Source organism: Adiantum capillus-veneris, chromosome 24, assembly GCF_014529385.1.
Source record: "Adiantum capillus-veneris isolate H3 chromosome 24, ASM1452938v2, whole genome shotgun sequence".
Classification (NCBI taxonomy): Eukaryota; Viridiplantae; Streptophyta; class Polypodiopsida; order Polypodiales; family Pteridaceae; genus Adiantum; species Adiantum capillus-veneris.
This window is the reverse complement of record NC_140954.1, coordinates 108,012,180-108,156,358: the sequence shown is the minus strand read 5'-3', so window position 1 is coordinate 108,156,358 and position 144,179 is coordinate 108,012,180. Positions and strand designations below refer to the sequence as shown.

The following is a 144,179-nucleotide window of genomic DNA, read 5'->3' as shown; positions in this document are numbered from 1 at the left end:
CAATAGCTCTGATACCAATGTAATGGAAATGGCCTATGAACATTGAGAATAGTGGAATTAAGAAAACTGTAGTGAGCATTTTTATGAGACTACTTTGAGAAAATAGAGGGTGAACTTGATTAGAGGTAGCAACATACCCATTATACTTAATTAACTTGGCATGAACAATACTTTGCAAGAGATAGAATTAGAGAACTTGACAACAATTAAGGACCGGATTTATGTGGAGCCGGTCCCCCCTCCAAATGTCTTTTGTATCATGGTTTCTCCCATAAAGAGAGACTTGGTACAATACAAGCTTTGTGTTCCTTAAAACCTTGATGGTGCAATGAAGACAGAGAGATTCATGCACCACAACTATGCCCATAACTTAGCTAAATGAAAGCATTAACTTGTCACCAGCCTCAGACCCAAGACCTCAAACACCTTTGAAGGTGGAGAGAGCTAGTAGGGAATGAGAGTAGGGAAGAGGAAGAAGAAGCATTCTTACGAGAAAGAAATATTTACTCACTTGTCATCACTCTTGTTGCTTAGCATAGCATAATAAAATAGTAATGATGATGAATAAGACGTCAAGCTTAAGTATTGAAGCGAGGCTCTTGGTTGGATTTGCATTCCATAGCCAAGAGTGTTGGTGTAGGCTCTCAACTTCTCAACAAGCTTGGAGAAGGAGATGTTCTTGTACTTAGCACTTCACACAATAAGAGTGTGTGTGAGTTTGTGGGAGAGAGTATACCCCTCAAGCTATTCCCCCAAGTTTCTTGGGTCAAAACACTCTTTTAGCCCTTGATTGAAGCTCATTAGCTCTCCCAAGCCTAGTCAATCACAAGCCTTGGTCACAACTAGCAATAGAGGTAGTCCTTGGACAAGTGTCCTCCTTCCCCTTTGAGAGAGAGGGCTTGGAAAAAGTCTTAGAAAATTAATTTAATTAATCTAAATTCTCATTGGACCTCTCTAAGGGTCAAGCAAAAGGCTTTAGGCACACTATAGGAGCAACTTAGCTAGGGCCTTGACATGTGTCCCTTTTGCCTCTTTGAGTAAGGGGTGCCCTTTGGGTGAGGGAATAGTCACTCCACCCCACCCCCTACCCTCACGGATCGCCCCTCTGTTGTAGGCATTGGTTTGATTTTCCAGCCCTCAAGCACCTTGGCCCCCAACATGCTTAAGCACATCAAGCACCTTAGTCACAAGCATGGGATTAGCAAGTACATGGCCTCCCTCTCTCTCTCTCTCTCTCTCTCTCTCTCTCTCTCTCTCTCTCTCTCTCTCTCTCTCTCTCTCTCGCCTCAAGGGCTCACCCCCTCCTTGTAGGGATTGTCTTTGACTTCAAGCACATGCCTAGCTTAACCAAGAACCTTACTCATCAAGCATCTCAAGCATAGGCCTAGATTAACATAAGGTGTAAGGACTTTTCAACTAACCTTTCGAGGTCTTTAATGAAGCTAACCCTAAGGTCTTTTAAGATCCATTATGCACACATTGTTCTTTAGTAGACCATCTCCTTGTGATCCCTTGCTGAGATGAAACCATCTCCTTTTGGCCCTGTGTTGAGCTTGGTTTAAAAACACATATCTATATTCTAGCTCTTATTTCCCTTTTATCTTCCCATATTAAATGATCAGTTTAACATGAGAAAATCATTTGGGTTAGCTAGATATTAAATTCTATGACAATGATTATAAGATTTTTGTATAGATTGTTCATTATTGACATGGTTATTATTCCATAGAGTTGTTCCATGATGCCATAATTTGTTTCCATGTTGATTACAACTCCTTTGTATTGATCATTTTTTTTCTAGATGTTTTTTATATATCATACCAATTGTTTCATAAGAAGACTCAATATAATTGAGATGGTTTTTTTGTTAAATAGAGTCATCTTAATATCATGGTATTATTCTAGTATGACTCATTATGATTGAAAGTGGGCAGAATGGTTACTTTGGATGTAAATGTGCTCGAGGTGAATGCTCCCAGCCTCCCATGTTTGCACAAAGTGCACATGTTGTTCTAGATATAGAGATTTGTCACAAACGTATTGGTCATGTAAATTTGCAGAGGCTAAAAATGATACAGACTAAAGAGATGGTTATCGGTTTACCCATGGTTCGAGTTGCTTAAATGTATAAAGTATGTTAAGCTTGTCAATTTGGAAAGCATGCAAAAGCAACCTTTCCTCATGATAAGCATGTAAGCATGAATGCATTGGATTTAGTGCATACAGATGTATGGGGTCCGACAAAGACTTCATCTATGGGTGGATGTAGATACTATGTGAGTTTCATTGATGACCTTATGAGGAAGGTATGGGTCTACTTCATGAAGCAAAAAAGTCAGGTGTTTATGCATTTTCAGAATTTCAAAGTTATTGTTGAAAAACAGACTGGGAAACATGTAAAGTGCCTGAGGTCAAATGGAGGGGGAGAATACTATTCCAATGAATTCAATGGTTTTTTGAAAAAGCATGGAATTCAGAGGAAATTTTCATGCAGGTATATTCTGTAGCAAAATGGTGTTGCTAAGCGGAAGGACATGCACATTGCACAAGTGGCTAGAGCATTGATGAATGAGGAGAACATGCCTCATTGTTATTGGGATGAGGATGTTGATATAGGTGTCTACATTATGAATAGGAACCCTACTGCTACAGTACATGATATGACACCAAAAGAAAAGTTCAATGGTGAAAAACCAAATGTGTTAGATTTTAAAGTGTTTGGATGTATTGTTTATAAGCATGTGCCGGATGAGCTAAGAAGTAATCTTGATCCAAAAGCAAAAAATGCATGCTTGTTGGCTATTCCCATGACTATAAAGGGTACAAGTGCTACAATCCTATCATGGGTAAAGTGAGGGTGAGCAAGGATGTTGTTTTTTATGAAATGGAAAGTTGGTGTGTTGATGTAAAGGATGATTTGGGCTCTGATGTAAGAGAGAATGTGGGCCGCAAGGGTCCTCTAGTGCAAGTCATGGTGAGAATCCATGGAGTGGCAGGTTACGTGAAAGAGTGATTCTTGTAAACTCTTCAAATGTATCAAGGAAAGGAAAGGAGAAAGTTGATGATTCCCCCAAGTTGCCAAATTTGAGTGGTGGTTATGATGATGGCAATAGTAGTGGTTTTGAGCAGAGTTTGGATGAGGAGTTTGGTATACCCTTTGTGAAGACTCTGGTGCAAGAAGAATGAAAGCAGGGGATAGGGCACCTGGAAGTGATCCTAGATCATGCAGGTAAGAAAGAGAAAGAAATCCTGTGCAGAGATTGACTTATGATAGTTCTGTGGCTCATTATTGTGCATTTATGGCAAACATTGCAGATGAAGTAGAACCCACATGTTTTGAGGATGCCGTCAAGGATGAAAAATGGTGGCAAGCTATGGATAAAGATATGGTTGCACTTGATGCAAATAGAACATGGGAATTGGTTCCATTTCCAAAGGATAAGAAGGCAATTGTATGTATGTGGGTTTACAAAATAAAGCATAATGCCGATGGTAGTGTGAGCAGGTACAAGGCTAGATTTGTGGCCAAAGTTTATACACAAATTTATGGGATGGATTATGAGGATATGTTCAACCCCGTAGCTAAGATGACTACTGTTCATGTGTCTGTCGCATTAAAATGGGTGTTGAAACAAATGGATGTAAATTATGCATTTTTGAATGGAGACTCGGAGGAAACTGTGTATATGGAGCAGCCGCTGCAAGGTTATGCAAATATGAGGCTACATGACCTTGTATGCAAGTTAAAGAAAGCATTGTATGGACTAAAGCAAGCATCTAGGTCTTGATATGAGAGGATATGGCATTCCTCATTTCATTGGGCTTTGAGATGTCTGATGCAGACCTTTCATTGTATGTGTAGAAGAATGAGGCAAAAATTGTGGTAATATGTATCTATGTGGATAATTTGATTGTTGGAGGTGATAATGTGGCTAAGTAGAGAGCATTCAGACTCTACTTATGCAAGAGTTTGACATGAAAGACTTGGAAGTGTGAAAGCTTATGTGAAGCCATTCAGTGAGCTATGGGAGGGATGCAAATGTTGCTTTAGGGGCTGAAAATCCTTCCATCTTATTGAAGAAGAACAGGTTTCTTGGAGTCTCAAAGCTAGTCTATGTTGCAAGGTCGAGTTGAAGCATCCAAGGACATTTGACGATGTTGTGGAGCTCCTCTTTCATTATGCAAAAAAGAGCAAAGGGATGTGGGTTAAGCCTACTTGAAGGCAATATGTTTATTAAGCAGTGATAAGGGCTTGCAAGCAAGTTAAATGCAAAATGTATGACAGATGCGGCTTTAAGGGGCCATAAAGTATGCTTTTGATGCTAAAAGTGAGTATGTTTGAGGTGAGCACATATGGATGTTTATGGATTAGAACTACAGTACTCAAAGAGTTCTACAGATTTGTCTTTACGGCTCGTCAATTGGAGCTACGGTGACGAACTTATGACAGTTTGAAGTTCGAGCGGTTTACAGATCTCTATCGGGTTGGGTAACTATAGATGAGGTGTCAAAGATGAAGTAAGTGCATGATTCGTAAGTGCTTGTATTGTGGAGCATGTTAGTCTTTTCAGATTGTCAATCGGGGCTAGGATGAGGGAGATATGGTCGTTTGAAGTTTTCCAAGGGGTTGGTTTGTGAGCCAATTTGATCGCATTGGGAGATGTGCCATCACGTGTTTTTTGAATCTGAACAAGGTTTTTTGAGGTAGAAGATAGTGTATGGACTTAGCCAGAAGTGACAACACATAAATCAGATTCGGGAGTGCAAGGTTATAACAATCAAAAGTTGGCAGTTGATGACGACCGTAAGGAATCTGACAAATTTTTTGCAGTTTTGGTGTGCATTGTTTGAAGCCATGTTGATGTCAAAATGTGGAGGAAGCGGATAAAGCTAAAGCTAGGGAGGTGAATTTTTAGTGGGACTTGATGGCTCAAGAACAGGGTCTATGAGCATCCAATGGGAGGAGGTTCAATGCAGAGGAAATAGAAGATTTTATTTAGGCTACATTTGATTAAGTATCTGAAGTTTGGGGATTCTATTGTGAACAAGGCTCAGGGAAATGCCACGTGGTGGACTGCTATCCCATATGTGCAAGCAGTCTCTAGGCTTGTAGGGTATAAAGGCCAGAGGAAGGTGCCCCCATTAGACAATGTAGTGAGAGGGGAACTCCCATGGCTATGGCTTGGCATGATGGGCACTGCGAGCGCTACCTGCGGGCGGTTTTGGTGGTCGAAAGTGATGGCGCAGAGCGTTATGGTGAAAAACATTTGACGGTGGTTGTGCTCGACAATTTGTTGATGTGGCCGCTTCTATTGGGGTCATGCACGTATGGGCACTGTGACAACCCTCTAGGGGGTCAGTCACACAAAGGGGATCCAAGATAAGGAGAAATTAGCAAGAGCAGCTTGTACATGCAATTTGAAGTTAAAAATAGAAGGAAGAGGAGTCCAAAAGTAGAGAGAGGAGGGGACTAACACGCCCAAGAGGGCACATTTTTTTGTGCAATCAATCACACAAATTTTTTTTTTTAGCAAGAGAAGAAGAAGAAGGCGATTAAGGAAGAGAGGATCTCTATCACCATTAAGATCTACAACATGATGCCTATGAGAAGCTGCCGATGGTTGCAAGAAGTAAAGCCAAACAAATGTAGCTTTGGAAGTAGCAGATTTAGTCTTAGAGGACCATGTTTTGGGCAACCTAATAGAGATAAACAATGAATTTAATATTGGAACAAAAATTGATGAATTTTTTTCAAAGATTGCTTGCAAAGCTGGATGGTAGCAACCTCCATCAATGGACATAGCAAAGGTTTAGATGAAGAAATAAATTATGCTACTAATGTTTCACAAGTTAGTGATCTTTGCATGGATTTCTCTCAAGGAGTTCATCAAGAAGATGAGCCTCTACAGGGTACTAATGGATCTTTCAGCACCATAGCCAAAGTTATTATATACATGAAAATTGATGAAGTGCAGGCTAGTCTACAAGTGTGACGTGTCATATGATGTGTATAAAGAGTTGTAGGAGCCACCGATTATTGTTGAAGACATGTTGATGGGTGTTGATCATTCTATGCAAGATGAAGACAAAGTTATTGATGCTTTCTTGTCGAGTTGTAAAGACTATGAACTAAATAGTTTGGATAGATTTTTTTTATGAGAGTACCTACTCATAGGGGGCACTAGATGAAACTTTGTACTGTTAAAATGGTTTTTTAAGTAGCATGGATGCAAATGAGGAAGCAAAGGATGACATTGACAAGTCTGAATATTGTCTAGATCATACTAATTGTGAGCAGGTTATACAATGAGATTTTACTTCTATGCTTATACATGGGCTGTCCGAGGAGAAAATCCTACGATTCTAATGAATGGTGAGATTTTGGAGGGTGGTCTTCCTAAGGGTGCTAGGGACGAAGATTTATAGGCTAAAGTTGTTTTCCATAATCAAGTTAGGATCCCAAGTATAACAACCTCTGATGCTACAGGTATAGATTGTTTCAAGATTCTTCGTGATGGCTACGAAGTTAGAGGGCCTGATAATGCTAAATCACCATGGATACTACAAGAGGTGCACAATTTTCTTCATTTTCTTGGGCAATATACCAGCCGTGGTTCGGTTTGGATGCTATTCCTAATGATGCTTATGTTAGTAATGTTTTGGCCCGGGTGATTCACTCTATATAAAAAAGGATTCGCCACCTGCGAGCGGAAACCTTTGATAAAACCCCTATATACGACTCATCTTAGGGAATATTATCCCCCTTTCTATGCTTATACAACAATCAACGAAGAAAACTATCATACCCCTATCTTACATATAAAATTTAGGTCTCACGTCATCTATTGGAGTAAAACTAGTCAAAGAGTGTGTAGTATAGTGACTAGAAATGTTGATAACTAGATGTACCCTCAATGTGTCTTAGTTTGACTTTCAAACTATGTACCCAATCAGCCGGCATTCTTGCTACTCTCCAATTCTGACCCATACAAAGCTGGTGTAAATCAACCCTTGAACTCCTCCAAATCAGCCCTTATCTATGACCGGCTTGATGCAAAATTTGATGTGTGACCTGATTAAAAACTTCCCTACATTCATTCGAGTTCTAGTGCACATTGGTGACCAATCGTTATTATAAGTAATCAACCCGGGTCAGGTCCCCCCCCCCCCCCCCCCCCCCCCCCCCCCCCCCCATAAATATGATATTCTCCTCCCTTATTTTTCAGCTTGGAAGATAAATTATTGGGGGCATGTCCCTAATTTATACGCTTATATAACTTATAAAAAAACCCCCCTTCCCTGCACTTACGTGGTGTGATAAGTTTTCCATGGTAAATCCCCCAGGTGTTTTGGATGCTAGTAAAAGGGAGTCATTGTACAATGCTCGCTGGTAACAAGCTAAAGTTTCCATAATTTTATGGGATGTGGGTGATGCACTATGATTCAAGTGAAGCTCTATTATATTGTGGGGCACATCAATGCTATGTTCTCTCAATGGTATTTGATCCAAGAGATTCTAGGGATCTTCAAAAGCAGGTTCTATACGGATGGGTATTTTTGGGTATGCATAGTGATTGATTTTGGTTCAATCCAGGAATAGTATACCTGCACCAAAAATATTTGATGTTGATCGATACAGGAAATGTATGCTCATGTGGATAGTATTTTGCTCCAATTTTTGGCAATTCCTTCTTATCCCATTTCATCGTGGGGGCTATTGAAGTCCATGCTACAAATTTAAAGGATATCAGTTATTTGTCGTGGTAGGTTGCTTGATACTAGGTTGTTTTTGGATTTATGCTAAGTGGAAATAATTTCTTGGGTTTGTGATCAGTAAGTTTACATGGGTAACTTTCATTTGACTTCTTTAGACAATTGAACTATCTTCACTTTGTTTGGGTTGGTTCCATTTCCAGAACTTGAAGTGAACGACTTGAAGGCCATTCTATGTGCAGACAAGCTAAGGCATACTTGAGCTTGACAGAGTTCCTTGAATCAAGCTTGATGGTCACGACGTGTGCACAACTAACTGGAGCATACTGGAGTTTGGCGAGGTTCACTATATAGGGTTTTCCTTAATTAATTGTGTTGAAGATATGATGGATATAATTCAAAGAATTCTGTTTAGCCTCCCTGGCTTCTGTAGCATGCGGAGTGAAACTTTCAATTCAACAAAACATAAAATTTTCATAAATTTTTGCTTGAAACTCCGATTTCATTGTTTGAAGTCGTTCTTAAGGTTCTACACCAAAAGTAACTTACAATAAATTGGTAACTATTTTCAATATTTTTTTAAACAAAATCATCAAAAGCTAAGAGCCTTTATAATTTCCAACTCATTTACGTTAAGCTTCTTGTTATGAATCTTTGAATTTATTTTATGCATCACATATAATTTCATTTGCATAAAAGAAATTAGATCAAGGGTTAATTACATTGAAATTTTCATTGTATTAAATCAGGTTTATATATTGATACATATTGAGTTTCTTATTGCATGATTCTTGAATTTTCTTTTCATGCATCACATGCAATTTGGTTTCTATAAAAGAAATAGATCAAGAGTTACATATATAGAATTTACATCATTTTTTATTTGATTTACATATTGAAATAAGTAGATAATTTGATTGATGTTCATATTTACCTGTTATGTGTATCACATATATTTCGATGCATATGCATTAAGTTAGATCAAAGTCATATCACTTTAGATATTTTTATTTTGCATTTATGACCGCCAGACCACCATATCTAAAAAAGATGCAATCAATAGATCGAACACTCCCAAGCCCACTAGATTTGGGCCCACAACCACAACTCCCACATCTGAGAAGCCACACAGTCAAAGGATCGACTGCACCATCTCGAGCCACCACACGACCATCACAGATGACCACCAACTTGAGCCACAAACTGAGCATAAACTGAATTTTCCATGATGCAGAGTGCCAAAGACCACCAGCTAGCCAGCAACACCACAGCACTGTCCGCAAAAAGAAGTAGATCCACAGCTCCATTTGCCACAAAACCAGATCTCGAAGCACACCTCCACAAAGAAGCAACAAGTCGTCCCTTGTGAGTGATTCGCCCTTGTATGGAGGGCAGGCGGCCGCAAAGCCCTGGCACAAAAATACGGCCATGCCTGAGGTGTCTTCACCTGTCATGGCAAGCAGGAGCAGTCGGAGACAAAGATTCTATACAAAGATTTGATTGATGTATGACATTTCACTTGAAGACAAGGAGTTGATGATTCATAAAGAGTTATGATTGCAAATATTAAAGAACTACAATTTTAATAGTTTGTGTTATATTCAAAGATTGATATTAAAAAATTATATTTGGATTTTTTAATTATTATTTCTATGTGGATAGTGTTATGTTTCGATGATTTCTTTGGCTACATCCCAAACACTTACAATTTTGATGATTCATTTTATAATCTTCCGTCACGATATTGAAGCTTATGCTTTGACGATTCATATTATTTTTCTTCTTTGTGAATATTAATGCTTAATATTTTAATAGTTTATCAAAGAGTTATATTTTGATAATTTATTTTCTCTCTTGACTGTAAACATCAAAGAGCTATAAATGTAATGATTTAATTATCATCAATAACTTACCTCAAATCAGTTGACAAGTTGTGCATGTATTGTAGCGGCATCCTAATAGCTAGGATACTTGCTAATCCATGCATCCCATCATCTATCGGCTACAATTTCAATCAATACAAGCTTCACTTCTTGCAAGGTGGCAAGAAAATAGTATGGGGTAGCAAACCTTGTTGCACAAAATATCTGTAAGTTTTATTGGGCGGCTTTGTTCAAAAAAGAGGATACAAAATCGATGCCATCTGATAAATTTTACCACATACTTTGCATCCACTAGAGTTTGTTTTATGCAATCCATTTTATCAATGTCCTTTAGAAGAAAATTAAGAGTATGCATTGCACATGGCACCCATGTAATCTCTATATGCTTATCTTGGATATCCTTTCCTACAACCTTATAGTTGGATGCATTGTCTGTGATGATAGCAGTCACATGCTTTGGTTCACCTACCCTTGCTATTGTATGCTCGTACACCCTTGCCCAATATTCGCTTGTCTTCTCTTTCAACAAGATGTCAATAGCTTCTACAAACATGGACCCTCTAAGGATGATCAACGGCTTCTCCTGACAGTAAGTTCATCCATCTAATGCTATGGTGCAACCATATCCAGGTACAAAGTCTACCATCGTGCGCTTGAGGATGGCTTCAATATTGTCTTTCACTTTATCTAAATACTTCGTGCACATCTTATTGTAATTGGGAAGCACAAACTAATTTGCATTGTATGTTATATGGTGTACGTATAATACACTTTAAACGGGTGTATTATATGACACCTATCTTTATTCGGTTGTGTTATATGGTGCCACATCAGCAAAAACACCGTCTCATAGAATTTCTTAGAAAGTCGATTGAAATATATTTCGATCAAAATATCCGTGAAAACTAATTCTTTTCCTTATTCTATTTGAGCTCTCTTCCCCATTGTCTCATCTTTCGGTGAGCTTTAAAACGTCAAAAAAAAATATTTATAAATTTAGTAATCAATTATCAGTTTAAGTAAAAAGTTAGAGCTTATGGTAAAAAGTTAAATTAGTTAAATGTAGTTTAAGTGTGTTTTTTAGATTATGGAGTTTTGACTTTAAAATTTACCTGCTTTGGGTGAAGTATATTTCACACTCGGAGGTAAATTAAGTAGAGATGTTAGTCATTGTTTGCCTTGTGTGTAGTGGAAACTCACACTTGGAAGTGATTTAGGATAGTTAAAGTTAGCAGTTACTTGCTTTGTGTTGAACTATGTTCACACCTAGAAGTAACTTAAGTTAGTAGTTATTTGTTTTGTGTTGAACTATGTTCACACCTGGAAGTAGCTTAGGCTAGATTTATCTAATGGTTGTCTGTCATCTGTAGATTAATACTCACACTAGAGGAAATTTAGGTAGATTGAATAATAATCTATTGCTTTGTGTAGAGGTATTCTCACACCTAGAAGAGATTTAGATAAGTAGTGAATTATGATTTCCTACCATCTATAGAGTTACACTCACACTTGGAGGTAGTTTAGGTAGGATATTTAAAGATATCTTGCTTTGTGTAAAGTTTACTCATACTTGGAAGTTATTGAGATAGATTAAGTGATTTTTTTATTATGATTCAGTTATATATTGAAATCTCACACTTGAAAAATAATAATATTTTTTATATTTAGAATCTAAAGAGGTTGAAAAGCTATAGTTTTTTGAATTTGCAAATCTTAAGAAGATGGTGAAAGGATATGACTAGAGCTACGTAGAGGAATTGGTCAATGGAAAGACTACATCAAAGTTAAGGTGTAAGACCTACGACCATCATTTTAGCAGAAATACACACAGGATAAAAGAACACGTGTTCAAAATTCCTAGAAATGTGACAGCTTGCAAAACCTCCCCTAGAGGTATTGAAGAAAAATTTCCTAAGTGGGTGCTCAGGGCAAAGAGAGTACATCTTGAGGGCAAAACAAAGGGTGGTCCCAAAATGATGGCTCCATCTATGGCTAGGGACATGGAGATGACACTCGACAATGATCAAAACCCTCCCTCGATCCCTGCTTATAATCAAAGAGGGTTTCATTCATCGTTTGTTAGGGCTTGTTGCTCTAATCCCAGCGCAAGCTCTACTAACATAAGCCGAAGTGAAGCATGGACTGGACGAGAACCTGCACCAAGTGGTTCTACTTTGCATTAAGCATTTGATAAATAATGGCTGCTTGAACTCCATCTTAAGTGGACGCAAGCATTTGTTTCATGTGGAATTCCTTTTAACGTCATTCAAAATCCTATCTTCAAACATGCTTTAATGAGCATAGCGAAGAAGGGTTTTGTGGTACCTGATTATAATAAGATGCGTACAAAATATTTAGATAAATTGAAATCTACATCAAAGAGTATTTTAAAACACACAACTCTTGATTATATGTCACAGTATGGATGCACAATCGCTCTAGATGGTTGAAAAATTGTTAGAAGAAACCATTGACTAATGTGATGTTGATTTGTCCAAGAGGATCCATCTTTCTTGATGGGATTGACACATCCTTGAAAGTGAAAACTAGTGGATATCTTGCTGATGTATATAAGCATTTGATGAAAAGAGCAAGGGGGCCTAAAAATGTGACATCCATTGTCACTAGTAATGCATCTAACTACAAAGCAACAGCATATTACATTCTCTCTACACTACAGCAGGTTAAAGCATCCCTTGTTGAAATAGTGGTAGATAGAAGATGGGAATTCTATCTTGATAAATATCCCAAGTATGAACCTACTTCTTCCAAATGCTACCAGCGTGTAAACTCTCTTGCTTTTTGGAGAAATATAGATAAAATTGTTATTGTCACAGAGCCCTTCACTCACCGGATACGATTAGTGCACAAAGAAGCCTCTATATTTGGATGGGTGTACTAGTAGATGCATGGAGCCTCTTGCAAGTTAAAAGATTGTACATCTTATACAGGAAACGAGAAAGCCATGATGATGTCGTTTGTCAAAAGATGCTGGGAGCAGCTACATACTCCTTCGTTGGAATTCGGGTTGTAGAGAAACACACACAGCGTGGAGAAGATGAAGGAAGCTCAAGGCACACAATAGAGAGTATGTTACTTAGTGTGCAATGGAAAGATAGATAGTCCTAGAGTCACGTGATGGGCGTATATACAATGCTCGGGGGAGAAAACCTCCTAAAGAGGAAAAAAATGCCCCAGTGGTCCTAGTGTGTTCACACACATCACTACCACATGTATATGGTAACAAATCCCCCCTGGAGTGATGCGGTGAACGAAAGCTGGCACATGAGTAAAGGGAAGTGCCATGCTCTGAGGACATGATCAGTCCACAAAGGGGAGTAAGCCCAAAGCTTTGCGGAAAGCTTCAAGCTTCTCACGAGACAATGCCTTTGTGAAAAGATCTGCAAGGTTGTCCTGTGTTGGCACATAAGCTAAGTTGATCTCTCCTGTTGAGAGCCTCTCCCTGACATAGTGGTAGTGCACCTCAATGTGCTTTGTGCGAGCATAAAAACTGGGTTCCTCGCAACTGCCAATGCGCTCTAACTGTCAGTGTAGATAGTGTTGACAGTGTCTTGTCCAACACTCCAAATCAACCATAAGGTGTTTGAGCCATACACACTCAACCGTAGCTGTGAAGACTGCCATGTACTCAGCCTCACAACTCGAAGTGGCCACAATAGGTTGCTTCTTACTCAACCATAATATACATGAGCTGTCAAGCATGAAACAAAAACTACTTGTGGACACTCATGTTGTCAAAACAACCAGCCCAATCTGAGTCTGAAAAAGCATGTAAGTATGGCGTCAATGATCCCCCCTTGGGATAAAATAAGCCAAGATGTACAGTGCCACTAAGGTAGCGGAAAATTCTCTTGACAGCCTGCCAATGCTTAGACCCTGGACTATGCATAAATTTGTTGACCTGTGAGACTGCAAACTAAATATCCGGCCTTGTGTTGCATACATAAATGAGGCAGCCAATAGTAGTTTGATAAAGAGTGACATCAACAGGATCGCCAGCATCATGTAGACTCAACTTCAAACCTATTTCTATGGGAGTGGCAATAGGTTTGCAATCTTCAAGTCCAAACTTACATAGCAATGTCTCTTTGTAACTTTTATGAAACAAGGCAATACCACTATCACACCGCTTAAACTGTATACACAAGTAATGATGCAACAGCCCCAAATCTTTCATCTTGAAAGTAGCATTCAAATCAGCCCTCAATTCAGCAATATATCTCTCATTTGGTCCAGTGATCAGCAAATCATTGACATAAAGAACCACAATGAGAAGTACATCACCCTCACGCTTTACATACAATTTGCTTTCTGTTGGACTGTTACGAAAGCTTTGTTTGACCAAATGAGTGTCAGCTTTCTCATACCAAGCACCAGGAGATTGCTTCAACCCATACAAATCCTTTTTACATTTGCACACTTTGTCCTCTTGTCCTTTCTTGACAAAATCGCGAGGCTGCTTGACATAAACTTCCACAAATATGTCACCATTCAAGAAAGCAGTAACAATGTCTGATTGATGTACATCCCAACCAAAATGAGCTGCCAATGCACATAGAAAACGCACAGTAGTCATACGACAAGTGGGAGCAAAAGTCTCTTCATAATCTATCACTTTCTGCTATGCATAACCCTTTGCAACAAGTCGATCCTTGTGGTGATCGATCTCACCATCCGACTTGCATTTCAACTTGTAAACCCACTTCGTACCAATGGCCTTTTTGCCAGGAGGCAAATCACATAAAGTCCATGTGTCATTTTCTATAAGTGAATCATATTCTGATTGCATGGGAGCCATCCAATTTTCTGAATTCTGTGCTTCAACAAAAGATAGAGGCTCCTCAACATCATGTAAGCTAGACACAGCCAAAGCATAACAATCTGATACATAAGATGCATGGCGAGAGACTGAACGAGTACGGCTAGACAAAGGTGCATCCAATTTACTGTCGCGCAAAGTGTGCACCAGCCATTTTGGCATACCTCTAGCCTGCTCATTTTCAGCCCTTTCCTCATCAAGTACATCATGTACATCTGCATCAGTAATAGGCTGATCCGTAACATTTTCAGAAACCCCCATAGGCTGTACATTTGCCTCATTAGAACTTACATTTGTATTTCCACCACTGAAAAGAGGCAAAAAAGTGTCATAAATGTCCTGTGAGCTTACATTACTGTCTCTAGTACATGACAGCAAGGGCTGAACAGAATCTTCCCAAACACTACATCCCGTGAAACCAGAATACGTTTTTTTTGCGGATGATACAACCTATAACCTTTGCTTTCAACGCTATAACCAACAAAAATACATTTGACAGCCTTATCATCCAATTTTATGCGCTGTGTTTGTGGCACCAAAGCATATGCCAAACAGCCAAAAACACGCATGTGCTCAATAGAAGGCTTTCTATCATGCCATGCTTCATATGGACAAATAGACTGCAAAGCTTTTGTAGGACACCTATTTAGTACATAAGTGGCACACATGATGGCCTCAAGACAAAAACAATGCGGCAAATCTTGAGTTTTGACTATACATCGTGCCATTTCCGTAAGTGACCTGTTTTTCCTCTCAACAACACCAATTTGTTGAGGTGTATAAGGCACTGTACATTGGTGTTTTATCCCACAACTAGCTAAAAATTCATTGAATTCATGAGACATATACTCCCCCTTTCGATCGAAACGGAGGGTGCCCATAGTACATTTCGAGACATTTTCAACCATACCCAGAAATTGTTTGAAGCACATAAAAACTTTGGACGTTGCTTTAAGCGGAAATACCCATGCATGCCTGGAGTAATCATCAATGAAAGTCACGAAGTATAGGTAATTGCCCAAGGATGGAGTTTGCATGGGACAAACATCACTATACACAAGCTGAAACCTGCATGTGGCCCGAACTGAACCATCCTTTGGAAACTTAGAACGCTGCATCTTACCCAAAATACAGCCTTCACAAACATGTTTGACAGGTGTTTCAAGAGGCGGCAAAGCAACCATATTAGATTTTTGCAAACGCAGCAAACTGGCAAAATTCAGATGACCAAAACGTGCATGCCAAAGTTTTGCATCTAAAATAGCCCTTGAATCTGCAATAGCATTTGCAAAAAAATTTCCACACTTGTCATACAAAGTAAGCTTATACAGCCCATGGAACAAAAGCCATATGCAACAATTTCATCACCAAAACTGAGATCATGAACTGTACATCTGTCATCCATAAATTTGACTACAAGTCCAAGTCTACCAAGTGTAGATATAGATAAGAGATTCTTCTTGATCCCACGTACATAAAGTGCATCAACAAGTGTGAAGGAACTACCATTTGCAGCAGTAAGAACAATCTTTTCAACTCCCTGAACCGGATAGGAGGCATTGTTGGCACAAGTGACTGAATTCCCATGAGGGACAAACTCGAGAGAGGTGAACAATTCACGATGTGAGGTAATGTGCTTTGTAGCACCACTGTTAAAATACCACACATGTGAATCTGCAGGAACTGACAAGCATGCATCATGGACAGCAGGATTGTAAGTGCACTCTGCGCTAAAAGCCCATTCTGCATCAACATCATCAACACAGTCTCCTTTCACAGAAGACTCAACAATGGCTGCATTTGTAGTGGAACCAGCATTTGCAGTGGAACCACCCTCTTTCTTCTTAGCCTCTTTGGCCTTCAACTTAGGACACGACTTGATCAAGTGATCATTAGCTTTACAATAATGGCAACGTATTTTCTTTTTGCCCTTATCACCAGAATTTCCAGACGAATTGCTGCCAACAGAAGCATTAGGAACAGAATTTTTTCCACTCGTATCATAACCATAAGAAGTGGTTGTATTGGTGTTACCACCCTTTCTTTGAGAAGCAATAAACGCATGTTCAACTGCACGCTGTCTAGTCCTGTTTTTTCTAGAAAGTGTCTCTTGCAACAGCAATGTGCATAATGCATCAAACTTGACAACTTCAGGATTTCCTTGGGTCATAAGTCTCCAAGTACTAGCAAAAGTATTTAAGAATCTGGTAAGGCATCAAGAACAGTCTACACAAGGGAACTATTTGAAATGACTTCACCTGCAAAAATAAGTTGCTCATTGATATCCTTGACACTAGCAAGGAAAGTTTCCATATCATCTTCCTCATGCATAATCTTTGACTCCAGATCTTTACGCAGCAAAGCAATTTTAGCCTCATTGTGGCTTGCATAAAGACCTGCTAGAATATCCCAAGCCTGTTTTGCAGATTTTGTTGAACGGATGTGAGGAACAATGGTGCACTTCACAGACAATGCAATCAATGCATGAGCCTGCGCATCCTTTACACCCCAACGAGATTGTTCTGCCGTAGGCAAAACAACTCTAATAGCAGCAAGACTTGGAACATCCTCAACATCGCCTACATCCTCAGAACCAGGACGTACATCAATGCCCTGCACAATATTCTAGATGCCCTTTGACACAAGAACATGTTGCATCATGTAAGCCCACATAGGGTAATTGTCCCCATCCAACCTGTCCCCAGCAACAAACATCTTGAACACATCTGTGTTGTTGTCAGCCATGGTAAATGATGCACCTGATGTGAAAACTACTCGAAAAGAGGAGAAACGAAGCGAGAACAACACGTGCTATATAGCACAAACCGTAGAAGACTATAAGGCACCTGTTATGCAGAAAACGACACTGACAAAAATTCTGCAAAAAATGGCGAAATTGCCTGTAGACCTACCTGTAGTGGAAACGAAGGACAAAATGAGCCCGAATCAAAAATCTGAGTAGACCAATCTCTACGAGCTCTCCCGAAATATTTGTCGACCTGCGAACGCTCACCAAACCTCACTGTAATCGGAGAAAGTGAGCAGGCATGTGCTGGATCAGCTAACGACTAAGCCCGAGAGGACGTAACTTGCTCTGATACCAATTTTTGGAATTAGGGTTGCAAAGAAATGCACACAGCTTGGATAATACAAAGGAAGCTCAAGGCACACAATAGAGAGTATGTTACTTAGTGTGCAATGGAAAGATAGATAGCCCTAGAGTGATGGGCATATATACAATGCTCGAGGAAAAAAACCTCCTAAAGAGGGAAAAAATGCCCCGGCGGTCCTAGTGTGTTCACACACATCACTACCACATGTATATGGTAACATCCTTTACATGGAGTATGGTTTGTTTTAGATCCCAAATTCCAGATGCACGATCAATCTTCAAACAATGAAGTGATCAATGATTTCAAGAAAGTGTGTGTCCAACTATTAGGCAATGTGGATGGACAAGTGGCATACACACAAACGACGGTCTATACTAGCAGAAAAGGAATGTTTGGGGATCCTTGGCATATAGATTCTATCAAGATGATGAGGGCACCAATTTGTTGGAAGGAGTATGGTGGAGAAAAAGTGAAACTTCAACATGTGGTTGTGAGAGTATTGTCTGTTTCCGCCTCAAGTGGTAGCTATGAAAGAAATTGTTCTTTATTTTCTTACAAAAATTCAAAATTGATTACGTCCAAAATAAGCTGCAAACTTAGTGTAGCGACTTATGCATAAGCCAACAAAGTTAGCCACACGTGCTACTGAAGAAAGCTTCAGACACTTTTAAACACACAAATCAATTGCAAATGATCTCAACTTGAATGATGAAATGGAATGGAATCCAGAAGACATTGATCCGGAATGTCAGATGTCAAAGAAATTGATGACATGGTGCCTGTGATTGAGGGGACGGATGAGCTATAAAGTTTGTACTATATTCACAATTTTGTAATGAAAAAGTTTTGTGGAGTTTAGCTTCACAATCTCTCTCTCTCTCTCTCTCTCTCTCTCTCTCTCTCTCTCTCTCTCTCTCTCTCTCTCTCTCTCATTGTCTCTCTTTCTCTCCATCTTCTTTCTATCATGAATCTTCTCGACCGGGCATCCTTTACCAATCTACTTTGAGCTGCAATACATAATAACAATAGCATTGTTGCATAAAGTAAATTGCCACTTGACTATTATTTGGTGGCGATCTATATACTTGGATAAATCTTGAAAGCATATTTCCCATGAGTTCATTGTGTTGCAAATCTGAAACTTTTATGGGAGAAGATGCCTTAGCATTTCCACTAGCTTAAAACAATGGCTTGTGTACAAAATGATTTGGGCACAGCTACCTGCATTGCCTGTAATTCAGCGGCTCCCCTTGAAGTTCTAATTTGTCCTCTTGGGACGTAACCAAAGCCCTAAGACCCCCTTGAGCACCCATATTTCTTCCTCTTTGTAAATTTGTTGTGCCAATGTGTGATTAAGCAAAGGATCATCAGGCTGCTATGCATTTTAGTTGGGAGCAATATCTTCCATATCTGAATTGCAAAACAGTAAACTTTAATGAGTGAAGTTTATATGTACTTAAAAAAGAGAGATAATTTAAAGGATTTTATAAATCCAACTTGAATTACTTTAAAATCCTAACTTGAAGAACTTTACATACTTAATTGAAAATAAGTTTAAAGATCTAGTCTGAAATAGCCCCACATTGCACACCATCAAAGACAAAAAAATATTGTTACTTGTTTAGTCATTAATAGGCCTCAAGCCAAAATCAGTTACAACATGGTAGCCAACATTATGGGCTCCATTCAAACAAAAGCTTAAATCCCATATTTTAGGCATATCTAAGGGTTTGGGAGATTTTCCACTAGTAATATGTTTGTTTACATTTTGCAAAATTTTGCGCTTGGGGACCTCATAGGACTCTGGAATACACCCAACCAAGCACTTAAGAATATATGTAGAGTATATATAGCAGATGCTTTGGTGAAAGGAGGAGGATTGATGCTGATATTTTCAACGGCAGTCCATGGATAATCTCGCTCGAATTGAGCTCTAGTTTGAGTGCTGAGATTCTGGAGCTTGGGAAATGTTGCTAAAGTGTTCAATGGTCTAGTTTTCCCCTAGCCCTCACTTGCCAAAATGTAGTAGAATATTTCTAGCGTGTAGGTCATTGTGAATGAAATCACAACTATGCACAAATTTCATGGTCTGCAAAAGTGCATTGCAGATCGACAAAATGTTGTCTAAGAACTGTTGTATAGTTCCAGATGTGTAATGCAGGCTTGCTTCCATCATGATGGTAGTGTTGAATCTATTGCTCAAGGTGACCTCATCCCAAATCTTGAAGATCAACATGGACCTTTTGCTATAATGAACAACAGCACGGGGAAGTATCATGCCACGATGTTGGACAGTAGTAGATATCACTTCCTCTAGCATTGTTTGTAAAGTCGTCTTTCTTCCTATCTGGTCCTTGAAGATCTTTGCTGCATAGACAGGATCTTTGAAGAGGGGATGGGCCATTGAAATTTGTTTAACATTTGCAAAACATCCTTCACCTAACTGGGGTGCTTGCAGGTGAAAGATAGAATGGTCCCCAAGTGTAGGACAAGAGGGCATGTAGTATCATCCAAGTGTAGAACTGAGGAATTGGCACCTAAAGGAGGAGGCACATCCTCTTCCATCCTAGGACGTTTAGAAGAGCCTTCGGCCCTATCCGTGCTCTTCAATTCTGAATGTATCTGTGACACAAACTGTCTTCGCTCTCTGATTAGGTTGGGCTTTGATTTTTGGGTGAACCATACTTTCAAAGGTTCTAGTGACCTCAGGGGGGGTTACTATAATAAAAAATTCATATCACATGGGTTCAACATTACAAATTATTCTATTCTATATTTTCTCATAGATTTACATACAAAAGGGTGTCAAAAAAATGACCTTGAAAACAAATTCACAGATTGACTAGGAAAAGGGTTCCTTTTATTGGTGAAAAATTCACAGCTAAGGGGTTTTATAAATAAATAGTCCTTCAACGCACGTTTTATGTAGGTTTTACATAGAGTGACCGCCCAAGCTAGTGACTTGGTTTAGTAATTGCTTTACTGTGTTGTGCATAATTCCATTAGTACGTAGAGTTGGGTCAAATGAAACAGGGAATGCATTGCTAACAGTTTCAGCTAGCACAACTTCACAAGTTCAATTGCAAAATCATCGAACTTTTCCTGAAGTGGATCAAATGCCTGATGCAAATGATCGTATGAAGCTCCATAGAGAGATAAAATAAGAGCATCACAAATGATTTTGCAATGCTGATGCAATAACTTTGTCTCTACCATGATTGAAGCCTGAAAATGCACGAAGTAAATAAAATTAAGGCAGATCTAGAATAGATATAACTTTGCATATGATTGCAAATAGAAAAATATAAAAACATTTAAAGAATTAAAATGCTTATTTACAATTCTAAAATTACAATAGTCCTCTTTGCAAAGCAACTATATGACATGGTACTTTTTTATGCAGTAACGAAAGATCTAAAAATACATACCCCTCCCTGCAGTGCGAGGCAGTAGTCAACAATAGCCAAAGACAAAGAATCTATTAAAACCAATCTCCCTACAGTGCGACGTGGTAGTCAGGGAAGTACGCTAGTGAGAGCGTGTGTGAGTGTGTGCAACAGCGGAGAAGAGAGGAAAAGAGAAGAACCTGTGTTTACAGGGGCTGAAACTCATCTCAATAAGTGAGCCCCCTTATTCTAAGTGTAGTGAACGTGCCTAACCGGACACATGGAGCTTTACCCTAACAACGAGGAGAACTTGTGTTTACAGAGGCTAACACTCACTATCAATATGTGAGCCCCCTTATTCTATTATGTACATAATGAACAAGTGTAGTGGATGGGCGCTTGGCCTAATCGGCCACATGGGGCTTTACCCCAACAAAGAGGAGACCTTGTGTTTACAGGTTCTGAAACTCACTCTCAATATGTGATCCCCCTTATTCTATTATGTACATAGTGAATTAGTGTAGTGGACGAGCGCTTGGCCTAACCGGCCACATGGGGCTTACCCCAACAACCTCCCACGTAAAGGCCAATGTGGTCGTGAGAGAGAAAAGAAAATTTTACAAAACATGTACAAGGCCATCACAAGTATGACCTCAACCAATGCCCACTAGCTCACTGAATCTGTGTGCATCCATCTATAATTGTCGAGGAAGTATAGAATGATCGACCACATACTCCTCACCAAAGCCGCACACATCCCATCGATATCTCACCATACGCTGCAAAGTGCCCCTATGCTCAAGTCCAACATCAGCCACTGCACGACTAACTGCTCCCGCTGCAAATGCACCTACCACAAATGCAATCTCGGGTCTCGAGATTAGTATCTCATACATGAGACTCCCAAATGCTGATGCAATCTTGGCAATCTCTACCAACCTGACCATCTCAGTCAAATGTGGCTCAGAACTCCACTCATGGAAATCACCTTGACACCAAACTCCAATCTCTGGAATCCATCCTCGTGTCCATCACATGTCACATGTGCACCAAGAGCATCTGTCTATCCTAAACCCTGTGCGACAAGAGCAATGCCTAGCTCCAACACGCGTCAGCGTCTGTCCTAAGCATACCCATGAATGACTAAATCACAATTGAATCCTCATCACTCAAGCCATCCATATCCGTCATTGTATCCATGAATGACATGCCATGCTACACAACTGGCTCAACATGCTCACAAACTGGAGCATCATGCAACCTATCCACAAAGGAGACATGCCTCCTCTCTCTGCATGACTGTGCACTCACAAAGACAGTGCCCTCTTTCCTCTGATGTACTCGCATTGCCTGAATCTTGCCAACTCTAGCACCTCTCGCTATGACTAGTTGTCCACGATACAATCTAAAACTATGCTCGTCTAGGACTACCTGGCATCCTTGTCTCATAATTGACTCACAACAATCTCCCTCCTAAAGAGATTACCGCATACATGTCAGATAACACAATCTAGTGAGCAAACAATCTCAAATGCAATGCCAAAAGACGATGGAAAAGCAAGCACTGAGTGTCAAATGCAATCAAAATACGACTGCAAACCATACGCATAAACAAATAAATTCGCAAGAAAAATCTCGCGGAGTTTTGGCAGTATTTGGCTAGCTAATCATAATAACCATACATGCCATAAACATGCTCAAAACCATGAGAAAACCATGCGGAAATTTTGCACTCAAGCATACATGAGATGCCCCAAAGTCTCAACTCCCTAAACCTAGTACACAATCCTGTAATCCAAAACATAAAGTGAATAAATCACACTCTGCAAGAGCTAAGCAATTACTAGCAAGAACCTGAATGTAAATGAGCCAAAATGTGGCACAAATTGATGCTCAAAATAGCTGAAAATCAATCCACATATGCCATTGCAAGGAGAAGAATATCATCCGCCAAAAAGCGCACATCATGTGCATCCACATGGCAATACAAATGAGCATCAAGCATGCACCAAATCTGTATCAAATGAGCATCCAAATCAGCTGAAAATTCAACTCACAATCATGTCAAAAATTTATTGCAAAACTCTGTGCAAATTTGTGCACCACACTATCGAAATCTGCTTAATCGCATAAGTCAATACACATAATCTGTGATGAATCCACTCTCGAATCTTGAGAGTCCACAAGAATGCATACATCCACAAAGTGTTCTCAATGTATGCCCATAAATTTGTTGAAAATATCAACCCACACTCTCTTCACTGAGAGAAAAACATCATTGCACAAAACAAGAGAACGACAAAGCTCAATCTGAGCTCTCCAAATGTAGCAAATCACCACGATAGGCATACATAATCTTCAACTATTCGAACACCCTACAGCCGATCAGCCCATATCTTTCAAACCGCTCAAAATTTGCAGAAACTTTATTATGCAAAGCTGTAGATCTCAAAAAAACGGTTACAATTTGCGGAATGGGCATGAAATGAGCTGTTTTTATAGGCCAAAATAGATATGTAAAAACTCTATAGCTGTGTAGCTGAGACGTGTAGGCAGTCTGTCAAACATACAACAAAATCAGTGCTGAATTTGGAAAAACTTTCAGGTGGAAATTTGTAAACCACGACATTTTTGGCAATGACCGAGGGAATCAAGCTAAAAATCAACCTTTTACTCGGCCAAAATTTTGCTGCAAAACAATGTTGAAAATTTCACAGCTTCATTGTAATCTCTGTCACAATGACGTCGTGCTCTCCGCAATCGCTATGAGCTCTGATAATAGTTGAAGTGTGTGAGCAAGGGTGTGTGTGAGTGTGTGTGCAACAATGGAGAAGAGAGGAGAAGAGGAGACCTTGTGTTTATAGGGGCTGGAACTCATTCTCAATATGTGAGCCCCCTTATTATATTTTGTACATAATGAATAAGTGTAATGGATGGGCGCTTGGCCTAATCGGCCACATGATGATTTACCACAACAGTCAGTAGCAACCAAGGATGAAGGATTTAAATACCTAACGCCTCCCGTCAGTGCAACGTGGTGGTCAGCCAATAGCGAGAGACGGGAAATCTATCAAACCCAATCAACTTGTAATACAACACGATGGTCAGCAACAACCAGGAACGAAGGATTCAAAATACCTAACCCCTTCCCGCAGTGCAACATGGTGGTCAACAACAGCCAGAGATGGGAAATTCAACAACAGCCAGGAATGAAGGATTTAAAATACATAGCCTCTCCCTACAGTGCGACGCGGTGGTTAGCAACAGCCAAAGACAAGGAATCTAGTAAATCAAATCTTTGTGCAGTGTGACACGATGGTTAGCAACAACCAAGAATGAAGGATTTAAAATGCCTAACCCCTCCTTGCAGTGTGACACAGTGGTCAACAACGGTCAGAGACAGGGAATCTATCAAACCCAATCTTCCTGTAGTGCAACGTGGTGGTCAGCAACAACTAGGAACAAAGGATCTAAGATAGATAACCCCTCCCTGCAGTGTGACATGTTGGTCAGCAACCAGAGACGGGGAATGTAATTGTACATCCTAAGCTACTCCCTACAGTGCAACACGGAGGTCAGCAACAGTTAGGGAAGAAGCGTCTAAATTCTAAACCCCCCTTGCAGTGTGACATGAGGATCAACATAGCCAAGGATGGGTGTCTAAACTCTCTCTTTCTTTGTAGTGTGACACGGGGGTCAACACAGCCAAAGAGAGGCCCTCACTTGCAAACTAACTCTAGGGTATGAGCAATGCTCCACAAAAACAACGCTAGCAAAGACAAAGTTAGAGAAAAAAACAAAAGGTAGGAAAAATGATTACTTGTTACTACTTGCTCTTTCTCTGTCTCTATCACAAGCGTCGTATTCGCGACAGTTTGAACAAATATCGCGGCGTATTTTTTTATAGAGGATAAATATATTTCGATTAAAATATATTTCAATCAAAATATGTTTTATTCGGATATACTTGTACAATAAATACAACGTATAATATCAAATTATACGTACAATTTTTGTTGTACGGGTGTATCAATGCAACTTAGAGGACAAACTATTTTTTGGCCATGCTCATCAAAGCATCTTGAAATATGGGGCTACGCATAGCATTGAATGGTGTACTGCATGCCACAAAAGCTTGCATCCATTTTTAATGCAACTCAAGCAACCATTGCTTATCTAATGCTTCATACATTGTATGTCCATTGGATGATGTTTTGCATGATTTAGTTGTGCTAGGGTCCGTTGCTGACGTTAAAGCATGTCCATCAAGAGGAGTTGGATGAGGATAACATTGCTCATTTACTTGTGTAAACACACACTCCATTTTCTCATTTGCCAATGGACATTTTAACATCCGCACAAACTCATTTAAAGGAGCCATCTTTCTTTTTAGCTGCAATAATCTATTCTTGTTTGAGAGAGTACTTGGAAAATCTAACATGAATATCTTTTGATTGGGCTGTATACTCCAACATATTGTTAGGGACTTTAAACAAATGCTCTTTCATTCTAGTCGCATTATGATTAGGCCACAAGACTTGCATTTCAATCGAGATGTATTCTTTACGACATGCAACTCGTGCACATAACTCCACTTGTGTCCTTTCACCATGTTGCACAAGGATAATTTGTTGGCAAACCGGCTATCAACAATAAATTTAACTAACAATTTCGAGGTTAAACATAGTCTATATCAAAGAACACAAGCAATGCTCTATCTATCAATTTAATGATCAAAATCTATCTACATTATCAATTAGACTCACGCTTTATCTACCAATCTCATGGTCAAAATCAATTTACATTATCAATTTACAATAAGAAATGATGGTATATCGTTCTCTATGTATCAACTCATGACAACCAATTATATCGTTCCAAGCGAAAAAGGACACTATAAGAGGAATATTCAAGAACCGCTAGCATTTCCGCAGATTTAAAAAGGAAAATAAAAAGAGAAAATATTGCGTGTGCGGCAATAACAGTGGAAAAGGACGCGAAAGTGGTTCAACAAAAATATGCGCATAATATAACAACAATTATTATTGTGTATATCAATGTGAATATTACCGCACATATGACCGTGCATATTACCTCGCATATTATGGCATATATTACCGCGCATATTACAATAATTATATATAGATTAGGCAAGGAAGAGGCAAGAAATAGAGGCATGCCATTTAGAAAGGGTGGGAATTCTAAGTCGGCTAAAGAAAAGAGAGGACATCTATATAATGATATATGGTGGGACTAGGGTTGTAGGGAAGTACACACAGCTTGGAGAAGACAAAGGAAGCTCAAGGCACACACCTTGGAGAAGACGAAGGAAGCTCAAGGCACACAACATAGTATAGTATTTCTTAGTGCATAATGAAAGATGAGATAGCCCTAGAGTAATGGGTGTATATACAATGCACGGGGAGGAAACCTCCTACCAAGAAAAAAAAATCCCCTGATGGTTCTAAGTGTGTTCATACACATCACTACCACGTATGTATGGTAACAAATCCCCCCTGGGAGTGATGTGGTGAATGAGAGCTTGCACATAGAGTATAGGGAAGTGCCATGCCATGAGGACATGATCAGTCCACAACGGGAAGTAAGCCCAAAGCTTTGCAAAAAGCTTAGAACTTCTCATGCCTTTGTGAAAAGATCTGCAAGGTTGTCCTATGTTGGCACTTAAGCCAAGATGATCTCTCATGTTGAGAGTCTCTCTCTTTCACATAGTGGTAATGCACCTCAATGTGCTTTGTGCGAGCATGAAAAATTGGGTTCCTTACAACTGCCAATGCCCTCTGACCGTTAGTGTAGAGGATGTTGGCAATGTCCTGTCCAACACCCAAATCAGCCATAAGGCATCTGAGCTATACACATTCAATCGTAGCTGTGAAAACTACCTTGTACTCCGCCTCACAACTGGAAGTGGGATCAATAGGTTGCTTCTTTCTCAACCATGATATACATGAACTTTCAAGCATGAAACAAAAACCACTTATGGACACTCGTGTGTCATAACAACAAGCCTAATCCAAGTCAAAAAAAGCATGTAAATCTGATGGCAATTATTCCCCCTTGGGATAAAACAAGCCAAGATGCAAAGTGCCACTCAAGTAGCGGAAAATTGTTTTGGCAACCATAGACCTTGGGCTATGCATGAATCTGCTGACCTGTGAGATTTCAAACTACATATCTGGCCTTGAATTGCATACATAAATAAGGCATCTAACGGTAGTTTGATAAAGAGTGACATTGACAAGATCATTAGCATCATGAAGACTCAACTTCAAACCTCTTTCCATGGGAGTGGCAATATGTTTGCAGTCCTCCAGTTCAAACTTACATAGCAATGTCTATATGTAATGTGTATGAAATAAGGTATTACCACCATCACACTGACTAAACTGTATGCCCAAGTAATGATGCAATAGCCCCAAATCTTTCATCTTGAAAGAAGCATTCAAATCATCATTAAATTCAACAATATGCATCTCATTCGGACTAGTGATCAGCAAATCATCCACATAGAGAACAACAATGAGAAGTACATCATACAAAGTGCTTTCTGTAGAATTGTTATGAAAGCCTCGTTTAACCTAATGAATGTAAGATTTCTCATACCAAACACGAGGAGATTGCTTCAACCCATACAAAGCTTTCTTACATTTGCACACTTTATCTTCCCGTCCTTTCTTGACAAAACCGCGAAGATGCGTTACATAAACTTCCTGAAATATGTTACCATTCAAGAAAGCAGTAACAATGTCTGATTGATGTACATCCCAGCCAAAATGAGCTGCCAATGCACATGAAAAACGCACAGTAGTCATACAAAAAGTGGGAGAAAAAGTCTCGTTATAATCTATGTCTTTTTGTTGTGCATATCCTTTTGCAACAAATTGAGTCTTATAGCGATCAATCTCACCATTCGGTTTGCATTCAACTTGTAAACCCACTTTGTACCAATGTCCTTTTTGCTAGGATGCAAATCACATAAAGTCCATGTGTCATTTTCTATAAGTGCATCATATTCTAATTGCATGGTAGCCATCCAATTTTTTAGAATTTTGTGCTTCATCAAAAGACAGAGATTCCTCCACATCACATAAGCTTCCTCCACATCACATAAGCTAGACACGGTCAAAGCTAACAATTGGATGCATAAGATTCATGGCGAGAACCTGAATGAGTACGACTAGACAAAGGTGGTATGGTTTATTGGAATCCTTAATCTTGGAATGTGTTGTATTATGTTGGAGGCAAGAGAGGAATAGAGTGAGTGGGTAGGTGGTGTGTAGATTGGAATACAAGAGTGGTTAGCCAGCTTGCTTGTAGATTGAATAAGGTTCACGTATGTAAACAAAAATTTTCAACATCTAAAGTTATAATGGTATAAGGTAGGGATAAGATTAGATAGACAAAAAAGGTTCAATGTATGAATCACACAATTGGACTCACATTTTATTATAGAAAAAGGCTATGAACTATATCTCTACGTGTTACTCATGTCTGCCTTGATAAAATAGGATCTAATGTTTCAGGAGAAGTGGAAAATGCCATGCACGTAGTTATGGACTGGGTCAAAGGGGGAGGGATCTGTGCATGTATCTTCCTATTCTTCGCTATCATGTTCACCATCACCACTTCTTCTGTGTTCTACTTGTTCTTTCAACTTGGCCTCATCCTCAAGCTCCTTTTGCAGATCTTTTATTCTCCATTTATCATCAGGGAAAGAAAAACTGCTTACTTTTGTGTTTCTCCTTGTCTGCAGTCTTGCTTCTAGGGGGAATAATTTCCATGTAGGCAAGGTGATAATTAAAGCTCATGGGCTGCAAGAGCGCCTCACAAGTTGTAGTTGACAAAAGCTCATGTTTGCTATTGGCTAGGCCTCACTTTAATTCATTTTGTATGGCCCCTCATCAACTTCTGGTGTGTAGTGCGACTTGCAAGAAAAAGAATCTCTGGGTAGACCTTTGGAACGTCCCCTATAGCAGCCTGTTCAGCTCCATCTCTTTTTTTTGCAAGCGATCAACCAAAGCAGAATAGCCACCGCTCTGGCCGCAATGGAGCCCCCCCCCCCCCCCCCCCCCCCCTTCATCCCGTTCAGCAACCGTCGCCTGCGTTCGCATGGCGGGAGCTAACCTGCAGCACTTGCAGGCCGATCGTTGGCTAAAGCAGCTCGTGTGCGCACGGTAGATGTGTTCACTCCGCCATCGGACGCATGACTCATCGTTCCATGTTCCATCTGCGACATGACTCCACGAGCCAGGACTGCCGCACCCTCGGCCGTCAAGCGTTGCTCTCTTTCTGCCAAAGGCCGCAAGCTGATTGCCGGCCGAATAGTGAACCTCCTCACGCTGCTTCACCAATGGCCTCACTATACCAGAAGAGTCATAGCATAGTGAATAGCAGAAGCTCAAATCTCAAAACGAGGAAGACGAATATGCCGTGTCTGCTCCCAGCAGCAGACACCTTGTCTGACTTTTCGTTCGTTGTTTGCCTTGGCTTCTTGTGTATGTCATTCATTCTCATTCATTTGGGTATTTCTGAACTCTCGCTTGTGTGTTTGTTTGTACGCCTACGCGAAACTGAGCTGATCACATTGCTCCTTGCATTCAAATCATCAAAACAGCTACGGTCCCTGCAAAGCTTTGCAAGCAAGATAACATGTGGTCTTGAGCTTCCTTGTGGGAGGGCGGATCTTACGGAAAACCAGGGGAAACTTGATTTTCGAATCATGGAACTGCTACTTGCATTTGCTACTTGGTAATCTCCATTGCTTGTCGGCATCGATTGCCTTAGGCATTATCTTGACTTTGACCTTGATGCTCTTGCAGGAAGTGTTTATAGCCATGATGCATACACCTGTGTACAAGCCAGGCAAGGCAGCTTATGTAAGCACGCTCCTAATGTGGGTATACTGGTATTACCAGTACTGCAAGTGGAACTTTTCAAGATAGAGACCTGCTTCTCAGCAAAAATGGGATCAGAGTTGCTTCAAAAGAGATAAGCAAAACACACCAGATCAAGTGTAAAATAATCAAGTCAAACTTCCACTTGATGCTAGACATAGATGCCTTTTCAGTTTGTGCATGTTGTATCACATTTGTAATGGGTATATTGGTGGCTCAGTTGCTTAGTGGTGAAGGTACAGATTTGATCAGTCTGTAGGCTCTTTGTTCTCGCATCGAGCATGTTCCTGTGTGTTTCCATAGCGGCAATTGTCTTACTTTTACTACTTGCTTTTCTTGCAACCATCTTGGAGCATAACTATGCTTGCTTGATTGTATACAGCCTATAAAGGTGGTCTGACCCTCTGATACTGTATATAGTTTTGAGGACATGGAGATTGTAGGAGTATTGGGGAAAGGTGATTGATTATTATTTTCACAGTATTTGTAGGCATTGTAATCTTGAAGGCTAGCATATTGGCTCGTACACACATTTGAAATTCGATCTATGTGCTTGAATTTTTTTCTAGATTCTATGTTTTTATGGAGCATTGCATATTCTGGTATTGTTTGGCTTATTGTTCTAACAGTGAGTCTGTTTTGTGTAGTCTTATGCCGAGTCATGATTTTGGGCAAGTGATTTTTTTTGTGGTATGTCTTTTCTCCCTTTTTTGTGTCCTTATTATCCCTAAGATTTTGTGTTGATAATCTTTCACTTAGCCCCTACGTATCCAATAATTATAATCGTTATTTCTCTTTCTGCAGCTCAAGATCAAGTCACACTGGCTTTTGCAAAGGTAATTAAGAGTGTTCCCAAAACCGCGTACACAAAGGCGAAGGACTCTGCGTCTGACTAGGTAGAAGAAAGCCTGGGAATAAAGGTGGATCAACTTTGAATGCCCAATATCTTGCAAAACTCTTCAATGCAATTCATTGGCAAGAAAATTGTGACTAAATCTTATCCAAAAGCCCACTAAACTTCAGTTGATTGTCGGTGTGCATGCTCCCATGAGATCAGTTCAAATCCCACGATCGGGTGTCGTGACAATTGAAAGAAGGTCCATCAAATAATCTTAAAACCCCCTCTTTGTATTAAAACATCTTTGAGGTGTTATGGGATGCCAATCCCAAGGATCTTAGGACTTATAAGCTAAGCTTGCAAGCTCACAGAGGCTGAGTGTGAGAAATTGTTATTGGAGGAAGATAGTAGGAAAGAGATTACAAATGAAAAGTTGCTTGAGGTGGATGAATTAGTACCCCTTTCTCAATAACGTAAAAGTTTATTATCCGGTCCTGGAATGTGAAAGGGTCAAAAACCCAAAAGAAGAACTCCCTCTTTTGGGAGGAAGTTAGAAAAGAAAGCAAGCCGTGGGAGAGAAGCTGGTATTCTATGGAGAAGGAGTTAATGGGTACAACAATGTCTATGGATAGGGACCTAGAGCCTATATAGGGTGGACTTCAATCATCCATATGGAAGAGATCTAGGAGTGAGGGTCAATTGGGCAGATCATCCATTCACCATTATTAGCATATATGGAGCCTGCACTATGAAGGAAAGATCCAAGCTATGGGAGCACCTCAAAGACACTCCCTTGGAAGGGGAATGGCTCCTTATTGGAGACTTTAACATGGAGGAGAAGAGAAAGGAGAGAATATGATCTTCAAGTGTGTTAACTAGCTTCAAAAAATCCAAACGGCTAAGCTTATGTGAGAAGTAGGCATTGGTTGACAAGTGGGAGGTTGGTCCTTGGAACATCATGCCTGGCTTCACATACAATAGTCTAGAATATGCCCACATGGTTTCTCAGCTTGACAAGTGCTACTTCTCTTATCAAGATGACTAGATCCCATCATCGCTTGATATGAAGGTGATTACCTCACATTATCTGTTTGCCGATCACTTACTGTTGGGGTAAAGCCCCATGTGGCTGGTTAGGCCAGGTGCCCATCCACTATACTTATTCATTATGTACATAGTAGAATATGGGGGCTCACATGTAGAGAGTGAGTTTTAGCCCCTGCAAACACAAGGTCTCCTCTTCTCCTCTCTTCTCCATTGCTGCACACACACTCATACACGCTCTTGCTCGTGCACTTCAACTGGTATCAGAGCTCAGGGATTGGGAGCTCCATTGGAGCTCAGCGGGGAGGCAGACAGAGAAGCAACAAAAACTGCAGCACGTTTTTGCAGATTTGTTTTGGCCTACCAAAACGTCTTCATTCAAGCCGATTCTTAAGAATTCTGATCGGTTTTTCGTCCTCTTCAACTTTACAAAAGAAAGTTTTCTCAAAATCTTCACCAATTTTGAGATATGTCACTCAAACTACCTGCACGTCTAGGGTACACAGGTACAGATTTTTACAGGTCTGTTTCAACCTGTAAAAACAGCATGTTTTAGATCCATTCACACCGTTTTCGCGTGGTCTACACCTTTGCAGAAGGAAGTTTCTGCAAATTCTGAATGGTTTGGAAGATATGGATGACGGTATTCGAAAAGCTGAAGATTATGTATGCATATTGTGATGATTTGCTACATTCGGAGAGCTCGGATTGAGCTTTGTCATTCTCTTGTTTTACGCATTGATGCTTTTCTCTCAGTGGAGAGAGTGTGGATTGAGATTCTCAACACATTTATGCGCATATATTGAGAACACTTTGTGGATGTATGCATTCTTGTGGACTCTCAGGATTCGAGAGTGGATTCATCACAGGTTATATGCATTGACTTGTGCGATTAAGCAGATTTCAAGAGTGTGGTGCACGAATTTGCAAAGAGAGATTGACAAGCATTTTTAACATGATTGTGAGCTGAATTTTCAGCTGATTTGGATGCTCTTTGATACACATTTGGTACATGCTTGATGCTCGTTTACATTGCCATGTGGATGCACATGATGTGCGCTTTTCAGCGGATGGTATTCTTTGCCTTGCAATGACATATGTGGGCTGCTTTTTAGCTGTTTTGAGTATCAATTTGTGTCATATTTTGGTTGGTTTGTATCCAAGTTTATGCTAGTATATGACTCGCTTGTAGAGTGCGGTTGATACACTTTGTGTTTCGGATTACAGGATTGTTTTCCAAGTTTAGGGAGTTGAGACTTTGGGGCAGCTCATGTATGCTTGAGTGCAAATTTTGCCATGATTTGCTCATGGTTTTGAGCGAGTTTATTTGTTTATGCGCATGGTTTGCAATCATGTTTTGATTGCATTTGGTAGTCAGTGGTTGCTTTGCCATAGTATTTTGGCATTGCATTGTGAGAGTGTTTGCTCACCGGATTATGTCATTTGACATACATGTGGTAATCTCTTCAGAAGGGATATTATTGATGATAGTTTCGTCGATTACCACATAGTGCTCTTGGATTAGAGCGGGGTTTTTGGCATCATTTAAGCGGTTTTGCTCACTTGTTCGTTACATTGATCACCATATTTGCTGATACTTCTCTTACAGAGTTTATGCTAGCTTATGTTGTATTTGGACAGTACTTGGTGTATGAGTTAGCCAAGCTTTGGCTATTGTCAGTTGATCGATTTGTGCTTGGTCTTATCATAGGATATTGCCATGGATTGGCATGTACGTCATTGTCAGGTTTTGTGCTTTTCCATAGAAAGTTTGATGGTTCAAACTTTGAGCATTGGAAAGCAGGTATGCATGATACATTGACTCAGTTGGGCCAAGTGTTTCCACTACAGGGCATGGATGCTAGACCTGAGTCTATGACTGACGATGAGTGGGAGGACATGGATGAGCTTGCACGTTCGACGATCATGTTACACCTTGGTGAGTCTGTCTATCGCATTGGTTTAGATGCATGTACATCTAGAGAGTTATGGCAAAGATTGTGCAATGCATTTGGCAAAAATGAGTCTAGAGAGATGCCTACGGGCAAAGGACGATCTTGTAGACATAGAGATGTCGTGTGTAATTGGCATTAAGGTCATACAGGGCATGTACGTAGGCGTTGTTTTCGGCGGATAAGACAGCGCAGGACACAACACAAGAGGGATGCTATCACTTTCGATGATGTGGGAGCAGATGTAGCGTATGTGGCTACGCATGACGGAATGTCACCTTTGCTTCCACGTTTACTCTTGACTTTCTTATGTCCGTTTTTGACGACACATTACCTTCGCATTGGATACTAGATGTGAGTGCTAAATTTCATGTCACACCGAGTCATGAGTGGTTTAGCACATATGCTAGTGGTATGCTTAAACATGTGTGTCTAGCTGATGGTTCAATGCATGACATAGTTGGTGCAGGAGATGTCAGACTATTGTTGCCGAGTGGTGCATCATATGTGTTGCGAGGTGCACGCCATGTGCCAGGTTTGACGCAGAGCTTGATCTTTGTGAGTCAGTTACGAGACAGTGGATGCCAAGTAGTGTTGGATGAGCACAGTTTCAGATTGCATCGTGGACAGCTAGTCATAGCGAGAGGTGCTAGTGTTGGCACGATTCATGCGATGCGAGTACGTCATGTGCGAGATGGCACAGCCTTTGTGAGTATGGAGCCATGTAGAGAGACGAGGCATGTCTCCTTTGTGGATAGGTTGCATGATGCTCCAGTTTGTGAGCATGTTGAGCCAGTTGTGCAGACAGTTTTTCAGCAGGACATGTCATTCGTGGATACGATGATGCATATGAATGGCTTGAATGCTGAGGATTGAGTCGTGATTCATTCATTCATGGATATGCTTAGGCTTGAGGCTGATATGTGTGATTTAGAGCTAGGCATTGCTCTTACCACACAGGGTTCAGGACGACAGACAGATGCTCTTGGTGCGCATGTGACATGCAATGGACACGCGGATGGATTCCATGGATCGGAGTTCGGGTGTCAAGGTTATTACCATGAGTGGAGTTCTAAGCCAGATTTGACTGAGATGGTCACATTGGCAGCTATTGCCAGGATTGCATCAGCATTTGGGAGTTTCATGTATGAGATACTGATCTTGAGACTTGAGATTGATTTTGCGGTAGGTGCAATTTGCAGTGGGAGCAGTTAGTCGTGCAGTGACTGACGTTGGCCTTGAGCATAGGGGTACTTTGCAGTGTATGGTGAGATACCTACAGGATGTGTGCGGCTTTGGTAAGGAGTATGGTGTCAATCGCTCTATACTTTCTCTACGATTAGAGCTGGATGCACACAGATTTAGTGAGCCAATGGGCGTTGGCTGAGGTCATACTTGTGATTCCTTGTACAAATTTTGTACGCTCTTCTTTTCTCTCTCACGGCCACATTGGCCTTTACGTGGGAGGTTGTTGGGGTAAATCCCCATGTGGCCGGTTAGGCCAGGTGCCCGCCCACTATACTTATTCATAATGTACATAGTAGAATAAGGGGGCTCACATGTAGAGAGTGAGTTTTAGCCCCTGCAAACACAAGGTCTCCTCTTCTCCTCTCTTCTCCATTGCTGCACACACACTCACGCACGCTCTCGCTCGCACACTTCACTTACCACTTAGATTAAAACTTGGAAGAGCAAAAGAAGAAGGACAACACCCCAAAATGTCTAAGAAGCTTCTTACTACAGGGGTGCACCTTTTCAAAAGCCTCGCAAAGAAATCCGTGAGCAAGCTATGTAAAGGTATTTATTTGGCAAACCCTACAACGTGGGATTCCTTTGCTAGGAACATCCAAAAAGCAATCAAAACCTCAAGCCCATGAATAAAGTAGTCCCATGAGCGGCTAAAATAGTTAGCAGATGAAGTAGAAAGGCTAACCAAAAAAGAGAGAGAAGGGATGACCTTTGAAGCTCAGCACAATAGGTGGCTAGAAGCTAAAATTGACCTGGTTGAAAAACCTCACGAGAAAGTTAGAAACGCCATATTATCTCTCTAAGAAAACCTACCTACAATCGAAGGTGGAAAATCAAGTGCGCTTCTTTAGGACCCTAAAAGTCAAGAGAAGTCAAGGTCTTATCCACTCGCTAACAGATGGGAAACAAAATGAAGTGAATGATGAAGATGAAACGGATAAGTTGATGTTGGATAACCTTTGTCAAAGAATTCAAAAACCAACATGCTTGAGAAGCCTTTCATTGAGGAAGAATGCTCTTCCATGCTACAAGCATTAGGCCAAGAGAGATCCCTTGGATGGGATGGGCTAACTATTGAGTTCTTCAAAGCAATTTGGGATGATCTTAAGTCCTCGATCATGTGAATGGCTAACCTTGGATTGGTCGATCAAGTCTTTGACTCAAGCATCAAAAGGGGCCTCATAAAACCCATTTCAAAGCAAATCTATTGCTCTCATTTGAAACACGGGTGGCCCATAGCTATGATGTCAATGGCTTATCAAGTTATTGCCAAAGTTGTAGCCCTCAAGCTATCTCCCACCCTAGACAAAGAAATTACTCCCCACCAACATGGATTTATTAAAAGAATGTCAATATATGAAAATAGTCTGGCAACTGGTCAACATTAAGTATGCAACCTTAACCAAGCAAGAGTGTGTCCTACTTTAGCTGGATCTAGATAGAGCCTATGACCGGATCAAATGGTCGCTCATAAAAGGTGTCATGAAATCACTCGGCTCTAGGGTGCGGTAGTGTCGAGTATTTTAGACCGTTGGTGATAACATCCATTTTGAGATCTTGTTTAACAATATAGTTGTGGGCACATTTGAAGTCAAAAGATCAATCAAGCAAGGCTTCTTGCTATCCCTGTTTCTTTTTGTCATTGGCTCCCATCCACCACTGGTTACCATGCTCGAAGATAGTGCTCCTTATCTTCCTCAAAGATTTCCCTTGGATAGCTAGGAAGGATCTAGAGATAGTGAAAATGTTCGGCATATTCAATCAAGAAACGACTCCTTCAATCCCTCATGGGGATATAGTTTCAAAAGAAAAGATCTTCCACCACTTAGGTGCTCCCTTGTGGGTTGAAGTAACTCACAAACAAAGATTACATTGGGTCATGGATAAGATAAGGAGCAAGATGCAAAGGTGAGAGTATGTCCTTGTTGCTTTCTCGATCAAGGTGAAAGTGATCAATTTGTTTGTGCTCCCCTACATAGCCTTCACTGGTCCGCTCCTTAGGCTAGCCATGTGTAACTTGAAGACTTCTTGAAATAGGTGAAACAACCCTTATGGAAAAATAACATCAAGGACTTAATGCCTTCACAGTGGGCCAAGTGGGAGCTCTCACGAGATCACTGGAGCAAGGGGCCATCAGGGAGAGGAAAATTTCCCTTTTTAATGATGATCTTTGAAGCTTCTTTGGTTAGTCTTTGGTAGTTAAGAAAAAACTTTTCTTGATAGTGTTGAAGCCCTAACTTTGTAAAATTCTTTGCTCACAAGAAACAATGCTAAGTGGTCTCGAAAATGGAATCAAGTCATTTGGATTGATTCCTTTTGTCTACCAAAAGTGTTAAAGGCCTGGAGACTTCACACATGAATGGCGGCTTATGGATCCAAAACATTCCTGAATTTAGTCATTTGCACATCTGCCCATGTTTCTCCAATTCAAAATTGGATTGAGTTGAATCCACGACCTCAAGAGAGGGAAAACCCCTATATTTGATGAGCTAAGCCCACGTGGGTAGTAGTGTTCCCCAAGAAAATTTTTCTAAACAAATAGAAAAAATGGGCTACTAAAACTATGTGTTTTCCTCCTAAGCTTATAGGTAATTTTGAGAATTATAACCAAAAAATGAAAAAATTAGAATTTTTTTAAATGGAAAAAATGCAATTAAACATCAAAATGTAGCAGATACATTGTAATTGTTTATTGATTTTCTATAAACACGTGGGCAGCTAATGAGAGGGACTTCAAAAATAAGCTTTCTACGGCGTGCTTTGCATAGTTGAACACACAGACACAACTTCGTAAAGGAATGATTAAGGGCTAACAGGCTCCAAATCTTGAGCTTGATGGACCACAATAAAGTTGGTAGAGAGGAGTTTCATCAAAATTCGTTAAGAATTGCTAAGAAAACAAAAAACACTTATGTAATTTCTTTCTCTAGTACACACCCTAAGATAGGTAGAGTCACACAACATATATGTATCCCATCACGAGGGGGAATTAGCAAAATAGAATTGAAAATGTAGCAACAATGGCAATAGAAGAGAGGTGCCACACATGATCTAGCATAGGGATGTTGATTAAGTTATTAGAAGGTCCTAACCACCACTAATGGATATGATACCATTTGTAGGAAATAGGGAGGATAAAAGAGAAAAACATTCATGGTTTTGGCATCTGTTGCATAAATAATGAAAATAATACAAATAATACAATATTGATCAAAAATACTTTGATTGTCCACAAATTTACAAATAATTTTTGTGTATATCAATCGATAGGTATATTGATCAATACAAAATTTTATTAAAAAGGGTTATTTTTCTCACAAACCATATGCACTAAACAAACAAATATGCATTAACAACTTATTGATCGATACAAAATTTTATTAAAAAGGGTTATTTTTCTCACAAACCATATGCACTAAACAAACAAATAGTTCTAAGCCAATTTAGAAGTAAGTCACATGCACTTTTCTTAATCTACCATCTAAAAGTTCACTCTATGTATTAAAAAATGCCTCTACTCACTATGTGATAAATTCACTTAGTAGGTTAGCCTAATATGTCTAAAAACTACATAGAGATAGATTATGATGAAAATCATAATCTACTACTATTTTTGTATATTAAAAATAACATTAGGATATTTTGGAGGTCTTTTAGAGGGTCATATTGAAGACAAAGAGAAAAAAGTGCTTCTAATGAGTAGTAGCACAACATAACATAGAAAGTACATGAAATAAGAAAAACATTCTCAAATCAAAAAAATCTCATATTCTTTGGAAGGTAATTTGTTATTTTTAGTAGTTAGTGGTTCAATATGTGGGCCCCCTACCAAGGGACTTTGATAGCCTTTAGGTACTTAGAGATAGTGAGTTTACTATACGTCTAAAAGCATCATCATTCTCCCTCCATAGAGAAAGCTTTCAAAACTCATTCTCTAATTAGAAGGCTATCTAACCCAAAAATCTATAGGGTTTGCTATACTCTCTCCCCAACTAATCTCACCTTGAGCCTACCAAGAAGGCCATGCACTAACATAGGCTCTGTTTCCATTTCAAACTCCCTCACTGTAGATAATCAATGCCAAGAGCAAAGGATAAGCAAAGGTTCTTGGGTTTTCATGCAATCACAAATGAGAAAAGGTCCTCTACAAAATATATTTTTTGTTCCTCATGGAAAGTAAGAGTGTTGTGGATTTTCTTTGTACAAGGAATGGGAGCCCATTGATTTCATTATAGGCATCATCTCTGTAACCTATGCTCACATTGGTATCTTACAATTTTTGGAAAGAACTAGCATGGGCCTGGTAGATGGAGACATATTCCTCTACAACCATTTCTACCAACTCAACCAAAAGAACCAAAAAGAAAAATTGGTAATGGTTCCTTTACCAACCAACTGGAACTCCATGGGCTGGTCACTTCGGAACACAACATTGATTGAGGCATTTTGCGATGTAAGCTCTATAGGGATCTACAAAGGTTAGTGAAAGTTTTTACCCTATTAGTATATTTTTTGAGACTATGTTGCTAATATTGTGTTTTTCTGCTCTTCCTTCATGATAAGATTCTCCATCGAGGGTTGATATGTGAAAGTGGTGGATGGTAGATGTCGCGTGATTACACTTGACACTCTAGTTATCTAGTATACGATTGCCAATCAATCGTTTATCATCTCCTTTTTGTACACGCATTCTCACTTCGTCAAAAGTTGTTATGTGCCTATTGATCAAGAGTCATCAAGTTTGGAGAACAATTATATCATAGATGTGGAAGTGGTGGATACAAACCTCCACCTTGTGACACTAGATAACAGTAAGGGACCATTGCAACTTGCTCCAGCTTCGACATGACATAGTGAGACAATGGAAAACAAACCCTAGACCTCAACCTTGTGACACTCGATATCAATAAGGGACCATTGCAACTTGCTCTAGCTCTGACATGACATAGTGGAGGAGATGATGGACGACAAACCCTTGGGGGGAATAACATGCTCTAGCTTTGACATGACATAGAGGAGAAGACAATGGACAACAACCCCTCAAAATTTTATTTTCTACTGAGCGGACACAAAGCAATGCAATAAAGGAAGAAAAAATATTTTCTATAGAGATCGAGTCCAAATCATGTCAATGTAATGTATCTTGTATGATTCACACAAAGAAATGTATCTTTTGGATGAATTTATATCTTTATTTCAAATGTGTGTTCAGAGTGATATAGATCTCTCTCTCTCTCTCTCTCTCTCTCTCTCTCTCTCTCTCTCTCTCTCTCTCTCTCTCTCTCTCTCTCTCTCTCTCTCTCTCTCTCTCTCTCAAAGACAACATTGGCATAAACTTGATCAATACAAAGGATCATTTGAATGTAAAGTGTTTGCATTAAGAAGTGTACTTGCAAGTACAAATTTAGAGGTACATAATGAACTTAAATACAATTATTGCAAATATGGGATCAAAATGTCTTCTAGGTAAGAATCATGAAAATGTCCTCCAAATTGGGAGAGATTTGTGTTGGGTGGGTTAAGCAAACCCTTACGGGGTGTCATCTATCAACAAAGTGTTGTGAGTATAAAAGGGCACATGAATTTGGGAAAAAGACTTGTAAAACAGGAGTATATTAAATTTCATAGGTTCGTAATGGCCCTTGATGACAATAAAATTTAATTGGTTAATACACAATATTGATTTTTTATTTTTAAATTCATACTACTTTTGGTACAAACTATGGCTATCAATGACTCAAGATTTTGGGGTGCATTGAAGACCAAATAGCAATCCCTATCCGTGGAAAAAGAAAATTCAAAAAGTCCTTGGTGAACGGATGAACAATAACCCTACAATTATCGACCCAAAAAGTGTGCTTGTGCATCTTGTATATATGGCTCTTGAAGCAATGACACTCCATTGATATCCAAAATGATCAGTCTCTTCAAACATTATGTGCAACATATATGTAGTTAGAAACTAAGATGAGTCTTAAATCACACCACATTGTATACTACCACAACAACCATGTCTATACAACCAAAATTTTATCGTAATAAATTGAAAGATGGCTACCTTTGACATGAATGGGTTTAATGCAAAGATGTTGCGCAGTATGTACTCCCCATGGACTCCGTCTACACAAGTTTGCATCTATTTGATTTGGCATTGTAACATCTTTTATGTAAAGCTTGTATAATTCAAAATTTCTAGAGAGCTTCCCATATATGTATGCAATAATTGTTACCGTACATGTATGGTAGTGATGTGTGTGAACACACTTAGGACTGTCCAGGTGTTTTTCCCCTCACTAAGAGGTTTTTTCCCCCATGCATTGTACATGCGCCCTTCATTCTAGAGTTATCTTATCTTTCCATTGTGCACTAAACAATATACTCTCTGTTGTGTACCTTGATCTTCTCCAAGATGTGTGTATTTTCCTGCAACCCTATTTCCAACAATTCGTATCAGAGTAGGTTGCGTCCTCCCAGGCATAGTCGTTAGCGGTGTTCTCTTTGGGCTTGTTTCGGCCTCCATTTCCAACATAAGCATTTGTCCTTTAAGGTAAAATTTCTATTAGTGTAATTTTTTGCATATCAGGTCCCTTACAATTTGGGTTGTGCTATATAGCACATGTTAGTCCCGCTTCATTTCTCCTCTTTCACAGTTCTCACATTAGGTGCGGGCACTCACCATGGCTAACAACAACACAAGTGTATTCAATATGTTTGCTGCTACTAAGGATGAATTGGTTGGACGGAGACAATTACCTACCAATGTGGACAACGTGATGCAACATGTTCTTGTGTCAAAGGGAATTTGGAATGTTGTGCACGACATTGATGTACATCTGTCTTTTGTGGATACAAGTTTTGTTGAGGATGTTGCAAATTTTGGTGGCGAAATTGTTGCTTTCAAAGCTGTTTTGTCTACGATTGAGCAATCTCGTTGGGATGGTAGAGATGTACAAGCTCATGCATTGATTGCATTATCTGTATATTGCACTATTACTCCTCACATTCACTCAGCTAAATCAACAAAACAGGCTTGGGATATTCTGGTTGGTCTTTATGCAAGTTGCAATGATGCTAAAACTATATTTCTGTGTAAAGATCTCGAATCAAAGAGTGCATGAGGAAGATGACATGGAAACTTTCCTTGCTAGTATCAAGGATATTAATGATCAGCTCATTGCAAGCGAAGTCATTTTTGAAAGTTCACTTGTGCAATTTTTTCTTGATGCATTGCTATATTCCTACCATATTTTTTCTAGTGCTTGGTGTTGGGGTGGTAAAGCCCAATGTGCTATGCCTAAGTGTTGGGTGACCGGAGACTAATCGGGAACTAACACTGACCATTCATTCTACATAAAACAATAAGGACTCATAACCCTAAACACTATTGTGTTTTTGGAGTCCACCTAAACCTGTGTCTTCTCTCTTCTCCATTGTTGCAACACACACACATGCTCTCATTTGCGCACTTCAACTGGTATCAGAGCTCGAGGATCAGAGAGAACCATTGGAGCTCAACAGGGAAGCAGACGGAGAAGCAACAAAAATTGTAACATGTTTTTACAGATCAATTTTGGCCTATCAAAAGTTTTGTGTTCAGGCCGATTCCCACCATGCCTGATTGATTTTTTGTCCTCTTCAACTTTGTTGAAGAAAGTTTTCTCAAAATCTTCTCCCATTTTGAGATACGTCATTGAGACTGCCTACAAGTCATGAAGGACAGGCTTGAGATTTTGCAGATCAATTTTCTCTTGATTAGAATCAGTGTTTCAAGTCGATTCTTGAAATTTTGAGCCGTTTTCACATGCTCTACAACTTTGCATAAGGAAATTTTTGCAAATTTGGCACGATTTAAGAGATACTCAATTCAGACAACAGGGTGGTCTACTTTTGTCAAACCTCGGTTCCTCTGCATCCTGGTTTTCATTGCAGACTCTTTCTGAAATCTCTATCACATGCATATTTGATGTAAGATCTTGAGGGTATGTTAAATCAGACAAACCACCGCAGCGGTTACACAAAAGGTCTTATGTGGTTAATATAAGTTATTATGCAGTTTATGTAATTGTGATGGAAATATGCAAAGCCTATTGTTGAGGGTCGTGGTAAGGTTTTATTGATTGGGGGGATTCTCAAATGTGGAGATCCTTTCAGTGATACAGATTTTGGAGCGATCCCCGGTCATCGCCATAGTTCCGGCATTGACATAGGATGTATGTTTATGCGGCTAATGCAGTATTGGTATGCATCTGTTGACCCGCCATTGTGTACATTGCTGTCATCTTTATGCGTAGGTGTTTGGCAGTGTTTATGCGTAGGTGTTTGGCAGTGTTTAGTTGGTCAGAGACACTCTCCTAGGGTTGGAGACATTGATAGTGACAGTTTTTTGAGATTCTTCTGCCAAAAATTTTCAGCTTTCAGCCATTGTACACATTTGTTTTGGGTTCAGAAGTCAGTTTTGTAGGGGAGACTACCAAAAAAATTTCAGGTTTTCTATCATCTTGTTTAGGGCAACGGATCTATCACCTTTGTTCCTTGCTGAGTGATGGCTTCATCATTGGAGAACTCTTTGTTCAACATTGAGAAGTTATATGGTACTAAATTCCCATTTGGAAGAAACAAATTTACAATGTCATAGTACAGAAGAAGCAAATCCGAGCGATAAAGATGAAGGGGATAAAGCATGAGTATATGGATGAGAATGATTGGCAAGAGCTGGATGAGCTTGTCAGGTCCACCATCATGCCGACTTTGTCAAAGAATGTGTAATTCAATGTGAACATGGAAAAGACTAGCTATGAGTTGTGGAAGAAGTTATGTGACCTGTATGAGAAGCAAAGTGCAGCGTCACAGGTTTATTGGCTGAAAAAGTTAGTTGATTTGAAGGTAGATGAGGGCACACCCATGTGCAACCATCTTAATGAGTTCAACAAAATTTTTGGTGAGCTTTCTACGCAAGGAGTCAATTTTACTGATTCGATCAAAGCAATGTTTTTGCTAGTTACGTTGCCAAAAAGTTGGGATACTTTTTGCACAGCCATAAGTAACTCAATACCTCCTGATGGTTTAACATGTGTTGATGTTGAGCGCACTTTGCTTACCGAAGAGGTTAGCGCAGGAAGAATCTTGATGCTTCTCGTGGTACTAGCAATGCTCTCGTTGTTCATAGTCGATCACATGAAAGGAACAAGCACAATTAGAGAGAAAAATCGCATAGCAAATCACGTGGCCGAAAAGACATTGAGTGCTATCATTGTCACAAAAAGGGTCACATGAAGAAAGACTACCGAAAGTGAAAACAAGAGAAAGGTAACGACAAGAAACAAAAAGAAGGAAAGACTAAAGAAAATAGTATAAATATTGAAGAGATCAACAATGTTTTTGTTGAAGATTTTGATGGAGACATTTGTCTTGTATCTGCCATGGATTCAATAGTTTTGGTTTCCACTGATGACTATGCTTTACAGGATTGGGTTCTTGACTCAGGTGCATCTTTTCATGTGACTCCTCACACGAAAGGTCGTGTTAGTCTTGGAAATGATTTTGCTTGTGACATAGTTGGTGTCGGCGATGTGAAGCTCAATTTCAAAATGGTTCTTCATTCATGCTCAAGAATGTGAGACATGTGCCGAAGATTACCAAAAGCTTGATTAGTACACGACAATTGGATGATGCAAGATATTATTGCACATTTGATGATAGTTCGTGGAAGATCACCAAAGGTTCTTTAGTGGTAGCACATGGTTCAAAGTCTAGGACTTTATACATGCTACATGTATCCAATGTTAAAAACCATGTAATTTGTGTAGCCGAGTAGCCGTTTCTTTGTGGCATCATCGGTTAGGACATATGTTTCAAAAGCGAATGGAAATCTTGTCTCGTTTTGGTTATGTTCCTTGCTTCAGTTTCTCAAACTTTTTAGTTTGTGAACATTGTCTTTACGGTAAACAAACACAGTCACCACACAAAAGGGGAAGCACTCAAAAAAATGAACCGTTAGAATTAGTGCATAGTGATGTGTGTGGGCCTATGCTTAACATATCCATAGGAGGTTCATTGTACTTTGTTATATTTATCGATGACTTCTTGAGGAAAGTGTGGATATATCCTCTCAGGAAGAAGAATGAAGTTCTTTCAAAATTTCATAATTTTGTGGCATTAGTGGAGACTCAGTCTAGCAAAAAAGTCAAGTACTTAAGGTTAGACAATGGTGGTGAGTATGTTACTAGAGCCTTTCAGAATTTTGTGATTCCAAAGGCATCAAAAGAGAGTTGACTGCTTCATATAACTCTTCACAAGATGATGTTGCTGAGAGGATGAACCGTACCATACAAGAGACGTTGCGTAGCGTGTCATCTAATGCAAAGTTTCCTAATGGATTTTGGAAAAAAGCGTTAGCAACTACTGTCCATCTTATTAATAGATCTCTTAATCAAGCTTTAGATGAGAAAGTACCTAAAGAGCTTTGGTTTGCAAAGCCGCCTTCTTACAAGCATCTTAGGTTGTAAAGCATATTGCCATGTTCCAAAGAAGTTTCAAAGCAAGTTGGCTCCTAAGTCGAAGAAATGCATATTTCTTGGCTACGGCAATCCTGGTGAGATGGGATTTTAGTTATGGGATCTTGAAGTTAAAAAAAATGGTTTGTAGCAATGACGTATACTTCAATGAAGAGAAGATGCATAAGAAGCATGTGCATATAGTGGAGGTCAAGAGAGTTATCTTCCAAGAAGATAGCGTTGTTCACAATAGGGTTGAAGTGCCTAACGTTAGACAACAAGGCCAGAATCCTGCTGTAGTACAAGATGTTGTTTAGGGACAACATGCTCAACCAGTTATTAGAAGGTCTACAAGATTTTCAAGGCCTCCTTATAGATTTACTCCCTCATTGGACTCCATTATGTTGACAGATTGCGGAGATCGTTCCTGCTATAAGGAAGCCATGTTTATGGATGACAAGGCAAAGTGGGAGAAAGCTATGCAATCAGAAATGAACTCGCTGCATAAGAATCAAACTTGAAAGTTGGTTCGGTTGCCTAAAGGTAAAAAGGCATAAGCAAAAAGCTACACCTCATGATAATTAACCCAAGTACAAGGCACAACTTGTTGCTAAAGGATTTAAGCAACATCAATGTATTGACTTTGATGAGATATTTTCTCATGTCAAGATGAGTACTCTGCGGTGTGTACTTACGTTGGTTGCTAAAGAAGACAATGAACTTGACCAGATAGATGTCAAATGGCGTTCTTGCATGGTGGTCTTCAAGAAGAAGTGTATATGCAGCAGCTAAAAGATTTTATTGAGAAGAGCAATGAAGACTTGGTGTGTCAGCTAGCAAAAACTTTTTATGGTCTAAAACAGTCATCAAGGAAGTGGTATCGTAAATTCTACTCATTCATGATCTCTCAAGGTTACAAACGTAGCGATATGGACCATTGCCTCTACACTAAGCAAGCTAAAGATGGTAGTTTGCTGATTTTGGTCCTTTATGTGAATGATATGTTAATTGCCAAGATGAGATTTCAGCTTTGAAGTTAAAAGTACATGCGAACTTTGAAAATGAAAGACATGGGTGAAGCAAGCCAGATCCTTGGCATGCTCATTACGCGAGACAGATGCAAGAAATTGGTCTATCTGTCACAACCTAAGTACATTGCTAAAGTGCTCAAGCGTTTCAATATGGAGAGGGGGAAGGCATTGAATACTCCATTGTCTCCATATGTGAAACTTTCTAAAAATGATTGCCCTAAGTCTGAAAGGGAAAAGGTTGAAATGGCACAAGTGCCTTAATCATCTACATTTAGGAGTTTGATGCATGCTATAATCACTACAAGTCATGATATTGCTTTTGCAGTGGGAGTTGTTGGCAGATATATGTTAAATCCATGCAAGAAACATTGGGAGGTAGTGAAAGGGATTTTCGATATTTGAATGGTACAAAAGACATGTGCATTTTCTTTGGAAGAAAGGAAGCATGTGTAATGGGTTACACAAATGCAAATTATGTAGGAGACTTGGACAAGAGAAGGTTCACTTCGGACTATGTCTTTGAATTCAATGGAGATGCACTTTCATGGTGATCGTGTTTGCAAGATTGCATTACCTTGTTTACTACAGAGGCTAAATATGTTGCAGCTTCAAAAGCTTGCAAGGAAGCTATATGGCTTGGTCAGCTAGTGGGAGACTTGAAATCAATGTTAAGATACCTGAGGTACATTGTGATAGCCAAAGTGCTATACAATTGGCAAAGAATCCAGTGTTTCATGCAAAGACAAAGCATGCAAATGAAGTATCACTTCATTTGCGAGGTGTTTGAGGACAAGCGATTGCAGCTTGCCAAGATTCAATGGTTTTCACATTGTCAGACACTCATGGTCATTTGGTAGATGATCATGGTCATTGTCTACATGTATTGTATGTATATATACATTGTCACCCCATCTTAAAAGCACATTGTTCTTTAAGTGGGAGGTTGTTGGGCTGGTAAAGCCCAATGTGCCATGCCTAAGTGTTGAGCGGTTGGAGACTTAACTCTCCTCGTCGCGGATAGATCTTTAAGGTCTCTTAGGATAGTTTCCTACGACGTTAAAACAATCAACATCTTCTTCTTCTTCTTCTTCTTCTCCATTGTTGCACACACGCGCACTCTCGCTCGCGCACTTCACTTGGAGACTTATGATCCAAAGAAATCTTGATGTTTTGAATTTTGACGCATTATGCACATTGTTGTTGCAAGAGTCATCTTCAAGAAAGAATAGGACTAAACAACGTGCATTTGAATAAGATATTTTTGTTGCTTAAAGAAAAGGTGGTAACAGTAATGTAGCTACTTCTCATGATTCTTCAGTGAGTAGCAAATCATATGTTCCTAATGATTTTGTTGGCAGCACCTCTCTCTGGTGAAGAAGGCAAGAAGATGTGTTGCCATAATTGCAAAGCTGATGATCGCTTGATTAAGTATGTCCTAAATTAAAGGCAAAAGAGGCCAAGAAGAAAGAGGTTGGTTCCAATACAAGTGCAACTATTGTAAAATCTTTTGTGAAAGAAGATTGTGATGCTGATGTAGATGTAGAGTGGGCATTTGTTGTAGAGTGCATTTATGATCCTTCTATCCATAGTACATGTATGACAATTGCTGCACATTCACATGTGTGGTACTTTGATAGTGGTGCTACAAAACAAATCACTTCATATCCTAACTTGTTTACCTCTCTCGAGTTTGTCCCTCATGAGAATTTAGCCACTTGTGTCAACAATGCCCCTTATCTAGCCAAGGGAATTGGAAAGATTGTGTTAGATATTGCTAGCGGCAATTCTCACAGTAATTGATGCACTGTATATACCTGGGATAAAAAAGAAGCTTTCATCTATATCTACACCCTTGCGAGATTTGGTCTTCTTGTCAAACTTGCAGATGACAAATGTACATTTCATGATCTCAGTTTTGGTGATGAAATTATTGCATCTAGCATTTTGTGCCACTCTGTATGACAAGTATGGAAAAAAATTCGCAAATGCAACTATAAATTCAAAGATTGTTTCAGATGCAAAACTTTGGCATGCCCTTCTTGAGCATTTAAATTGTCAATTTATTGCGGATGCAAAAACCTGGCATGGTTGCTACTTTGCTGCCTCTTGAAGCACCTTTGAAGCATGTTTATCAAGGCTAAATTTTAAATAAGATGCAACATTCGAAGTTTTCAAAGGATGGTTTAATAAGGACTACATGCAAGTTGCTACTTGTGCATAGTGATGTTTGTGGGCCTCCCCAAACTCCATCCTTAGGAAATTACATTCACTCCATGACGTTCATTGATGATGACTCCATACAAGTAAGATTTCGTTTGCCCATGTTGGTATGTTGGAGCACAATCATAGGCGAGAGCTCGATCGCCGCCAAGGGCTTTTATACGTTATGCTCTAGAATAGGTTTGGTAGCTTTGCAAGCAAGGAGCACTTCAAGTAGTGGGCATGGCTATTGTGCATGTAGAGGAAAATTTGTGCTAGAATGTATGTGTAGGCTAGAAGTGCTTATCACTATGTAATTTGTGGCTCTCTAGATAAAGAGAGTGTAAGAGATGCGCAAGAGACAAACTGACAAAACTTACTATTCAAACAGATTTTGACTTCTTGCGAAAACAACTTTGTTTCCTTTTGCCAATGTGGTTGCCGAGGACACGGCATGCCAATGACTATAGTATAGAGCATGTGTTTATTCTTTGACATGTATTTCCCAAGTAGCCACTGCCCCCACTTTTTTTTGAAGGACTTGAATTATCTCCTTAATAGTTGAGGTAAAAAAGGGCTTATGGATGTAAAAACTAACTGGCACCACCAATGTATAAGAACTCAACTTTAATTTTATTATTTTTTTGAAAACTTTCTAAAATTGAAGCGGAGAAAAAATTCCACGGTGGAAGGAATGTATGTGTTCTAGGCTAAGTCAGCAGCTCAATGGTAGAGAGCCAGATTCCGAGGAAAGCTTTGAATACGTTCAGAGTCGAACATTTGACACGTGTGTGTGTGTGTTTGTGTGTGTGTGTGTGTGTGTGTGTGTGTGTGTGTGTGTGTGTGTGTGTGTGTGTGTGTGTGTGTGTGAGAGAGAGAGAGAGAGAGAGAGAGAGAGAGAGAGAGAGAGGTGCCTCGATTGCATTCACTTGTTTGTGGAATTTCTACCACTCATTCAACTATACCAATTTTCTGTAATTTATGCAAACCCAACTGGATAACTTAAGTGAATCAACAATGAATTATCAAGCTTTTGCAATAGAAAAAAATTGCTGCACATAATTCTTAAAGCTTGGAAACAAACCATAGAGAGGGCCACTCACATGGGTAAGCTATACTAAGTGGAGCATTTAAACCTTTTACAGTGGGAAATTGGGGGGGGGGGGGGGACTACTGCTTGCTCACACACAATTTTCGAATGCTACTTGCCTGTTTCTTCATTGCCCACTTTTGGATACTCTCTCAACTACAGGTGTCACCAAGCTAGATTGACCTTCTCAAACAATTAACGTGACGAATACATCGTTTCGCTCCCCTCTTCTTATACTTCCATCATTGCCAAGAGTTTCCCCTCTTGCATGTTAACAGGTCAAAAGTCAACAATGGAAGAGTTGAGAACACAACATTTTGGGACAAAAGTGCTAGAAAAGGTGGGAGTTTTAGGCATACGATCTTCATAGCTTGAGCAAAAAGCTGGCAAAGATAAAAAGAGCCATCATGTTTCCTGAAACTCGCTAAAGGTTCCAATCTCAACCTTTTAAATAAAGTTATCATTGCCTTGAGTTAGCAATATTTGGTAAAACTTTATTTGATAACAAATAGACATCTACAATTAAACATGCTAGAAATCTATCAAAATTGTGTACCTTGGCCATCAAGGATACGTACTTTTAGCAAGCTCCTTATTTTTCTCAAGTGGAAGGGCTTACCTCCTCTCTAGACTCTCTTCTTGGGAGTTACCTATAACCTTCTCTGATTATCTGCAGTCTGTATATATGGCTACTAATTATCTCTTCAGATCGTTAGACTTGGGTAGCATCAAAAACTTTGATCTGATTATTCAAAAGCATGACTGCATAAAGTCATCCAGCTTGTGCCACTGCCTCAGTAGGTTGCATTGACTCCTCCCTGCAGCATAGAAGGTTCTAGCATCTCATTTGATCTAAAAATCCTTTGCACAACTTTAAAGTACGCCTAGTATCACCTTTCCGTCGTTTCTCCAACCTCCATCCGCAAATAGCATCCAATCTCTACAGCAACGCCCGCTTGCTTTGAAAGATCCTCTACAACTTGCTGCAATTAGCACAGCATCATCAGAGCTAGACATGAGCATATATTTCATATTCAAGAGCTCAGTAAACTATATTTTCTCCAGTTGGAGATTAAAAAAAACAAACATGCGCTTCAAACTCACGAACGGACATTAACAGCTCACCAACTATACAATATTTATACAAGCAGAAACCATAAACCCATCATAAAACTTTCAAAGCTTAACTCTTTCTTATTTTCTGGATAAAATGTGTGATACAAACCTCTGCTTGGGTAAAAGCTTAGACCCCTTCAGAAAACTACTCAGCGCTTTCTTATTTTCTGGATAAAATGTGAAATAAAATCCTCTATTTTGGTAATAGCCGAGACCCCTTCAGGAAACTACTCATACTGTTATGTCCCGCTCTCGCAAGACAGGGGATCTAGCCTAGACACCGTCGGGAGGGGCGTCCAGTGTCCGGGCAGACGCAGTGTGAATCCGGCCAGTGTGGCCGGCCATTATTATTATAAAAGGGAGGCCAAGGCCTCATTTGTAGTTATCGACCACCGCTGGCAGAGTGCCAGCGGTAAGCCCGTGAGGCTAGGAGTGCGCAAGGTCACCTCGAGGAGGTGAGGCCGGGTGGTATGGGACGCTCGGTCTTACAAGTGCACACCTACGTCCTCAGACGGGGGAGTTGCCGGATGGTGGCTATGGTCGGGTGGTTCGTCCGACGTGTGTCTGTAGGCGGTCCTGTAGGCGGGAGATCCATTCTGCGCGTTCGTTTCATGGTATCAAAGCCAGTTTATAGGCAACTTGGCCAATTTTCTTTGTGACCAAGAACGGACCACAATATCTAGCTGAAAGCTTATAATGCTTTCCCGTTCGTATAGTCTTGGAATTCTTGGGTATCTTCAAATAGACCCATTGTCCCACATCTAGAGTCCTTGGAGATCTCTTTTGATTAGCATAAGTGGTGACTCGATTACGAGCCGTTCTTATACTATCCTAGCCAATTCGAGCATTTCTTGCATGTCATACAGGAAATCACGAGCTTGGCGTTCCTTGACTTTCTCTAAGCCAATAGCAATCGGGGATTTAGGCTCGAATCCTAAATCCAGTAGCAGAATGTTTGCTACTATTGTAGGCAAACTCTAATTGTGGAAGATACCTTCCCCAATCAGACGACCGGTGAGAGACATAAGCTCTCAACATGTCCTCTAACATCTGATTCATCCTCTCAGTTTGTTCAGACTCAGGATGGTCAGAAGACGACATAGTCAACTTCATCTGAACATGAGCAAACACATCTCGCCAAAATCGCCCAGTTAACTTAGTATCTCGATCACTGACAAAATCCTCTGGCAGACCATACAGCTTGTGAAGCTGATCGACAAATAAAACCGCCAGCTCATGGCTTTTACTGTCGACTTCGTTGGTATAAACTTCACCATTTTTGTGAGTCTATCGAATACCACCCAAATGGCGTCATTGCCCCGACTAGTATTTGGCAAACCAACGATGAAGTCCATGGAAATACTTTGCCGCTTGGCATCTAGTTTCCGATGGATGTAGCAGGCCAGCTTTCCTAAGGCGCTCTACCTTATTCACCTGCACTGAGTGCATCTCTTCACATAGCTCTCTATGTAAGAGCGCTTCCTTGGCCAATAGAAATATCGGTTGACCAAGCCAAAGTTCTCTGGATGCCTGGGTGCCCAGCGCTAGTATCATCGTGGCATTCCGACAAAATCCTCTGTTGACCCTCATCGATTTCCGGCACATAGACTTTTTCATTTCTGAACAATGGAATATTGTCGCTATCTCGTCTCTCCAACACGACTCACTGGGTCTCCGGAGCACCCAATCCTGTACACGAGTCATGCCTCGCTTCGACCTCGTTCCATATCTTGCCATAATAGCTATCGGAACGACATAACCCTCGGAGAAAGAGAGAGAAATCCGTCGAGATTTCAGCCATAAACAAGGCATTAACTTTAGGAATCCTGTTCAGTGCATAAGCTACTCAATTGCTAGATCCTTTTCAGTAACGGATCTCAAAGTCAGACTCTTGCATAAGCTCAACCCGTCTGGCCTTCCGACCTCCGAGATCACCCCAATCACAGACATAGCGCAAGGAGTGATGATCTGTCCATGCAACAAACATAGAGCCATACAAGTAGTGCCGCCATTTCCTCAAGGTGTGGACTACGACGTAAAGCTTCTTCTCATATGTTGGATAACACATCTCAACGTCGGAAAGTTTCTTACTTTCAAACGCAATAGGACGTCCATCTTGGTATAACGCCGCACCAATGGCATAATCACTAGCATCCATTTCAACCACAAACGGTTTACTAGGATCCACAATGTGCACAGTAGTCACCAAGTGCTTTAGTGTCCGAAAGCTCTCGTCGAAACGCCCATTCCAAACAACAGGAGGGTTAATTTTACGGTGAGGACCCGAAGTCTTCGACCCTTTCACCCCTCCTTTTAAAAGTTGCATAAGCGGAGCAGCAACTTTAGAGTAATCCTTGATAAATTTGCGAAAGAATCCGGTAAAGCCTAAAAAGGACTTTACTTGGTGCACATTCTTCAAAATGGGCCAATTTTGCACTTTATCCAACTTTTCACGGTCGACGAGAATTCCATCGCTAGTAATGGTGTGACCCAAATACAGAAGCTCTTTCTCAAAAAATTCACACTTGGAAGCCTTAGCATAAAGCTTCCCAATCCTCAGTACTTCGAGAACAGCACGCATATGCGCTAAATGCTCAGACAAACTTCGGCTATAGATCAAGATGTCATCGAGAAATACAACAACGAAGTTGCCTAGAAACGGTCTCAGCAAATAATTTATCATCTGCTGAACGTAGCTAGAGTATTGGTCAAACCAAAAGGCAAGATCAAAAACTCATAGTGACCATAACGCGAAACCCGTCTTAGGAACATCTTCGAGTTTGATTCGTATCTAATTGATAGCCTGATCGCAGGTCTATCTTCGTAAAATACAACGCTCCATGGAGCCGATCTATCAGATCGTTCATACGTGGGAGCGGATACTTATTCTTGACACTCAGCTTAATCAAGCCCTTGTAATCCACGCAAAAGCGCATAGTGTTATCCTTCTTTTGATCAAGCAACACAGACACTCCCCACGGGCTTGGCCGAACAAAACCCCTATCAAGATAATCTTTCAGCGGCACTCCTCGGTGTTACTAAACCGATAGGGTTGCTTTGAGAAGGGCTGACTACTAGCCACCAACTCAATGCCATGATCTACTCCTCTCGAAGGCGGTAAGCCAGGAGGTAGATCATCAGGAAAAACATCCTTGAAATTAGGCATGGTTTCTCGGGTAAGTTTGGATTCGTCGGAATCCCCAAGTTCAACAGAATAACATGAAGTATTTTTACGAAATTCAATGACAGAAGTACTAAGCACTAATGAATCAGACCAAGTAGATGGTACACATTGATAAAAGTCGGCATTAGAAGACTTTATATCTTTAAACATTTCCAAAGCAGTGACGAAACAGTAAACACGGATTATATAAGTAAAAGTCCACTTCGAAAGACTTGATATCATTAGGCATTGCAAGAGCAGTGACAATTGACATTACCAAAAGGATATGTACAATCATTTACAAAGAGAAATACGAAGCTGTGGCATGTTTTGCCGCCTAAATAAAAAAATATGCGCATAGTCCATGTACAAAGAAAACTGTAAATTCTCTTTGTAATTTGCTGCTCAAGCTCAAATCCAAAATTCTATATCCATGTTCATATCACGAGCCACTTCAAGCGATTCTCACAGTCACTACCCCGCATCTGAGGCGTAGCATCTGTAACAATTTTGCGTTCACAAAATTGTATAAGTTTTTATTATCAAGGAAGATAGTCACATCGTGGCTATCGTTCATGCAAAAGAGTATATTTAAGAAACACCTTGGTGCCACATTTGCAATCAGTGCATGGGATGTGCGCTAAAATCACAATTTTCAAATTGAAATGAGCTTACCAAAAATCTGGATATTAATTGCTGGAAAGGCTGCCAGTGGATGGGTGGGTACAATGTTACTTTCTTCTCGTAGAGCATCGTGGCCTTAGCCGCAGCATCTTCGACATCTGGGAGCTTTACCTCTGAGTAATGCCCAACGGTACTCCTCATGTAGGCTGAGGATATACTTGTGGACAGCATGTTCCGAGTCCAAATTAGCAAGGCACAGGGCTTCCTTGAAGGCAATAGTATATTGATCGAATAACATTGTTTTCATTGACAGGCTGTGAAGCCTGGCGTATGCCTTCAACAGATCCTTTCTGGAGAAATGATCGTAGAACTTCGCACAGAAATCAATCCACGTCGCGGGTTTTTCTTTCATGTTACACCACCAGATGAGTGGGGCACCTTTCAAGTACCAAGGAAGCATCCGCATCCTTTGTGCGTCTGATTTTTCATGGAGATCAACAAAAGTTATACATTGGCAAAGCCAATCATTGACTGCAAACTCCGTACACTCTCCCTCCTCACCAGAGAATTCAGTGATTTGTCCAACCTGTGGACGTACATTATCAGCAATTTGCATCGGCAATTGTCGACTTCCAAATTCGCTCACAGAAAACGTCACAGTCGTCAACTGAGCTGTGTTTTCGGGAGCAAAATACGAGAATCAAAAGGCTATGTAAAGCCTCTTGAGATGACAAATATTAATGTTTATATTTCATGAAAATGGCCTATAAAAACAGAAAATAATTTCTTACCTCGAGTGTCCTCGCCTCGTAAATCAAAATTGGAGGACTCCATCGCGGGAAACCCAGAGAAATATCAAAATTTGACTGAATTCGGATTTTTCACATCGTGAAAAGATGGAATTCCACGCTTGACAACGTCAACGAGAGCATACAGAGGCGTGCAGGTGATGACAAGGGCGCGTGAGAGCAAACACATGCGAGAGAGGAGCGTCGGGAGAGAAGCAAGAGGCTCAAAAAGTGAGGTTTCTGTAACTTTGGAGTCTCTGTAAGTGAGTTTTTAATAGCTACAGGTTTCATACTTACTTTTTAAAAAAATGTCTGCACATATTAAAATAAAGGGGCAATTCTTCAAATGAATTAAACACAAAAGGGGAGAAAAGAAACTCACGTAGAGAGGTTTCCAGAGATTGCAAGACAGCCAAAAAGCGAAATCTGGAAGTAACATGGCCACTCTCTCTCTCCTACGCGTGCGTAGGAAATCCAGATTCGATCTCTCTCTCTCTCTCTCTCTCTCTCTCTCTCTCTCTCTCTCTCTCTCTCTCTCTTCTCGATTGCGAGAACAAACTTAGAGGATGAATCAGACATTAGAGGACATGTTGAAAGCTTATGTCTCTCATCGGCAGTCTGATTGGAGAAGGTATCTTCCACAATTAGAGTTTGTCTACAGTAGTAGCAAACATTCTGCTACTGGATTTAGCTCATTCATGCTGATGTATGAATTCGAGCCTAAATCCCCGATTGCTATTGGCTTAGAGAAAGTCAAGGAACGCCAAGCTCGTGTTCGGGGAAAGGATCGAGCGCTCACTGAAGCCCGTCGCCCTCTCCAGGAAACTACGCCCTCCCCCCCCCCCCCCCCCTTCGCCAGGTGTAGCCTCTAATGCTGTTGTGACAAGCAAAGAGAGTGTGTAACCGGCCTGTTCAATCCAAAAAGGGCGGTAGACTTTACTTCGAACCTTGATTTAGCTTTCACCCATTATTAGTCGTCTATTATACCTGCGCTATAGTGACACAAGAGAGGGGAATGGGATACAGATGCTAGAATGCAACTGTATGAGAAGACTGACACCAGATTGGCCCCTAACTTAGGCGCCCCTTTCGGTATTTCTTTATTGTTCAAATGACGGAATAAACGCTGTGGTTCTTTCCAAGCTGCCCCGCACAACCTTGGCTGAATTTTGACTCTTCTGGCCTGATTTCGGCAGCATAACTGTACTAGAACCCTTTACGGTCAAGGGTGAATCTGGGCTTATCCTGGATTCATCTAGGTATATAGAATATTCCCACACATTGACTGACCTTCCCGACGCATACGGGCACTTTGCAAAACCTGGCGAGAATCTGCAGCACGCTGAATTCTCTGTTTTCAGCCCTGAAAATGCGCCAGATCGCCTGTATAGCGGTCCCCTTGCATCCCCGAACCTCCTGGGGGTATTAGGGTCCGTTTAGGGCCAAAACCCTAAACCTGCAAAAATACACAGCAGGCTGTAATTTACTGTTTCGGGCTCCGATTCGCGTGCCGGTCGCATCCTTAGCAAGTCCTTGAGCTCCCGCACCTGTAGGGCTACTTGCCCTTTGAATCGGACGAGATTTCTGGCGTGAAACCTCTCCGAATTCACCTGTACCTGCGGGGGGATTAGCCGCTAGCTAATCCAGTACCTGTGCAAGAGGCTCTTGCCTCGGCAATCGCGCATGAACCCACACAACTGTACATTGGTCAAATGAAGAGCCCACTAGTGGGGCATAACATATTGCCAAAGGGGAGAGAGAGGGCAGTGCGTAGCGTGCAGGGCATCACTCCTGGCACCGCACTGTGCATAAGAGGGAAAGCAAGCACTCCATAGCTCTTAACCTGTGACAAAATCTGAAAATGAGCCTCTCCCAGCTTAAAAATCAGCGCCCATTTTTCTGCATGAGGAAAGTGCACCAGAAGGTGCCACTTGGCACATTTACAAGCATTTTCCCATTTCGGGGTTGACGCCTAAAAATCTCCCAACCGGTTGCCCAGTTGACTTCACGGCAGAGTAAGAAAATGTTCCCCTTGTCATTCCGGAGGTAATGACAGAAACACATTTTCAGGTCCCAAAATAGCAGTTCCCTAAATTTTAGGAGATACTGCCATTGTATCTTTCTAGGACATCCGACCCTCTTTGTACACTGCGGCCACACCCAGAACTGAAATGTAGCCTCTGTAGCAAAGGATTCCACTTTGGCTAGTCAATGACCCCACCTTGGCTAACCATAGTCCTTGTCCAACCTTAGTGCTCTCTTGCCCTCAGGCCTGGACTCCCTCTGGACAGTTCCACACTAGCTATGCAAATGCAGGGCAGTTAGATTTCCCGAGGGGTGTTTCCAAAAAGTGAAAGTAAATAGATAATAAGAAAGAAATCAACAAAAAGGATAGATAGTAGTCACACGCTGGTGACATACCCCCCTCTTGAAATCTCAAACGTCCTCGTTTGCATCTATGTCGTAGATGCTCACTGTCAACACTGATGTATTCAACACCTGTTGACACATATACGACACATACATGCTCATTGTCAACCCTGGTGTATTCAACACCTCGTCGACTCATGTATTGCCTGCGTGTGAACCCTGTCCCAATGACATAGTGGTAGCTTCGCACTCTGCCATTGCTTTGAGTCACTAACTTTCCAATGACAAAATGGTAGCTGCACATTTTGCCACTGTCTTATAGTACACGTTGGATCCCGTAACACTTTCGAGCATACCCAAACCGACAGTTTAAGAATGCAGTTACACATGTACTCTTTAATAGAAGCAACTACTGTATCCTTGACAAACTGACAAGAAATACTCACTTCTATAACACTAACCAAACTTTTGGACATTCCATAAGAGCAATTGCCAAACTGACAATCTGTACAGCTCTAACATTCATGTAACATGTATTTGATTTGAGCTCACTTTAAATACCATGTACATCATTTGTTTCAGAAGTCATTGTCACACTGACAATCCATGTAGCTTTGAAACTCAAGGAGTCAAGGTAGGTTGCAAACCGAAGGCTTCAAGGTAAAGTGATAACACAGTTGGTGATTCTGCAAATTCACCTTCTTCCATCCACTTAGCATCCATTGGTGGATAGTTTCTGAACTTTACCAAGTAACGCCTAGCAACCTTGCCTTTCACTTTCCTTTCTTTGTGTGCCAAAACCTGTTCAGGGACCAAGATCTCGTCAAGTTCCTCGACTTCCGGCTGATCTTCAGCTGGCATATCTTCTGGCACATCACCCACATAGGGTCTGAGAAGACTCACATGAAACGCATTATGAATCTTCCAACTGTCAGGCAATTTCAGCCTATATGCAACATCACTGATTATGTCGCACACTTGAAAAGGCCCATAGTAACGCATGCTGAGCTTTGGAAAGAGTCTTTCCTTGCCCTTCATCTTCTTTAACCTTGCCTTTTCAAAGCGTAAAAGCACCCAATCACCAAGTGAATATACCACTTCACGATGGTGACGATCAGCTGCTTTCTTTTGCTTTGCCTGAGTCTTTTCTAAGGCCACTTTGACCTTCTTGTACATTTCATCCATGTCCTGAACATATTTATCTGCTTCAAATATCTTGTCCTTTGTATGCAGTATGGGAGGAACTTTCTTGCCACCTTCAACTATCTCAAAAGGTGTCTTGCCAGTTGATGAATGCACTGTATTATTGTATGCATACTCCACCAATGGCAAATACTGCTCCCACTTTCCTTTATGCTCTGACACATAACACTTCAGCAGATCTAGGACAGTAGAATTTGCCTCTTCTGACTGCCCATCTGTTTGAGGATGAAATGACGAAGAGAATTTGAGCGTGGTGCCCATATTCTCAAACAAACCTCTCCAAAACAAACTTGTCATGCGTGGATCACGGTCGCTAACAATCGACTGTGGCATGCCATGATACTTGAAAATATTGCTCATAAACAAGCGTGCCATCTGATCTGGCTTTATCTTCTTCCTGACAGGAATAAAATGGGCCTGTTTGCTGAATCTGCAAATAATGGTCCAAATACCATCGTTTCCTGTCTGCGTTCTCGGAAGATCAAAGATAAAATCCATAGCAATACTTTCCCATGGTTTATCTGGAATAGGTAGTGGTTGCAATAATCCTGGTGCCTTTTGCCTGTCAAACTTGACCTTCTGGCAAATTAGGCATTCTCGCACGAAGGCATCCACATCTCTTCTCAATGTAGGCCAGTAGAAGAATGTCTCAACCGCTTTAACTGTAGCATCGATACCACGATGCCCTGCATACGGTGGGACATGACTTTCTTCCATAACTTTGCGTCACAATGGCTTTGTGACACAATCTTCCATGCATCATCATGAACCCGTCTTTAAGAAGATAGTGTTCATGACGTTGTCCTTGCATTAGCTGCTCGAAGACCCTTGCAAAATCTTCATCATTTTCATACTGTTCTCTCATATCATCAAGTTCATGATGATAAGGAATTGACACAGCTGAAATTTGTGGCTTCCTTGACAAGGCATCAGCCACAACGTTCTTCTTGCCTTCCACATGCACAATCTGAAAATGGAACATGGACAAGATATTTGCCCATCGCATATGCTTCTCAGAGAACTTTGTCTGTGTCAAGAAGTATCGCAAGGTCTGATGGTCCGTTTGGACAACGAAATCTGCACCTAGCAGGTAGTGTTTCCAACTTAAGAGCGCATGAATCACAGCCAGTAACTCTTTCTCATAGACCTGCATGGTCATCTCTCGCCCTTGCAAAATTCTGCTCTCATAGGCTACTACCCTGCCATCTTGCATTAGCACTGCACCAATGCTACTACCACAGGCGTCACACTGGAGCACAAATGACTTCCTAAGATATGGCAACACAATGACTGGATCTGAAGTCATCTTTTCCTTTAAGAGATTAAAAGCTGAAATCTCTTTCTGTGTCCATCTAAAGGTGACTGCCTTCTTTTGAAGAGCATGTAAAGGTGAAGCAATCTCAGCGAAATTTCGGATAAACCTTCTGTAATAGGAGCATAGTCCCAAAAAGCTTCGGACATCATGCACCGTCTTCAAATCTGGCCAGGACTTGATCGCTTCAACTTTTGCAGGATCCATTCTGACACCATCCTTTGAGACAATGTGTCCCAGAAAGTGGATCTCTTCCAGAAAAAATTCACTTTTCTTTGCATTGATGAGCAACCTATGACTGCGTAGCTCTTTGAACACAATGGCCAAGTGATGCCTATGCTCCTCTTCATTCTTTGAGTAGACTATCATGTCATCAAAGAATGTACCAACAAACTGCTGGTGTGGACGGAAAATTCTGTCCATCATCCTATTGAACGTAGCAGGAGCATTTGTGAGGCCAAAGGGCATCACTAAAAATTCGTAAAGGCCAAACGTCCTTCTAAAAGCAGTCTTGTGCACATTCTCTCTGATCTAATGCGGATCTGATGGTACCCACTCTTTAGATCTATCCTGCTAAACATAGCTGCTCCTCCTAATTTGTCCATAATATCATCAATTCTAGGTATAGGGAACCTATTCTTGATGGTATTCTTGTTCAGTGCACGGTAGTCTATGCACATACGCCATGAGCCATCCTTTTTCTGCACCAACAACACTGGAGAACAGAATGGAGATGAACTCGGCTGAATCAGCCCCTTTTCTAACAGCTCCTGTACTTGGCCCATTATCTCTTTCTGCTGAGCCGCACTAACCCGGTACGGAGGCTTATTTGGTGGGCTACTGCCTGGCACCAAATCTATCGCATGGTCCTCGGGTCTCTCTGGCGGTAATTGAGACGGTAATGAATCGGAAAAACAGTCACTATATTGTTGTAAAAACATTGACCTTTCTTTATCTAGCACAGATAAATTTGATTCATCACAATCTGACACTTCACGTGCAAAAACCAAGTACGCAGAAAGATGCTTTTTCATTACAGAAGTAATAGCAGAAGCTGATACAGTGGGAATAGACTCTCCTTTAAGCTTTACATCCAGAATGTGAGTCTTTCCCCTGCTCTGTACAGTGATCTTTTTGTTGTAGGCATCCATGATTCCCTGTACACGAAACAACCAAGGAATACCTAGCAACACATCACATCCGTCCAGTGGCATTATGTAAAATTCTTCAGCATCTACATAGGACTGGATATGTAGGCGCAACTTTCCAATGATGGGTGTCACAGCCTCTGTATGGCCAAGACATGCCAAACCTGCCTCTGCTGTATACCCCATCTCTTCAGGTCTGATTCCCAACTTTGAAGCCAATTCTCGGGAAATGAAGTTGGCTTTGGCACCTGGATCAAAGAAGATAAGCACTGTTTGATCCCTGACCTTTCCCCATGCTCTGCAAAGCTCACTTGCATCTGAATTTGGCTTGTCGCCCACCATATCTGGCACTAGACCAGCCATGGGCTTCTTTCCTTTCTTGTCTTCCTTGTCATCAGAATCAGCTGGCCTTTTCTTTGTAGGACAATTGTAAGCAATGTGGCCAGGCTGCTCACATATAAAGCATTTGTTCTCTGTCCTCAGGACCTTCTTTTGCTCTTCTGACTTGCGAGGAAAACGTCTTTTCCATTTCTTTGCTGGCCCCTTTTCTGATTCAGCCGTAGCTTTATCTTTCCCTGCGTTGGCTGACTCCTGAGTCCCTTTAGGAGCCTCATTGGGAACGTACTTCTTGGCTGAATTTTTCTTGCATGATCCTGCCTTGACGCCAGTGTTAAATTCACAATCTTCTCCCTTGAGCAAACCATTGCCAGTGTTTGCTACCTCGATGAGCTGCGTCAAAGTAGTGACTTTTGTCTTCGTACAATACTTTCTCAATCCTTTAGGTAGGCCACAACAGTATTTTTCAATCTGTTCTGTCAACGGCACAAACCTATAGGAAGTTACTGGAAGTAGAGCTTTCCAAAACTTCCGATTGTAATCATCCAGATTTCTGCAAGTGGCAGCATTAAGCTGGTGCCATTTTGTCATGACATCTGCTTCAAAGTCATCAGATAACCATGCTCCTGCAAAAATCTGCTTGAAGTAAATCCATGTGGACGGAGCTTGCCCTTGAAGCAATAAAGTTGTCCACCATTGTCCCGCATTCCCTGTCAAGAAAGTGGCTGCCTTGCGGACCTTTGAAGCCTCTGTAAAGTTTTCCCCTGCATAGGCCTTGTCAAACTGCTGGAGGAATGAGAGAGCCTTCTTCTTGTCATCAAACCCTGTAAAGGTCGTGAAAGACACACCTTTGCCACCTTCTTTGTACGGAGTTGGCCTCTCCAGCGGCGTTAAATTGTCATATGGAAGTGACTGAAACATGGGAACACTGTTAGGGTTCATTTGTGTTCCCTGACCGCAATTAAGTTGACCTGGAAATGCCATACTTGACTGCTGATTTGTAATTCCAGCAATACCAAAATTTGCATGTGGCATCCCAAATTGGCCCTGAGTACTTTGAAATCCTGGTAGCATGCCCGTGACACCATACATGGGGTTAGGCATCATCGTTTGAGCACCCCCGAACACTGTTCCTGGCGTGTAAAACTGATTTCCAGGTGCATGACCAGCCATGCTTTGGAATACTGATCCACCTCCAAAATAGCCAGGGTGTACTGAAGGTGGTCGGAAGACCTGTTGCATAGCCTGTAGGTTGCTTCCCTGCCCTTTAGAACCAGCTATAGGTTGCTGAAAGGTGGCGGGCTGAACTGGTACAGCTTGAAAGACTGGCATCTCAGCCACCTGTTCTTGCACCTTAGGCACAGGTTGTGGAGACTGCATGTTCTCCGTCAAGTGTACAGGTGTTTCCATTGACTGTGCAGTATGAATCACCTGTGCTCGAGCCTAAACAAGCTTTTGAATATGATCCAGTGACCCAACTTGCTGAGACGGAACAGGAGGTTGCAGAAAGGCTAAAAACCTCGGGTTCTGCATTACTTGTGTGAACATAGCCACAGCTGTAGCCAACTGGGTCCTGAATATATCATCATCCGTCTGTGGTGGTCTTGAGGACTCACCCACTTCATGTGTCTGTTGACCCTGCGAAGAGGAAACCTCTTCAGTCACATCATCTGGTCTGTCAGCCATAATTGCAATTCCCTGTGTCTGGTCTATGATCCCCTGTGTCTTCAAGCCCAAAACTGCCCAAGGCTCACTTCTATGGGAAAGAGTGATTTAATCCCGTCGATGGAACCATGTAACCGGCCTGTTCAATCCAAAAAGGGCGGTAGACTTTACTTCGAACCTTGATTTAGCTTTCACCCATTATTAGTCGTCTATTATACCTGCGCTATAGTGATACAAGAGAGGGGAATGGGATACAGATGCTAGAATGCACCTGTATGAGAAGACCGACACCAGATTGGCCCCTAACTTAGGCGCCCCTTTCGGTATTTCTTTATTGTTCAAATGACGGAATAAACGCTGTGGTTCTTTCCAAGCTGCCCCGCACAACCTTGGCTGAATTTTGACTCTTCTGGCCTGATTTCGGCAACATAACTGCACTAGAACCCTTTACGGTCAATATTCCCACGCATTGACTGACCTTCCCGACGCATACGGGCACTTTGCAAAACCTTGCAAGAATCTGCAGCACGCTGAATTCTCTGTTTTCAGCCCTGAAAATGCGCCAGATCGCCTGTACAGCGGTCCCCTTGCGTCCCCGAACCTCCTGGGGGTATTAGGGTCCGTTTAGGGCCAAAACCCTAAACCTGCAAAAATACACAGCAGGCTGTAATTTACTGTTTCGGGCTCCGTTTCGCGTGCCGGTCGCATCCTTAGCAAGTCCTCGAGCTCCCGCACCTGTAGGGCTACTTGCCCTTTGAATCGGACGAGATTTCTAGCGTGAAACCTCTCTGAATTCACCTGTACCTACGGGGGGATTAGCCGCTAGCTAATCCAGTACCTGTGCAAGAGACTCTTGCCTCGGCAATCGCGCATGAACCCACACAACTGTACATTGGTCAAATGAAGAGCCCACTAGTGAGGCATAACATACTGCCAAAGGGGAGAGAGAGGGCACTGCGTAGCGTGCAGGGCTTCACTCCTGGCACCGCACTGTGCATAAGAGGGAAAGCAAGCACTCCATAGCTCTTAACCTGTGACAAAATCTGAAAATGAGCCTCTCCCAGTTTAAAAATCAGCGCCCATTTTTCTGCATGAGGAAAGTGCACCAGAAGGTGCCACTTGGCACATTTACAAGCATTTTCCCATTTCGGGGTTGACGCCTAAAAATCTCCCAACCGGTTGCCCAGTTGACTTCACGGCAGAGTAAGAAAATGTTCCCCTTGTCATTCCGGAGGTAATGACGCAGACACATTTTCAGGTCCCAAAATAGCAGTTCCCTAAATTTTAGGAGATACTGCCATTGTATCTTTCTAGGTCATCCGACCCTCTTTGTACATTGCGGCCACACCCAGAACTGAAATGTAGCCTCTGTAGCAAAGGATTCCACTTTGGCTAGTCAATGACCCCACCTTGGCTAACCATAGTCCTTGTCCAACCTTAATGCTCTCTTGCCCTCAGGCCTGGACTCCCTCTGGACAGTTCCACACTAGCTATGCAATGCAGGGCAGTTAGATTTCCCGAGGGGTGGTTCCAAAAAGTGAAAGTAAATAGATAATAAGAAAGAAATCAACAAAAAGGATAGATAGTAGTCACACGCTGGTGATAGAGTGTTAGAGAATCAGCAACACCATGACTTCGACAGCCCCTTTCCTCTTCATCGACGTCTTTCCGCCTTCATTCCGGCTTCAGAATCTGATGGAGGCTCCTCCCGCTCTGCCTCAGAGGGACTCACATGCAACCCTTTCGACCGCCCCCGAGGACACACCCATCAGGCTTTCTCTTTCGCTAGAAGAGGAAGCGAGTTTAGTAGCAGAGGTAGAGAGGCTCCAGGCCACCTTTACGATCTGCCGCATTGTTGGCACCCATCCAAGTCGTGGTGAGCTTTACTACAAGCCCGCCTGCTTGTTGCAGATATGGGTAAGATTGAGGATATCCAGCTACTGGGACGCGGACACTACCAAATCGAGTTCGAGACAGCACAAAGTGTCTCACAGGTCATTGGGATGAGCCCCTTGGATATACGTGGAGCTCGAGCCTTCTTTAGCCACTGGCATCACGGTTTTGATCCGGTAGAGGCGGCAGAGAGGGCTGAGCGTCTTTTCCCAGTGACAGTGTGCTTCCCAAGCCTCCGTCCGGAGTACTTGCCCCTACTTTCTCAGATTGGCTCTCTAGTGGGGTCGGTCTTGGAGGCAGCACGTACAACAACGTCAGTTGTTGCCAGAGCAATGGTATGCCTTCAGTCAGAGTTCTGGTAACAGATGTCCTCGTCAAAGACCCCGGGCTCCATCACCGACACAGACACACAACCTCCAGCAGCAGCTGGAGCTTCGACGACACAGCCAGCCACTGGAGCCACATCTAAGTCGGCTGCAGAGAGACCTCCCCCACCTGTTGCTACATCAGAGCGGCAACAGGTGTAGGGACGGCATCGAGGGCGCCAGCCTGAGTAGCCGATCCAGCGGCAGGGTCAACAACAGCAGCAGCAGTGGGTGCCAGTGCAGAACCGGTTTGAGATTTTACAGACAGAGAGCTCAGGAGAGCAGCCTATGGACCAGGAGATGGCAGCACCTCTCCCCACCCCTCCACCGCCCTCTGCCTCGCCCGTCATGCCCACAGTGCATGAGCAGCCGGTTTTATATCCCCCTTGTGGAGATAGCGGCCCGCCTCTGCAGTCCTCGCCTTCGCCTCCTCCCGCCTCTCCACCTCCCATTGCAGCACCAGCTGCTCCCTTGCCGCACCTCGCTCCCCCTGCCACTTCCTCGCCTTCGTCCTTGCTTTCTACAGAGGAGCCACCACTTTCTTGGCACTCTCCGGCAGTGCGACGCTCACTGAGTAGCGATTTTGCTCGTGGGCCAATGGAGAGAGCTACCATGCCAATTAGAGCTTCACGCATGTCAGTGATACAGAGTCGGCTACTCAGCTTTGATTCGAGCCACAGGACTGCATCATTTGACTACTCTTTCACGTGCTTGTTTGGTAGTGAGGAGACACATGAGCCGGCACCTCTGCGGGTCCACGTGGCTATCCTCCCAGCGCGGGGAGAGGAGGGACTGGATTCCTCAGTAGCCTTCTCCTTCCCGTTGTGTGGAGCGAGTGATAGAGAGTGGTCCATGGACTTGGCATCAGAGTGCCTGCACACACACGCTATAGAGTTCTCTCATCACTTGGGAGACCTGAATGTGACAGATATGCTTGCGCATTTTTGGAAGCTCGCCCATTACACAGTTACAGGCAGGACTGATATTCGCGGGGTCAAACACTTGGTGATTCGCATTGTAGCGAACCTCGTGAGGCCTCCACTTTATGTATGCATTCATGAGGATGAGATCGTGGAGGCATCAGCCTTAGCTATGGCATATACCCACTGGGGGATACAGCGCAGCACATGCGGCGCTCAGGGGGGCCAAATCCGCAGTCGCTCGGATGGAGATTATTCTCCCTCCAAGCCGATTGCGAAGGCTCGCCGGACTGCTGACGCAGCTACTTCATATATTGGCAGACCATGACGATCATCTCGTGGAATGTGCAGGATCTTGGAGGCTCCCAGTATCTCCCTTATAAAGACAGGCTTCGTCAGGAGATTCAGCGATGCTTGGTAGGCGGTTCCATTGATATCTTGATGCTACAGGAGCACCATCTGAGTGAGAGCCAAATTCGCAGATATGGCTCAGTTTTGCCAGGCCGATGTGAGCCATTTTGGTCAGCAGGTTTTGGACCCATGCGTGGGCAGGGAGGGGTATGTATGTTTATTGCGGATGCTTGGCGGCAGGCCATTGTGGACAGAGGGGTGATTGTGTCGGGCAGAGCCCAGTTTATGACGTCGAGGATACATGGAGAGCTCGTGGGGTTTCTCAATGTATATGCACCTAATCAGGCGAGTGCTAGAGCAGATTTCTGGGCACAGATTTTGGATGCATTACCTAAGGTGGACCACTGGTGTGTTGGAGGGGACTTCAACATGCTAGAGGATCCGACAGATAGGATTGGGGGCAATCATGTGACAGTGCATGGGCATGAACTAGCAGCATGGGAGAGATTGTGTTTGACTTTGCGGATCTCGGATGTATGGCAGCATAAGGCTTTTGTACGATCTCTAGACAGTCTGAGTTTCTCTCGATCGGACCGTCGACAGGGAGGACTAACCTGTCTAGAATTGATCGATTCTATGTGGCGACTTTGTTGGGGAGATGGGTGGGACCATAGGGATCCTGGCTGGCACTGTATTTTCGGATCATGCCCCGGTGATTCTTACTTTTGAGGAGCAGCGACGAGCACCTAGCATGCAGCTACGGATTCCAGAGAGTGCTCACGGACCCGAGCCTTGATGAGATAGAGCGCATCTGGCAGTCTAGCCAGAACTCAGATGTGGATGCAGCAGAGCAGAGTGCCCAGGGGATTGCGGCCCTCAGCACTTTTTTACATGGCACAGCTTTGACTAGATTGAGAGAGAGAGAGAGAGAGAGAGGAGACTCAGGCGCAACCTAGCAGCCATTGAGAGGTTACAGGAGCTGCAACCTGAGTGCACCTGGCTAGAGAGTCAACTGCGGCAGGTCAGACAGGAGGTTAGCGAGATCGAGGAGCAGAGACATGAGTTCTACTACCAACGCCAGGCCTCACAGTGGACACAGCTTGGGGACCGAGTCTCTGGAGAGTTTTTGAGATTACCGGACCCCGCCATGCACGGACAGGGGTCAGACAGTTGAGACGTAAGGATGGATCACTAGAGACTGAGCCGGGGTAGCTGAGAGGGATTACTACCGATTTCTACAGAGATTTACTCAGTGCTACACCTCCGTCTAAGGAGAGAGATAGGTGTAGAGAGCTTGTTTGAACTTTGGGCTCATATCCAGAGGAGAGTCACAGATCGTATGAGGCATGCATTGGCACAGCCATTGTCTGAGGACAAGCTTATTGAGGCTTTGAGGGTACTCCCGCGTAGAAGCTGCCTAGGAGAAAATGATTTGACACCTACATTTTATAGGCGGCCCTGGGGTATCTTGGGACCAGGCCTATGCTTCAGCATATTTTAGACACTGGGGTGATGCCGCAGCGTTTCTCGAAGGGGCTGATTTTTCTTATCCCCAAAGGGGAAGGAGTATCTGATGACATTCGGCAATGGAGGCCTATCACAATCCTCAACACTATATACAAATTCTTAGCGAAGACTTTAGAGTTTGAGGATCCAACCCCTCCTAGGAGAGTTGATCCATGATACCCAGACTGGCTTTGTCAAGGAACGTAGTATCCTTGATAACATTTTTATATTTGATGAGCGCGCAGCGGTGTGTGCAAGTGAAAGAGCACGGGAGAGTGTGCGGGGTGTGTGCTTTGCACAGGAGGCAGAGGCTTGCAGATAGCTAGCGCTAGCAGAGCGAAAGAGGGAGAGAGAGAGCACGCTACACGTGAGGTGAGGGGAAATGATAAGTGAGTTAATTTACTCAGTTGTTCCCTTTATTAAAAGTATAGGACCAATTTATAAGTTAGTGGCCAAGTTCACAAAGGTTAGTAACCTTTAAAATATACATTAAAGGGGGCAATTTGGGCCTTTAACCCAACAACCTCCCACTTAAAGGCATAAATGGCGCCTTTAAGCTACGTGACTCCCACCACCTCTATGCATAGATGATGTTGTGCTTTGGGTAAGCACTTAGTGAGAGCATCGGCTGGATTTTGTGATGTATGGACCTTAACCAATGTAATAAGGCCATCCTCAAGCACTTCTCGTATGAAGTGATACCGCACATCAATATGCTTTGTGCGTGCATGAAACATGGCGTTCTTGGCCAGACATATGGCACTCTGGCTATCACAACCAAGCATAGGTGCCTTGGCAGGCAAACCAAATTCACTGCATAGGCATGCTAACCAAATAGCTTCTTTGGAAGCCTCAGTGGCTGAAATATATTCAGCTTCTGTCGTAGACAATGCAACAATGTTTTGCAATCTAGAACACCATGAAACAGCACCTCCTGCAAGAGTAAATACATAGCCACTTGTGGATTTCCGTGTATCCACATCACCAGCCATGTCAGAGTCACAAAATCCCTTCAACTCCATTGGTCCTTTACCATAGCAGAGGCATTTGTTTTTAGTCCCTTTCAAGTACCTCATAATGGACTTCACTGCATCCCAATGCAACCTGCCTGGATTAGCCATAAACCGGCTCACAACTCCCACTGCATGGGCTATGTCAGGCCTAGTAGCAACCATAGCATACATAAGTGAACCACAAGCTGAAGCATAAGGCACACTTTGCATGTCATTGGCTTCTTCCTTTGACTTGGGACAATCGTCCTTGGAGATCTTGACATATGGCTGTAATGGCACACCAAGAGGCTTTGCTTCAGCCATGTTAAATCTGTCCAGCACCTTTTCAATGTACTTTTCTTGCGACAAATGCAATAGGCGCTTGTCTCTTTGCCGTGTAACACGCACTCCAAGTATATATTCAACTATCCCAAGGTCTTTCATTGAAAACACAGATTTCAGCTGCCCTTTAAGAGCATCTACAGTGCTTCTTTTCTTTGCAGCTATCAACATATCGTCTACATAGAGCACAAGAATGATAGGCCTGCCATCCTCATCACGTTTGGTATACAAACAATGGTCTGCATGGCTTCTTTTGTAACCACGTTTAAGCATGAAGCGATCAAACTTCGTGTACCACTGTCTACATGATTGTTTCAGCCCATACAAGCTTCTATTGAGCATACATACCAAATGTTCCTTGCCAGGGATAACAAAACCCTCGGGTTGCTTCATGTAAATCTCTTCTTCCACATCACCATGCAAGAAAGCAGTATATACATCCATTTGGTCCATTTCCAAATCAAGAGCAGCCACTATGGCAAACAGTACACGCAAAGTGGTCATCTTCACAACAGGAGAGAACACCTCCTGAAAGTCTATGCCCTTGGTTTGAACATATCCCTTTGCCACAAGCCTTGCCTTATACTTGGGTTTTGCATCAACAGTTTTGATTTTATACACCCATTTGTTAGGAATAGCCTTCCTTCCTTTGGGCAATTCAACCAAATCCCAAGTATGATTAGCATGCAAAGCTTTAATCTCTTCCTGCATAGCAAGCTCCCACTTGTCGCTGTGCTCACATGTCTTTGCCTCTTTATACGTAAGAGGCTCTCCCTCATCTGTCAACATAATGTAATGCAAAGAGGGGTCATATTGACTCACAAGCCGTCTTTGACGAGTAGACTGCCTCACCCAATGATCCACATTATCCAGCAATGGGTTTACATCAGGTGGCACTACAAAATCATCAACAATGGGCTGCTGTACATTATTTTCAACACCATTTTCAGCATTGTTTCTTGGCTGCAAATGCCCTTCAGGAGCCTCAATTTCCTGTCCAACATCATCTGGCTCAAACACCACTGGATCATCTACATTTTCAGCCATTTGTGGTGCATCCTGAGAGTCAAAAAGAGGCCTAATAGGTGGCTGGTCATGCTGAAAGTTCACCCTTTTATGGTCATGCTTTGAGGCACAATTGTTTTGAAGCAGCCTTGTCTCATTAAAAACAACATCTCGGCTGCGTACAACCCTTTTGAGCTGAGGTAATCAAATCCTGTAGCCCATTTCGCCTTCTTCACCATATCCCATGAAGAGGCCTTTAATGGACTTCGCATCTAGTTTACTCCTCAACTCAGGTCTAACATGCACAAAAGCTTCGCAACCAAAAATGCGCAAGTGATCATATGAAGCAGACTTGCCACACCAAACCTCTTCAAGGATGTCACCTTTCAAAGACATGTGAGGGGATCGATTGCATATATACACTCCAGTTTTCAAAGCTTCTCCCCAAAATCCATGAGAGAGATTAGCTGTGGACAGCATGCATCTCACCCTCTCACAAAGTGTCCTATTGAATCTTTCAGCCACACCATTACAAGAGGGGCTGTATGGCACAGTAAGCTCCCTCTTAATGCCCAAATTTTCACAATAACTTGTTAAATTCAGCACTTGTGTACTCCCCCCCATTGTCTGTACGCAAGCATTTTAGCTTTCTACCTATTTGGGTGGTCACAAATGCATGAAATCTCTTAAACGCAGCAAAGGCTTCATCCTTAGACTTAAGCAAATAAACCCAAATTTTCCTAGAATGATCATCAACAAAGGAGACAAAATAACATGCACCACCCATAGACTTAGTAGGCATGCTACATACATCAGAATATACAAGATTAAGCACACAAGATTTACGAGAGACACCAGAGTAATAAGAACGCTTTACTTGCTTGCCATATTGACATTCATTACAAAAGTCAAGCTTTGTGCCTTTAGCATCAAGCTTGTTCAAAGTACAAAGCTTAGAAAGGCCCTTTTGGCTCATATGGCCAAGCCTCTTGTGCCACAACTCCATGTGAGAGTTAATTTCAGCCAATGCAATAAACTTGCCCAACACGGCCTTTCCATGCATGCAGTAAAGTGCCCCTTTCTTTGTGCCCTTTACAATCAACCTTGAGCCTTTGGTCATTTTCCATGATCCTCTCTCAAACAAGATGCTGTAACCATGCATATCCATCTGACCAACAGAAAGCAGACTCTTCTTGATTCCCGGCACATATCTAACATCATGCAAGACAAGCTCATTTGTGCCATCTATGGAGAGATGCACACTGCCAATACCCTCAATGGAACATGCATGATTGTTTCCAAGGTATACATGGCCACGCTTGCCTACATCAAAAGTAGAGAAACACTCCTTAATAGGAGTCACATGAAATGAAGCACCGGAATCAACAATCCAAGTCTGCGACAATGCATCATTGACAGTCAACAAAGCATCAATAAGATCACTCTTGGTGATCTGCATGTCCTATGAATGAACATTTAGAGAAGCATCAAAGTCATAAGCATCATCATCTATCAAAGTGGCACACAAGATGTCCTCTACATCTGACAGCTCCTCAATCACGACACTAGAAGCCACATTGGCCTTCTCTTTGTCCTTTGAGCTATCTTGTGCATCTGCCTTGACTTCCTTCTTCTCTTTCTTTTTGTCTCCGCCATTCTTTTTCCTTTCTAACTCTGCTTTATAATAACTGCAATCGGGTTTCTTGTGACCTTTCCTGCCACATTGATAGCAAGTCACATCACCCTTGCCTTTGCTTGCATTTCCCCTTTCTTTACTCTTACTCTTACTCCTTTGTGCATAAGCATTCTTCTTTTCTATCCTCCCTCTAACCATGTTGGTAGAGCTGCCTCCCTCTCCACTTGCTTTCCTCCTGATTTCTTCATTTAAGATAGAACCCCTAACACCATCAAAGGTCAAATTGGGGTTATTGGACAACGAAACCACCAAAGTTTCCCATGACTCAGGTAATCTTATACGGGGATTGCGGATCAGAGGCTTCAGGGATTAAGCTTATCATCAAAAGGGGGCAAGCCAGAATCCTATAACTGCGACAAAGTACCTGTGAATAATGACAAGTGCTCTGCCGCGCTCTTGGACTCATCTAGTTGCATGCCAACAAGTTTTCGCATCAAGTGCACCTGGTTGACAGGCGTTGTATTTTCATACATTCCCTTTAACTTCTCCCACACATCAAAAGCAGTCATGAGATCTTTCACATCAATGACGGTCTCATTGGTCATGGCCATTTTAATGTATGTAACGGCCTTCCTGTTCATGCTAACCCATGCTTCATCCGTCATATTCTGTGGCTTCACTTGTTCAAGTGCCCCTTCGCAATCCTTAAGAAATAGGATTCCCTGAATCCTATCTTTCCAAAGGTCAAAACCTGTTCCATCGAACCTCCTAATCTTGAAGAGGTTCTTCACATCCGAATAAGATGAGGCCATAGTTGCACGAAATAAGAGGGATAATACGCTGAATTTTTGGGCAAAATGCGCAAAAATCGAAGTATAGCCTCACAGAGATGTACACTACAGCTCCAAATGGTCACATGAGCAATTTGGGGCAAAATAGGTCGATTTGGACACAAAATTCAATTTCTGAAATTTATATGCAGGAAATTTCAGCGAGCGAATTTGTGCTCGAAAACAACAAATTTAGCTGTTTTTAGCCTCAGAAGACATACATAAGACTAATACACAGCCTTTAGAAGCATGTAAACGCAAAAGCACCATTTGTAGCATCAAAATTGCATGAAATTGAGCCACAAATGGTCATACATAGACAAAATTTGTCAAACGTGCGTAGATTGCATTAATTTGCACTTTCCCCAATGTAATCGCACCATAAAAACACTTGCAAAAACCTGCGTAAATCTGAAATTTGCTTAAAACACCTGTTTTAGGGCTTGTTTTTCGGCAATTTCAGTGTTTTCGGGTAGCGGGGACTTAGCAAAAGTATTCCCACACCTTAATACATCATTTGCAAAACCTGTATTTTGCTGTTTTTGACCTAATTTCAGCCTGTTTTGGGTCAATTTGGGTTGCCGGGAGCTCTCTAGTGTCCGGGGACGAGTCCTTTGGCGACGAAATTGCAAAATCTCGCGTGAAAGTTGACCTTCTTGGCTGAAATTCAGCGTTTGCAGGTTTGGGGCAAACCCTAATCGGGCTCTGATACCAGATGATGAGCGCGCGGCGGTGTGTGCAAGTGAAAGAGCACGCGAGAGTGTGCGGGGTGTGTGCTTTGCAGAGGAGGCAGAGGCTTACAGATAGCTAGCGCTAGCAGAGAGAGAGAGAGAGAGAGAGAGAGAGAGAGAGAGAGAGAGAGAGAGAGAGAGAGAGAGAGAGAGCACGCTACACGTGAGGTGAGGGGAAATGATAAGTGAGTTAATTTACTCACTTGTTCCCTTTATTAAAAGTATAGGACCAATTTATAAGTTAGTGGCCAAGTTCAATGTGAACTTGGCCAAAGGTTAGTAACCTTTAAAATATACATTAAAGAGGGCCACTTGGGCCTTTAACCCAACAATATTTTGGGAGGCTACTGCACTAGCTCACTTGCTTGGTGAGGATTTGGTTGTTCTTCTCGACTTTGAGAAGGCCTATGACAAAGTGGACTAGAGCTTTCTAGAGGGCACTATGCTGCGTATGGGTTTTGAGCCTGGATGGATTCGAGGGATTGCAGCTCTATACTCCACTGCTCAGAGTCAGGTGTTGATGGTAGGCGGCCGAGGGCCGAGTTTTGAGTTGTCTCGCTCAGTTAGGCAGGGCTGCCCCCTCCCTCTTCTCGTTTTTCGCTGAGGCCATGAGTATGTATTTGACTGCAAAGGAGGTTGGATTATGTGGGCTGCAGTTACCTATTCGGGATGAGGATTTGCTGGATTCAGAGTTTGCTGCTGATGCAGGACTTTATTTGCATGGCCAGGAGGCCAATCTGCAGAGAGCGGAGCAGGCCTTGGATGTCTTTTGTGTGGCTTCGGGTGCGCTCATTAACTGGCGCAAGACAGTTGCTTATTGGGTCAGTGAGTCTCCCACTCCCGAGTGGAACCCGGACCCCGGATTTTGTTGGATACCTGGCACTGCAGTACGGTACCTGGGTTGTCAGGTTGGATTGGACTTTATCTCCCGAGCAGCAGATTGCTCCACTTCTTCTGTGCATACGGAAGAAGATTCTATATTGGAGCTCAACGAGATTATCTCTAGCAGGGAGGGTAGTGGTGACCAACCAAGTTTTGCTGGCTATCATGTGGTACCTCACTTCATGTTGGCTACTCTCTGGTTCTTGTATCAGACAGATTCAGAGGCTGATCAGGCACTTCCTTTGATCAGGGCGAGACGGTCAGTCTGCCCGGGCCAAAGTAGCTTGGTCGGTCATCACTTTACCCCTGGCAAAGGGGGGTCTTGGCATCATTGATCCCACAGATCAGGGCAGAGCACTGCTAGGGAAGCTCATTGTGCAAGGGCTTCTTCCCGATGTCGAGCCGTGGAAGGAGTTCTTACTTAGGCGGATTCAGGCCGCCCGAGCTCCCCTAGCAGAGGCATTTGGGCACCAGAGACCAGATGGATTTTCACTAAGATGAGGAGGACAGGCCTGAGCAGAGGCTGGGAGGATCGTTTTGCTTTGAGCATATTATGGGCTTGGGAGGATCGTTTTGCTTTGAGCATATTATGGGCTTGGGAGTTGCTTCGCCTTGGCCTATAGCAGCGACAGCCATCTTGTGTAGAGGAAAGAGCGCAGCAGCCTTTGATATGGAGTCCCTCTGTGCGCACAAAGCAGGGACATATGTTGGGATCTAGGACGAGACTAGCATGGGGACCCATGGCTGATGGCCCTGCATGCAGCTTTGGGGATTGGCAGGCTTTCTGCAGGCTTCCAGAGGAGATACAGATGGAGAGGCTGAGCCACTTTCGGGGCAGACAGACTATGAGAGAGGAGATTCAGACAACCCTTACAACATAGTGAGAGGAGCCATTTGAGCTGACAGCCCCTCGATGGATGGGGGCTTTTACGCAGCTAGAGATTTTGATTGCAGTCAAAGCGTCTACCGAGGAGGGGATTTGTCTCTTCTTTGAGGTAGGGGCTGAGGGGAGGCTGCAGAGAGTGGAGAAGGAGTCTCCATTGATTGAGGGATGTACTTTTCAGAGGATCAGAGTTGTGGTGCTGCTTCACGGAAGTGGCACATAGACCCGGATCCAAGAGAGCTTGACACGACTTGGCGATTATGGGTCTATGGCTCTCGACCGCTGGCACGACTTCAGTGGGACCCAGGCGAGTGGGTGTGGGAGAACCCTTTCGCTTCACCACGGGGTCCTAACATCTCCTTCTTTCAGTACACAGTGCGACTGGGGAGATACATTTTGACGTCACGGCGGGCAGCCATCCCAGCTATAGCAGAGCATTGGAGATGACAGGGCCTCTCACAGGCCTTCCTAGAGGATTTCTGGGCGAGACTTTGGGCATCACGTCAGGCCCGTCGGATCTCCACGTTTCAGTGGCTGGTTGCCCATCGAGGGGTAGCAGTGGGCACTTGGCTGGTTTATAGTGGCTTCCCCCCTACTTGCAGCAAATGTGGGCATCAGCTAGAGACATAGAGACACTGCTTATGGGATTGCCCTCATACGCAGCAGATTTGGCTTCCGATTCTTCATCTGATGGCCTTGCTTACGCCGGAGGGTGTTTACACATGGAGAGCCGCAGCCTGGACGACATCCTCTGGGCCAGCCCTTGGATATGAGGCGTCTCCCGACACTGGCTATTCATTTTGTTCGAGGGCAGCCCAGGTAGTTTACTGCACCGGACTTCACAGATCCACCTTGGACGGAGGCCAGAGAGCCTCGTCGGGAGCTTCTCAGCAGCTTCACTATCCGGTTCATATGGCGAGCCAGGTGCAGTACAGCTATAGATGGACGGACGGAGCCTCTGACGGAGACAGTTCGAGCGATATGGATAGAGCTGATTCACACCTTCAAGGGACAGTACGATCGCATCCGGGGGACCTCGGATTGCGCGGAGCAGCGGCGCCTAGCCTTCCATGCGACTTGGGGGGGTGGCCTGTTTTACTCCCGTAGAGCAGGCACTCCTCAGTGGCATTATCGCCCACCTGTGTGGCTTTTTCCCCCACCCATTGTATGATATAGCCCATCGGGATACCCATTTTTTGTTGTACATTCCGATAGTTAGGGGAGAGTCTCCTCTTCTATCTAGCCTCTTGTACTCTATCATGGAGTGTTTGTAGCCCAATGGGCAGTTTTCTTTATATAACTAATGGAAGGATCTTTCTGTGGAAAAAAAAAGGAACGCCAAGCTCGTGATTTCTTGTATGACATGCAAGAAATGCTCAAATTGGCTAAGGATAGTATAAGAACGGCTCGTGATCGAGTCACCACTTATGCTGATCAAAAGAGATCTCCAAGGACTCTAGATGTGGGACAATGGGTCTATCTGAAAATACCCAAGGATTCCAAGACTATGCGAACGGGAAAGCATTATAAGCTTTCAAGTAGATATTGTGGTCCATTCTTGGTCACAAAGAAAATTCGCCAAGTTGCCTATAAACTAGCTCTTCCTTCGGATGTTAGTGTAAATCCCAGTGTTTCATGTCAGTCGCCTTAAAGAAAAACTAGGCGGAGCCAACGTTGTTGTGCCTATCGAGGAAATGTACGACAAGATATGCCAAAAGGCTTATGACGAGTTCTTAATTAAATGGAAGGGTCAATCTGAAAGATTTGCTACTTGGGAATCAGTTAGAGTTTTAAAAGCTCAGTATTCCCACTTCATTAACGAGGACATGAATGGTTCTTAAGGGGAGAAGTATGTTATGTCCCGCTCGTAGGAGAGGGGATCTAGCTTAGACGCCGTCGGGATGGGCATCCATTGTCTTTGCGGATGTAGTGCGAACCCGGCCAATGTGGCCGGCCATTATTATAAAAGGGAGGCCAAGGCCTCATTTGTAGTTATCGACCACCGCTGGCAGAGTACCAACGATTAGCCCATGAGGCTAGGAGTGCGCGAGGTCACCTCGAGGAGATAAGGCCAGGTGGTATGGGACGATCGGTCTTACAGGTGCACACCTACGTCCTCGGACGCTCGCCCCAGCACGGGGGAGCTGCCGGATGGTGGCTATGGTCGGGTGGTTCGTCCGACGTGTGTCTGTAGGCGGTCCGTGTAGCCGGGAGATCCATTCTACGCGTTCATTTCACATACCCTAACATTTGAAGCTTAAAACCCCCTTCATTTGCACTTGGTTGCAAAGAGGAAAATTTTTAGCATCGTAAAACAATCCCAAGTGACCTCAAAGATCTATTTGACGTAGTTGAACTCAAGACGACCAGCATAGTTCTTGTTAAGAGGATGCACATATAATTTTGTGGATGGAAGGACCAATGCATACAAGGACAAACACAACAAGAATTTAAACACGCTAAGATCCATTACAAACTGGGCAGTTACTGCATTGCGTAAAGAACTGCTTTACTTACCTGCACTGTAATTTTGTCATTCATAGCAAATTTTTGGTCAAGTAGAACAACTTCTTCCACATACTTCCGTAACCTTCCTTCGACCATCTTATTGAGAATTTGCTCCGGCTTGTTGGAGCCTGACACCTAGTTAATCAAAGAAAAAGATGGCTACTCGATGAATGTTGTGCAAAACTTGGACTAAACAAGCAAACATTGATTCTTGCAATATGACACAGTACTAACAGAAGCTTCATAGCTTGTTACTCCTGAATATATGTTGTGTATTGAACAATACCTGGGATAATATTATACTCTTCTCATGCTCCCAAACCTCCTTTGTTACACATTCTTTTGATAGAAATAATGGCCGAGCTGCTACTATGTGCATTGCAAGAGATTCTCCAACACTGCTCATAAGCTGCAAGGGCGCTTTTACAGAGCCATCCTTCATATTAAGTGTCAAGAGACCAGCTGTTTTTCCAAGACCTGAAACAAATCAATAAGATTTGAGAACAGAAAAGGGTCCCTGACGACGTTCGCATTTGTGCGTGTGAGAACTCGTTCTAATCTTAAGCATCATGATTCAGAAATGGTCAAAGATTTTCAGCAATCAGCTGACACAGAACCGAAGATAATAAAATAACCAATTTATTCTGATTAATTTTCAATGGTACTGTGAAAACTCGAACTAGTAATGATTAGGAGCAGTCCATTAAATATAATTCTTTAGAGCTCAGTTGCAATGCACAAATCAAGATGAAGAGGTACAATAAATACGGTACAAAAAAAGGATAAAAAACGCTGTACAATATGGGTAATCACTACAAGTACGAAAAATACGTTAACTACTGATTACAAATAGATGTTCATGTCTACTTAGGCATCGTTGCATACATGTAATTATGCATGCACACACTGTCATACATGCACACGTATGCTAATATACATACATATATCTACAACCTAATATACATGCATGCATACACACATGTATGTGTACTGATAGTGCGTATAAATAACAACCAGTATGTTAAGTACTAATAGTAGTATGCATATTTGTTGTACAGAGTATGCGAAGAATGATAAATGTGAGTTTGGAATGCAACCTTGGCACAAATTTGAAGAATTGCCCTATTATTTCGGTCGGAATCCTTCCATGATAGCTACAGAGACAATCTTATGCTCACAATGGTACTCATACCGAGAGAATAGTTGTAAGGTGTCCCATGCCAGTGAGATTAAACGCATGCTCCTCATTGACCTGTCCAATAAACTCTGCTAAATGCAAGTATCTTGAAGAACAAGAGATCATTTTGTAGTGGGGAAATCTGCCCCACTATGTCTCATCTCTCAGGTTCTCTTTCATTCAAAATTTTCTGTTTTCAATCAATCTATGGTGGTGTTAATTTGTTTTACCACCTTGTCACATGACTTGCCGGTTTTAGTAGGACAAAGTACAAAGTGGAGAGTCAATTTCGAGATATTCTCTCAAAGACAGTTACTTGATGCTTAAGGCCAAGCTATGGGTAACAAGAGTTTTGCGACAAAAAGTGTCGAGGGAGTACCACAATCCGCCTTTTGTTGGGCATAGAGGCATTGAGGTAACACTCAAGGCAGTGGAGAGCTACTTGCATGAAGGACATGCATGATTTTGCATGGTATGTCAAATAGTGAGATATAACAGGCACAAAGTGGAACGACTCCTAGAAGCTCTACCAGTTCTAGATTGCTCATGTAAGAGTAATGCTATGGATTGTATCTTTGATCTTTGGAAGACTCAAGGTGGGCATGATGTTAGCTGGACTCTTGTGGATAGGTTCAGTAAGCAAACTCACCTTGTACCAATGAAGAACGCAGTACACACTCGCTAAACTGTTTACTGCGCAGATCGTCACATATCATTGGATGCGAAGGTCTAATAGGTCAGACAAAGACCCCACGTTCATGAGTTTGTTTTGGAGAGCAATGAGCAAGGATTTGGGTATGACACTCTACTTCTCTTCATCGTTTCATCCATAGACAGATGGGCTGTCACAAACTGATGATGTAGCAGCCCTGCCCGCCGACCTTGACAACAGTACGGAATTCTAATGACGTGGACAGTAATGCGGAATTTTGTGAATCGCATTGGCATGCTGACGTGGCAATTGTACCGCCCTCTGCGTTTTGCGCTGACATGCTACGTGGCAGGCTGTACGGATTTCCACCATTTTGTGCTGGTGTGAACTAAGTGCTTTTGGGGCTCTGCTTTTGGGGCATCTCTTGTAAGAATAAATTGAACCCTTGGGGCCTCACTCTGCAGAGCATCTGGACGCAGAGTCTGAGAGCCGAGGTCCCACGGGAGTTGTACTTTGCTCAAGCATTAATATAAAAAGAAATACCGAAAGGGGCACCAGATTTTGGGGCCAATACCTCTGGGAACGAAACTACGCCGGGCCGTGTCAACTCAAATTTTAAAGTGTGATAAAGTTGTAAAGTAATTTAAGTGATTTTCTCGTGTGTCATGCTAGATTTCCGACTTGGGGTGCCCAAGTCTCTAACAATGGTATCAGAAACGACGAATCCCGCAAGAATCAGACAAACTCACTCGACAACTCCGGATCAAGTGAAAGTACTGAAAATTCAAATGAACAATCGGAACAAGAGTACGGGCCTCCACGGCCTACCGAGTATCAATTGATGGAGATGTAGCGTCAATAGCAGGTTGATGATTGCGCAAAGCAGATGCTCCAGTTTTCAAAGGATCCACAGTATGCCAAATTTTTGACCTGGCACTCGATTAATTAAGTGCAAACCCGATGGCAGAAAGACGTGGATTCCCCACTGAACTCAGCCCTCAAGAAACCTCCTGTCCCACGGATGTTTACTAAAGACGAACTCGATGACATTGTCGAAAGACGAGTCAAACCAACTTTTGGGGACAAAGAAGCAACTGAAGAACCACAACAAGGGAACAAACTACCCTGGCTATTTGGGCCGTCAATCTTCTATTGCGAATGCAAGAAAACAGAAGAAGCATGTATGTCTGTTCGATTTCAAGAAAATAGTATGTCTGGTCAATTTCAAGAAAATCGAAATCGAGGGGAATCAACGAGGGTCCGCTGAAACAGGCGAAGAGAAATGTAAAGAATGAGGATACAAGAGAGCTACACAAGACAAGCACAAAGCACACAGAGATGGAAAGCTTCTTCTTCTTCACACAGAAAAAAGAGTACAAAATGACTAAGTGCTAAAACTGAAAAGTAGCACATATGTACATGCGGTCACTAAGTGTGAACTCGCTAGAAGCGTACTAGGTTGGCACTATAAGTGTAGTCCAGCTGTAGAATCACTGGCAGAGATCCTCCGTGTCGGTCACCTAACACGCCAGTGAGTAAATGTCGTAAGCGGCCAAGACCCGTAGTGGATGCCAGCTCAAGATGTAGAGCTCGACATCTCAACACTCCCCCTCGAGCTCTGCATGTCGCAGAGTCCAAGCATAGTCCGGAAACGTCGAAGCTTCTCGGCTCCGAGGGCCTTGGTAAAGATATCCGCTATCTGCTCCTCTGTGCTGACGTAGACCAAATCGATGTCGCCCGCCAACACTCGCTCTCGAACGTAGTGATAATGGACCTCTATGTGCTTGGTCCTGGCATGGAACACTAGGTTCCTAGCCAACTGCATGCTACTGAGGTTGTCACAATGGATGACAATCTGCTAGTCCACCTGCACTCACAAGTCCTCAAGTAATGTGCGTAGCCAAGCTACCTCGCACGCCGCAACTGTTGCACCTCTGTACTCGGCCTCTGTGCTCGATAAAGCAACCGTAGGCTGCTTTTTGCTGCTCCAAGTAACAACAGCACTCCCAAAAGAGAACATGAAGCCACTCATAGATCTCCTATCAACAATGCTACCTGCCCAATCTACATCTGTATACCCATACAATGCTAATGGCGCATCTGCTGCATAGAACAATGCGTCGTCAAGAGTCCCTTGCACATACCAAAGTGTACATCGTACTCCATCCAAATGTGGCTTCCTCGGAAGCTGCATGAACTGACTCTCCAAGCCTACTGTGTAGCTCAAGTCTGGCCTCGTGATAGTCAAGTAGATTAGACTACCCACAATCTTCCTGTACATCTTGACATCCTCAACAACATCACCCTTCTTTGCACTCAACTTTGCATTCACATCCAAGGGAATAGAAATTGGCTTACAATCAGCCATACCATACTTTGACAACATGTCCAAAGCATATTGTCTCTGTGACAGCCATACACCCTCTAGAGTCCTGATCACCTCAATGCCAAGAAAGTAGCGCAACTCACCCAAATCTTTCATTTCAAACTTCTGTTTGAGAAGACCCTTGACATGGTCAATCTCCATAGCATTGTCACCAACAATAATAAGGTCATCTACATATATGGTAATGACCACAATCCCCACATCACTCTCACGTACATAGAGTGAATGATCAGCATGAGCTCTCCTAAAACCAATACTGACAAGATACTTGGCAATCCTGTCATACCATGCTCTAGATCCCTGCTTCAAACCATACAAAGCTTTGAGAAGTCTGCATACATAATCTGGGTAACCTGGATCGACATAACCAGGTGGCTGATCCATATACACTTCCTCTTGCAACTCACCATTCAAGAAGGCATTCTTTACATCCATTTGATGCATAATCCATCCTCTAGATGCAGCCACTGCTATGACAGCTCTCACAGTCGTCATCTTTGCCACTGGAGCAAAGGTCTCCTCATAGTCTATGCCATACGTCTGTGCATAACCCTTTGTGACCAGCCTTGCCTTGTGATGTTCAATGTTACCATCAACCTTATGTTTGGTTTTATACACCCATTTACAGCCAATAGCTTTCTTGCCACTTGGCAATGGCACCAACTCCCATGTGTCGTTTGCTTCCAATGCAGCCATCTCTTCATTCATTGCATCATCCCAATGCACATTTCCAACTGCATCCTCAAAACATGTGGGCTCCACATCCTGTATCACCTTAGCCATGTAGGCTTGGTGATGCGCTAGATACCCATCATAAGTCAATTTCTGAACTGGATTTCTGACTCTGTTAGACCTGCGCGGTCCTGGGTCACTCCTTTGCCCTCTAGCATCTTCTTGTACTTTCCTTACACCAGGTGTCCTGACCGCCGGAATTCCAAATTCCTCATCAAGACTTTGTTCAGAACCATCTGAATCCATGTCTACATGTGAAAAACCTGATGATGCATCAGCCATAAAGGGAGGTTCATCAACCTTTTCCTTTCCTTTTCGTGATACATTCCCTGTACCTGCTGGTGGAGTAACCTGCGTACGTAGTCTACCACTCCATGGCTTCTCAACAGAGCCACGAGAAGAGGACTCTTGTGGTCCACTCAAAACCTGTGACTCTGGCCTCACATTTTGTACAACCACATCATCTTTTACAATAGTGCCATGTGCATTACTGTACCAGCTGCTCATCTCATCAAAGACTACATCTCTGCTCACTCGTAATTCTCGTGTAGTAGGATTGTAGCACCTGTATCCCTTTTGTTCAAGGGAATATCCCACAAGAATACATTTCTCTGCTTTAGGATCCAATTTCCTACGCAACTCATCTGGTACATGCATGTAAGCTATGCAGCCAAACACTTTTAAGTGTGCCAAATCAGGCTTTGTACCTGTAAACTTTTCCTCAGGCGTTACATCATGCACCGCAGCTGCAGATGTCATGTTCATAATGTACATAGCTATATTTACAGCTTCAGCCCAGAAATGATGAGGCATGTTCTTCTCATTCATCAATGCACGTGCAACCTCTGCAATGTGTCTGTTTTTCCTTTCTCCGACCCCATTCTGCTGTGGAGTATATCTGCATGTAAACTGCCTGCGTATACCATGCATTCGCAGAAAATCTGAAAAATCGTTGGAGAAGTACTCTCCCCCTCCATCTGACCTCAATGTCTTGATTTGCATATCTGTCTCCTTCTCAATCATGACTTTGAAGTCCTGAAAGTGACCAAACACTTCACTTTTGTTACGCATGAAGTAGACCCGTACTTTCCTTGTATGGTCATCAATGAAAGAGACATAATACCTACAACCATGTATACTTGCAGTATCGGTCGGACCCCAAACATTTGTGTGCACCACCTCAAGTGGCTTTTTACATACATTGCGCTCATGTGGAAATGAGCCCTTTGACTGTTTTCCAAACTGGCATGCTGCACACACTTTATGCATACCATCCACCTTGAATTTGGACAAACCTTTTTTGATTGCATGCTGCGCAATCTCTGCTCATTGACATGGCCAATGCATTTGTGCCAAATGTCAACATCAACCACAACACCTGTGCCCTGTGCAAATAATGCAGCTTTTACCTCAGGTATGTCTACATTCAGCGTAAACATTCTGCCCACACATTTGCCCTCTGTGATCAGCTTACAGCCATTTTGGAAATCTTCTACATAGCAGCCATTTGGATTGAAGCGAACCTACAAACCCTGCTCAACCATTTGTCCAACAGAAACAAGATTCTTTGTAATGTTTGGGACATGAAGTACATCTGCTAAGTACTTTGATTTCCCACTCTTCGTATTTAGAGGTATGTCCCCTACATGAGCAATGGGGTGAGCTGTGTCATCTCCTGTCTGCACATAGCCTGACACATCTGGTTTGCGCATATCTCTAAACCACTCTCCACGAGACGTCATGTGATTAGAGGACAAACATTCGCTTGACCTCTCTCGAAGGGGCCGTGCAAGGGTTTAATGCCCGGCTTACTGCTTTGGAAAATACGGCTCAGTCGACGACTATGCGTATTTCCGAAAACGATACCCATCTCCAGCAATTGGATGCAGATTGCTACTTTTGGGAGCTCACAAGGTGGTCCTACTGCCACAATTCCGTACAAAACCACCAATTTCTCAAGGGAAGAGAAGGAGTGCATTGAACTAGCCATTAATAATTGGCTTCATCAGTGGACCACGTATTTTGACCTCCATGGGGAGCATGATGAACGGAGGATTCAGACGATTCCTATTTATCTGCGCAATAAGGCGCTTACCTAGTGACACGACATAACAGAGAATCCTACGATGTGGACTGACTTTTGTGTGAAATTCAAGAAGGATTTCGCCAAGCTGAACCCTTTGAAAGCTTACGCAAAATTGCAGAGTCTTTCAATGAAGACTTTGTCTTTTGATAAATATACGACAGCTTTCAAGAAAGCGCTCAGCTTCTGCAAGGTGAATTCCACGCATGTTATGCAAATGTATTGCTCGGATTACATGAGGATTACCATTGGGCCTTGATCAAAGATGAAGCCCCGACTGATGCTGAGGATACAGTGGAAAAGGCCAGGACATTCCATTTAATAAATGGGACAAACTATGAAAAGAAAAGAAGTTAAGACCATCAATCTAGCAAGGACACTTTGAGGAAGTGACCTCGATTCCACCATAGGTCCAAATCACCGTCGAGGTCTTCAAAGGAGAAGAAAAAAAAAAAGGAATGCTAAAGTTGTTGATGAAGTAAAGAAGGGGGGGGGCTTGCTTCGGATGTGGCCAGACAGGTCACCAAATCAAAGATTGCCCCAAGAAGAAGATCAAGAAACCGCAAGGTCGTCCTTCGGTTCATATTCAGGAGATGTCAAGTAACTCTAATGTTATTCAAGTTGAAATCAATCACTTAGCGCATAGTTCATGCACTAATTGTACTTTCAGCACCAAAGTGTTTGATAAGCACGATATTCTCCATTTCCCCGGGAAGATCAACAATCACGACGTGACCGTACTCCTTGATAATGGAAGCTCGCACAATTTTGTGGATGCAAAACTGGTACAGGAACTGTGCCTGCAGAAGCGGGCACAGTGACAATGAGTATCACGTGAATGGCTCATGGCGAGGATACGGATGTATGGAATCAAATGTTCCTGATTTGTCGCTCGGGCAAGCTGACAAAGAGAACCTGGATTTCCACATCATGCGCATAGACAGAGCAGATGTTATTTTAGGCATTCCATGGTTTGCTGATAAACAAGACACGTTGTATATAGACTATGTACATCACTCTCTTGTTTTTGTTAAACAGGACAAGCCTCATGTATCTGTTTCGCTTTGTAATCAGATTTCTGAAAATAATGGTTTTGCAATACCAATTGTTACTGCTTTGGTAATGTATAAAGATACAAAGTCTTCTGATGTTGACTTTTATCAATGTGTACCATCTGCTTGGTTTGATTCATTAGTGTTTGGTACTCTTACCACTCAATTTCGTAAAAATCTCTATTGAACTTCGAGATTCCGACAAATCCAATCTAATCCAAGAAATCATAACTGATTTCAAGGATGTTTTTCCTGATGACCTACCTTCTGACTTGCCGCCTTCGAGAGGAGTAGATCATGTCATTGAGTTGGTGGCTGGTGGTCAGCCTTTCTCAAAGCAACACTATCGGTTTAGTACGATTGAGGAGGACGAAATTCAACGACATCTGAAAGATTATCTTGACAGGGGTTTTGTTACACCAAGTAAATCCTCGTGGGAGCGCCTGTGTTACTTTCTTGAAAGCAGGATAACACCATGCGCTTTTGCAGCATGGATTACAAGGACTTGAATAAACTCACTGTCAAGAATAAGTATCCGCTCCCGTGTATCGACGATCTGATAGATCGGCTCCATGGGGCGTTGCATTTTACAAAGATAAGACTTGCAATCAAGCTATCATCAGATACGGATCAAACTCGAAGATGTTACCAAGATTTGACCAACGCTCCTGCTATGTTTCAACAGATTATGAATGATCTGCTGAGACAGTTTCTAGGTAACTTTGTTGTTGTATTTCTCGATGACATCTAGATTTACAACTGGAGTTCGTCTGAGCAGTTGGCGCATATACGCGTTGTTCTCAAGGTACTGAGAACTTAGAATCTTTATGCTAAGACTTCTAAGTGTGAATTCTTCAAGAAAGAGCTTCTGTATTTGGGTCATATTATTACTCGCGATGGAATTCACGTCGGGCCTGAAAAGTTGAATAAAGTGCAAAATTGGCCTATTCTGAAGAATGTGCGCCAATAAAGTCCTTTCTAGGCTTTCTTTCGCAAATTTATTAAGGATCTCTAAAGTTGTTGCTCTGCTTACGCAACTTCTAAAAGGAGGGGTGAAAGGAACGAAGACTTCGGAACCTCACTGTAAAGGCAATCCCCCGATTGTCTGGAATGAGCGTCTCGACAAGAGCTTTCAGACACTAAAGCACTTGGTGACTACCGCCCCAATATTGCACATTGTAAATCCTAGTATACCGTTTGTGGTTGAAGCCGGATGCTAGCGATTATGCGATTGGTGCGGCGTTGTATTAGGATGGACGTCTTGTTGCGTTTGAAAGTAAGAAACTTTCAAACGCCGAGATGCGTTACCCAACGTATGAAAAAGAGCTTTACATTGCAGTCCACGCCTTGAGGAAATGCGGGCACCACTTGTATGGCTCTATGTTTGTTGCATGGACAGACCATCACTCTTTGCGCTATGTCTGTGATCAAGGCGATCTTAGAGGCCAGAAGGCTAGATGGGTTGAACTTATGCAAGAGTTTGACTTTGAGATATGTTACAGAAAAGGATCCAGCAATCGAGTTGCCGACGCACTCAACCAGATTCCTGAGGTAAATGCTTTGTCTATGGCTCAAATCTCGATGGATTTCTATCTCTCTCCGAGAGCTATGTCGTTCCGATAGCTAATTTGGCAAGATATGGAACAAGGTGAGCGGGGCATGACTCATGTACAGGCTTGGGTGGTCGGAGACCCAAGTGAGTCATGCTAGAGAGACGAGACAAGGACAATCTTCCATTAGAGGTGGACTAATGTTTAGAAATGGAAAAGTCTGCCTGCCGGGAATCAATGAGGTTCGACAAGTCACAAAGGATTTTGTTTGAATGCCACGATGTTCCTAGCGTTGGGCACCCAAGCATCCAAAGAACTTTGGCTTTGATCAAACGATATTTCTATTGGCCAAGGATGCGCTCTTACATAGAAAGCTATGTAAAGAGATGCACTCAGTGTCAGGTCAATAAGGCAGAGCGCCTTAGAAAAGCTGACCTACTACTCCATTGGAAATCCCAAACGCCAAGTGGCAAAGTGCTTCTATGGATTTCATCGTTGGTTTGCCAAATACTAGTCGTGGCAATGACACCCTTTGGTTTGTGGTCGATAGACTCACAAAAATGGCGAAGTTTATACCAACGAAGTCGACAGTAAAAAGCCATGAGATGGCGGTTTTATTTGTTGATCAGCTTTACAAGCTATATGGTTTGCCAGAGGATATCATCAGTGATCAAGATACTAAGTTCACTCAGCAATTTTGGCAAGATGTGCTTGCTCACCTTCAGACGAAGTAGAGTATGTCGTCCTCTGATCATCCTGAGTCCGATGGACAAACTTAGAGGATCATTAGACATTAGAGGACATGTTGAGAGCTTACGTCTCTCATCAGCAATTTGATTGGGAAAGGTATCTTCCACAATTAGAGTTTGCCTACAATAGTAGCAAGCATTTTGCTATTGGATTTAGCCCATTCATGCTGATGTATAGATTTTGAGCCTAATTCCCTGATTGCGGCTTAGAGAAATTCAAGGATCGCCAAGCTCGTGATTTCTTGTATATGAAGGAAATGCTCGAATTCGCTAAGGATAGTATAAGGACAGCTCGTGATCGAGTTACCACTTATGCTAATCAAAAAAAATCTCAAAGGACTCTAGAGGTAAGACAATGGGTCTATCTGAAGATCCCCAAGGATTCCAAGAATAAGGGAAAGCATTATAAGCTTTTAGCTAGATATTGTAGTCCATTCTTGATCACAAAAAAGTTGGCCAAGTTGCCTATAAGCTGGCTCTTCCTTCGGATGTTAGTGTACATCCAATATTCCATATCAGGCACCTTAAAGAAAAATTAGGACTCAAGAACCACTTTGGCATTTTTGTCTCTATTAGTATCACGTAGGATCTGCATGAAGGAGATTGATCTGGTAACCACCTATCACAAAGTGATGACCTGACAGAACCTACAAGACAGACTCTAGATAGAGAAGGTCAGAGCCCTACTGAAAGATACAAAAGAAGTTGTATCAACTTGCAGAATCAATCCGAGAGGCCACAAATGAAAGGACACCATTTTTTATAAGTTGTACCAACTTATGGGGTCCTATCCGATGGGGCCCAAGGGACAAAAGAACTGTGTGAAGGCTGATGACGTGGCAGCTATACAAACGCCGGCAAATCATGTTGATGATGTGTCGGTTGTATGGACGTCTGCGATTTACGCTGCTGACGTGGCAAGCCGTACGGATTTCCACCTATTGTGTTGGCAACTCCTAGCGCTAGCTTTTTGGCCAAGATGCTTTTGAACCTGAAGTTTTGAGGCTCTGCTTTTGGGCATCCCTTGTAATGTTTATAAGAGCCTCTCGGGCCTCACTCTATAGAGCATCTGGACGCAGAATCTGAGAGCAGAGGACCCTCAGGAGTTGTAACTTGATGTGATCAATAATAAAGAAATACTAAAAGGGGCGCCAACCTTTGGGAGCAGTGCTTTTGGGCACAAAACTTAGTAGTATTGAGACAAATACGATAACTTGCCTCAATAGTACTAAGTTCGCTCAAGCAAACTGTCCACTTCCGAGGTGCTATGCTGCGCCAGATTGTTAATCGTAAGTTATATCTGGAGAGATAATATAACCAATTCATTCCAATTAATTTCATCCAATTTGCAAGACTTTTTCAAAAATCCCCATCTCTCTATAGATTTCACGACCTTTCATCAAAAACCTCCAAATCATTACATGATTATTTTTCACTTTAGGACTCAGAAATTTTGTCGCAATTAAATCGTACTCGACAGGAGTTTGTTTCTCGTACATTTTGGGTTGGTATGAGTTTGATACACCGTCGCTTTCAACACAAATGCAACACTGTCTACTTTTTACTCCGCAATTATTGATACTTTTATCATTAACTATCAGATCCGGGTTTAAGTTACCCCCCATACCAATGTTCCACATATCAACATAAATACAAGTTTGAGATGGCAAGTCAACCTGCAACAATTTACTTCTTGTTGATAAATTGCTTCCCCCATTAACGTTTTCCAAACCCTGCCAATTGTGTATACAATGCGAGGAATTCAGTGAATAATGAGCAAACATCCTGTTAATTGTAAGAGGCAAGTTTATTACTACTGAACAAATGTTTCAATTAATTCCTTGACAAGTAAATATAAAGTTAATCCCACTTCCTCGACAATTGCTTCCGTTCAAATTTGGGAAAATTAACAAGATTTATGTCACCTAATGTAGTATCACATGTTTCCAAATTCTTCGAAGTTATTTCGGAATCTGGGTCATGTATTTCACCCTTTTTGTCCAAAAGATTTTCGGAGTCAACTACAACGATGCTCATTAGAAATTCTCTTTCTACCTGGTCCTGAGTAACAAGTTGTTTACGAGTAACATTAGCCGAACTCATTTCCCCACCAATAGCAATAAATCTAACACTGTTTGAAATCACATTACAATCAAGTTTCTCCCTTTCATTTACGTAATTGGTAGATGAGGTTTTCATCCAGACTATAGTCCCTTAGTAATTGTCCACCTTGTCTTAGATTGGAAATAAGATCCAATTCTTTGGTGGAGTTGAATTCAACTTCTATACTTTATTGAACCTAGAGTGAATAAATTGATAGGCTTATTTAATTTGACGAGACAAGCTTCTCTTACAAATCCAAATTAACTTTCTCTGAACAGGTTTCCAAAAAGAAGTTTCTTTTTTAATAGTTCCAAAAGATATATCCGTCTGATACGTCTCGGCAGGAACAAGCAGACTGAGTCAGGAGGAGCGTGGAAACAGCAAAAGCAAACATGCTATAGATTGGCCAAAAACCATTGAGGCTAAGGATATCACCCATGTATCTATAGGTATAATTAAACAGAGAGTTTATGATTGGTATTATTATTCTTCATGGTCTCAAGAAACCATTTATATTCCAAAAAGGCTAGGTATAAGTTGCCTATAAGGGGTGAGCAGGAAAAGCCTATTAGAATGCCAAGGCTTTGGTTATAGCAATGGCTATCAAAGTGTACTCAACAATTATCAAGAAGCCATGAAATGACGTTATTAAGCTTATTCTCGTCAAAGTGGGAAGTATGTGATTAGTTAGATATTTTAATCCATCTAGGTTTACTGACGAGAGAAATGTGGGAAAGTCCTCTTGGCCGAGCATGGCTAAATGCGATCTATTTTTTCAAAACAATTTTCATTCCTGCATCCCCATTAAGGGGAATGTTTTCGTAACATTGAGTAATGTCATCATAAAAAAGATGAAAGAGCAGGCAAAACAGCTCTACAAACTCCCGTTGTCACCAATCCAAACATATCTTTTGTTTCGATGCACAGACTGATTCAAACTCTGTTAATATAAGGTTAAGGCATAAAGTAATGTCTTTAGTAATATCAATAAAAGATCCCATTTGAGGAATCAGATATCCACCGAAACTTGTGGTTGTGTTGTTTATAGGTAGGAAATAATACAAGTAATTTGATTGTCTCTAGAGAATATCCAAGATCACTACAGTGTTTTGAAATAATATTGGTAACTTCAATAGGAGATAAGTTAATTAAAGTAAACTCACCCCCAGATAGTCGTAAGTGAGCAGCTTTCCATGTAAGGTTTTTGCAAATAAAAGTAAGGCAATTGGCGTCTTTATCAAGACCAACAATAAACCAATTCTAGGCGAGTTTTTGAAATTTTAACTGAGGTCGGATGTGATCCAAGTGTTATCAATAGATAACCACGTGTGTGGCAAAAGAGTCACCTTTTGAAAAAAACATTGTTGAACCAATTTGGTTAAGTCGCTGAATGAACAGATCATGGGGGGGGATTCACCGCCATGTGCAATTCAAGAGGCCTCAACCGTGTGGTTCTGGTGCGAGTTTCCAGGCAGAAGCATACCCAATGCAGCCACCACAAGTTACATAGTAGAAGCTAAAGAATGAGAGAGAGAAGGATAGGGTAGTCGTTTGCACAGCTGAGCAAGGTCGTCTGCATTTGATAGACGGGGGGTTATGCGGCAGTAGAAGAGAAAGAGGGGAGGCTGCAAGGGCGTAAATGGCCCTCGTAAGAATAAGTTGGATTCATAAAGTATTTAAGTGCCACATACAGAGTGCTCGACTTACCACGCTCCCAATAAGGGTACCCTCCCACAAGGGCCATAGGAGATAAGCAATATATGAGAAGCAACCAGGTGTAGAGTCCCATGCTAGAGAGAAATAAACTAGCCATGCCGGGGAATAAAATCCACTTTTTTTGAAGTGGTCAGGAGGGTTTAGAATATAGGGTTTATTCAGGAAAAAAAAAATGCTCAAGGTTCAAGGTACCCATTGTTAAAGTCATAGATGTGTATAAAAGCACGATTCCAATCAAAGCTATTGTGAGTGTGAGTGTGTTCATACTAGTAGCTATAACGTGAACTCGCCAATAGCAATACCTCTGTGTGTGTGTGTGTGTGTGTGTGTGTGTGTGTGTGTGTGTATTTTAAATTTAGTAAATACACACCAAGGAACAAGACGTTCAAAAGACGACTGGCTAAAGATGTCTAGACAAAGATTTGTACAGAAACAACTCAGTCTTAGATTCATAACTGTACAGCATAATAAGAATGAGGTCTCATTCCAAATGAGTTTATACAAAGGTATCATAACTATCCAAGTTGAATCATCAAGTGTTATCAAAGTCGGACTGCAGCAAGCTAAACCTTTTTAAGCCAAGATAGAATTCTCACCTGCATCGATATAGTCAAGATAACAGTTATGTTAGACTTGGCTACGTATGACAGGCTTCAAAGAATCTATCAATTGTTATCCATGTCAAACTTAAAAGTTATTAGATTAGCTATTGTCCTATATATTAAAATCTCAAGGATTTTTTAATATCATATTCCTGCCAAAGTCACTCCATATGTTTTAACTTCTTTTTTATAATAACCATTTACTATAAAAAATGTCGACTAATCCATATCATTCTATGTACTTCTTTAGCTTGAAAAAGTATGGAAAAAAACTTGCATGCAATGCTAAGTTTTGTAACTTCATCTTAAAATATGCTCCGAGGTCGAGCCCTTCAAAGCCAGAATAATTATCACTCGACCAAATTTTAGGCAAGATATCAAGAACCAGAAGTTACTGAGTCATCCAATAGTCTGCAACAGGTTATGCACATTCATCAGCACTACACCACATTCCATAAAGAATTCCCTTTGAAATTAAAGTAATAGCTGAACTATCAACCCAGAGAAGTCCAAGCCAGAGCCAGAGAAGTATCAGCCAGAGCCAGAGTAAGAGCCAACCAGAAAGCAGGCCACCTCAAACTATTCCCAAAAATAGCAAGTTTATGAGAGTAAAGTCTATTTCAGAAAAATGACTAGTCACATCCAGAGACCAGGATTAAAAGACCAGAAAATGAGCTGTAGACTAGATCTCCTTTCAAGACACAGCTAGCAAAAAAACTTCTATTGAAGCATAGATATAGATCAAATCACAGTTTGTAAGGCCACCAAGCTCCCCCTTGTTATAACACCATAACCTCCTCAGGTAGCAATACTCAGCAACAAGTTGAATGATCAGCTTTTTTGCAGATAAACAAACTCCTTCATATCACAACATCATAACATGTTCAGGTATTAAAAGCATCAAAACCTGATTAGTAACCATATGTCGGTCACAATCATAGAATATGCCAAATCCTAGCATAAAAAACCAAAATATGTATGTATATATATGGTTTATATATTTTTTGAGGCAGCAGCACCACCGAGAACCAGAAGTGGTGGAATATGTATATATGAATATGGTTAAAAAAGGAACATATAAAAGCCAGACATCCAAGCAACAAGCTGAAGGTCTGATTTTTGTTTAGTCAAAGCAAATAGTCTCCCCTATATCACAATACTATACTATACTCAAATAGTACAGCACCAAAAAACCAGATCAGTACCTATATGTTTTAAGTATCAAAATCAGATCAGTATCAAAACCAGATCGATAACAAAGCCAGAATATGTATAAGGTTTACATATATTTTATGGTAGCATCACCACCAAGAACTAGCTGTAGTGGAATATGTATGTATGAATATGGTTAACAAAAACCACACCTACGCCAGTCATCCAAGCAACAGGCTGTAGGTCATATTTGACCTGAGGATTTTTGTGACCTGAATACAAACCAATGTCCAGTATTTCACCCACCTTAGTAGCCAGATAACAAAAGATAATCATGATATTATCTGTGAGATGTATGTAAGTATTTCCAATAAAACCACTACTCCTCAGAACTAGATTACCAAGTGAACAGGAGCAAGAGCAAAAGTTTATCTACGAAGAGGCTAATCACCCCAAAGGTAAGAAAGTTTTTCAAGCCCAATAACCACCCATATTTCCAAATAGCAGCAAATCACTTTCTTATGGTTTTGTAAATCAAAACTTGTAGCTGAAATCATTTCTCAAAAAAATCCCCATCTAATCTTCCAATACAGAGCAAGAGATTATCTAAAACTGAAATTTTCAGTGAAATATAGAACCTGTGAGCAAAAGTAATCCCAAAACAATCTCCAAAGTGGCAGGGGAAAGCCAAGCACAATTCCAATGTCTTCATATTCTCTCTTTCCCCCTTTTTTTCAAACCAGTACAACCAAGTCGACCATATCAAGTTTGTTTTTAATGTAGCAAGGGACAGTATAAAAAACCTAATGCCCAAACTCAAAATCATAACTGCTTTCCCTATATGCTTAAAAGGCAAATGACAGATAAACACCCAAGTCTAAGTGAAGGGAGAAGAGCCCCTCACCTTAATATAGGGGCAATGGATGGGTATGTGTCAGCAAAGAAGTATGTCAGCATTCGTCACCCAAAAATATGCCAGGTATGCCACACCATGCCAGCTCCCCACTGAGAGCAATCCCATCAGGATCATGAGCGGGCCCTAAAGAGGAGGAGTAATTATGAAAAAGATGAGCTACATGCCTCACCAAGCCGCCAATCATCATCAGAAAGGGAAGCACCATTTGTGGAACCTGTTGAGTGAAAGGAGGGAAGGGGATTTGTGGCGACAAGGAAAGCCTCGCAGCCAAGAGGAGCCATAAAGGGAAGGGGGTCTTTTTTTAATATTTACCTTTTAAGGTTAGCACCACAAGGGATTGCTCCCACTGATTTCTTTTCTAAGGGTTAAATCCACAAGGGATTGCTCCCACTAAGTTAGGCTTTTAGTGGTATTCATTCAGCCATGCTAACCAAGATAGCATAGTAGGCCAGCAACAAGGAATTCAAATATCAATTCAGTGATTTCATACTCAAGGTGGAGAACCTTATGCTAAGAGTAGGCTACTTGTAATCATGCAGCAATAGTTTCAAAGGCTTAGTCAACTGCCAGAAGTGTGTTGGGTAGAGTATTAGCTACATACATAGTTAGGGTAGCAATACCAATAGGTTGAGTTAGTGTAACTAGGAATAGCTATCAAGGTCAAATGCAGTGACCAAGTGTGTGTGTGTGTGTGTGTGTGAGTGTGTGTGTGTGTGTGTGTGTGTGTGAGTGAGAGAGAGAGAGAGGTGTTATAACAAACTTATAATGTATCAGAGATATGCTATAAGACCTGGCTGAAGACTTGCATGCAAATATGAGGAGACCAGCCCTGAATTACTGCAAACATGGAAGGCCCTCCTGAGCTTCAAATTCTCTCCTATGATAGAAGCAGCCTCCTGTATAGCCTCTTGTACTGTTCCTTCCCTAGTTAGTTTTGGATGATCTAATTTGATCCGCACAGACTGCAAAACAGCGAACAAAGTGAACATCAAACCCAATCATCACATTGCTGAACATGTCAAGTAGGAACCCAAGTATATTCTATGAATTCTCATACTTTGAACATGAAGATGAACACCCAACCCAAAAATATATGTTTATATAAGTGTCCATAATTGCATCAACCTATGGGAAACATGAATAAGATAGCAATCTGTCCTTCATGACAATGTGTTTGCACACCTAGTGGCAACATATTTCTGAAGCATAGTAGCACAAAGTGTGATTGGGAACTAGACCTTCCAATTTCTAAATTCCCTTTGCTTCAAATCAACCCAAAATCCTCCTTTCCTCCCCTCAAAAAAAAGGATACACCATGCATAAAATAAAATTTATTCGGCAAAAGAAAAAGGTGGCAAGCATCAACACAACTGGAAGCATAACAACAAAATCAGAAGCTAAATAGCTGAGAGAGAAGAGGAGACTTGAAACCACATTCTGGGCTCCTCCCCTACGTCCCCCATTTGACACCCATCTGGACAGAGCTGCTGCATACCCTTCGCAGTCAGTGGGATTCTTCAGCCGGCTCCGCCAGGAGCAGCGAAGCAGCGTCGATGCGTCTTTCTTCACACATGGGTCGCGGTCATCAATTCTTTTCCATCGGGATCAGGGTTACATCACAAGGCATTATGCAGCCCCACAGTGGTTCATTTTACATTCATTGTACAGAGCACATTGATGTTTACATAGCCTACATATTGTAACTCCTCTTTTGTATTTCCTCACGGTGATAAGTCATTGAGCATCTCCCGATGTCTCTCTTGTATACAAAATACAGCCCCTTTTCTCGCCAAAAAAAAAAAGGACTAGAAACCATGTAGGAGACCACAAGAAGGGCTGCCCCTTAAATTCACAGGTTGAAGTACTCTAGGAGAAATTCCACAAAAAGGTAAACAGAAAGGTCTGGCATAATTCCGTTGTCACTTCCATAACTAATCAACATGCTAAAAGCCAAGACAAATCAGGATATCCAGGGAAGCAATTCAAGTTCTTGATAATAAGTTTGATAAAAACGCTAGTAATTGCACTACTCTTTACTTGGTTGACCTAGCAGCATTTTAAGGAACGGGGCTACAAGGTTAATCCGCATCAGTCAGCTGCTGTTGGAGGAAGACGTCATGCTTGGCAGTCCTTTGGTCAATAATACAAGGAGACGGCATGATTGTAGGATATGCCCAAATTGCGTGTCGGAAGAAAGTTCTCGCCTCTTATATGCAAAGGGACGACCCTTCTTCCAAATGCATTCACCTATCCATGCATGTTCAAGGCCTGTGGCATGTCTCTTGAAGCGCATTGAATGCAGCTATGCCCAACATGGTTGGGGAAAGAAACCTCTGGCTAATTTAACCAGGTGCGAAGGGAAGGCCTTTCTCCATATGACCTGCAACATGCAAGAACCACTCTTGATTAACATCCTCTCCTTTATATGGTCTCTTGGAGGCTCTTGACTGCAAGTATGCCCAAGATGGCTCTGGTGGGAAGCACTAGGCTATTTTTAAGCAGATGCGAAGGGGAAGGCACATGGGTGAGAGGATCCACAATGGGATCACTAGCCAGAGGCTGCTGGAGGAAAACATCATGCTTGGCAGTGCTTCAGCCAATATGTATGCCTAATGTGGTGCAATTACGGAAGCACATAAAATTATCGATGGGCATCCTCTCCGGAACATCATCAATTAAACTGACTGTAGGACATGCCCAAGATGGCTGCCACCGGGGCCTCCACAATGAAGTTCTGGGCTGTTACAACCAGATGCAAACAGAAGGCCTGGCTCCAAATGGAATCAGTTATGCTCACACCTTGAAGGCGTGTGGCGTGGATTGCTATGTGAATTGACCTCCTATCATGTGTCATGCAATGAAATAGGACTCGACAAGGACATGCAAACATCGACACTCGCAAAATCCTTATCAAAAGAACTTTGGGTTGGTCACTCTACTACCAATTCCCATGCCTGTCGAGTAGGTTTGTCTACACACTTGTCTACGGGGTAGGGCACAGCTTTCGGTACTTATGAAGTTTGGAGAGACATTGTGCCAACTCTCCATCACAGTCATGTGTGGCATTACAATTACTCGTGCATCTTTACTTTTTTCTTGGGCTTCTTGCTTTATTTCCTACTTTTACATGTGCATTGTCCACCTGTGTGACTCTTCATAGGTCTGTTTACGGGTCCTCTTCAACACAAGAGAGTCACCTGGAGCCTTTTTAAAAAGGCCATCTAAGGGAGCTCGCTGAAACCCCCTACCCTGCTACCCTCCTGCAAGTTTGCAGCCCCCTCTCCAGCCCTTGCCATCACGCCCCCCTCCCCCCAGCTTCTTTGCCCTTGCCCATCCTCATCTCACCTCTGCCCTCCGCCTTCCTCGCCTGCCCTTCAGCCCGCCATTCCCCTTTTCCTGCAGCCCAGCCTCCTCTCCCTCGCCCCCATCCCCCTTTTTCTTGCCACATCCCCACCTTGCCTCCCCGCCTCCTTTTACCCTTCTCTTGAGAGCTTTACCCTCACCATCATCGCCTTCGCCTTCGCCTTCACACATTAATGGAGGCTCCTGCCCCATCCCATAGGAACTCAGATGAAGCACCCTCGCCCGACCCCACAAAGCCCACCATCTGATTGGCTCTATTGCCGACGGAGCAAGCGAGCCTTACAGCAAAGGTGGAGCGCCTTCAAGCTACCTCTATCATCTGCAAGATTATTGGCACTTGGCCCAACAGAGGCGAGGTGTGTTATCTCCTCCAAGCCCGCCTTCTCTCGGAGGTGGGAAGGGTCATCGACATACAGTTCCTCAAGCGTGGTTAATACCAGATTGAGTTTGAGACTTCCGAGATGGCTTCCAAGGTCATTTTGATGAGCCTGCTAGCCATACTAGTAGTCAGGGCTCATTTTCAACAATGGCGCCATGGTTTCAACCCAGTTTCTGATGTTCTTGTCTTCAGCAAGATGTGCCCGAGGAGACTCCTTCCACCTCACCCTCGTCGTCACCAGCTCTCCCTCCGCCTCCACCTCCCCCTCCCTCCCCTCCTGCACCTCCCATCTCCTCCACTAGCCCCTCAGCATCGTCTCCTAGCCTGTCTCACTCCCCCCTTTCAGCTCAAGGGGCAGGATACTCCTCAGCACCTCGATGATCTCTTGGCAGTGCTTTTGCCACGAGTGGGCTGGCTCAGGAGGGACAGCCCTAACTGAGGATGCCACGTTTGGTGCACTCCTCTCCTCTACTTTTGCGTAATCCCTCGCGGCCTGACCAGCTTTGCCATTCGCTAACGAGGATTTCTAAGAAAGGCCTTGGTTTCTCTTTTCCAATGTGTGGCAAGGATCACACAGAGTGGACTATGCATACAATGCTAGATTGGCTTCATGTCTATGCTCTTGAGTTCTCTCACTACACGGGGGACTTGGGAGTGTCAGACTTGATACACACCCTATGGCCGCCGGCCAAGTTCTCTATGACCTCACCAAATGCAATAGGTGGTAGACACATTGTGGTATACTTTTCTACAGACACCCACAGTGCGCCTTGCTATGTATATGTACATGAGGATACCTACAAAGAGAAGGTAGCTTTATAGACTGCACGCTTATCTTGGGCACGGGTTGGAGAGACACTTCAATAAGACCTATCTCAGAGTCGGTTGGATGCGGATTACTCCCCATCCAAGCCGGCCTCGAAGATTTTAAGGTTGGTTGTTGCGGCACCATTGGTTTTCTGTCACTGACCCCATGAGGATTGTCTCATAGAATGTGCAGAGGCTTGGTGGTCCTCAATTCTTACGCCAGAGGGGGTCGATTGAGACGAGCTTCAAAGATGCCTTATGGCTAGCGCGATAGATATGCTTCAAAAGCATCATCTTTGTGAGAGCCATATTCAGTGTTGTGGACAGATCTTGCGTGGCCGTTATGAAACATTTTAATCAGCTGCTTTTGGGCTTGGAAGCATTCAAGGAGGTGTATGTATGACTATTGTGGACTAATAGCAAAAGGCCATTGTGGGCAGAGGTAATGTAATATTGTGTCAGGCACAGCTCAGTGGATCATACAGGTTCAAGTGGCCTTGTGGGCTTCTTGAATATTTATGCCAACCATGCGAGTGCACGGGGTGATTTTTGGTCACACATTGTAGAGTCTTTGCCTCATGCAAAGCAGTGGTGTGTTGGGGGGGACTTCAATATGCTAGAGAACCCTTTGGATAGGATTGGGGGTAGCCTGCTACTGTACACGGGGCTGAGTTGGCTGCTTGGGAGCGCTTATGGATGACTTTGAGGATTTCAGATGTATGGCAGCATGCAGGCTTTGGGCGGCCCTCAGACAGCCTCTCTTTCTCTCGGTCTGACTGCACAGTAGGAGGGGTGAATCTATCCAGGTTGGATTGTTTTTACGCTAGGGGACATGGGCGGTTCAATATGCATTTTGGCACGGACTACTTTCATGGAGGAGGAGGAGCTAATTACCATTGAGGAGCGTCACGACAAGTCTTCCTTCCATCGTCAGGCATCTCAGTGGACTCGGGTGGGAGACAGAGTTACACGCGAGTTTTTTGAGATGATGGGTCCCCGTGGTGCGCATACCAGTGTTTGCGAGTTGAGAAGACCGAATGGTTTGGTTACTACAAAGCAAGATGATATGCGTGCAGTTGCTATCGACTTTTATCGTGAGTTGTTTTCAACCGAGCCACGGTCAAATCATCGGGTTGCATGCAAAGAGCAAGTATGGGCACAAATGCCTTACTGAAGTCACTGAGGAGATGCGTTAGAGGCTACTCCAGCCAAAGGAGCTTCAGGAGGCTCTCATACGACACAAATGCCTTACTTAATTCATTGAGGAGATGCACTAGAGGCTTGAGAGCCCACTCCAACCAGAGGAGCTTCACGAGACTCTCAAAGCACTCCCCCAGGGTAGCTGCCCAGGGGAGAATGCTTTAACCTCTAGTTTCTTCTAGGAGTATTGGGACGTTCTTGGTCGTGACTTCTGTAGAGCATACCAGCACATTCTGCACACTCCAGAGATGCCAGATAGCATGAATGAGCGTTTAATTTATCTTATTTCCAAGAAGGGGGGCTATTTGGACGAGATTCAGCACTCCACAACTACTCCGATCAAAACGGTCCTCCCATCTCCTGCCCACGGCCACTCTGCGCAACTCTGTGAAAATCCAGTGAGTGGAAGGACTCCATTGGCCGTCCGTCTGTGGAACTGGGACACAAATCCGATGAATCAGCAGCTCCTTCCAAGCTACTCCCCTGGCAGGAGACCTTTGACAATGAGCTTCCCAAGGAGGGCTCTACTCTATCGTGTTGGGTCGATGATCCCCAACCCTCCATGAGAGCAAGGTAAGGTAACGATATGCCATGAAACTTTGACCCGAGCAAACTCTGTCTCGCCCTAACCGCAAAAAGTTCTTGATCAACCGCTCCAACCAACTAATGCAAGAACTCAACAAAATCCAGCAAGACGTGATGTACCACATAGTAGCCAGAAGCACCTGGTTGGCCACTACAGCCATGCCAACAAGAGAAAGCAGTGTTGTGAACTCCAAGGGAGCACTTTCCTCTTGATGAATAGGAGGAGAGGTGCAATCTGCTGCTCTAGAGACAGTGCCAAACCAAACCAACAACCTAAGTATCAAACTGCTTCCCTGGAGGGATCCACCTAAAGCCCTTTCCGGGCGACCAATCGAGAGTGGGAGCACTACCGATGCCGAAAGCCACTGTCTTCCGCCAATTAATCAATGCTCCCGATGCACAATTGAACACCTCAAGAGACTGCTCACACCTAAGCAAATTGGCCTCTCGACCCTCCATAAACGTGTCTACGTCATCACCAAACTCGGTGTCCAAAAGCTCATCTCCCAGAATAGGTAGCTTTAGTCCACGCAATCCAACCTCCTGTGAAGTCAAGAAACTACTCATCGCCTGACATAGAAAAGGAACAGGAAGGGGGCAAGAGGGCAGCCCTGACGTGCTGATCGTGTAAGCATGAACCCTTCCCGTCATCCCCCTCCCAACAGGGGCTGACTGTGCACACACCTCTAAATCATGCATCTGAAATGCCCATCGCACTTTGTTTAGAGATGACTTTAGTCAGCCGAATGATTGTGACATAGGGAGGCCGGCATACTCTCCAGCCAGCCATAGAGCTTGTACCTAAAAAGTGGAGCAATGATAGAGAGTTGTTGGGAGCATAACTCTTTGGTTCATCTAGAGGGCTCGATGGTTCCACATCTTTGAGGCTCGACTCGTCCCACCGACAGAGACTATACGTGACATCTAAAGGGCTCGATGGTTCCAGATCTTTGAGGCTCAACTCGTCCCACCGACGGAGACTATACGTGACATCTTGCTAGAGTGATCCATACACTCAAGGGACAGTTTGAGAGGCTTAATGACAGCTCTAACCGCATGTGGGAGCACCACGAGGCCTTCTTGCAACTTTGACAACCAGGTCCCTTCTTCACCATGGTTCATGAGGCACCTACATGACAGTACCGCCCACCAGTGTGGTTGTTTCCTCCTACTATATCTTGATTTAGCCTCATTGTACATATATTACCTTTTCATTAGGAGAGTCCCCACATTCTGATGTAGCCCTCTCTAGTAGAGGCAATTTGTAGCCCATTGGGCAGTTTTCTTGTCACAAAACGGGAGCGTACACGAGCACTTATAAAATCTGAAAATTATAATTCTTTGAAAACATGAGAGAAGGGAGAAGATCGACACAGTATTGGGGACCAGAAGATGGGCTGGTCCCCCCCCCCGTAAAGAGTATTCTTTTATTCAGGGTGAATTCTTATACAAGCACGAGAACCCGAGGAAACCCCTCCGTTCTGTAGTCTTAGACCCGAAGGTCGTGCTTTCCCGTAAAGGGCTTGGGCACAAGGCCGTTCCTTCCCGTAAGGGACTTAGGCGGGAAGCCGTGCTTTCCCGTAGGGACTTAGGCGTGAAGCCATACTTTCCCGTAAGGGACTTAGGCGTGAAGCCGTACTTCCCGTAAAGGGCCTTCCCGTAAGACGGGAGATTCCTGCAAAACAAACCACACAAAGCAACAATTCTCAAAGCGCATCAACACCTTATACCTGTCGCTTCTTGCTCGGAGAATCGACCTCCGTACTCAGTCGTCACGCGAATACTTGCAGTTTCCGTCGCCAGACTCCGCTCCAGAATCCCAACGCTTGCACTTTCTGCTGCTTCCGGATCTCCCAAACTGAAACGCTAGCTTACCCTTTTATAGGGTCTGGCACCCGGCAAGAATAGGGGTCCAAAAGCAGAGCTTGGCGCTCCTAGAGAGAGGAGAGAGAAAATCGCGTTTTCTAGAAAGAGGAGAGAGAAAATCGCGTTTTTTAGAAAGAGGAGAGAGAGAAATCGCAATTCAGCCCCTTGCCTTAGTTTTAACGCTGGCGTTTTTTTATTAGAGCCCTGCTTGCTTTATTTTATTAATAAAGGGGCCGGTCACTTAAAAGTGACCGGTCACTTTATAAAATAAAGTGTGAACCTGTTCAAACTTTAAAAACTCACTCGGTTAGTGAAAACAATGCTACACGGACACATTCCAGGCGTCCCCGGGTGCAGGACACAACACAGATGCAATGCAGACACAGACTCCTCGCGGGAAAACATCTGTCCTCCCGCGACTGTTCTTGCTTTTCGTAAAAAGCTTCATTGAACCCATCTTTATTCTTGTGCTTGCGTTCTTACGCGTACTTTCTTACTCAGTTCGGATTTCCTCCTTAGCCTACGGAATGCCCCCTTTCTGATGCACCCGTCACCCATCATGTGACGCATCATGGGCACCCGTAACCCGGCCCTTTCCACCGAACTTACGAAAACTCCTTCGCGATGTTTACCGTCACCCATCAAATGACACATCAGAGTTGTCCGTTCCTGATGGCATTTCCTGTAGCTACAATCTTTTAACAATTCTTAGTGTACACATTAAAATATCCTAATTTCATAAAAAGAAATTAATCATTAAAAATAAGAAATAGTCCAATTAGCAACATCCCTCTGGCTTCTAAACAGTTGACCTCAACTGTAGTACTTGGACATATACGTCCAATATCTCGGGATAAGCTGCTAATTCCTCCTGAGTCATCCACTGAGCATCTAAGTTCGAATAATTCTTGAACTTAACCAAATACTTCCGTGTTATCTTTCCGGACTTAAGGGGCCGCTCCTGATGACTTACAATCTGCTCCGGTTGGAGTATTTCTTCTGTTTCCTCAACCTCAGGAGGTTCCTCAGCACTTGGCTGACTCGGAGGCGGTCCCACATACAGCCGGAGTAAACTGACATGAAAAGCATTGTGGATCCTCCAATTAGGCGGTAGCTCTAATCGGAATGTAACATCGTTCACTTGCTCAGTGATCTTAAACGGCCCATAATAACGGGTAGAAAGTTTTACCACCTTCCCCTTATGAGACGTTTGTTTCTTAAGTCTTGCTTTCTCAAACTTGAGTAAGACTAACTGCCCGACCGTTAAGTCGAGATTCCTCCTGTGCTTTCTTATGCTTTTCTTGAGAGCGTAGAATAGCTCTCCTCACTTGCCCGTAGGCTGTGTCCAAATCCCGGACAAATTCGTCAGCTGCGAAAATCTTATCCTTAGTTAAAAGGATAGGTGGAAGCAAAGGCTTACCATAAAATATCTCAAAAGGTGCTTTCCCCGTTGATGAATGTATGGTATTGTTATACGCATACTCGACAAGAGGCAAATATTTCTCCCAGTCAGATTGCCGATCTGACACATAAGCTTTTAACATATCCAATACTGTGGAATTGGCTATCTCACTTTGCCCGTCCGTTTGAGGATGGTAGGCAGATGAGAAATTCAGCTTTGTACCAAGATTATCCATCAAGGCACGCCAAAAATTTCCTGTCATGCGAGGATCTCGATCGCTCACAATAGACTTAGGCATTCCATGATGCTTAAAGATCTGTGCTAGAAAGACCCTAGCCATATGATCTGCTTTTATCGTTTTCTTGACTGGTATAAAGTGTGCTTGCTTGCTAAACCTGTCCACAATGGTCCAGATCGCGTCATTTCCAGTCTGAGTTCTAGGGAGGTTCATGATGAAGTCCATGGCAATACTTTCCCAAGGTTCATTAGGCACAGGCAAAGGTTGTAGCAACCCAGGCGATCATACTTCACTTTTTGGCAAACCAAGCATTCCCTGACATACTTATCAATGTCAGTTTTAAGGCTAGGCCAAAAGAAATATCTTTCCATTGCTAAGGTCGTAGGGAGAATCCCCCGATGACCCGCATAAGGCGAAGCGTGTGCTTCATCCATGATCTTCTTTCGTAATGGTTCCGCCACACATATGGCCTGATGGTGGTAGAGATAACCGTCCCGAATGGAATAGGGAAACTCGTTCTCTCCACGACGTAGCTTTCCCCAAATGGTGGAGAAGTCTGGATCATTCAGATACAAATCCGGTAGTGCTTCTAATTCTTGGTGATACACCGAAGTGATAGCGTTCACCCTTGGCCGCCTAGACAATGCGTCCACGACCACATTCTTACTCCCAGCCGTGTGAAGGATCTGGAAGTGAAACATAGACAAAAAGTTTGCCCATCTCATTTGCTTCTCAGATAGTTTCCTTTGTGTAAGAAAATACCGCAAACCCTGGTGATCAGTCTTGATCACAAAATCCGCTCCTAGAAGATAGTGCTTCTAGTTGGATAAGGCGTGAATCACAGCCGAGAGTTCCTTTTCGTAGATTGATGCATGCAACTCTGCATCCTTAAGCCGTCTGCTTTCATATGCCACTGCATGGCCTTCTTGGTTTAACACTGCTCCGATGCAATCGCCTGAAGCATCGCAGTGAACCTCAAATGGTTTCCTTAAGTCAGGCACTATCAAAATAGGTCCATGGCTTAGCAAGTACTTGAGCCGATCAAAAGCTCCCTGTTGTCTCGATCCCCATCTGAAAGGAATCTTCTTCTTTGTCAAATCATGAAGTGGTCCTGCTACATGAGCAAATCCTCGGATAAACCTTCGATAATATGAACATAATCCCAGAAAGCTACGTACATCATGTACCGTAGTGGGAATAGGCCAATCTTCTACCACTCGGATCTTGGCAGGATCCATACTCACTTGATTGTGAGAGACTATATGGCCGAGATAGTGTATCTCAGAGAGAAAGAACTCGCTCTTCTTTGCATTCACATGCAACTCATGCTTTCGCAATTCTTGAAACACTAAGTCCAAGTGCTTCCGATGTTCCTCTTCTGACTTAGAGAAGATGAGTATGTCGTCAAAGAATACTCCCGTAAAAGCTCGATACGGGCTGAAAATGCGGTCAAAACAGTTTGACATAGCATTCTCTGGAGGGCGCTGCTCAAAGCACTCCAAGATCAGGAGGGTAGCATCATTCTTGAAAGGAAATGCAGGAACGTGGTCGTCCTCTCTTCTTTTGAGGAGAAAAGCCCCAACTAAGTGGTTAAAATTCAAACGGCTCTTTATTTCTTCTTGGTTGACTCAAGAGTATGAACGAGATGTGAGGACTGCTTGGAACAATCTTCCGATGACCAAGGCTGACACTGGATGCTTATTGTGAAAGATTTTGGGATGCTTTTCTACCGACCTCTTCTTTTAAGAAGGTCACTTTCAAGGAGCAAATCGAGCGGTTTTGCTGTGGACTTCCCAAAGAGATCCGAAATAACTGCCTTGAGCAGAAGTCCAAGTCCATGCAACAATTGATGGGACATGCTAAGCGGGGATTCTCTATACATTCGGGTAACTTACCTCATTGATGAAGTTTCGACACCAAGGACGGGACAAAACTCAACAAATGACAATAGAAGAAAGAGAAAGTTCCAGAAAAAGGACACACAACCCCGATTGACCAAGGAACAAAGAGTAGATTATCTCAAAGAGGGGAAGTGCTTTGACTGCGGGGAACAAGGACACGTCTCTACAAGGTACCCAAAAAAGGCACAGCGAGGACAATCAGAAGATAGGCAAGAGAGCTCCATAGCAGCGGAAGAACATGGCAAAAAAGGAAAGATGAAAGCAGGACTGCTATCAGATTGTATGGGGACCGACCCAAGTCAGATGGACGAAAGCACAGTAATTTTTCCGTGCATGGGGCAAAGTAAGAGATCGGGAGGCCCTCATCTTCTTTGATAAAGGAGCCAAGGCCAACTTAATTTCACCTGAATTGGCGGCTCAACTTGGAATTACTCCCGACAGAATGGGGCCACAGGCAAAGGCGGTTCTGGCGGCACCCGAACGGGATGTTGCCAATACACTTGTCCTTGGCAAACTTTGTTTGCATTGTCAGGGTTATTTAGGGCACGAGGACTTTTACATCATGCCTTTGAAAGGGTGTGACTTCCTCCTAGGAATCCCTTGGTACCACAAGAACAACGCCGTGGTTGACTATCGGGGCAAGAAAGCGACTTTGACGAATGAGAAGGGCAGGAAAATTGTGCTTGATGTAAAATTAAAGAGCGAGTCCGTCCCTATTGTATTGGCTTCGGCCATTTCGAAATTAATGAAATCCAATCTTTTTATTTACTCAATCTACTTGAAAGAATTGAATGATGAACAAAGAACCAATATGACTAAATTGAATAAAGAACGACAAGAATTTCTACACATATGTTGATTGTTTCTCTGAAGGCCTACCAGGTGAGTTACCTCCACCTCGTCTTGATGACCACACGATTCCGGCCACCTTATCGAGTTAGCCGAGCCCAGAATGAAGAAATAATGAACCAAATGAAAGAACTTCTAGAAAAGGGTCTCATCCAACCTAGCACATCACCTTATTGTTCTCCGGTTTTGCTAGTACTAAAGAAAGACGGATCTTGGAGAATGTGCATTGATATTAGAGCTCTCAATAAAATCACCATCAAGAACAGATTTCCCATCCAAAGGATCGATATTCTTGACAAACTTCAGGGATCCTCTTGTTTCAGCAGGGTTGATTTGGAAAGCGGATATCATCGGATCAGAATCGCTCTGGGAGATGTCTACAAGACAGCCTTTCGGACAAGCTTTCGTTTATACAAATTTTTGGTGATGCCTTTTGGACTTACAAATGCTCCAACAGCTTTTACTCTAATGATGGAAAGAATTTTCCGAGAGTATCGGTCTTTTGTCAGCACTTTCTTTGACAACATTATAGTTTTCTCCAAGAATGAGGCAAAGCACCGACACCATCTGCTACAGGTCTTTCAGGCATTACGCAAGCATAGATTGGTTATCAATGCCAAAAAGAGTGAGTTTTTCTTACCGGAGATACATTTCTTAGGACACAATGTCTCAGCAAAAGGAGTACAGATGGATCCGGCCAAAATCGAGACTATCCGTGATTGGCTTGACCTTAAGAATGTTCATGAAGTTCAAAGCTTTTTGGGCTTGTGCTCTTACTACCGGCGGTTCATTCGGAAGTTTGCAGAGATAGCTTCACCTTTGCATTTAGTGACTCAGAAAGGAGTCCCTTTCACGTGGGGGCCAACAGAGGTGACTGCTTATCAGACACTTAAAGAAAAATTGACTACCACACCAGTATTGGCTTTGCCAGATTTACAAAATCCATTCAAAGTTTATTGTGATGCTTGTGGTCGTAGTCTGGGAGCGGTCTTGATGCAAGAAGGCCATGTGATTGCTTATGAAAGCAGAATGTTTTCACGGCCAGAATTGGTAGCACAGATTTATGAGAGAGAGCTATTGGCAATGAATCATGCTCTTACACAGTGGCGACACTATTTACTCGGAGCCGATTGCACAATTTTTACAGATCATCAAAGTCTACGCTACTTCTTGTCACAGAAGTAGCTTTCAAAAAGGAAGATGCGATGGGCTAACATCTTGTCACAGTTTCACTTCCAGATTGTCCATGTGCAGGGACAGAAAAATTTAGTGGCAGATGCATTATCTCGGAAGCCCCTAGTTCTTGCTATTTCCGCGTTTCAGCTTCGAGGATATGGTTGACCAGTACGCAACAGATCCTAACTTTGCAGACATTTTTACCAGATACAGAATGGGGAGACAATTTCAGGTTATTCCATACGGGATAGCTATTTGATGCGGAAAACAACGTTGTGTGTATACACAGCCTTTGAGGGAAAAGGCCTCGACAGAGTGCCATTCTCCACCTTTTACAGGTCACCGCGGCATAAATACCACCTGGAAGGGTGTGGAGCGTTACTTCTATTGGCCGAGACTCAAAAAGGATGTGGACGACTTTGTTCGCAATTGTTTAGTATGCCAAAAGGTCAAGTTTGACAGGCATAAGGCACAGGGACTACTTTGTCACATAGATCCTATACACTTACTTATGCATCCTACTGCCTAGTAACTATGGCATTGGGTGAATCTCTAGAGCAGTTACTGTATTTGCGAGACCTAGCACGCAATATCAGCAGTAGGGCTTCAGCAGCAAAGCTATATGCCCCTAAGAGAGCAGGGTTTAGGGGGCAGTAGCTACTCATGGAATGTGATTAAAACGCGTGAAAGGTGCAGGGGTTTTGGGGAGGCGGACTCTGGCATTGGATAATTGGTAAATTTTCTCTATACAGCCAAGTCCACTGTACCAGCAAATCTAGGAGATACCTTAGCCCTTCACCAGCACATCCAGGGTTAACTCCAGCCTAGACCCTAGGCCCTAAATTAAAACCAAAAACCTGTCACATATGCTGGCACTCAGGATAACAATAAACCCATCTTCGGTAAAAAGTTATTCCAGAATTAAACAGCCTCCTCAATCCAAAAGGAGGAAGCCCCTAGACAACACAACCTTTTGCAGAGATAAAGTGACAAGATGATCAGCCCCACAGGCCACCAGAAGGAACCCAACTCCAGCACAATCAATCCTCCCGAGGACGTCAAAAGAAACACCCCTTCCAGTGCTCTGAAGATATGCAGCAAAAGCAAGATAATGGCAGACAATAGCAAAGAGGCCAAAACAATCTGCATGACCAATGAAGCATGAGGTCACAAGAAACTTTGTTTCAGCCCCCCTAAACTAGCCTTCCCTCGTTTAAAAGTTCCATGCGCTTCTGTAGTCATTTGTCATTCTCCTAAACAATTTGTCAAAAGAATCAGCCATTTCCAATTCCCTAAAAAATTCTGAGCCTATCTGTTTCCATATATGTTTCCTTTATCATGCAACTACAACACTGGTAGACTTGAGCAAGGAGTTGAGAACGCCCATTTGCAATAGCATGATGAGAAACAATCATAGATGGAAGGACCCCAGCCCCTACGGGCACACATTATAGAACATTGGCCGAGATGTTAAAAAGCTTTCTTTCTCTGGCTGGCCTAAGCTACAGAAAAGCCCTCACTCACGAACATGAGCAGGAGAACACCCAGCTGAATATTACACATGCATACAGCGTACTTACACAACATTTTGTTAACCCTATGTGCATGTGGACAAGCTGTAGCTCCTATTTCTAGGGTTTAGGTCAGCCTAGGAAGTGTTCTGGCACCTTTGTGAGCATGTACGTGCATGTACAGGCACTTAAGAGTAGCTGCATACCCTCTAATTGCACAACCCATTATCAGCCCTTAGCCTCGCCGCATCGGCAATAGCCATCAGCATCTCTAGCATTTCAGATTTCAACCCATTAGCGTCGTCGTCCTCATCATCGTCGCCATCGTCGTCGTCATCAAGCATCTGCATTTAGAACCACTGTACCAAGCTTTGTGCAATCTAAAGCAAATACCTCTCTAGCAATAGAGAGGGGGGCTCTATCTCTCTATCACTCATGGCACTTTTCTCTCACGTTTACACTCTTCTTTGTTTTGGTCATTGCACAATCTCTCATTAAGTCAAGGAAGGCTCTCCCTTCCCTTCAATAAAAGGAACCTTGAGCACGCACTAATTACTCATCCTGAGCATACACCATCAATCACTTCCACTGGACATTACACATTTACACTCCTAACACCTTAACACTAGATGGACTTGCTCTCAAGGCATTGCTGACAAAGAGGACTTTGCATCTAGACTTCCCACAATAGTTCTTGGAGCCTCAAAAAACATACAAAAGAAACAGGGAGTTCATAAACCTCTCAATCAGCAGGTTTAGCCTAGTCCCTCCCAGTATAAAGAAAGCTCACACGTATACTAGGAATCACCTGGCATTGATCATTATTAGTACACCTATACAACCATAGCAATAACTACCTCCAAGGCATGAAGATCAATCACGCTTGTATCTGACGGGTGTCCAGGACTCGTAGATTCAGTTTCACATAAAGAAAGTGCTGCCTGTGCCACACGTGATGCCTGTACATACCAACAACAAACATAATTGATGAGAAAAATAAACACTGCTGCTTGGCTGCCTACCTAAAATGCTTGTCATTCCATACACGCTCTTATCCCGACTATCAAGGAGAGACGCGCGCACACACACACACACACACAAGTGCATGTGCACGTGCACATGTAGGCTGTTTTTTGTCAGTACTAATATACTGGTAGTGGAAAACCAAGTGATAGAACTAAAGCAAATCCTATGGATAAACAAGTGGATTCTATGCACCAAGGTTCCATACACACAGCACATATGCATGTGCACGCACACAACCAAAAAAGCAGCCATAAAACAAATAAGACAAAAGCTACTTACTAACACAAAGATGCAGTTTAACTGATTCTCTAGACCAACAAGATAAAACTTAGTCAAACTATCATGGCAAAGCCATATCTAAATTGGCAAACTATCAGCAAGTGGATTCTACGCACCAAGGTTCCATACACACAGCACACATGCATGTGCATGAACACAACCAAGAAAGCAGCCATAAAACAAATAAGACAAGAGCTACTTACTCACACAAAGATGCAGTTTAACTGATTCTCTAGACAAACAAGATAAAACTTACTCAAAATATCATGACAAAGCCATATCTAAATTGGCAAAACTGTCAGCATGCCAAGTACAGAATACCTACAAGATGTTGAAATACGTCATTTCGCGCCACAAAGTCTGTCTCACTGTTGAGCTCTATAATACTTGCCATACCAGGTTTCTCACACAAAGCAAGAAGGCCTTCAGTTGCTGCCCTGGAAGCCTTTTTGCTTACTGCTGCCAATCCCTTCTTTCGCAGCTCAGTGAAGGCCGCCTCTACATAATTTTAACAACGGGAATCATTTCAAACGCCATAAAATCATAACAACAGGATGAATATTAGCCACAGGCCACTGTGCTCAAAACCAAAAGCTTAAAACTGATATTGAGAGAGAGGGAGAGAGAGAGAGAGAGAGAGAGAGAGCTTAACAAGTAACAAGAAAGTAAACAAGTGCTCCCTACACCACGAAAATTGAAAGCGTTACACAACAATGATGTAATCTTAATTTGAACCTTTTCCATTGTAAAGTGCGAAATGAAGAGCTTTCAGCTGAGAAAGCCGCAAATTACTGCACACAATGACTTTACCATCTGTTCATGAGGTTGCATCCAGGGACGCTTGGGGGAGTGCTTGTAGCATCAGTTTACAGCTCACAAGTTTTTATTGAGGTTTTGAACAGGTTCACACTTTTTTAATAAGTGGCCAACCGGCCACTTCTTAAACTAAAAGCACACCAAAAAGAGGCGCCCCATATCTGGCTAAAAACAGCATGAAGGGGGCGATCTTTCTCTCCTCTCTCTAAAAAAGCTGTGGAAGGCCCCCCCTCTCTCTCTACTCCTTTATTTGGCCGTCCCACTGCACCTGCTATTGTTGGGAGAAAAGCACCGGCTCCTCCACTATTCCAGCCACCTCCCAGAACCTATAAAAGCAATTGGGGCGTCCCCCACTTCTGGAGGATGTGCCAGTGCTAGGAGAAGGAAGCTCTACAGATACGAATCTGCAAGTGTTCCCGACAAGTTGGTGTACGGAGGTTGCTTTCCGTGCTCGGAGTGACAAGGATTGGTTGTGCAAGAGATGTATGTTTCTTTGCCATTGTGTTTGTGCTTTTTGCAGGTACTCCATCACGGAGAAGGAGCAAGGAGGCTTTGGCCTACACTCAGGGATTCCATTTCCGGAATCCAAGACAGTTTGCAGAGCTACAACGCTCTAAGTACAAACCGGAAGGACTATGGAGTGAGAGCTCATCTCTCAAGTTTCGTAAGGGAAGGAAACGACCATCGAGTTTGAGATCTAGAACGGAGGGGTTTACTCCAGTTCTCGTGCTTGTAAAAAGATTCTCCCCATAATAAAGATTCTCTTTTGGGGAGGGTGAGCCCATCTTCTGGTCCCCAACACTATGTTGATCTTATCCCTTCACTCCATCTGTCAAGTTCTATTTATTTTTTAGCTTACTAATTGCTCGTATGCACCCCCATTTGTGACACAAAGTACGTGACAAATACATAATCGACAACGTCAAAGCCCATTATTGACAACCTCAAAAGCCCATACCCGAGGAATAGAATCAAACATTTTGGGATGCATATCTCCCACTTTCTATGTACAAAGGATGCGCTTTAACAAATCAACATTAAAAGTACATTGTGGACTACACGAGAGGAATTGATTGGTCTAATGTTGCAAAATTAGCTTTACCTGAAAGAAATATAGTTTAAAAAACTAAGAACCGCCGAATCACTTTACCTTTCACTTTTCTTTCCTTGTGTGCCAAAATCCATTCAAGAACGAGTATCTCCTCGCTCGCTTCCACTTTGGGTTGCTCATCTGGCTCCCCATCCACTGGCACCTCACCTTTAAAAGGTTTCAAGAGACTCACATGGAATGCATTGTGAATCTTTCAAGTATCCGGTAGCTTGAGTCGAAAGGAGACAACATTTATCTTTTCTTGAATTTGGAAAGGGCCATAAATGAATGGACACTGTGCGTGCAAGTGTATGAGACTCAGAGATAGAGAGAGAAGAGAGATACGACACTAGAGACGTTGTAAAACCCTCCTCCGAAGGCCCCACTCTCGTCGGCGACAGTGGTCTACTTATGATTGCAAACTGGTACAAACTGAATGCATGTGACTGATGCAAGTCTAGGCTATGTCGACGACGACGACGGGGATGGCGACACCGACCTAAGGGCTGAAATTTTGCAATCTTTCTACTGCTGTCCAAAAACGCTATGGGCTGAGATCTCTGATTTGGGGGCTGTTTTCGGTGGGTCTTTGTCACTGAAAATCTACAGGTTTAGGGCAGAAAACTGAGGTTCTTCAAGGCTGAAAACTGAGGGTCTATCCGGGCTGAATCTGCTACTCCTTTTAGGGCTGATCTTGATGGTTTTTTAGGGCTGCAATCACTGCATATGCTGAATCTGCAAGGCTGAAAATGAAACCAAAAACGCTGGGCTGTTGTGTTCCAAAAACGCTAGGGATGCTGGTCTTTCCAAAAACGCTAGCTTATCTGTGACTTCCGACGATGAAAGACGATGCTGATGCAAGCGCTAGTGGCTGAGGATGGTTGGCGATGTTCCTTGTTGAAAACGCTAGGCAATGGGGGATCTGCTGCTTGGAGGGAACCACCAAGGCTTGGTCTTGCTGAGAAGTGGCCTGCCGAGCTTGGCTCCTGTTGCCTCTTCTCCCATTTAGTGCTAACTTTGGTTTGCTTATATATTTTCTTAGCAAAATTGCCCTACCTACTTTTGTTGGAAAGTCACTTAAATTAATAAGTGAAAAATGCCAAAAATAGGTAAAATAGGCTAAATGCACTTGAAAATTCCCCTAATGTAATCTGATGTAATCTGATGGATTCTGATGGGAATGCTTATGATCATGCTGTGTGCAACCAGAGGATATGCATCTACACTAAGTGACTGGGCATGCACGGTCTACGAATAGACTCACAAAAGTACCAGATCACTTCTAATCTAGACTGACTGGACTGATTGAACCCTTGTGTGCTGTAGCTTGTCCACGGACACATAGGGTTGGATGTGTCACGTGACATCCCCTCCTTTTCAAAGTGAGGTATTGGTACCGAACTGTATGGCATCGAGGGAGATCGCCAATAGCATCCGGAATCTTGGAAGGGATTCTTCGTCGGCCCACTGTGATGTGTGGGTCGTGCAGTACTTTAACTTCATAAAGGTTTGCAACGCTTACTTCTTTGGGCCGCACCGAAAGCGACACAAAGTCTTTTGTGGCTCCTTCGATGCTTCAACTTCGTCGAGTGTCATGTTTCTTTCTTCTTCAAGAATCTCCATGGCTGAAAATTCCTGAAATCATTTCCAACACAAAACCTTGAACATACCTATTACATGTAAAGTGAGTGGAAAAAATCTTGTCTTCCTCAAAGACTGTGCATGCAATGTAGATGAACAAATAGACGGAGTGCCAAACCGTTCACCACGCACACGCAAACAATGAGATCGAATCTTTCTCTTATGATCTAGAGCAATCAACTGTGGCAATTCACAACGGAAATGCCCATGCTTGGTGCTCATACTTTCATGTGCTCTTTCTACAAATGTGTCATGCAAAGGAAGCGACATGGAATGTGACTTCCTTGAATGCATACTTTTCAGCTTTTCATGAACAATCCACATACATTCGTGCTCATTCATGAGTGAAACGTGCTCAACGTACAATATGTCATGCCTAGGAAAAGGGATCACATAAAGACGCTGACTAAAATACAGGAAACGATCACGAATGAAACACTCGTATAATGCGTGCGTACTAATCATGCGAACACATAATATTTCCTGTGAGGGTTCTTTGGACCTAGGCTCGAGAGCCAAGATCGGTTCTTCCTGAATGATCGGATGGTCCTGTGGGGGTTCTTTAGACCTTGACTCGAAAGCCAAGATCGGTTCTTCGTGATTGATCGAATCTACAACGAGGTTAGCTTCGCTAGAAAAAGCATCCCCTAACACATCATCCTTGTGAACAATCACATCATCTTCATGCAACTCATCATGCTTGTGAGAAATCACATCTTGATCATGCAAATCATCATGCTTGTGAGAAATCACATCTTGATCATGCAAATCATCATGCTTGTCTTTATCATCCAAATCATCATGCTGATCATTGTCAATCAAATCATCATCATGCAAAACATTGTCATTCAAATCATCATGCTGCTCACAATCATGCAAATCTTGTGTATCATGCTTTGGAGAAGAAGAGACTGAAAGAGTCTCCATCTCTTGAATCTCTTGCATCTGTGCCGTCATTTGAGAAAAGAGTCGCAAGAACTCTTGCATGTGTCGTTCGCACTGTTTTTGTCTTGCCTTTCTTTCTGCTTCTCTTTCTACTTTGGCTTCTGCGTGCCTGCGATCCATTTCTGCTTTTATTTCTGCGTGACTGCGATTCATTTCTGCTATTCTTTCTGCATTTCTTGCTTCGTGTTCTAAGTTCCTTTCCATAGACATCAGCTCCAAAGCCTCCATAGGAGTTAGTGCAAATCCTTGATGTAGATGGGGAAGGGGGAGGGTCGGAAAAACCTCCTGGTGGGGAAAATTCTTCTTCGCCTCTCTCATGCTCCTCACCTCCAAACGAAGAATCCATTCCGCTTCAAGAGATAACCGTTCTGAAGTCGTGGGTTCTTGTGGGTTCGTGTGGGTTCTTGTGGTCTTGGGTTCTTAAGTTCACGAGGAACTTGGGTTCTTGGGTTCTTGAGGTTCTTGAGGTTTTCTTTCACTTGCAAACCGCGTTTGAGAAGGATCTTCCCTTCACCCGAGTTCTACTCCTTTCCATGGGCGCATCCCTTGGCGGCCTTGCGCTCACACCAAGGTTGCTTTTCCTACCTCACATCGATTGGCCGGCCGCTAAGTGCACGGTCCACTCTCAATGAGTGAAAAGAGACACAAGGGGAGGCTGGACAAGCCCTTCTTTCTTGAGATTCCTATCACTCTTCAAAAACACGATTAGGAATCGACACGCCCAAGCGAGCTTGGGTTCGTGTGACCGCAACAAGCAAAAAAAAAATTGTGATTCTTGTGGTTCTTTCCTTGAGCGATACAGAACACTGCTAAAGCTCTGATACCAATGTTAGGTGCAACAGAATGAATGTTTGAACTTTGCTCAAGATGAGTGCTCCGAACTGTGCTCAAGGTTCCTTTTGTTCTTATGGAAGGTAGAGCCTTCCGTTCTTAATGAGAGAGTGCTATGATCACAAACAAAGTGAATGGACACTGCGCGTGCAAGTCTATGAGACTGAGAGATAGAGAGAGAGAAGAGAGATACGACACCAGAGACGACGTAAAACCCTCCTCCGAAGGCCCCACCCTCGTCGACGAGAGTGGTCTACTTATGATTGCACAAACTGGTACAAACTGAATGCATGTGACTGATGCAAGTCTAGGCTCTGTCGACGACGACGACGGGGATGGCGACACCGACCTAAGGGCTGAAATCTGCAATCTTTCTACTGCTGTCCAAAAACGCTATGGGCTGAAATCTGCGACTAGTCCAAAAACGCTGATTTGGGGGCTGTTTTCGGTGGGTCTTTGTTGCTGAAAATCTGCAGGTTTAGGGCTGAAAACTAAGGTTCTTCAAGGCTGAAAACTGATGGTCTATCCGGGCTGAATCTACTACTCCTTTTAGGGCTGATCTTGATGGTCTTTTAGGGCTGCAATCACTGCATATGCTGAATCTGCAAGGCTGAAAATGAAACCAAAAAAGCTGGGCTGTTGTGTTCCAAAAACGCTAGGGATTCCGGTCTTTCCAAAAACGCTAGCTTATCTGTGACTTCCGGCGATGAAAGACGATGTTGATGCAAGCCCTAGTGGCTGAGGATGGCTGGCGATGTTCCTTGTTGAAAACGCTAGGCAATGGGGGATCTGCTGCTTGGAGGGAACCACCAAGGCTTGGTCTTGCTGAGAAGTGGGCTGCTAAGCTTGCCTCCTGTTGCCTCTTCTCCCATTTAGTACTAACTTTGGTTTGCTTATATATTTTCTTAGCAAAATTGCCCTACCTACTTTTGTTGGAAAGTCACTTAAATTAATAAGTGAAAAATGCCAAAAATAGGTAAAATAGGCTAAATGCACTGGAAAATTCCCTCGATGGAATCTGATGGATTCTGATGGGAATGCTTATGATCATGCTGTGTGCAACCAAAGGATATGCATCTACACTAAGTGACTGGGCATGCACGGTCTATGAATAGACTCACAAAAGTGCCAGATCACTTCTAATCTAGACTGACTGGACTGACTGAACCATTGTCATGTTGTAGCTTGTCCACGGACACATAGGGTTGGATGTGTCACGTGACAGTGATGCTACCAAAATGTGATTTTGTAAGCCAAATTTGTAGTGTTTGACGTGCTCTCCATGGTTGTCTTTATGGCTCGTCAATTGGAGCTATGGTAAAGAAGTTATGGCAGTTTCAAGTCGAGATGGTTTGCAGATCCGTACCGGATTGGGCAACTGCTGATGAAGGATCAAAGTTGATATGAATGCATGGGGCTGAAGTAATCACTTTGTGGAGCGCGTCGGTCTTTTCAAATCAGCAATCAGAGTTCTAGTTGCCAAGATATCGCAGGTTAAAGTTTCACCGGGGGCCAGTTTCGAACCAGTTCGATCGCCTCGGTCGGTGTGCCATCTGGGAGTTTCGAGCTTCATCCAGGTTTTGGAATGCGGTACAATAATTGCTCAAGGAGAATCTTGTCGGGAATGCCATCTCTTGCAGTGCATTGATTGCTAGATAAGCTGGTGAACTTGTGCTTGTTGGGTACTACCGTAGTCGGGATTTATGTATAAAGCAATGCTTTGCCAATTCTCGAGATGACAATCAAAAGAAGCACCAAGATATGTTATGCCTAGCAGTGCTTTGATCGATGTGTTTGCCAAATGTGGTGCCTTTACGAAAGCACGTGAAGTTCTTGATGAGCTTTCAGTGTAAAATGTCATCTAACGGGACACATAAATTGTGATATGCCTACAATAGGGCTATGGCAAGGGAGCTCCGGCAGTTTTAAGCAGATGCGACTTGAGGGCCTCTCTCCAAATGCTATGGCCGCCCACTATGCAAAGGGCCTTTGGCTATCAGAGGCAATAAAGGACACAATTAGACGATGTTTCAAAGGGTGATGGGGAAGGTTCTTTTGACCGTAATAATGGGAACCGGAGGCACATGGATATGAACAGGGATGGGGTAGTCATATGATGCAAAGGGAGCTCAATGGCCACCCAAGGCCAAAGTAAAAGCCCAAGAGGAGAGCCCCGCCCATAAGATTCAAAGGATGGCCGCCCATTGGGAAGTGAAAGGGGCCACCCATTGTGGCCTTAATATATGTGAATGGGGGAGTAGGCATGGGCACAGGCAGCGAGAAGAGGAGAGCGCAAAGCTTCGTGAGCTCGCACTGGTCTCCACTCCAGCGAGGTTGAGGAAGAAGCGAAAAAGACTAAGGAGGCTCTTGCACAACGATTTGGAACCATCGCCGGTGAATTTGGTGCAGGTCCGCGTCGCCTTGCCACGTCAGCAAGAGGGCTTTTTTATGCTCCCTAGCAACAACGACGTCGTTGTTGCTTAGGGAGGGGAGAATATTTATAGAGAGGTTCTTTTAGACATGCAAAGGGGGAGAAATAGGAGGGAACGTGAGGAAGAGGAAAAGGGAGGTTAAAGTGAGGAAGAGCAGAGGATATAACGTGAAGGGTGGAGGAGGGCGAGAGGAAGCTCTCTCAAGTTGATAAGGTCTCTCTCTCTCTCTCTCTCTCTCTCTCTCTCTCTCTCTCTCTCTCTCTCTCTCTCTCTCTCTCTCTCTCTCTCTCTCTCTCTCTCTCTCTCTCTCTCTCTCAGAGGAGGCATGAAGGAGACAAGGTGAACGAAGAGAGAATCTTGGACCTCGAGGCCGGTGGACTTGAAGGGAAGGAGAGGCACCGCAAGGGAGGTGAAGGAAGGGTTTCGGCTCCAATCTCTCTCTTGTTCTCTCTTGATTAAGTCAAGCAAAAGGCAAAAGCTCTCTCTCGGACTTAGCTTCGGCAAAGGAGGAGATTGGAGTAGAAACAGGTCACTTGGTTCATGATTTCTTCATTCTGGGCTCGGCTAACACGATAAGGTGACCAGTTCGGTGTGTGGTTCCAGGAATCAGATCAATAGTTTGGTCCTTAGGACGAGATCGAGGTAATACGCCTGGCAGGCCTTCTGAGGAACGGTCAGCATGTGTGTGCAGAAATTCTTGTTGTTCTTTTCCAATTCAGACATGTTCAATCATTGTTCATTATTCAATTCTGTCAAATAGATCGAGTAAACAAAAAGACTGGAATTCATTAATTTTGAAATGGACGAAACCGATACAATAGGGACGGACTCGCCCTTCAATTTTATATCAAGTACGATTTTCCTGCCCATCTCATTGGTCAAGGTCGCTTTCTTGGCCCGATAGTCGACCACGGCGTTGTTCTTATGGTACCAAGGGATTCCTAGGAGGACGTCACACCCTTCCAAAGGCATGATGTAAAAGTCCTCGTGCCCTAAATACCCTAACAATGCAAAAGAAATTTGCCAATGACAGGAGTAATGGCTACATCCCATTCGAGCACCGCTAGAACTGCCTCCGCTGGTGGCCCCATCCTATCGGGCGTAATCTCGAGTCGAGCCGCCAATTCAGGTGAAATGAAGTTGGCCTTGGCTCCTCCATCAAAAAAGATAAGGGCTTCCTGATCTTTTACTTTGCCCCATGCGCAGCAAAGTTCCATACTTTCATCCATCTACCTTAGGTCGGGTTCCCATGCAATCCGGTACCAATCCTGCTTTCATCTTGCCTTTTCTGCCACGTTCTTCCGCTGCTCTAGAACTCTCTGACCTGTCTTCAGTCTATCCTCATTGTGCCTTTTTGGGGCACTTTGCGGAGATGTGCCCTTGTTCCCCGCAACCAAAACACTAGGTCAAATTCCACAAATGTACCGAGAATCCCCGTTTAGCATGTCCCATTAGTTGTTGTATAGACTCAGACTTCTGCTTAAAGCTGTAATCTCAATTCTCTGTAGGGAGTCCGCAGCGAAACCGCTCAATTTGTTCTTTGAAAGTGACCTTAAACGAGGTCGTCGGTAGAAAGGAATCCCAAAACCTTTCACAATAGGCATCCAAAGTGTCACCCTTGGTCATCCGAAGATGGTTCCAAGCGGTTCTCACATCTCCTTCGTACTCCTGGGTGAACCAAGAAGAAATAAAGAGCCGTTTGAACTTCAATCACTTGGTTGGAGCTTCTTTCCTCACAAGAAGAGTGGACCACCATGTTCGTGCATTTCCCTTTAAAAATGATGCTGCCCTCCTGATCTTGGAGTGCTCTGAGTAATGCCCTCCACAGACGGCTATATCAAACTGCTGAATAAAAGAAAAGCCTTCGGAGCATCTCAATCCAGAAAAGGATTCAAATTTTAAACTGAAGCATTTGCTTTGTGCACCCATCAACCTACGGTCGACGTTGCATCTCCATGAGTTCATACTGTGTGGGCCGGGGTGGCCCGTACTCATTCTTTGCTAAGTCGCTTGAATTTTCCGTATTGCCTCCTCCCACCTCAGTAGTGGCAGAAGAGGTCGACTGATTCATTTCGGAATCCATAAGTGCCGCGAGAAGAAGGATCGGATTTCCCGATAGAAGAGAAATCGGTTGTGCTTTGATACCATTGTAACAAACTTGGACACCCCAAGTCTAGGTTCTGTCGCGATACAAGAGAGATTCACTTAAAATTCTTCACAATTAAAGAGTCAACACGGCCCGGCGTAGTTTCGTGCCAAGAGAGATTGGCCCCAAAGACTGGCGCCCCTTTTGGTATTTCTTTTTATATTAATCTTTGAGCAAAGTACAACTCCCGCGGGTGCTCGATGTAAGACTCTGCGTCCATATGCTCTGAGAAGTGAGACCCCCTTGGGTTTATTTATTCTTAAAAGGGATGCCAAAAGCAAATCCCCAAAAGCATGTAAATTCAAAAGCAACTTGACCCAAAGCTGCCACTAAAAGCACTCAGCGCCAAATACGGGATTTCCGTGCGCTGCTACCATGTCATGTAGTCAGCGCGTTTTACGGCCGTTCGTACAGCCTGCCACGTCAGTAGCGTGGATCGCGAGCGTCTGTACAGCAGCCATGTCAGCAGTCTTCCGCATTATTTTTAATGCCTAGATGTCCCTTAGGCCCCTCGGCAGTTGTCCCATAAGTTGGATGGTCACGCCACGTCATCAGTTTGTGACACCCCTCATGCCCCCCCTCTTGCATTCATCACTTGTAAGCAGTTTTGCCAACGTTTTGGGTCACCATCTCTCGCAATCTATGTCTACAATGTGTGTCTGGGTGCAAGCAATGGATGTCTTTGCTTCAACACCTTGGGTGAGAATTCACATACAGTCACCAGTGGCACATTTTCTTAGTACAGCTTCACTTCTTTCCAATTTTAGTGGTATGTTTGTCAAGTGTTTGCATTAACAATTCTTTTGCTGAGAAAATATTTGTGTTCAACTAGTGACAACTCCGGGGTATAGGAAGGAAATATAATTCTATATGAGTTACTGGATTTATAAGTGAGAGGGTTTTCTCGCTTGAAACACCATGAAAATATAATTCTAAATGAATTATTGGAATTATAAGTGAGAGGGTTTTTCTCGTTGGAGACATTCGAGTACAGCTATTTCTAGTGCGTCGTACAAAGTAATGACGAGAGCACTGTAAACAGGGATAATTGTAGGGCCACCAAGAACGGATACTTCTGATACGTCACGTTGGTTGGGTAATAGGGAACATTGGGAAGAAGTATTCGACCATCCGGAACGGACATCTCTGATGCGGGTGAAATATAGCATTGCAAAGGAGATTGTACCGTGAGTTTGGTGAGAAAGGACTAGGTGATGGGATTTTTCCTGATGCATCACATGGTGGGTGACAAGAGCATCGCAAAGGAAATATTTCATAGTCAAGAGGAATTCCGAACTGAGTTAGTTGTGCACAAGAAATGAGCAAGCACTTGAATGAAGATGGGTTCAGAGGAACTTTGAGGAAATACAGTTGCGGGTTGCTTTTCAAGGAAGCGAATGCTTTTCTAAAAGAGGTCTATGTTAGCATTGCATCTATGTATGAGATTGCATCCAGGGACGTTGGGGTTGTGAACGTGTGAGCATTGTTTTCAGCTTATAGGTTTTATTGAATTTTTAGCAAGTGCAGACCATTTTTAAATGGCCGGCCACCCACTTATTAGCCAGCCACCCCCTTAATAAGTGGGCAGCCACAGGACAAAAAAAGCAGCAAAAACCCTAGTGCCCCCTTTCTCTCTCTCTATTTGGAAAAGCAAAAGCGATCTCTCTCTCACACACATAGGCGCCTCTCTTCCCTATTCTTGCCAAGAGGATCTCCCCTATTCTTGCTGGCTGCCAGGAGCTATAAAAGCAGGCCCTCCCTCTCACACCCAGGCACCAGAAAGTCTAGCACTAAAGATCAGCCTCTACTGCTGCAGATTTCAACCACGAAGATGCCGCCGCCGGTGACTCACATGGCTGCCCCAACTCCACGAGATGTGGCTAGGAGCAAGTAGGCGAGTTCCATCACGGAAAAGCGCCTACAGAGGGCGTTTCCCTCGCAACAAGTTGCTGTTTTCCTCTGCTTTCAACCAACGACCATCGTAGACGGGGCTGATTTACAAGAAGGAACCCGAGAACACCTCTTTTGTGCGTAGGATTGGAAGAGAAGGTTCTCTATGTAGATTTCTCTTCCAGGGAGTTGCTTTTCGAGAACCAAGTTGCGTTCTGAGTGTCCACACTTCAAAGATAATGCTTTGATCTTTGAGTATTTGTTTGCCGGAGTCCTTCCTCTTCGCAAGGGAGTAGGAGCACAGGAAGGCATGAGCCTCTGCATAAGAGAAGCGCTCTGAGGAACTACAGCCAGATTGCACACCCTAAGTTTAAGAGCAGATCCACGGATCTGAGAGTGGTAAGACTCTCGAGTTGAGATTAGGGAGTTGAGATCCCCAAGGAAGGACTTCCCAACCAACAAAGCAGAGTTGATGCTAAGATCTCTGCGGGAAGACGCTCGGAACAGAGTCCGAAAAGAGTTACAATGTCGGGCGCAGCGGAAGTGTTTAAGGATTTAGCTTGGATCTAGTACTCCCCACAAGCACAAGGTTACTTTACTTCACTTGAAAGAGAAACTGAACTGAACACAATGAACGAGGGATAGGCCCACACTGCACACACACACACAGACACACAGAGAGAGAGAGAGAGAGAGAGAGAGAGAGACGACACCACATGTTAGGTCCCGACCACCCTCAAGGGCCCCCCTGCTCTGTTGTCAGAGAAAGAGCTTGCTTTATTACTTGCACAAAATGCTGATACAATGATGCTAAATGCTGAGATGCTGAAATGCTAATGGGTATTGATACTACTGATACTGGGTACTACTGAGAAGTTGAGGCATATTGCAGGGGATGCTGAGGGATACTGCGGTAGGTGCTTGGTACTGCGGGGTACTTTGGCACTGGGTACTACGAGTACTGCTCGTGCTGGGTACTGCGGGTACTGAAGACACAGAGGTCCTAATGGTCCCTACGCTGAGCTAGGCAAGAGCCAATGTAACCGGGCGGCACCACGTGCTAATAGAAAAGAGCAGATTGAACAGACTTTTTAGCACTTCAACAACTAAACTAAAAGAGACAGAGAAATGAAATGAAATGATATATTAACGTCTTCAAAAGGCCAAAATGACCTATGAGACCATCAGATACAAAGTGGTGAATAAAATACAATGTTTGAAGTACAAGTACAAAAAGTATTGAATGTAAAATGTGAAAAATGAAAAATGAAGTGTGAAATGTGAAATGTGAAATGTAGAATAGGCCCTCAATGACACTCTGGGTGTCATGCTAGAATGCCTCTGATCCTCTGTTGGAGTCTCCGTCGATGGAGTGTGCTCTTGTGTCTCGGCCGTGGTCGTCTTGATCTCCCGAGCTCAGTCGCCCTGTCAATGAGGGTGCCTCTGGTATGAATGTGGGTGCAACTCTGTGCTAGTGATTGGTCTCCTGGCTCCCTCAATCCAAAGAAATCTGTGATCTGTCTCTGTGACTGTCGTACTCCATGTCTCCTCAGCAGACTATCTCTATGTCGATGTAGCTCAAGTAGATATAAGCCAAGGCATCTCTGATCCTGATACCTCATGACTCTATCTAGGGGTCCAAAACCCTCCCTGAATAAGCAATGGAAGCGCCCTCATATCTCATAATACACAGTGCAGTGGCATATGCAGTGTAGCCTGTCTCTGGCTCTCTATCGCATAGTTGGCATATCCTATACTCCGGTGGTATCCCTCTCAATCTACCCGTCTCAATCTCCAGCTAGTGTGAGGATGTGCAAATCTGACCAATAGCACATCGCAGACCATGAGACAAATGAGTGTCCCATGTAGCTCGGACGAATCACAAACCCATCTCCCGAAAGTTGGAGAAGATGCTCTTTGTAGAAAGCCATCTTCATGCCCAACTCCTGCATCGGCTCTACCCATGTCCTCCTGGTGTCCAACTGTATAAGATCCTAACGAATGAGTCTAGTGATCTCCGTCCGTGTGACTGGCAGTGAGGGTTCATCCAAGGAATACTGAAAAGGAGGCAGTCTATCCATGCTGAAACCATGAGGTCATCTGTGCATACCAACATGATGCGTCTCCCTGCATCACTAACTGTCTAGAGGACTCAAGAGCCAATCTAGTATATCTGCCTCTATGTGTATCCCATAGACTATGCATAAAGGACACTGATCTGGTAAGAGCCTCAATCTCTATAGGAGGGGCGGCTACCTCCGCTCGAATAATCGTATGTGGTACGGAGGCCTTGGAAGTTGGCTCTAATCATCCAGGATATCATAAATACCAAGGATCTCTCCATGCTCCTCCAACTGTCATGATTCACAGATGGTCCCCAAACATGGACCCCATAAAGCATAGTTGAAGCAACCAAAGTATCAAAGAGCCATAGCTTTGTTCGTGGTTCTTGAAACTGAACCTGCGAACACATCCTCTCTAGCCCTCCCAATGCCGCATAGGCTCTGGGGGGGGGGAGAGAGAGAGAGAGAGAGAGAGAGAGAGAGAGAGAGAGCACGCGACACAGAGTGGCAAAATTCCACCCCAGAGAGTACTAGCCCCAAACCTTGGAGCCCCTTTTGATATTTCTTTATATTACTTGAACTCAGTACAATGCCGGTACTCCAGCTCTGCACCTTCACCCAGAAGAGTGCCAAAGACTGAGTCCTCTGCACATAATTAAAGACCCTTGGCCTATGAGAAGCACTTTACATGAAAAGCTTCAAACGCAAAATCATCTGGCCCCAAAAGCACTAGCGCCCAAAAGCTGCCAGCACGTTTTGCGAAAATCTGTACAGGTGTCATGTCAGCACAGCCAGCACAAATTGCGGAATTCCGTACAGGCGTCCATACAGCTGCCACATCATCATCTTCTACGAAAGGAATTTTTGTGTGGTCGTGCTTTACTTCTAGTGACTTTAGGTCCCATCGGACGAGGTCCCATAAGTTGGTGGGAACTCCTCTTTAAACATAGGCACTCGGCAAGACTTTGCAAGTTGATAAAACTTCTTCTATTGCTTCTACTGCTTCTCAATACCCCCAGGACCTTCGGGCAAGTGATGGGATCACTGTACAGGTGATCTAGTGCATTTTCAGGGTTCGCCAGCATAACGGCGCAAAACCCCTGCAGGCCAAAAGCACATGTCAAGGACAATTTCCCTTGCAATTGGAAGCTTTCCGGTGAGCTGCAGGTCAATTTCAGCATGCTGTAATTCTCTGTTTTGTCACTGTTGGGTGTTCAAAACCCTGTACCCGCATCCCAAGGCTTTCCTAAGGCTCCCCTCGTGATTTCTTGCAGTTTAGGTGTAAAACCCTAAACCTGCAGAAAAACACAACAGGCTGTTATTTTCTGTTTTGGATCGTTTAGAGCAAAGCAAACACATCTATGCATGTCTCAGGTGCTCCTGCTGCAATGGGGCAATTCCCCTTTGAATCGGACGAGTTTTCACACGAAAAAACTCTCGGTTTTCGCAATCCTTCGCGATGGAACTGTGTGTACTTGTGGAGGATTAGCAATTAGCTAATCCGATACCTATTCAAAAGGCTCTTGCCTCGGCAAACGCGCATAAAACCCCCAAAACTCTACATGGTCAACTGAGAAGCCCAACTAGTGGGGCATTACTATATGTGCGAAGGGAAGAGAGAGAGATGCATGAGAGCAAATCGTCGTGTTACATGAGACAAGGGAGAAGGCAAGCTTTTTATTAAAGATGTGATCACCTACGCCTATTACTCACTCACACACACACACACACACACACTAAAGTCACTTATGAGCTCCAAAATTCAGGCCCCTCATAAATGGGCACCCCCTCTTCAGAAGAGCTTCTGGAGTGTGTGTTCGCTTGTAGGTTGCTCTCCTATTGCGATGTCACGTGACACATCCAACCCTGTGTGTCCGTGGACAAGCTACACCATAACAAGGTTTCCGTCAAGTCCAGTCAGTCTAGATTAGAAGTGATCTGGCACTTTTTGTGAGTCTATTCGTAGACCGTGCATGCCCTGTCACTTAGTATAGATGCATATCCTCTGGTTGCACACAGCATGATCATCAATATATATATACCTTCATAAGTTCAGAATAGTCTGAACTCACGAATTATAAGAGGGAATAAAGCACTCATAAAACTATAAAAGCAAGGGACCAAGAAAAGAAAAGAAAAACAAAAACAAACAAACAAAACAAACTAATTCACTTTGTTTGCTACGAAACAAAACTAGATAAAACAAAACATTATTAACTTAAAAATGTTTTTAGAAAAGGTATGTGTAAAATAAGTTGACGCAACTTACTTGGCTTAAAACAAGTACTCAACTTTAAGCAAAAAAGGATAAGACATCTTAAAAACTTAATCCTAAAAATCAAACTTCACACAACAACTTCTAACGGAACACATTCTTAAGTCCTCAGGTAAACTAAATACGAAATCGAAAAGTGAATACTACTACAAACCTACGAAGAGCAAAGAACCAAACTTGACAATATGTGATCTCAACTTCGCTGCTTGTCCAAACAGGAAGAATAAGATTATCACCTTTATCATGCATAGCTTGGACAACAGCTATCACATCCCTACTCACGTCGTCAGTGCCCAATTGTAGGTGCAGGTTTATATAGAGGTCATTCATGCTTTGAACGTACTCTACAAAACCAACGAGCTGAGTTTCTATCACCCTCCGGAGGTGATGGGCATACTCAGCCATGATAAAGGCTAGCAATTTGTCAAGCTATAGTAACAATACTAGAAGCGCTAGGGATCAAAACAACAACATAAGGTGTTATTAAGTCAAACGATAAGTGGGCTTTTTAGCTCCCCACTTCTATTGAATTTACTACTAATTATCTTGAACATTCCAAAGCAAGAAACATTAAAAATAAACTTACTACGATGCAAAAATGAACGAACGTTTTTCATGATTCTTTTGAATGAGTATCCTTTTTCAACTAGTAAAGAAATAAGATGGCAAGATTGAACAACAAAAGCAGATTTACTAGAACAAAGACGAGAAAATCTAAATAGTTGAGAGCAAATGACATCGTACTTAGCTAAAAGAGAAATGTTCGAAGAAATGTGAGGCATACGGATGATTTTTAGATTGGCATATTCTAGTTCAAGGCGCTTATCATAGATATCTACTTCTAATCCCAAGGGAGTCTGAAAAATCTTAAGGTCTAAAAAGGCACAATAATCACTATTTGTGGTACAGTTAAGTTCACAAAACTCCTTGGGATAAATTCCTCCGCCTACAGAACTCAAATTCATCAGTATTCCCATCAGAATCCATTAGAATCAGTTAGGGGATTTTTCCAGTGCATTTAGCCTATTTTACCTATTTTTGACATTTTTCACTTATTAATTTAAGTGACTTTCCAACAAAAGTAGGTAGGGCAATTTGGGTAAGAAAATATATAAGCAAACCAAAGTTAGCACTAAATGGCAGATGAGCAAGGAGAACAACAGGCCATTGGCGACAGGTTCCCCCTCTCTCAGCAAACTCTCCAAGATCCCTTGGCGTTTCCATCACCATTGCCTTGGAGTTTACCACCCTTCAGCCCTAGCGTTTTGCATATCGCTAGCCCCCCCATTGCCCTGGCGTTTTCAGCAGATATGCCTAGCTTCTTCCCCAATTCCACCTAGCGTTTTCAGCCTTGACAGCAACACCAAACCCCCAGCGTTTTCAGCCTTAACCCGCAGCAGATAAGCCAGCGATTTCATCCCTAAAAACAGCAGCCCTCAGCGTTTTTTTCAAGCGATTTCAGCATCAAAAAAACACAGCCAAATTCAGCGTTTTTCAGCCCCAAAACCTGTGTTTTTCAGCAACACAAGATCAGCCTCGAAATCAGCGTTTTCCATCGCCTCAGATTTCAGCAGTTAGCGTTTTGGACAGCAGTTAGTAGCATTCCATTTTCAGCCCCTTTGTCGCCATCGCCATCCTGGTTGTTGTCGTCGACATAGCCTAGATCTGCATCAGTTTTATGCATCATCATTGTACCCGTTTGTGCAATCAATCGTAGACCACTCTCGCCAACGAGAGTGGGGCCTTCGGAGGAGGGTTATACTTCTGTGGTGTTGTATCTCTCTTCTCTCTATCTCTCAGTCTCATACACTTGCACACACAGTGTCCACTTACTTTGTTCGTGATCATAGCACTCTCCATTAAGAATGGAAGGCTCTCCCTTCCATAAGAACTAAAAAGGAACCTTGAGCAAATATGGATTACTCATCTTGAGAAAGTACAACATTCATTCCGCTGCACCTTACATTGGTATCAGAGCTTTGGCAGTGTTCACTCAAGGAAAGAACCACAAGAATCACAAAAATTTTAATTTTTTTTGCTTGTTGCGGTCGCACGAACCCAAGTTCGCTTGGGCGTGTCGATTCCTAATCGTGTTTTTGAAGAGTGACAGGAATCCCAGGAAAGAAGGGCTTGTCGAGCCTCCCCTTGTGTCTCTTTTCACTCATTGAGAGCAGACCGTGCACTTAGCGGCCGACCAATCAACGTGAGGTGGGAAAAAGCAACCTTGGTGTGAGCGCAAGGCCACCAAGGGGTGCGCCCGCGGAAAGGAGTAGAACTCGGGTGAAGAGAAGATCCTTCTCAAACACGGTTTGCAAGCGAAAGAAAACCTCAAGAACCGAAGTTCCTCGTGAACTTAAGAACCAAAGATCCTAGTGCATGGTCGTCACCCGAAGCGGAATGGATACTTCCCATACAGGTGATGAGCATGAGAGAGGCGACGAAGAGTTCTCCCCACCAAGAGATTTTTCCGACCCTCCCCCTTCGCCATCTACGCCACGAGTTGGACCAACTTCTATGGAGGCGATGGTCAAGTAGATGTTGGACATGATGGCAGAACAACAAGAAACGAATCGAGTTGCGTTGGCACAACTAGCAAGCAAAGCAGAAGAACAGGAAGCTAAGGACCGCGATCGTGACGAAAGAAATGAAAGAATTGCCGCACAACAAGAAGCAAATCACATTGCTAAGGACCGCGAGCGCGACGAAAGAAACGAAAGAATTGACGCACAACAAGAAGCAAATCGCATTGCTAAGGACCGCGAGCAAGAAGCAAATCGCATTGCTTTAGAACGCGAGCACGACGCACGAAAAGAACAAAAAGAACTAAGAAAGGAGGAAGCAGCAGCACAAAGCGCGGCCTTGGGATCGAGCGAGAGGCTCAAAGAGAACTACGAACTCAAGAGTTGGTTCGACAAGTACTTGCGTCGAAATCTGAACCAGCCAAAGATCGTGGGAGTTCCTCAAGTGGCACAAGCCACGATGCGGATTCCAACAACCCAGTCACAGAGAAGTTGACTTTCAGTAAGTATGATGGTAAGATGGATGCTACGGTTATTCATTCTTGGTTGCATCAGTTTAATGCTTATTTTGCGACAACTAAGAAGACAAGAAATAGCACGGTTTTGACGGCAGCTATGTACCTTGCCGGTGATGCCATCAAATGGTACCACGCATGGCAAGAGGCACAGCTAGCCACGCACCTAGAGGAAGCCGACGAACTCACACCCCTGTCCTTCAGTTGGGCTGATTTCCAAGACAAGCTCAAGGCGCGGTTTATGCCACCTCAGTACCTCGCACGATTGAAGGACGACTGGCGCGCTCTCAAGCAAAATGGTATGCCGGTTATGTCTTTCTCTAATCGTGTTTTGCATCTCGGCACTCAATTACGCAAATCGGATTCGGAGCGCAAGGAGGCATTTCTTTACGGATTGGACGAGTATATCAAGTATGATGTCGAGGTACTTGATCCAATCGACCTCAACAAGGCGGTAGCGATTGCTCTCGCACACGACATGAAGCACAACAAAGGAAAGCCTAAGGAAAACAAGACTTCTCCAGGAACCCCGCAGAATTCTCAAAACACGTAGAATGGTAAGAACGGTAAGAATGGTAAGAATGGAAATTCTTCTAGCCCTTCTTCCTCTAATTCTTCGGAAAAGAACTCTAACAATGAATCTGAGGGTAAAGCTAAAGCACATGCAAAACCTAAGCTAACCCCATATGAAAAAGCTGCACAAGGAATTGTAGGAGGATACATCATGGCTGAAGAACAAGTGCTTTATGCTAAAGAAGGTAGATGTTTTCAATGTCACATCAAGGGGCACATTAAGAAGGCCTGCCCTAAGATAGTCCCACCTAAAAAACAAAAGGCACCCACAACAACCACAAGCACTATCACACACCAACCTGCATCTTCTCATGACTCTGACACATACATTGATGAGTCTCTCATGAAGTGTTATGGTCATGTAAAAGGTCAGCGTTTTATCATATTGTTTGATCCAAGCAGTATGCATGATGTGATTAGTCCCCCTCTTGTTGAGAGAGCCCACCTGGAGATTAGTCAGAAATCTCCTCTCGAGGTTTCTGGCTTTGCTCCTGGTATGGACTCTCTCATCACGAAGGAGTGCCTTGATGTGATGTTTACCGTTCAACAAGCTTCTTTCAGTAGGAAATTTCTTGTGTCTCCTCTCTAAGGATGTGATATGATTTTGGGCATAAAATGGTTTCATGAACTCAACCCTCTCATTGATTGGGAGACTAACACTCTCACTTTACATGCCAAAACTGATTCCCTCCTCATCATTCGTGCTGAGGAGGGCTTGCATTCTTTGCCTATCATCTCTCATGTGCAAGTAAAGCGTGAATTACGACGAGGCGCACAAGCGGCATTCATCTATGTTGCTCCAGTTTCCCAGAGCATTCAAGCTCCAGCTAAGTATTCAGGGTTGTTTACGAAGTTTAAACATCTCTTTTTGCAGGATGATCTTCCACCTCGTCTCCCACCCGAGCGGCCGGAGGACCATCGCATCGAGCTTATGGAGGGAGCACAGCCTATCAGTAAGGCTCCCTATCGATTGAACAAGACACAGGAGGAAGAGTTAGAGCGACAACTCACGGAGTTGGTGGCTAGAGGATTCATACGCCCTAGTGTAAGTCCTTTTGCTGCTTCTATTTTGTTTGTTCGCAAGAAGGATGGTTCGTCTCGTTTGTGTGTTGATTACACGGCATTAAACAAGATGACCGTCAAGAACAAGTTTCCGATGCCTCGCATTGAGTATATCCTCGATAGGCTCAATGGGGCAAAGGTCTTCAGCAAGGTCGATCTTAAAAGTGGATACCATCAAGTACGGGTATTCAAAGGCAACATTTTCAAGACCGCCTTTCGCACCGAGCGAGGGCAATGGGAGTATATTGTTATGCCTTTTGGATTGACAGGTGCCGTGGGTACATTCAATCGTCTCATGGTAGGTCGTTTCCGCGATATGGTCGGTGTATGTGTGTTCGTCTTTTTAGATGATATTCTCATTTTTTCTGCATCGTGGGACCAACATGAAAGAGATATCGGAAGGGTACTAACTCGTTTGGATGAGTGTCAGTTGTACATTGCAGCTAAGAAGTCTGAATTTTTTCTTACTGAAGTCACTTATCTGGGTTATATCATTTCTGCAGAAGGTGTCAAGGTAGATCCCGCGAAGGTGGAACAGGTTCATAATTGGGATTTGCCCAAAACTGCATATGATGTGCGTTCTTTTCTTGGGTTATGTCAAGCATATAGTTCACACATAGAGAATTTTGCACGCATTGTTGCACCTATGATTGATGTTTTGAAAGGGGTCAAGACTCGCCGTCAGCGCGTAGACTTACCCGAGGCAACCATTGAGGCTTTCGCAGCTCTCAAGGTTGCGGTGACAGAAGCACCGTGTTTTATCCTTGCCTCTTGGGATGATCCCTTTGAGATATGGACGGATACGAGCAATGTCGCCATAGGCGTCGTGCTTCAACAGCATGGTCGTCCTGTAGCTTTTCTTAGCCGGAAGCTCAATAATGCGAAAAAGAATTATTCAGTTTATGATAAAGAACTTTTGACTGTCATTCACTCTCTTAAGCATTGGACGCATTTTCTGTATGGTAGAGAGTTTACAGTGCGCACAGATCATCAAGCCCTCAAGTGGCTCCAATCTATGCCTAGTGCACATTGGAGTGATCGCCAAGCACGGTGGTCACAATTTTTTGAGCAATTTGGAGGTTTGATTGAGTATGTGCCTGGAAAAGCTAATCCTGTTGCACATGCGTTGAGTCGCAAAGGACAGATTTTGGCTCTTGAGCCAAGAACCACATTTTCTATTCAGGGTGAGTCTTTTTGACAGCATGAAGAATCAGTATGCGGATTCCGAGTTTGGTAAGCATTGGTTACAGGCTCTTGCTTCCCAAGGGCCAAGCAACTATCTCATTCGTGATGGATTGTTGTTTTTTCGTCAACGTTTATGTGTGTTGCCCTCTCTCAGGCCAACCATATTGCATGATTCACATGATTCTCTCACGGGTGGGCACAGGGGAATGAACACCACATTAGAAAAAATTGAAAGATTTTCTTATTGGCCTAAAATGCGAAAGGGTGTGTTTCGTTATGTCACACAGTGCACTATATGTCAAAAAGTAAAAGCTCCTCGGGGTAAGCAGCAAGACCTCTTGCTTCCACTGCCTATTCTCGATGGACCTTTTCAGGATATTTCTATGGATTTTGTGACTAACCTACCACCAAGTTTGCATTCAAGGAACACTCAATGTTTAACAATTGTTGATCGTTTCAGCAAATTTTGCATGTTGATTCCTTATAAAGCCACAGTTACTGCACAAGATGTAGCACGGTTGTTCATTAAGCATTGGTAACCCCTCTGTGCTTTGCCAAAGTCAATTGTTTCTGATAGGGATTTTAAGTTCACGTCCAATTTTTGGCGCACACTCTTTGAAAATTTTGGCACTAAGTTGAATTTTTCATTGGCTTTTCATCCACAGTCAGATGGTCAAACAGAAATTTACAATCAGTTGGCTTTTGATGTTTTACAGTCATATGTGCATGATCAGCAGTCTCAGTGGGAGCTCTATCTTCCATTGGTACAATCTATTTTGAATGACTCTTTTTCTTCTGCTATTGGTCGAACTCCGTATGAGGCAGCTTTTGGCCGTCCATTCCAATCACTTTTGACTCGCTCGGTTAGTCAAATGCCTGATGCCAATGCTAAAAGTCAGTCATTGGATGAGATTTCTGAGAGTGTGAAGCTTCGGCTAAGCAAGGCTCAGGAATCTTATTCACGGCAGGCTAATCAGGCTAATAAGCATCGTCAGGATGTTTCGATCAAGGAAGGAGATTGGGTGTATTTAAGAATCATGAAGCAACGTCTTAAGCAAGTTGGAAAGAAGTGTCCGAAGTTGTCTTTTCGTATGTATGGTCCATTTCCAATCATTAAATAGATAAATGAAGTTTCAATGACATTGCAGTTGCCTAACTCATGGTCAAAGCACGACATTTTCCATGTTTCTTCGTTGAAAGTGTTTCAGGGAACACCTCGAAAGGACATTTCGGAAGAAGAAGAACCGGAGATCATCGATGAAGCTGAAGTCATGGAGCCGGAGCAAGTGTTGTTGCATCGGTTTCGCCATGGTTCGAAGAAGTAAGTGCGACAATACTTTTTGAAGTTCAAGGATCGAGGAACCCACGAAGCGGTGTGGGTAGACGAAGAGTTCTTCAAGGATTACCCAGAGTTGTTGGCAGACTACCAAGGAAGCCATGCAACTCGGTACTTTAAAGAGGAGGGGATGTCACGTGACACATCCAACCCTATGTGTCCGTGGACAAGCTACACCATAACAAGGTTTCCATCAAGTCCAGTCAGTCTAGATTAGAAGTGATCTGGCACTTTTTGTGAGTCTATTCGTAGACCGTGCATGCCCAGTCACTTAGTATAGATGCATATCCTCTGGTTGCACATAGCATGATCATCAGTATTCCCATCAGAATCCATTAGAATCAGTTAGGGGATTTTTCCAGTGCATTTAGCCTATTTTACCTATTGACATTTTTCACTTATTAATTTAAGTGACTTTCCAACAAAAGTAGGTAGGGCAATTTGGGTAAGAAAATATATAAGCAAACCAAAGTTAGCACTAAATGGCAGATGAGCAAGGAGAACAGAAGGCCATTGGCGACAGGTTCCCCCCTCTCAGCAGACTCTCCAAGATCCCTTGGCATTTCCATCACCATTGCCTTGGAGTTTACCACCCTTCAGCCCTAGCGTTTTGCATATCGCTAGCCCCTCCATTGCCCTCGCGTTTTCAGCAAATACGCCTAGCTTCTTCCCCAATTCCACCTAGCGTTTTCAGCCTTGACAGCAGCACCAAACCCCCAGCGTTTTCAGCCTTAACCCGCAGCAGATAAGCCAGTGATTTCAGCCCTAAAAACAGCAGCCCTCAACGTTTTTGTCAAGCAATTTCAGCATCAAAAAAACGCAGCCAAATTCAGCGTTTTTCAGCAACACAAGTTCAGCCTCGAAATCAGCATTTTCCATCGCCTCAGATTTCAGCAGTTAGCGTTTTGGACAGCAGCTAGAAGCATTCCATTTTCAGCCCCTTTGTCGTCATCGCCATCCCGGTTGTCGTCGTCGACATAGCCTAGATCTGCATCAGTTTTATGCATCATCATTGTACCCGCTTGTGCAATCAATCGTAGACCACTCTCGCCAACGAGAGTGGGCCTTCGGAGGAGGGTTTTACAACGTCTGTGGTGTCGTATCTCTCTTCTCTCGCACGCACAATGTCCACTCACTTTGTTCGTGATCATAGCACTCTCCATTAAGAACGGAAGGCTCTCCCTTCCATAAGAACTAAAAGGAACCTTGAGCAAATATGGATCACTCATCTTGAGAAAGTACAACATTCATTCCGCTGCACCTTACATGCGATGTGTCCAATTTACCTCTTTTGAGTTTATTTCCTAGTACCCACCAACTTATAAGTGTCGCGTGGGGCCTAAATGACTTTGAACTGAGCCTAGCCACCCTTTTACTGCTCGGATTTCAATGCCGATCGGCCCGACCATCTAGTGGCGACCTGCCCTTCACTGCTACGGGCGTGACTCGGCCGTCAATCGTTTCGCACTAGCCATACAATGCCCGGCCAAAAATTAATTAAAAATTAAGGGAAAGAAACCAGCAACTAAGGTTAGTGGTTGCCACAGCCTCGTGACAACCACTTTTCAGTCAATTCTACTGAAACAAGTAGAATCCTATAACCTATCCAGTATATCATCGATCCTAGGTATTGGAAACCTGTTCTTGATGGTTATTTTATTCAGAGCCCTGTAGTCAATGCACATTCTCCACGATCCACCTTTCTTTAGAAACAACAACATTGGCGAACAGTAAGGTGATCTATTGGGTTGAACCAAACCTTTTTCCAAAAGTTCTTTCACTTGGTTTATAATTTCTTGATTTTGGGCTCTGCTTACTCTGTAAGGTGGCCAGTTCGGTGGCATACTGCCCAAAATCAAATTAATAGTGTGATCTTCAAGACACTCAGGAGGTAACTCTCCTGGTAAGCCTTCAAAGAAACAGTTAGCCTGAGCTTGCAAAACTTCCTATCATTCCTTTTCAAAGTCGGACAAATTTGACATTTTTCAAGGAGGTAACTCTCCTGGTAAGCCTTTAGAGACACAGTCAGTCTGAGCTTGCAAAAACTCATGTCGTTTCTTCTCAAAGTCGGACAAAGTTGACATTTTCTTGTCAATTATCTCATGTAAGAAGATTGAGTATACAAACCAACTTAATTTCATTAATTGGGAAATGGCCGAAGGCGATACAAGTGGGACTGACTCGCCCTTCAATGTTACATCAAGTACTATCTCTACCCTTTTCATTCTTCAAAGTTTCCTTTCTCGCCTTGTAGTCGACCACCACAATGTTCTTGTGGAACCAAGGGATTCCAAAAGGACGTCACACCCCTCCAAACTTCAAAGGCATGATATAGAAGTCATCGTGCCCTAAATACCCTTGGCAATGCAACCGAAGTTTGCCTATGACAGGTGTAATGGCAACATCCCATCCAAGTGCCGCTAGAACTACCTCAACCGGGCGGTCCCGTTTCATCTAGCGGTATTCCAAGTCGAGCAGCCAATTCAGTCGAAATGAAGTTGGCCTTGGCTCCTCTGTCGAAGAAGATAAGGGCTTCTTGATCTCGTACTTTGCCCCACGCTCTGCAGAGCTCCTTACTTTCATCCATTTACTCAAGGTCGGTCCCCACAAAATTTGCTATTGCTTTTGTCCTTCCTTTCTTTGCTCACTCCTTTGAGTCTCTCGAACTCTCTAGCTTGTCCTCTGGCTATTCTTTTGGTGCCTTGTTAGGGCACCTGGCTAACACATGCCAGTGTTTCCCACAACCATAACATTTACCCTCTTTGAAGTATTCAATTCGTGGTTCTGTCAACAATCGAGAGCCTGAAGGTCTCTTTTTCTGTTGCTTTCCCTTGCTTTTGTTACTGTTCGTATCTTGTTTAGTCTGAACTGTGGCCAATCTATTTGTAGAGTACGTAAGAGTGCCCCCATGCATTGCAAATTCTTGCTTTGCATGTCCCATCAGTTGTTGCATAGACTCAGGCTTCTGCGGCAAATAATAATCATGTATCTCTTTATGTAGGCCACAGCAAAATCGTTCTATCTATTGCTTGAACATGATTTTCTTAAAAGAAGAGGCCAGTAAGAAAGTGTCCCAAAATCTCTAACACAACTCTGCTTTCTTGGCAGCTTCTTGGTCTTCATGAGTCTATTGACTCGTCGTTCTATTGCTTCCTCAAACTCATCCTCTGAGCACACTTGTTGGGCGAGAGTCCTGGTGTAGTCGGGTTTTGCATTGCTGACTTCAAAGGTGATCAAATTTCGCGTACTGAGGATCCTTGGAGTACTGAAGCATCTATTGGGCACAAGCGTCAACTTGCTGTTGTCGCTACATTTCCATTCTTTCGTACTCAGTCAGTGGAGACGGCTTGTAATATTCCAAATCTTCCGAAAATGGACGATGTCCGTTGAAATCTTCATTATTTTCTCCCAGGAGCTTTGGTTTTGTCCAACCTCTTTAGTGGCCCTTAAAGGTCCATCAGAACTAGACCACGTCATCACACTTGACACTTCTGCACACCCAAATTTATCTTTTCAGAAAGGAGGATTGATGACACTTGTTGTCCTCTATGACCAATCTCAGCTTGTTTCATTACTTTCTTGGACTCGAGATATAGCAAACAAAGGGGAACATCTTTCTCTCTCGGTAGTGCTATGTCCAAGAGTTGTTGGAAGCATTTGGTATGACCAATGCAAACCTATCTCTTCGTTGATGGATCCCAACCAAAAGTTGTCACCTGATGCTGCGAAATATTAAAAGCTGGTCAGTTCTCGTATTTGGCTGTTAAACACCCATTTTGACATCAATTTCTTGATGGGACTTCTCAATTCATTTATGCAGACCCACCAAGTCACATGTGGAGAAGGCTCTTCGGATCTTGCAATATTTGATACTCTTAGTCATTGGGCATATGGTATACTGCTGGAGGTCAATATTTCAAGATTACTCTTCAAGGATAAAGTGCTTCCAATTGGGGTGGAGATCCAAATATACAACGTTCGACTACATGTTAACACCTAGCAATTTCTTGAGCAGCAAGAAGCAGCCTACAATTGCTTTATCATCCACAAAGGCAGAGTATCAAGTTGTTTACAGTGCTATATGTAAGTTCGTGTGGTTACGGAGGTAGCTTTTGGAGATTGTTTTTCTATAGGAAACAACCACAGTTTACTCTGACAACTAGAGTTATATAGCCATTGCGAGAAACCTAGTTTTTCATGCCCTGAGCAAGCATATAGAGATACAATATCATTTTGTTTGTAAGAAGACCCTAGAGTACTATTCAACTTGAGCATTGTTCTATGTCAAATAACCCTACTCGTATCTTCACCAAACGTCTACCACAGGCAACATTATCCCTTCATGCCAACTCTCTTGAATTGGTTCCCCGTCGAGGGGGGTGTTAAGAGTTACATCTTTTGTCTGGTGGTGGCTCCAGTATCTCCGAGGAGCAGTTTAGGGAGTGAGGGCTATTTTGTGCCGGTGTGTGACCGTACTTGAGACGAACGTACCTTTTCTGGCAGTACAAGCCATGTATGTGCCCATCCAATAGAGGGCATGAGGGATGGCCACTGTTCCTAGGTCAAAGTCTTATATATGCAATTCTTCCTCGAGTTTCTAAACAAAGGACCAACTTTGGTCCTCTAGCCAGTTTATCATCTTTTTTTAATGATCTGGCATATCATTTTTATAATGCCCAACATTTTTGGGTCGTACAGTTTTTTGTGCAGAGTAGCGCAAATGAGAGGGGTCCCTATAAAGGGGTCCTTGCCCCCTTGAGTGATTGATGTTCATTGTTAGAAAATCTGTGTTGATTAGAATATGTGCTAGTGCATGCTTTGTCCGTGTACTATCTTGTGAGGATGGTCATTGGCATATCTACATGGAGTTAGTGTCTACTGACTCTTAGCATTATGTCTTTCTTTGCAAGTGTTATCAAGAGTGATAACTCGTCTTTTACCAAGGGGAGGATTATATCACCAAATTATGATGACATGGCATGAGCAAAACTAAACGGAGTTGTAACGTCCATATGATCTACTGAGGTTGCCCCATACAGCAACAACGAACGTGGCAGCATGGACAGCGTTGACGTGGCAGATATAATTATAGTAACAGCAGATGTTGTTATGTGCTTTTGGGTATATTTTGTATGTAGCAGATGATATTTAAGTGCTTTTGAGGGCCAAGTGTCCACTGTCAATAAGTAAGAGTGTCGATCGTAGTCAAATTATGTGAGTGGGCTCACACAAACAATTGTAACCGCAACAATTCATTGATGTAAAATGAAATACCGCTAGGGGCACCTATTGAGGGGTCAATCTCATTGAGTGGGGAACTTAACTTCACTGTACATTCCATTCTTGTGGACCACTATTCTAAAGTAAAAATCCTTATATTCCTAGAAAATATAATTTCATTAAAATTTGAGTCATTCAACAATAGCTAAGTTAGCAAAATCCCTTTTGCTTCTAGACAATTGTGTTCAATTGCAATATTTTTTTATACCTATCCAAAAAATCTGGGTAATGGTTGAGCTGAGTCACCCGCTGCGCGTCTAGAGGAAAGTATCCTCAAGAAGATGCTACCAAGGTGCACATTGGCTCGATGTGCCATGTTGACGACCCATAGCCAACTCTTACACTAAGAAAGCCTAAAGGATTTTATATTGGTACTACTGCAAGCCTATCTGCAAAATTTAAATGCTTGGACACATTTATTAAAGTAGTCAAAAACTTTGCAAAACCCTCCTGGCATAATTGATCATACTATTTGTAACTGATTGGGAGAGCATTTTGCCAGACATCCACATAACCATTAGCACAATAATGCATAGTATGTGACTATACTACAACATGCCCATTAATATCAGCAATGGCCGATAAAGAACTTGGTATCAAAAGATGACCCTACACATCCAACAATCAAAATGTGAATATCACACATGACCTGTTAGACTTTCTATTCGAGGTGGTACAATTAATACAGACTACATAAAATATCCTTGTTTACATGGAAGAATCCCGGTGTGGATGTGCTGGTGAATTGCGAGCAATCTTGGATTTGCCCTGTCAATGTGAGATGCTCACATTGCCGAGAGAGTAGGATCAGGAGTCCACTAGAATTTTGCACCAAATACCAAATGTGTAACTTGGGGAACTTATAATTAATTGAAAGAAAGAAAGAATTATCTAGTATCTACTATTCGTTGAACAGCATTGAACATAATGCAAACTTGCTTCATTTGTCCCACCTACCTGTAAGCCACTTTTGGCAAAGCGTGTGCAGAAAGAGGAACTTATGATTAATTGAAAGTGGGAGAAGGGACTTACCCATATCCCAATTGCACTGCACCAGAGCCGTTTTGACATCCTTCATGGGAGCACTGCTTTTCTCTCGAAGCTGGCGTATAAGAGCAGTCGGTGATGCGCCCTCGGTGCTGTAGCTCCTGCAAGATGGCTCTCTCTCTCTCTCTCTCTCTCTCTCTCTCTCTCTCTCACACACACACACACACACACACACACATACACACACGCGCAAAAGAAGAGGGAATCGATTACCTGCTTCGCTGGCTGACCTGCCGCACAACGCGACCGAGGTGATTCATCGCTGCAGCTCGCAGCCTGGCTTAACACTTTTTAGTATACATTTGGCTACTTCTTGCTACTTGTTGTTTAATCCTGCAACGTAGTAGATGTGTGACAAAAGGGAATCAAGAGCGATTCCCCCTTCAAAGAGGAGCTCTCTGAATGAAAGTAGGCGGGGTGGAAATCAAAGGGAAAAAACCCTTTGTGTGCACGTGGCTCAAAGGCGGACAAAAGCCATGCGTCTGAGATGTGTGACGGGAGCTGGCGAAGCTAGGGGCGATTAGTGCTAGCCGTAAAAGGAGTAGGGTAGCACAATAGAGGAGGCAACAGGTGCGAGGCAATGGACACACAGCGAGAGCAGGGAACAAGGTAGGCAAACATTGTTTTCTTAATAGTGAGGCATTGACATCACCATCACCATGGGCATTGCGCTCAAAATGTTAGGGTGGAAGGACTAAATCTTGAAGTATGGCGCTGGAGGTCGATTCCTGTAGAGCGTGAGAGATTTACCTACCTCCGAGTGGGTGTCTATAATTTTGGAACGTTGAATGGACAAAATTCCATGTGGACTCAAAGAACAAAAAATCTCCATGGTCGCTTATAAATACGAGTGTGTGACCCGTCCTTTTTTTGGGGGTGGGGGGGGGGGGGGGGGGGGGGGGGGGGGACACATATAGCTGATGGTGAACTCTCATCCAAAAAATGTCGGCTCACCGTCGTTTAGTATATAGAGAGAAAGCCAAGACAGTTGCCATCACCAAATATATAACGTTAGTAACTTGATTCTGTGGAGAACAAAGCGTTGATCCTTAACCAACCCACTAACCAAGCAGCCTCTCAAATGTGAGCTTGCACTCAAGATCAGGTTGTTCATCCCAACTTTGTAAAATAGTCATTGATGTAAAGCAGACATAATTTTGATGTACATTCCAACTCATCCCCAATTGTTATGGTGCAACACTGCGATTGCTACTCATTGTTAACATCCCCCTTCGTCATTATACCACATGCATAGGCAGAGGAAGTAAAGTCAAGCCACTTTGCTTCCCTATGTTGGCTGCTCTACCCTAGAATTCTAGCTTAAGCCTACGCTCCCTCCCTTCACATGTTTGTTGTAGACCCCCTCTTAAAATGTCTTGCTTTGCATGTTTCACATCAAAATAAACAGTGTTTCTTTCACGTCATCACCACCTGGAAGATAAGCAATATCTGTTGTAGCCAAATTAACGCTTGATATGTGAGCAAGCACGCTCTCAAACTTACAACACGTGAGTCAATTTATAGAGAACATGTGAGTTCGATATTGAGAGCCTTAGATAATAAGCATTAAATCGTATTATAGAGGTAACAAGTAAAGATATAGGAAAAGGTGTCTACGAAACATAAAATAGTCTTTCATAAGTGGCAAAGTGAAGGTCGCTATTATGATTATTTAGTGAAGATGTGTGACAGGGTTTAGACAAAGCGGAAGCTACTTTATACAAATCCACCCATCTTGTTACAAGAAGTCAATGATTAAGCCCTTAAAATTTTTTTCAGGTTGTGGCTAATCGAACAAGTGCATTGGAGGAGTTTGTTGGTGGACAGTGTTTGCAATATCATCATGTGCTAGAGTAGCGAGCCATGGTGATGCAAACGATGCTTGGATAATGGGGTTGTGTTCTCTGCCAATTATGCAATCATTATGCAATATTGTTTTCAACTTGTTGATTGGTGAGGCTCAAGGGATGGTGCACAATCATTGGCTAACCAAAACAAGTTTCCACGAGGACATTGTAATATTGTTGCAAGTCCCTGTTTTCTAAAGATGATCCCTCACCATGGTCTTCAGCCTCATGCTTATGTCCAAGAAAATTAGTTTGCAACTCCCCCTTTTTGTCGGAGTAAGGTGTTCATTTGCTCGATACCCACCCACAGTCTTGCCCATGAGGAATGAGCCATCCAATGTATACCATGTGGAAAGAGACCATGGGTGTGCTTGACCTTCATGCACACGCCCACACAAACAAAGAGACAATGGGAGTTGCATACACATAGGGTGTCATGCCAAGGGTAGGATTGGGCAGGACCAGGACAGACATGCAATCAAGAAGGTCCCTATGTTTAGCAGGTCAAGGGCCTATATAGGGCATGGCTGGGTGATGATGAGCATGCTCCAGTCCCCTCTGTCTTATATTGGTATCAAAGCTCAGAGGAGGGGAGCTATGGAGGAGGGGGGAAGATGGACTTGCATGGTATTTTTCATGTGGTCTCTCTCTCTCTCGCTCGCTCGCTCTCTCTCTCTCTCTCTCTCTCTCTCTCTCTCTCTCTCTCTCTCTCTCTCTCTCTCTCTCTCTCTCTCTCTCTCTCTCTCTCTCTCTCTCTCTCTCTCTCTCTCTCTCTCTCTCTCTCTCTCTCTCTCTCTCTCTCTCATGCCTTAGGGTTGCAAGGAAGATCTTGAGGCTCAACAAGGATCAGTGTGGTGGGATCGGGTGCTTGCAAAAAAACATGGCGGGTTCAAGGCAGACACAAGCGGGCGAGAGCAACCTCT

General features: G+C 43.0%; 1 protein-coding gene and 1 long non-coding RNA gene across 2 annotated transcripts; one reads left to right on the top strand and one right to left on the bottom strand.

The window, feature by feature from the left end:
* Positions 1-29,078: 29,078 nt before the first annotated feature.
* Positions 29,079-30,529, top strand: LOC147426919 (uncharacterized). The gene is made up of 3 exons (XR_015186298.1): positions 29,079-29,448; positions 29,568-29,701; positions 29,773-30,529. It is a non-coding gene; the product is annotated as an uncharacterized LOC147426919 (long non-coding RNA).
* A 19,601-nt stretch (positions 30,530-50,130) lies between these two features.
* Positions 50,131-141,778, bottom strand: LOC147426918 (translation elongation factor Ts (EF-Ts)). Its single transcript, XM_086498824.1, has 9 exons — positions 141,623-141,778; positions 141,395-141,510; positions 112,089-112,261; positions 111,316-111,417; positions 95,972-96,143; positions 78,598-78,788; positions 78,321-78,446; positions 50,637-50,725; positions 50,131-50,560 (listed from the first exon to the last, which is right to left on the bottom strand). The coding sequence occupies exons 1-9, from the start codon at positions 141,667-141,669 to the stop codon at positions 50,515-50,517; spliced, it is 1,062 nt and encodes a 353-aa protein (XP_086354950.1). The 5' UTR covers positions 141,670-141,778; the 3' UTR covers positions 50,131-50,514.
* Between the last annotated feature and the right edge of the window lie 2,401 nt (positions 141,779-144,179).

Excerpts from the sequence above, each read along its gene's own strand:
- LOC147426918 (XM_086498824.1), bottom strand. The coding sequence starts at position 141,669 with ATGAATCACCTCGGTCGCGTTGTGCGGCAGGTCAGCCAGCGAAGCAG. Across the intron at positions 111,418-112,088 it reads ATGACGTATTTCAACATCTT|GCATCACGTGTGGCACAGGC; the intron begins GTAGGTATTCTG and ends TGGTATGTACAG. Across the intron at positions 50,726-78,320 it reads ATGACAAAATTACAGTGCAG|CAAGTTGTAGAGGATCTTTC; the intron begins GTAAGTAAAGCA and ends TGCTAATTGCAG.